A 144179-nucleotide genomic window follows, 5' to 3' on the forward strand; every position below is an offset into this window, starting at 1 on the left:
CTGCAAAGTTTTTCCGAGTACAAGGGAATGGCTGGTCTGGATTTCACAAAGAACACTTGTAATCTGGGTTGAGGGAGTATTTCTACTGACCTCTCTGCAATCTAGAGGCTGTAGCCCACCAGATGTTGCTACCTTTAAGGAAGGGTACAGAGCTAAGTTCTAAGAATGAGCCATTAGTCAAGGGCCACAGAAGGGAAATTTGTTAGGAAATTGCAGGTAGGTTTAATGTCAGACATCCCTCCATTAAATAGCAACATATTCAACTTCATTGGCTGAGAAGGCTGCTCTCCTGTTTCTACTTACCTTGGAGTGATCTTAAGAATTACGACTCTGGGAACTTTGTCATAATCTTGCCTTGGGAAAGTCTGTGTAAGACAAATTTTTTTGAACCCATTGGAAATATTGATGAGCATCTATTCTTACATTGTCTTCAAGGTAGGACTGTCACAGACACAAGAGTCAAATTTTCTGTGATGTTACCATGGAAAACACACACACACACATTGGAGTTCGTATTATTGTTTTTGTAACAGGCGTTAATCATCATGGTATTCATTAATTTAGTCATGATATCTATTATCTGATTCTTATGCACAAGTAGCATTGTTACAAGTCTGTGAGGACCTAGAAATGTGAAAATATTTTAGCCCATTTAAAAAAATATTAACTTTTAAATAAAAACAATAATTTAAAACATTTTAAAATTCACCCATGAAAGATCTTCATCTAAACTTTTAAAATAACAATTGAGGTTCTGGGCTGACGTCATTAAACAATTCAAAATGTTAGATATTGGAGGGGACTTTGGTCATCCAATACAACACTTTCATTTTAAGGCTCACTTAGCTGAGCGGCAGCCAGCAAACAAGTAACAGGATATCCAGTACTGGAACTGAAGCTTGCTTAACTTCATTTAGGCTCATTCGGAGACATAAAAGGCACATATCGCCTTCCGCCTGAAGGTGACAACAAGACCAATGCTGCTGGGTACCTGCGCGAGATATGTCTCATCCCTGGCCTTCAGCACATTTCTAAGTAGGGCAGCAAAGTTGAGCAAAATCCAACACACGGCTTTCTTTCCTGGAACTAGCGGTTTAGTCTTGCTGTCTTCAAGAAGTTTGCAGCGTTTTACGGAAGCCAAAACACACACCCATAGATCTGCAGAAGGTGGCCAGTAGGTAAGTGTTCTTTTAAACAGGAAGGTGCAGAATGACAACAGGAGCACACACAAGATCAGTGATTAACATCATTTTCTACCCACGCCAGGAAAGTCTGTGCTCCAGGTTAGGTCAAGATGCCCCCAGAGAGCAGGAAGCCTCCACGTGCCAGCTTTGAGATCCTACAGTCCACGGCGTTAGAGCAGCCGGAGAGCTGGGTCCCACCTAACTGAGGGGGGCTCTTGGCGCTAGTGGTGTACCCAGTGTGTCCACAGCTCGCCGAGGCGCAGTGGGCAGAGCTGGCCCTCTAGCAGCGCCCGGCTCTGCGCATGCGCCCCGCAGGTGGCCGCGCTAGGATTGTCGCGAGACTACAGGTCCAGCCCGCTTGGTGGCGCCAGGCTCCTCGCCGGCTGTCGCCACCTGCATGCTACGCTTCCGTCCACCCCTCACCGCAGCCTAACTTGTCTGGAATTGGGGTCCTGAAAGCCTTTGCCCCACAGTCCGCCAGTGGAGAGCCCCTCGCCGCCACTTACTGTCCGGGATTCCGTCTCCGTTCCTCTCGGCTCCCGCGACAGGAAAATTTGGTGGAGCGGCGGCTCCTCAGCTGGTCTGAGGCGCGGGGTTCTCAGACCTCCAGGTACCGGCTCCTGAAGCGGCGGCTTCTCTTGGGTCCCTCGTTCCTAGGGTGCCTCCCCAGTGGGCCGTCCTCCCTCACCAGAGGCCACGAAACCGGGCTCCTGCCACTTTTTTGCCTTGCTCGCTCCGTGCGCTCCAAATACTGATGGGGCCAAGGCGAGGACGCAGTCTGTAATCCTGCTAACCGGAGTGGAGGAACGCGGTTCCCAGGCGGAGCCAACCGCCTGGAGCTGCGGAGCTGTGGCCAGTCAGCCTCGCACGGGCCCTCGACAGGAGACGCCGTGGGCGTCTAAGCCTTGGTGCACTGTTGAGGCCACCACAGCCTGAGGAGAGGAGAGGTGGTGTGGTTGGAGACAGACTCTTGAAGCGTGGACAGAGTTAAAGCCCGCTAGGGGAGCTCCTGGAGAATGAGTAGATGGGGCTTCTGAACTCCCGAGTTGCTGCAAACTTAGAGCCTTTGCCTATCTTCCACAGAAGCGATAACTCCTGCAAGAACCACCTCCATCACAACCAGTCCCCATGTTCTTTTCCAGAGCCCAGCCCCGACAGAAACTTCACAGTGTGACTTGTCTCCCTGCTCACGGGTGTGAAGGCCAGGCAAAGAATTTGGAGCCATAGAGTGTCAGGGCTGTGTAGACGAAAGAGTTAAATTCTGCAGGTGGACATTCCTTCCAGGGACTTTACTTGCTAGGCTTTCTTGTGGACTCGGGTTAGACCAAAAAGGCTTTAGGGTTTGTAGGGTGATTTAGATGAGGAGTCCCCACCCCTTCTTCCCTCAAAGAGAAGAATGTTGGTGGACAGTCTCAGATTCCCTGTCTGTGGGAACTCACCGAAGGTGTTAGTGGGAGGGAACTCTGTGGCATCTTCTCAATGCATGGAGCGATTGGTCAGACTGTCCAGCCTGTGAGTGAGCCACTGATAGCTGGTGTGATCAGTCCTAGTGAAAGATCCCAGTGACAGCAACCTCCTGTTGTCCCATTGCTTCACCCCTTCTAGGGAAGAGACCAAATCATAGCCCTGCTCTCTGCTTTTGGAAGGAGAAAATGAATTGCTAGATTCCTGGAAGCTGAAACTTGGGAGAGTGGCATGAGTGGGCTTGGGCTAGAAACAGCAGGCAAGCCAGCGATCTTGAGTCTTTTCAGGGAAGGATTTGTTTTTGAGAAAATTCTGGATCTTTTCAGCCTAAAAGAGCTGTTAAATTTTAAGCTGGTCCTGGAAACTTTAACTTCCTGAAAAAGAAATCATGGGTGCAGTAGCTGAAGACCATTTCAAAGGTGTTTTCAAGGCATTGAGAATCCCAAATAAAGGTATATTTCATGTTGTTTTCAGTTGTCATGTAATTGGCAGAAGCATTCCTAGAGGAGTATCACTTTCAGTTGTGATTTATTGTCAGCTGGCAATGAAATTTGCGAACATTTAAAACATTTTAATGAAAACCTTTAGTGTCCAGGCATAGATTGGATTAATATAAATCAGGATAATAGCAGTTCTTATACCATCAGTTAATTTTGCCTCTTTTTGAACTTCAAGTAAATATGTACTATTTTGGATCTGGCCACTTTAGCTCAACATTAGGTTTGTGAGATTCATATGCATCTGTCCTTTTAGCAAGCAAATATTGCTTGCTAAAGAGTAACAATCCTATGAATATCTTTGTTTTTAACTTCGTGTGGAACAACAAAAATAAAATGTCAAACATTTTATCAGACTCCTACCATGCATCCAGGCTCTGTGCAGGCACCAGGGAGGCTTAGACGACAAAGTTAAGGGAGCTTTTCCCCAAGGGTTATTGGTCTATATGAGTCTTATCGACCCAAGACCATCATGTTGTGACAAATTGTAAAACGTATGTGCAAAAGTGAGCTGACTGAGGGTCACATTCTCCAGGGCATTGTCACAGAGCGGGGTGAGCATTGTCACAGAGGAGGTGAATATCTGCTAGTTACTGAAGGACAAGTAACAGCTCACCAAGTAGAAACTTGAGATGGAAACTTGGAGGTTGTTATAGGAAAATCTGTCTCAGTTTAGCTTTGTCAGACTGACTTGAGATATGGTCTCTGAATCTAGATTCCTTCTCTGACATAGTGAGATGTTTTACATTATCCACACTCACAGGCCTCTAGGTGAGATCTAAGGAATTGATCTCATTCATCCTATGATACACTTCTCTTGCTAAGAGTGTTGTATAAAGATAGCCATCATCATTAACTACAAATGGATTCATCAATAATTATTGAACCCAACCCAAGTGCCAGGAACTACTCTGATGATGGAATCAAGAATAGGCTATGTAGAGACTTCCCTCGTGGTCCAGTGGCTAAGACTCTGCACTCCCAAGGCAGGGGGCCAGGGTTAGATCCCTGGTCAGGGAACTGGATCCCATATGCCACAACTAAGAGTTTGCAAGCTAGAACTAAAAATCCTGCATGCCCCGACTAAGAACCAGTACAGCCAACTACTGCTGCTGCTGCTAAGTCGCTTCAGTTGTGTCCGACTCTGTGCGACCCCATAAACGGCCTCCCACCAGGCTCCCCCGTCCCTGGGATTCTCCAGGCAAGAACACTGGAGTGGGTTGCCATTTCCTTCTCCAATGCATGAAACTGAAAAGTGAAAGTGAAGTCACTCAGTCGTGTCTGACTCTTAGCGACCCCATGGACTGCAGCCTTCCAGGCTCCTCTGTCCATGGGATTTTCCAGGCAAGAGTACTGGAGTGGGGTGCCATTGCCTTCTCCAGTACAGCCAACTAAATATTTTAAAAAGGAAGATGTAGTTCTCCTACCATGGATATGTTTTTGTTATGCTTTTTACAAGATGCCCTGAAAACCTGGTAGTTTGTGTGAGTTGTAGCTGCAGAATTGCGGAAACCACCAAGAAAGGGTGGTGAATACAGAACTTGTCAACTTCAAAAATAAAATAGCCAGTTATTTTACAAGCAAAATAATTTTACTTGGGAATGGCAGAGAATTGCAATTTGGGGTGGCAAATTATGGTGAATCATAGGCAAATTATGGTGAATCATAGGCAAATCTGAATAGACAAAGATATTGATCTTGGAGGGGAAAAAGGTGAGTGGTCCTAAAGAGAGATCTTAGTTCCCTGACAGGAACTGAACTTGGGCACCTGGATGAAAACCAGGAATTCTAGCTACCAGACCACCAGGGGCTAGAGGCTAGAAGCAAAATGGTCCCAGTTCTTTACTCCGTTTGAAAGCAAACATGCTTCAAGGAGGCAAAAACTATAAAAATAGGTACAAAGTTTGTTAGAGACACAGCAGGAAGTATGAGAGAGCACACAGAGAAACAGTTTGAATATTTAAGATCGAAGCAAGGCAAAAGCACACACCCAAACCTGAAGAGAAAGGATATGGGCATTCTTTCTAATGAGGAGGCATGCAATATGTTGGAAACTAGGCAGAAATACACACCCAGGGAGGAGGGTGGGCATTCTGACTGAGGAGTGCAGTAAGGAGGTGATTTATTTTTTATTTTATTTTTTTTCTTTCTGTGGCATATATTTTTATCTTTTTAATTTAAATTTATTTATTTTAATTGGAGGCTAATTACTTTACAATATTGTATTGGTTTTGCCATACATCAACATGAATCCACCACAGGTGTACACGTGTTCCCCATCCTGAACCCCCCTCCCATCTCCCTCCCTGTACCATCCCTTTTAAATCGCATATGTATGACAGTCCTTCCCATTCTTCGTTTTCCTTTGGCCGATTATCTTGTTTCTTTCTTCACACTTGACTAGTCCTAGGACCCTCCTCAAGATGGGTATGCAGCTTTTTGTAAAGATGGCTCCCACCACAGAGACCTGTGAGTGCATGTCCACACTTATTATGGGGTGGTGTCTCCTCCCTTTATGACCTTCAAAGAGCCTTCTTGCACATGTGCAGACAGAGAAGTTTTCCTTGACCTTGAAAGTGAAAATGTTAGGCACAGTTGCATCTGACTCTTTTGTGACCCCATAGGCTGTAGCCTGCTGGGCTTCTCTGGCCATGGAATCCTCCAAGTGAGAATACTAGAGTGGGTAGCCATTCCTTTCTCCAGAGGATCTTCCTGACCCAGGGATCAAATGCAGGTCTCCTGCATTGCAGACAGATTCTTTACTATCTGAGCCACCAGGGAAGTGCATCTTTATCTCTTTACTGCAGCAGAGTTTAGCTTCCATCACTAGCCTTGTCCTTGGAGTGTCAGTTTTGCTCTACTTGACAAACACCAGCTGTCCAGCCCAGGGGCCTACCTATTACCTCAGGATGGTCAGCTCATATTAGGGTTTAGGAGGAATTTGGGAAGGGTTATTTTGGATAAAATTCCCTTAGAGAGAAACAGGCATTTGAAATTGTAGTAGATTCTTAGGGGCTGAAACTGGTGGCTAATACATTGTTGCTGAGGCAGCGAGATGCTTAAAAGCAAGAGATGAAATTCCCAAGTGCAAAATATTCTCCTTTGTATCAGAAGAAAAGTAACATTCTTATCATCATGGATAAGAAGTTGAGCCAGAATTTTACCCAAAGAATTCTATCCAAAACAGATCTCATTAAAATAATTTTTATTGTTCTTCCTGCTGGTTTTGCTGGCAGCCGCAAATGGTGCATGCATGAGAGCTTTCCCTTCAGGGGTTCCTCACTCCATTTTAAATGAAGTTTTCTTTATTATTTTCACATTTTTCTCTTTTGATCAAGATCTTCCCTCCAAAGCATTGCTGATCAAGAATAAGTTTCTCCATATTTAGTGGTTTTGTCCCTCAGTACCAGGAAAGACCTTTTCTGGTTCTCATGTCCCACATCAGAGGGAAAGTGCATAGCAAATAGAAATCATTGAAGTTATATTTACATTTAAGTAAAAAGGAAGGGCATGAGGAAGAACATTTGGGAATTTCTCATTTAAAGTCTATATCCTGTCTAGGTTGTGAGCATTAGAGATCATTTTGAAGCACTGAGCTAGCATCACTGTTTTGGCTATGTCCTTTCTACTAAGATTTGAGAGACAACAGGTACAGAGCTTAATACTAGTTTATGCAAAGCAGAGTTAAAAGTAATATGACAAGTCCAGTTTGTATGATGGTAGAAAGCTAAATAGATAAAAAGACCATGGAGTATCATTTGTTGTAACCAGTGTGCTTGCTCCCTGATCTTCTATTATCAAATTTCTGCCTCTTTGGAGGTATTTCTCTAAGTGCCACTGGTGGTATTTGCTATTACACAAATGCCTCCTTGCTCAGAAAGTAGATAATTAAGGACCATGCTGCTGTTGTTTAAAGCTACTTTAATGAAATGATCATTGTTGGCCTGCTACTGCTTTGGCTGTGAATTGGCTTGCTCTGCTAATGTTAAGCAGAGATTTCTGATCATGTGTTCATTGGCACTTATTCTAGTCCTAAGGAGAAAGGCTCTTTTTACAGAGACAAACTTAGAATCATGTATGCTCCTGGGTAGTACTTGTGTAAGGTGGCCATGGCCATCTCAAGCAGGGGATGGCAAGAGTGAACATCGACATTTTAGGAATCAGTGAACTAAAATGGACTGGAATGAGCAAATTTAATTCAGATGGCCATAATATCTACTACTGTGGGCAAGAATCCCTTAGAAGAAATGGAGTAGCCATCATAGTCAGCAAGAGTCTGAAATGCAGTACTTGAGTGCAATCTCAAAAATGACAGAATGATCTCTTGTTTGTTTCCAAGGCAAACCATTCAATATCACAGCAATCCAAGTCAATGCCCCAACCAGTAATGGTGAAGAAGCTGAAGTTGAACAGTTCCATGAAGATCTATAAGACCTTCTAGAACTAATACCCAAAAAAGATGTCCTTTTCATTATAGGGGACTGGAATGCAAAAGTAGGAAGTCAAGAGATACTTGGAGTAACAAGCAAATTTGGCCCTGGAGTACAGAATGAAGCAGGGCAATAGAGTTCTGCCAAGAGAACACACTGATCGTAGGAAGCACCCTCTTCCAAAAACACAAGAGAATAGTCTACACATGGACATTACCAGATGGTCAATACCGAAATCAGATTGATGATATTCCTTGCAGCCAAAGATGGAGAAGCTCTATACAGTCAGCAAAAACGAGACTGGGAGCTGACTGTGCCTCAGATCATGAATTCCTTATTGCCAAATTCAGACTTAAATTGAAGAAGGTAGGGAAAATCACTAGACTCTTCAGGTATGACCTAAATCAAATCCGTTATGATTATGCAGTGGAAGTAGATTGTATAGATTCTGAGAAATTTATTCACAGAAATAGATTCAAGGGATTAGATCTGATAGAGTGCCTGAAGAACTATAGGTGGAGGTATCTGACATTGTACAGGAGGCAGTGATCCAGACCATCCACAAAGAAAAGAAATGCAAAATGGGAAAACGGTTGTTTGAAGAGGCTTTACAAATACCTGTGAAAAGAAGAGAAGCGGAAGGCAAAGGAGAAAAGAAAAGATATACTTATTTGAATGCAGAGTTCCAAAGAATAGCAAGGGGAGATAAGAAAGCCTTCCTCAGTGATCAGTTCAAAGAAATATAGGAAACAATAGAATGGGAAAGACTAGAGATCTCTTCAAGAAAAGTAGACATATCAAGGGGACATTTCATGCAAAGGTGGGCACAATAAAGGACAGAAATAGTATGGACCTAACAGAAGCAGAAGAAATTAAGAAGAGGTGGCAGGAATACACAGAAGAACTATACAAAAATAGATCTTCATGACCCAGATAACCACAATGGTGTGATCTCTCACCTAGAGCCAGACATCTTGAAATGTGAACTCAATTGGGCCTTATGAAGCATCACTACAAACAAAGCTAATGGAGGTGGTGGAATTCCTGTTGAGTTTTTTCAAATCCTAAAAGATGATGCTGTGAAGTGCTGCACTCAATATGCCAGCAACTTTGGAAAACTCAGCAGTGGCCACAGGACTGGAAAAGTCAGTTTTCATTCCAATCCCAAAGAAAGGCAATGTCAAAGAATGTTGAAACTACTGCACAATTGCACTCATCTCACACACTAGCAAAGTAATGCTCAAAATTCTCCAAGCCAGGCTGCAACAGTATGTGGACTGTGAACTTCCAGATGTTCAAGCTAGATTTAGAAAAAGTCAGAGGAATCAGATATCAAATTGCGAACATCTATTGGATCATTGAAAAAGCAAGTGAGTTCCAGAAAAACATATTTCTGCTCTATTGACTATGCCAAAGCCTTTGACTGTGTGGATCACAGCAAACTGTGGAAAGTTCTTAAAGAGATTGGAATACCAGATCACCTGATCTGCCTCCTGAGAAATCTGTATGCAGGTCAAGGAGCAACAGTTAGAACTGGACATGGAACAACAGACTGGTTCCAAATAGGAAAAGGAGTATGTCAAGGCTGTATATTGTCACCCTGCTTATTTAAGTTATATGCAGAGTACATCATGAGAAACGCTGGGCTAGAGGAAGCACAAGCTGGAATCAAGATTGCTGGGAGAAATATCAGTAACCTCAGATATGCAGATGACACCACCCTTATGGCAGAAAGTGAAGAGGAACTAAAAAGCTTCTTGATGAAAGTGAAAGAAGAGAGTGAAAAAGTTGGCTTAAAGCTCAACATTCAGAAAATGAAGATCATGGCATCCAGTCCCATCACTTCATGGGAAATAGATGGGGAAACAATGAAAACAGTGACAGACTTTATATTTTGGGGCTCCAAAATCACTGCCAATGGTAACTGCAGCCATGAAATTACAATACACTTGGAAGAAAAAGCTCCTTGGAAGAAAAGCTATGACCAACCTAGACAGCATATTAAAAAGCAGAGACATTACTTTGCTGACGAAGGTTCATCTAGTCAAAGCTATGGTTTCTACAGTAGTCATGTATGGATATGTGAGTTGGACTATAAAGAAAGCTGAGCATAGAAGAACTGATGCTTTTGAACTGTGGTGTTGGAGAAGACTCTTGAGAATCCCTTGGACTGCAAGGCGATCAAACCACTATCCTAAAGAAATCAGTCTTGAATATTCATTGGAAGGACTGACACTGAAGCTGAAACTCCAATACTTTGGCCACCTGATGTGAAGTACTGGCTTATTGGAAATAACCCTGATGCTGGGAAAGATTGAAGGCAGGAGGAGAAGGGGAAGACAGAGGATGAGATGGTTGGATCGGATCACTGACTCGACAGACATGAGTTTAAACAATCTCTGAGAGTTGGCGATGGACAGGGAAGCCTGGCTTGCTGCCGTCCATGGGGTCGCAAAGAGTTAGCTATGACTGAGACTGAACTCATTTGATGGTGGCCAAGGAGACATGGACCATAGGAGGTTTCAAATGTCCTACTTTGTATCTGATGTCAGTGGGACATGTGGAATTAGTAATACTTTTGACAAGTGAAAAAAATTGTTACAGGCTGTACTCCACAGTCACCATTGTCAAGAATGGGTCGAAGTTTCTAGTGGCAAGCCCAGCAATTTGGTAAGTTTCCCCTTTTGTAATAGTTGAGAAATGCAGATAAGAATGTTCCTTTCCAGGAAAAAGAAGGAGAGGATAAGGTAAGTAGTAACTGTGGGAAAAAGATATAGAGGCCTGGCCCTCACATCTTGAGAAAGCTGCCTCTTTCATTTGTCTTCTGCTTCAATTCCTGGTGAATTTGATTTGGGAAGTCTCTAGTGCTTATAATGAACTACACAACAGGTGGAACCTTCTTTAATTGTAAGGTGTGCACGTAGGGCTTGAGTCTCTGAAGTTTGGCTGCCATCTGGGTAAAGTAGGTAAATCTGGGTAAATCCTCCTCTGCCATCTGAGGAGGATATGGTATATGTGTGTGTGTGTTAGTCACTCAGTTGTGTCTGACTCCTTGAGAACCCGTGGACTGTAGCCTGCCAAGCTTCTCTGTCCGTGGGATTCTCCAGGCAAGGGTGCTGGAGTGGGTTGCCATTTCCTTTACCATACAACTGCCTCAGTGTGTGTGTGTGTGTGTGTGTGTGTGTGTGTGTGTGTGTACGTTAGTTGCTCAGTCATGTCCGACTCCTTGCAAACCCCTGGACTCTAGCCCATCAGGCTCCTCTGTCCATGGGATTCTCCAGGCAAGGGTAGTGGAGTGGGTTGCCATTTCCCTCCTCAGGACGTGGTATAGTCCCTTCCAAAGAAATTTAAGGGAAGTCTTTGTTCTTATTGATTCCAAATCAAAAGGGTGAGAGAAAATTGGAAACATTTAGTTTGGAGATTTCTAGTCAGATGTTTAAGGAAACTAGAAGAGTTTAGTCCAGCTTATAGGTGTATAACAGAACCTTTAAGACAATTAATAGGATGCTGTGATGTGCTGTGCTTAGTCTCTCAGTCATGTCCAACTCTTTGTGACCCCATGGACTGTAGCCCGCCCAGCTCCTCTGTCCATGGGGATTCTCCAGACAAGAATACTGGAGTGGATTTGCCATGCCCTCCTCCAGGGGATCTTCCCAACTCAAGGATCAAACCAGGTCTCCTGCATTGCAGGCATCTGAGCCACCAGGGAAGCTCAAGAATACTGGAATAGGTAGCCTATCCCTTCTACAGGGGAACTTTCTAACCCAGGAATTGAACTGGGATCTCCTGCATTGCAGGCAAAATATCAGCTGAGCTGATATGAGCTGAACCAGGAAGCCCAATTAATAGGATACAAAGTTGCAACACTAAGTTTTCTCTCCATAATTACTCCCCAGTTTTTTAAAAATCAAAGACAATGGGAGTAAAACTAATTGGTTTGCATTAGAATAGCCTGATTATTTACATAAATGCATTGAGAATAACGACTGACTGTATAAGCTCTTTCAGATTACTTTGCTGGATCTTTATAAGCAAGATTTATTCTTGTTGTTTACTTGCTAAGTTGTGTCTGACTCTTGTGACCCCATGGATTGCAGCACACCAGGCTCCCCTGTCCTTGGGATTTCCAAGGCAAGAATACTCTGGGCTAGGGGTAGGGGGAGGTGGAGGGGGGAAGGGGTTGCCATTTTCTTTTCCAGGGGATTTTCCCTATCCAGGGTTTGAATCCATGTCTCCTGCATTGGCAGATGCATTCTTTACCACTAAACCACCAGAGAAGCCCCTTAGATGCAAGATACTAGGCAGATTTTCCCCAGCACTTCCTTAAAATTTTTTGATCATGTCTGACTCTTTGTATCTCTCTCCAGTGTGACATTCTGGTCAAATTCTTGGTATTGTAACCAATATATCTGATTGTGTTGTATCCTGTTACAAGGAGAACAAACTCATGCAAATAACTATACTACCATGAAAATAAGAATACTCAATGAGAGTTTCCAAATTCTGGAGAGATCAGGGGAAAAAAGTAAATGCTTTGTTTTTGTTTACAAAGGTACATTTTATCAAATTGCTGTGTGTCATAGATAGCCTAAGAGAAAAAGTTTCCTTAAATCTGGAAAACTAAAATGTTAAAAAAAATTCAGCCATGTTTCAGGTTAAAAAGTCACATTAAAATTATTCTCCTCAGTTCATTTAGTCCCATCCAATTAGTTCTTGTTGGTTTTGATCTATTGTTAAAAGTTTTGCAAAACCATCAGTATTTTCATTAGAATTCTGTGAATTCTTATCTAGTTCAGTGGTATGGTCTGAAAAAATTCTCAGAAACCCATTTTCTTTCGTTCTTGTCAGAGTTCTTTCCGTGAATTTCTTTGAAGATGAAGCACATTTGCAGGAACACTTTTGTAATGTTCTAATTTAATTTGAGGGGTGAAACTTAACAGCGTGGATTCCTACTGTTTTAAGGAAAATTCTGGTTTTCCCATTTTTAAATTTAACTTTGTATCATAAGCAAACTATGCAGTGTTACAAATCTCCGGCCTGTTAGAAAAATTAAAGATTTTGAATATATTTGTGCCTATTATTTTTTCCTTGCAGTATTTTTTATGTGAAAATTGCAAGAAATATGCACACTGCATCAAAGACTGTGCATTCTGTATGTCACTGTGTGTTCCTGAAAAGTGGTAACCATTTATACTCTTTCTATTAGTGTGTAAAAGTGCTAATTTGATTACATCTTTATTTACAAGGTTGATATTATCAATGACAAATATTTCTACTCTCTTCCTGGGTGAAAAACAGTACCTTAATGTTTCAATTTTCACTTCTCTGATTACTAGTGAGAATAACATTGTCCCCTTATCTTGTTTACTATTTGAGATTTCCAACTGATTTTTCTGTTCACAAGGCATGTGTGCTAAGTCACTTCAGTCAAATCCAACTCTTTGCACCCCTATAAACTGTAGTCTGCAAGGACCCTCTGTCCATAGGATTCTCCAGGCAAGAATGCTGGAGTGGGTTTACATGCCTTCCTCCAGGGGCTCTTCCCAACCCAAGGGATGGAACCCATGTCTCTTATGTCTCTTGCATTGGCAGGCAGGTTCTTTACCACTAGTGCCACCTAGGAAGTCCATGTTCACACAAAGCAGGAAGGTAAAATAAGCATATATAAAACTGTAATGTTCATCTTAACAGAGTTACAAATCCCAAGCTGCTACACCTATTTGAGCAGAATGGGCAAACTGATGAAGTTGTAATGAGGGGAGGCAAGGGGATTCAAGAGGCTGAGAGGCGATGACGTCTTTCAATTCTAAATTTTTTTTTTTTTAATTCTTGGGAGGAAGAAAATGTGGAAACATCTGTGCCTATAAGTACTGAATTCATAGTGGAAAATCACCAAGGAAAAATTCTTTCATAGGTTCTTCCTCAGTGTTCTCATTTCTTTTCTTATATATTTTCTTTTTCTTATCCTAGGAAACTAATTCTTGGCAACATTTCTCTAAAGGTCACTTTCTAATTACTATCTTTTAATAACTAATAAGTTTTAACCTGACATATTCTTTCCTTCACTTAAAAGGTCCTAAGGTCCAACCTTGTGGTTTCTCCAAGATGACTTCTCGCCAGTGGGTGGCAGCTTGTTGCTTTCAAGAGAAGCAGTGACAGACTTTTGTGTGTGGGGGTGTGTTGGGAGTGCAAGGAGTATGGTGTGTAAGAGATAACTAGAATTTGGGGGCAGATAAAAGGCTGTTGAATCTACTTGATAGTAGAATCAATTTGGACATTTGCTTGAAACTCTTTTAATGATGACCGATTTGTACAAGCACATATTGCATAAGCTTTAGGATTACTCTTGGGAAGTTTTGGGAGGCACCCTTCAGAGAAAAATGTTTGTTTGATATATATTTTTTCTGCTTCCCAACTCTCACAAAGAGATTTGATTTCATCAAAAAATATAGGCACCTGGCCCTCCCTGCTACCTCCCCAGAGAGTTTACCACCCTGAATCAGAGGATAAGAAGTAACAGGGAAAACTTCTCTGGCTACAGATAAGGTTTGCCTTATGCTGATGACCATTTCATCCATGTGCTAAATAGTGGGCTTCGGAGAAAAAAGAGGAGTTTTCCTTAATTCCTAAAGGAGAAGAAATTTTGTTCATTTTATTGGGTGAATCAAGGAAGCAGAAACTCCAGAGCTAAAATGGTGCCTACACTGGTTAGTAAGGTCAACCAGTTTGTCTTTGTACCTCCAAATGACTTTGCTCAAGCCATTCTCCAGGGAAGTAAGGAGCTGGAAAGCATGGAAAGAGCAGTAAATAATGATTAACTCAGTTGGGGTTCTTGATTGCAATCCACCACCGGTTAGCTAAGGGGTTGAATGGACACTTTCATGTCTCTCTCTGGGCACCAGGCTTTCAACTACAGCAAGAGACGACTGTGCTGGACAGTCTTCAGGACCAATTCCTGCTCTAAAATTCTGCGAGGCTTCCATCTATCCTGTCATAAACTTCTTCAAGCAATCCAATCCCATCTTTTAAAATGAATATTTCCTTAAAATGGACTTTGGATACATAATGGGTTGAATGTTTTCTTCACCTTTCCCTCACTTGGAACAGCAGCATATTTCTTACTTCTCTATTGAATATTTTCCACACAGGAAGATCCTCCTGGTGAGAAAGTTAGTGAGGTAGGTATTGTCACCATTTTGTGCGTCCTTTAGTTGGCTGAGAGAGCCCTCTGAATTGCCTGTCAGGTCCATTAGATTGCTAAAGAGCAATTCATTCATTCAGTTATTCATTCAACAAATATTCAGTGAGACTTGCTAAGTTGCAGGTACTCTGCCAGCTGCAGTTGTGCTTCCTAAGGACACTTTTAAGAGTCTGTCATTCTTTTGCCTAAATATGAGTCTGTCTACATGCCTCTCAGAACTTCTCTAGAGACAGGAGTTGCAAGTGAGGATATAGCCAGTTCCTCCATAGAACCTTCCCTATAGACTCCCACCATCATTGTGTGCTTAGTTGCTTAGTTGTGTCTGACTGTTTGTAACCACATGAGCTATAGCCCACCAGGGTTCTCTGTCCATGGAGTTTTCCAGCAATAATACTTGAGTGGGTAGCTATTCTCTTCTTCAGGGGATCTTCCTGACCTAGGGATCGAACCCAAGTCTCCTGCATTGCAGGTGGATTCTTTACTGTCTGAGCCACTAGGGGAGCCCCCACCATCATTAAGCAAGATTTAAATCATAAGGCACCCTTCTCTGAAAGTAAGTGGGGCTGAATCCTGGGCAAAGGTAAACTTTTTTCTAATTTGTACAAAAGCATCTAATGAAGTGTGATGGGTCTACTTCCAGGATCTAAACATCTGAGGCTTTATTCCTTCCCTTCCTCTTCTTAGCTTCTTTTCCATGTTCATCTTTAGACCTCCACTCTCACAAATGAGAGATTTTGTCCCATTATGAAACCTTCCTCTTTCAACACTTTTTCTTGGTAAAAAATGCTCAAAAATGTATTTACATTTCTATGAAGTATTTGGTTCATTCTACTAATAAATCCTGTTTTGACTTGTGGAAGACTTACAGTAAACATAATGACTTTATATAGAAATTAAGGTAGTACTACATCTTTTGAAAGAAACAGACATATATGTAAAAGGAAACAATTGTCTACTGGAAGGGAAGAAGGATTGGGCTTGGAGGAGAGTTTCTCCTGTTATTTTCACATATTAACTTGCAGACAGTTGACTCACAGCGTCCATTGTGGTAGTGCCTCCTCCTTAGAAAGAGGGAAGTTCTGTTCTTTTCTTCCTCCTTTTCCCCCTGGTATTATTGATGTCACAGACAAGGAAAGCAATCTGCATCTTTCTAGGGAGAATGGAAGAGGCCTGTCCATTTGCCTGATATAGTCTTTCTGAACCATGTCTGCACATTAGAATTGCCTGGGTGCTTCACAACAAACTCATATTTGGACTCTACTGCAGAGTAATAAATGATGATTATAATCTCTGCAAGCGGAGATTGGGCATCAATATTTCTTTAAAAGGCTTCTCAGTTGGCTCGGTAGTAAAGAATCCACCACCAATGCAGGAGATGCAGGAGATGTGGGTTTAATGCCCAGGTTGGGAAGATCTCCTGGAGTAGGAAATGGCAACCCACTCCAGTATTCTTGCCTGGAAAATTCTGTGGACAGAGGAGCCTGGTGGGCTATAGTCCATGGGGTTGCAAAGAGTTGGACATGACTAAGCAACTGAGCACACAGACACATTTGTTTAAAGGCTCCCTAGAAGCTGTGAAGATAGGTTAAGAACCAGTGGCCTGTGTTTCCTAAAAGTTTGACAATAGCACAGACTAATCAAGGAGTTTTGATGGACTGCATTGAAATTGTTCACTTTGGTCTTCTGTCATAGAAACATACAACACAATCCATTTGGTAAGGGATGTAAACTAGAAATTTCACTGACAGATACAACACAGAGAGAACATAGATACATATACAACACTGATGGGAGACTCACACATCACAGAGACATACACATACACAGACACATGTGGTCCATGGTTAGAGAATGTGGCTCTTGACACACATATAGGCATATATCCTGGTACAGAGACACAATCCTAGAACTTCATTAAAAAGGACACAGGTGCAGACACATACCCACACACATTCTTAATGTAGATAGAAACATTCACACAAAAATAGGCAGACATATAGTTTCATAGAGACACACCGTTATACACAGAAAGACACACAGACACATGCACACACATGAGTTCACATATTGACTATAGATGTAGCCCAAGATACACAAAGAGACACACAGAGACCTACATTCACAGAGGTATGAAAGGCACATAAAGGCACATTCCAACCCCCTGCAATGAAGAGACACATGCTAAGAAATGCATTCTCAAGCAATGTTAGGGCATTTTATATGTAAGATGCGGAAACAAAGTGCTTTTGTCTAGATCTGTTTCCAAGTGGACTTGAGGCACAAAAGTTGTGTAGCTTCAGAGGAGTGAACATACTAACTTTCAGTGGAAATAGATCCTGCTGAGAAGTCATCCTTCTCAGGAACCTGCAATCTTGGGGCAGGAAGAACAACAACACAACAGCAATGAAATTACCCCTGTTGGATGATGGCAGCTCTGGAGACTATAACAAAAGATCTTGTGATAATAATTCCTTATAGTATGCCAAGTTTCCTCCCACCTTTGAACTCAAATCTATCATCTGTAGAAACTTTACAGGTGTAATGTCATTTGATCTTTTCAAGAACTTAAGTGGGCTAAGTTCTATTTTTTTGCCTTCATTTTGTAGGTAGGAAAACTCAGGCACAGAGAGATTAGTTTAGTAACTTTCCCTGGGTCGCAATCAAATTCATGTCTGACTTGAAGCTGTGCTCCTTACCACTCCTGACACTTCTTCTTAATCCACAGAGAGAAGGTGGCAATGTAACTGTTCTTAACTCTTCAGATGAGAAGATAGCGGGTCAGAGAGGCTAGGCACCTTGTCCCTCTTGTGGGACAAACACTGTTTGGTTTGGTTCCTGATCTGAGCCTGCCTTTACTACAGAGACAGACCCTTGCTTCATTTCTGGGGCTTTTTGTGAACTTGATACATTTTGAGGGTGAGGACCCAGAACTATGAATTAGTAGTGGTGGCCATGTCACAACTTTCAGTTCAGTTCACTCACTCAGTCGTGTCCAACTCTTTGCGACCCCATGAATCGCAGCATGCCAGGCCTCCCTGTCCATCACCAACTCCCGGAGTTCACTCAGACTCACGTCCATCGAGTCAGTGATGCCATCCAGCCATCTCATTCTCTGTCGTCCCCTTCTCCTCCTGCCCACAATCCCTCCCAGCATCAGAGTCTTTTCCAATGAGTCAACTCTTCACATGAGGTGGCCAAAGTACTGGAGTTTCAGCTTTAGCATCATTCCTTCCAAAGAAATCCCAGGGCTGATCTCCTTCAGAATGGACTGGTTGGATCTCCTTGCAGTCCAAGGGACTCTCAAGAGTCTTCTCCAACACCACACTTCAAAAGCATCAATTCTTCAGTGCTCAGCCTTCTTCACAGTCCAACTCTCACATCCATACATGACCACTGGAAAAACCATAGCCTTGACTAGACGGACCTTAGTCAGCAAAGTAATGTCTCTGCTTTTGAATATGCTATCTAGGTTGGTCATAACTTTTCTTCCAAGGAGTAAATGTCTTTTAATTTCATGGCTGCAATCACCATCTGCAGTGATTTTGGAGCCCCCCAAAATAAAGTCTGACACTGTTTCCACTGTTTCCCCATCTATTTCCCATGAAGTGATGGGACCAGATGGCATGAATTTCGTTTTCTGAATGTTGAGCTTTAAGCCAACTTTTTCGCTCTCCTCTTTCACTTTCATCAAGTGGCTTTTTAGTTCCTCTTCACTTTCTGCCATAAGAGTGGTGTCATCTGCATATCTGAGGTTATTGATATTTCTCCCGGCAATCTTGATTCCAGCTTGTGTTTCTTCCAGTCCGGTGTTTCTCATGATGTACTCTGCATATAACTTAAATAAGCAGGGTGACAATATACAGCCTTGACGTACTCCTTTTCCTATTTGGAACCAGTCTGTTGTTCCATGTCCAGTTCTAACTGTTGCTTCCTGACCTGCATATAGTTTCTCAAGAGGCAGATCAGGTGGTCTGGTATTCCCATCTCTTTCAGAATTTTCCACAGTTTATTGTGATCCACCCAGTCAAAGGCTTTGGCATAGTCAATAAAGCAGAAATAGATGTTTTTCTGGAACTCTCTTGCTTTTTCCATGATCCAGCGGATCATGTGACTAAAGTCACAACTTTAGTAAGCATCAGTATTTTATTTTCCTAAAAGACAGAGAGATTGCAAGCCTTTTCTGTTTCTCTCTACAACTCTATTTGCTTCTCTGAGAACTGGGAATCTTTTCTTTGTACTACATAGACCACTGGAACTTAAAAGCTCTGAGTTTGAATTTGTCCTGGCAGAAGCATCCAGAATGTGCCCTGGCATCCAACCCTTGTGGAAGGATGACTGTGACTTTGGGAGGATCTGTTTTCTGTGCACATGTGTCTAACTGGATGGGTATCATCTTGGTCACAGTGTTCCACTGAGGGATCCCTTCTACTCCTCTCCCTAGGATTCCATTGTGGAGAGGACTGTGACTCAGGGTATACAAATGATGTCACATGTCCATCAATAGTCAATCATTGGTTAATTGAACATTTGTCATTTGCTTTCTCTGTGAAAGCTTCTGTTGTAGTTACAAAGTGGGTGTTCCTGTGCTCAAGGGGTTTATGATTTATTTAGAGAGAAAATTAAATTGATCAACTGATTAGCAACAATCAAACCAGAGGTTAGAGATTAGAGGTGGGATGATTGAGTCTGACCAGGGGATAACTCCCCTTATCTCCCTTCCCCAAACACACATATGTAATGCTTAAAAAATATATTTAAACAAGTTGGCAATATTTAAATCTCAGAGTATTTCACATAGAAAATTTTGATTCCTGGGTTTTGTTGAAAAAAGAAAGAAGATCTGGCAACTCTGAACTTTGGTACCAAATTGGAGTCATTGGCTAGAGCTGAGTAGCGGCTGCCCTTGAGACAAGACATGTTCTATTCCATTCCCCACTCTCATGATAGTCTTTTTTATTCTGGCCTTCTTTTATTCATTAAGATGATCTGTCATGTGTATGATCATTTAATCATATTATTTAATCATTTAATCTTTCTAATTCACTGTCATGCATATGGTCAATTGCTATAAAAGTTCAGTCATAAATATCTTAGAAAGCTGAGGAGGGAAAGTCATTAAAGAATGGTGCAGTCAAGAAAGACTTCATGAAGGAAGTGGTAACTAAGCTGGACTATAAGAAAATTAGAACTTGGGATAGAGAACTGGAATGTACTTGTGTGTAGGATACATAAAAAGAGGGACAAAAGGGGAGTACAAAGTTAAATTCTGAATGGATGAAAAGCCTAAATGGGAAAAGCAGCCATTTTGGACATTAGGAAGAAAATAATAAGACAATTTATTTTATCAGAACTGGGAAGAATTTATTTTAGTGACATAAAAAGCCCAAGCCACAAAAGAAAACATTCAGAAATTTGACATCACTAAATTAAAAAAAAGCTTATCTAAAATTGGAAAAAACAAAGTTAAAAAATGAGTTGATGATAGGAAGAATATTTGCAATGCATAAAATAAAAGATAAATATCCAAAATTGGTTAAATAAAAATTCCCACAAATCAACAAGAAAAACAACTCAATGGAGAAATGTAAAAAACATATGAATATCTGATTGACAGAAAGGAAACACAATAGCCAATAAATAATAAAGTAAAGCTATGACAAACCTCGATGGTGTGTTAAAAAGTAGATATATCATTTTGCTGACAACGGTTCGTGTAGTCAAAGCTATGGTTTTTCCAGTAGTCATGTATGGATGTGAGAGTTGGCTCATAAAGAAGGCTGAGTGCCAAAGAATTGATGCTTTCAAGCTGTGGTGGTGAAGACTCTTGAGAGTCCCTTGGACAGCAAGGAGATCAAACTAGTCAATCCTAAAGGAAATCAACCCTGAATATTCATTGGAAGGAATGTATGTATGATGCTGAAGTTGGAGCTCTAATACTTGGGCCAACTGAAGTGAAGAGATGACTCATTTGAAAAGACTCCCATGCTGGTAAGATTGAGGGCAAGAAGAGAAGGGAATGACAGAGGATGAGATGGTTGGATGGCATCAGTGACTCAGTGGACATGAGTCTGAGTAAACTCCAGGAGATAGTGAAGGACAGTTAAGTCTGGAGTGCTGCAGTTCATGGGGTCGCAAAGAATTGGACCTGATTTAGCAACTGAACAGTGATGAAAAGGTGCTCTATCTCAAACATTTTCTGTGGGAAATGAAAATAATAATAATGATATATCATTTCATAAATATCACACTGGTATAACATTTTAAATATGACAGTTCCAACCTATTTGTAAGATGTTTAAAACTGGTACCTTTATGTACTGCTTAGAGGAGATAGCCTTGGTATAAAAACTGAGGAGGATATAGTTTATATTAAGTTGTTAAAATGTATAAAAACAACAGCATGAAGGACTAAGGAAGAAATGGAGGCATATTGTTCCAAAGTTCTTACATTATACATTATTTGAAGATAGACAGTGGTGTTAAAGGTGTATGTTTTAAGCCCAGAGCAATCACTAATGAAACAGAATGTGTGTGCATGCTAAATTGCTTCAGTCATGTCCAGGTCTTTGCAACCCTATGGACTGTAGCCTGTCAGGTTCTTCTATCCATGGGATTTTGGAGGCAAGGATACTGGAATGGGTTGCCATGCCCTCCTTCAGGGAATCTTCCCAATCCAGGGTTCAAACTCAGGTCTCTTATGTCTCCTGTATTGGCAGGCAGGTTCTTTACCACTAGGGCCACTTGGGAAGCCCAACATATACATACTCCTATATATAAAATAGATAACTAACAAGAACCTACTGTATAGCACAGGGAACTCTACTCAATACTCTATAATGGCCTATATGGAAAAAGAATCTAAAAAAAGAATGGGTATATGTTTATATATAATATGTATATATATATATACACACATATATACATATATATATAACTGATTCACTTTGTTGTATTCTTAAAACTAACATAGCATTGTAAATCAACTATACTCCAATAAAAATTTTTTTAAAAAGGAGCCAAAATGGAGCTAGAATGAAATAATATTCGTTTTTTTATTGGGGGAAAATTTCTCCACAATGTTGCACTGGTTTACTCAAAAACGAAAGGGAAAATGGGAAGTATAGAAAATAAAAAGCAAGATGGTAAATTTAAATATAACACTACTGATAACTAAATGACCTAAAAACATAATTAAAATTAAAGATTGTAAAACTGGATTTAAAAAGAAGATCCAGTTATATTGACTTTATAAGAAACACATATTAATAAAAAGACACAGAGAAGTTTAATTGAAAAGGACTAAAATACATTTAAATATATTGAATACAATGAGTAATCTTGAGAGGAAAACTATGACAAACAAACCTAGACAGTGTATTAAAAAGTAGAGATATCACTGTTTAAAAAGGTCCATATAATCAAAGCTATGGTGCCAGGGTCCAGCCCTGGTGGATCCAGGGTAATTTGAAGGGTGGACGGCGTGGGTGAGGAAAAACTTATTTATTTAGAAATATAAGATTAGGAAGAAATAGTGTAGTAGGAAAATTTAGTGGAGAAAACAGCCTGAATAACTTGGTTTAGGTGGAGAACTAATAAAATCTCAGGACAAGAGATTTGCACCATCTACCTTAGGCCACCAGCGTCTGTTTGAATAGCGGAGAGTGCCCTGCCTTGGGCTCCCTCTCTCATGGATCTTAGAAGCCAGGGCAAGTAAGTATACATGGCGAGCCTCCATGCCCCAGATGGGAATTCAGCCAGAAAATAGAGTAAAGAGGAGACACGGGGGACACCAGTCCAGTGACTTGCCCATCCCCTATTGTCCAGAAAGGCCTTTTATACCTTTTTTTGTACATAGACATCAATGGATAATACAAAATTATGCAGTGTCAGCAGCCCTGACTCTTATCGAGACCCGGCTTTCTCTCTGCATACTTAGTTGTATACACAAGTCTTAGGTGATTTACATCATCTTCTGGCCAGAAGGCCAATTAACATTTTACAGCCCTTTTTCTGATAAGAGTTTGTCAACCAGAAGATTTATTTGCCCTAACAGTGTTGTTCTTCCAGTGCCACTCTCAGAAAGCACTAAATAAAGTTACATTCTTACATAGCAAAGACACAACAATTTATAACAAGTAAAAGGAGTACAGTGATTTATAACAAAGAAAAGTAATTAACTGGAAAGTCTAGTGTTGCTAACATCAAAACTACTATATTCCTTTATCTATATCCCAATTACATTGATTAATATCCTTCAGGTGCCTAAAAGATAAGGAATATGGAGGCCTGGCAGCAGTCACTGAGTCAGCAGTGAAAACCCATCACCAATATGATTTTTAGCTCTTTAGAAAAGGCTCTGTATCTTTAAGATGCTTTAAGCTTTGTGCCTCTCGTGGTTGGGGGGCTGTAAGCAATTCACAAGCTGCAAAAAGTCCAGGGGAACCCGTCAGGCAAGTTAGAGAGCCATCAAAGGGGGTTCAGACTGAGACATTCTTTTTATATGCAGGAGACTGTTAACTGGAGCCCTAAGTTAATTCCTATTAGAGGCAGAAGAGTGGAAAGCACAGTATAATAAAATCAGGCCGACTCTGATTTTTGGGGGTAGATGTTCAGGAAAACTCAGGGGGAACCCCTGAAGCCAGATCACGCCTTTGCATTTTGTCGGGCTTCCTTCCTCATGACCTTTGCCATGGGCGGGATTACTCACCCTGGCTCCCGGCACTATGGTTTTTCCATTAGTCATGTACAGTTGTGAGAGCTGAACCATAGAGAAGTCTGAGTGCTGAAAAATTTATGATTTTGAATTGTGCTGCTGGAGAAGACTCTTGAGAGTCCCTTGAACTACAGGGAGATCAAACCAGTCAATCCTAAAGGAAATCAGCCCTGAGTATTCACTGAAGGGCTGATGATAAAGCTGAAGCACCAATATTTTGGCCACCTAATGTGAAGTGCTTACTCATTGGAAAAGACCCTGTTTCTGGGAAAGATTGAGGGTGGGAGGAGAAGAGGGAAGCAGAGGATGAGATGGTTGGACAGCATCACTGACTCAACAGACATGAGTTTGAGCAAACTCCAGGAGATAGTGAAGGACAGGGAAGCCTGGCATACTTTTGTTGATGGGGTCCCAGAGAGTTGGACACGACTTAGTGACTGAACAACAATCATGGGAGAGAGTAGCTGTGCAATATAAAAAAAAAAAATAGTCTTCATAACAAGGAATGTTTCCAGGTGTAAAGGAAAATTTCATAATAGAGGAAAGAGTTAATTTATCAACAAAACACAACAATCCTAAGTGTGTAAGCTCAATAACATAGTTTCACAATGCATAAAGCAAAATTAAGGAGAAATAGATAAAGCTATAATTATGATTGGATATTTCAAAACATTCCTCTAAAATTTGATTTAATAATTGCCACAGAAAAACAGTAATGATGTAGAAGACTTGAATAGTGCCATTATCCAGCTTGAGCTAATTGATGTTTATAGAACACAGCACAGATAAGACCAGAAAACAATCCTATCATATGGGATATTTAAGACAGACCGCATACTGAGTGAGCCACAAACAACTTTCAATAAATTAAGACTGAACTCATACAGAGTATGTTCTGTGACCATAACAGAAGTAAATTAGAAACCAATAACAGGATATCTTGGAAATCCATGAAAATTAGAATGAAGAACATACTTCTAAATAATAGATTCAAGAGGAAATCACGAGAGAAAATGGTTTTAATTAAATGAAAATGAAACAAAACTTCAAAACTGTGGCACGTGAAGCAGTGATTGTGGGGAATGTACACAGATTGAAAATTTACAAGAATTATTAGAGAAATGCAAATCAAAACCACAATGAGGTACCACTTCACACCAGTCAGAATGGCTGCGATCCAAAAATCTGCAAGCAATAAATGCTGGAGAGGGTGTGGAGAAAAGGGAACCCTCCTACACTGTTGGTGGGAATGCAATCTAGTACAGCCACTATGGAGAACAGTGTGGAGATTCCTTAAAAAATTGCAAATGGAACTACCTTATGACCCAGCAATCCCACTGCTGGGCATACACACCGAGGAAACCAGAATTGAAAGAGACACATGTACCCCAATGTTCATCGCAGCACTGTTTATAATAGCCAGGACATGGAAACAACCTAGATGTCCATCAGCAGATGAATGGATAAGAAAGCTGTGGTACATATATGCAATGGAGTATTACTCAGCCATTAAAAAGAATTCATTTGAATCAGTTCTGATGAGATGGATGAAACTGGAGCCAATTATACAGAGTGAAGTAAGCCAGAAAGAAAAACACCAATACAGTATACTAACACATATATATGGAATTTAGGAAGATCGCAATGACGACCCTGTATGCAAGGCAGGAAAAAAGACACAGATGTGTATAACGGACTTTTGGACTCAGAGGGAGAGGGAGAGGGTGGGATGATTTGGGAGAATGGCATTCTAACATGTATACTATCATGTAAGAATTGAATCGCCAGTCTATGTCTGATGCAGGGTGCAGCATGCTTAGGGCTGGTGCATGGGGATGACCCAGAGAGATGTTGTGGGGAGGGAGGTGGGAGGGGGGTTCATGTTTGGGAACGCATGTAAGAATTAAAGATTTTAAAATTTAAAAAATAAAAAACTAAAAAAAAAAAAGGAAAATTTACAAGAATTATATCACAATGTTAATTCAGGCCCAGGGGTTTAGATTACAGGGAAATTATAATGTATGTCTTGCAACTTGCCATTGTTTCCAGTTTTCCACAAAAACCTTCATTATCTTAATATTCAGAGAAAATAATGGTAATAAAAAAACCGACCTTCAAAGATATTTTGTAACTTTCCCAATCTCAAACAGCTGACTAGGCAGTGAATCATTTCAGATTTGATTCCAGCTGTGTCTCAGTCATAAAACTCATGTCTTGAAGAAAAGGGAACCCTTTTACACTGTTAATGGGAATGCAAACTGGTACAGCCATTCTGGAGAACAGTATGGACATTCCTTAAAAAAACTGGGAATAGAACTGCCATATGACCAAGCAATCTCTGCAGGGCATAAACCCCCAGGAGACCAGAACTGAAAGAGACACATGTACCCCAGTGTTCGTTGCAGCACTATTTGCAATAAATATGACATGGAAGCAACCTAGATGTCCATCAGCAGATGAATGGATAAGAAAGTTGTGATACATATACACAATAGAGTATTACTCAGCTATAAAAAGGAATGCTTGTGAATAAGTTCTAATGTTGTAGATGAACCTGGAGCCTCTTATACAGAGTGAAGTAAGTCAGAAAGAGAAAGACAAATACTTTATATTAAAGCATATATGTGGAATTCAGAAAGATGGCACCAACAATCCTGATCCTACATGCAGGGCAGCAAAGGAGATACATATATAAAAAAGAGACTTTTGTTCTCAGTGGGAGGAGGTGAGGGTGGGATGATTCGAGAGAAAACCATTGAAACATGTACATTACCATGTGTAAAATAGATGACCAGTGCAAGTCTGATGCATGAAGTAGGGCACCCAAAGCCAGTGCTCTGGGACTACCCAGAGAGATAGGCTGGGGAGGGATGTGGGAGGGGGGTTCAGGGTTGGGGGGGACACATGTATACCTATGGCTGATTATGTTGATGTATGGCAAAAACAATCACAATACTGTAAAGTAATTATTCTCTAATTTCAATTAATTAATTAATTTTACAAAGAACAGCTCACGTCCTTATCTCTATGTTATGCTGTTTCCCTGTCATAATCTCTGGGTAAATACTTGTCTTAGTCAAGCATGCCCCTAAGTAAACAGTTTTTCTTGTGCTGGATATATTATCTCATATCCATCCCCTTGGGTGTCCCAGGTGGTACTAGTGGTAAAGAACCTGCCTGCCAATGCAGGAGATTTAAGAGACACGAGTTTGATTCCTAGGTCAGGAAGATTCCCCTGGAAGAGGGCACGCCAACCCATTCCAATATTCTTGCCTAGAGAATCCCATGGACAGAGAAGCCTGGTGGGCTACAGTTCATAGGTCCACAAAGAGTAAGACACAATTGAAGCGACTTAGCAAGCACAGTCGCATGTTGATCCACAATGAGCAGAGCAAGTGAAAGGAAACCTAGAGTAAAACTCTTCTATTTTAGCATTAGAATTCATGTTCCACTTCTTTTGGACATTTGTGAACATGAGTACTTCTGGTTTTGTGAGCCTCACCTGATACTTATCAATAAAACCCATTCAAGGTAGCATGCCTGTATCAAAAGAGTTCAGAGTATGGATATATGAACTTAACTGAATCTTTCAGCAGAAATCATGTTGCTGTGATGGCAGAGAATAAGAGGAAAGATCTACCAAGTTTATTTGAGGAGGCCTTTGAAGCTGTCCTGATTCTCCCTCTTCCTATGACCTGGTTATTTAACTATTTATTGGATTCAATAAGTAACTTGGTATCTTTTCCTACTTACCTAAGTAGGTTTTTGTTACTCCAAATCAAAAGAATCCAATATTCCTAATCAAGCTCGCCCAGATGTTAAATAGGTATTGGGGATTTAAATAACGATTGGTTGAATTCCAGAAGGAGCAACTGTTTATATTCATGTTCAACTGCAATAGATGATAACTGCTGTCCAAAAATAAATTGTAATCTGTACACATTTGTCTTGAAGAACAAAATCAACACTCATATAACTTTCTCCTCAATCATATTTGATTTAAATGCTCTCTCTTTCCTAGATTACATTTAGCTTATTTTTAATGAAAAAAAGAAAAAGAAAGAAGCCTCCTGCTTATGTGGGAATGTTTCCTTCTCTCCTTCTGCACTCCACAAATGCACATTTCCAGGTTCAAAAATCTTTCTGAAGTTTTCTTGACAAGAATCCCAGTTTTCAGAAATTTTCTGATAAGATCAAAATACAGGTAACAGGACAAGAAGGAAATGTGCTTGTTCCTCACTTTTCCCTCATAAGGAACTGAGTTGGTTCTCACAGCCAAATAGTTCTGTGGTGTGGTGTTCAGGGATTCTAACAGAGGTGACTGACAACAGTAGGCTTTTTTAAAAAATACATTCCAGAAGCTCATGTATTCTGGAAATTCAAATTGCAGATCCCAGCTGGCCTGCAAACATCTGCTGTTCATTGATAACACGGTCAGGCTCTCATTTCAGCTCTTCACTCTGTTGTGAATTCGTTTGTGTAGCTGCCTTCCTGAAACTGTTTATTCTGAAATGGCATGCTAGAAGCATAGGCCAAATAGAGTAAGTTTGCTGAAAGCTGCAAGTTAATTTGATGGTTTTCCTGCTCTTGAATGAGCTTTCTGATGCCTTCACCTTGTCATAGTCTGAAGCATATCAGTTCATTACATTTGGGGATATACATATTAATGTGTTCAGTAAGTAACTTGGGAAGAAATGTGTTTATCTCATTCCAGCAAAAGATGATGGGCATGCATTTCCTAATCTGAATAATTTACTTAGAGGAGGGTGATTATGATCATACAGCATGGACTGCTGGATTGCATCTATCACAGGTACTTTTGCAGTGTTTCCTGGAGAAGTGATTATTTTTAGGACATCCATACCCTTTGCCTTATTCAATTAGTCACTCTTTGAATTATTGATTTCACAGTTTAATTTGCAGTGATGCCATCAGGGCCAGCTTCATGGGCATGCCACCTGTGCAGTTACTTAGAAGGGCCCATGCTGCTTTAATACCCTGCAATTGCTCTTTTGAAATTCCTAACACACTTTGAAATTATTAATACACTTTGAACTCTGGGTTTTCATTTTGCATTGGGCCTCACAGATATGTATCCAATCCCGAGTGTCATCAAGCTACAGGAACATGAGAGTGGGCTAGTCAGAATCAGGTAATGAGGTGAGCACAGAGCTCGGTTACTGGGTGACCTGAAGCAAGTTTGGCCCTTGGTTTTCACAACAGGGAAGAATAAAATAACTATCCTTACTTACTCCCAAATTCTTTTGATATGTGAAATAATGCTTGTGAAGATACAACGTAAATGTCATGAATAATATGTATGTATTAATATTAGTATTATATATCCATTTGTTGTTGCTGGTTAGTCACTAAGCCATGTCCAACTCTTTTGCGACCCTTTGAACTGGTAGCCCACTAGGCTCATCTGTCCATAGGATTTCTCAGGCAAGAATACTGGAGTGAGTTGCCATTTTCTTCTCCAGGGGATCTTCCAAACCCAGGAATTGAACCCGCATCTGTTGCATTGCAAGTGAGTTCTTTACCACTGAGCCTTCAGGGATGTCTAATACCTTCATTTACTTTTTCTTAGACCTGAAGTCAAGCTATGACTATATTGATTAACATTTAAGTCCCAGATGGCTGGGGAACACCTGTTATAGGGCACATTGTTTCTTCCCAACATAGCTGTCAGAAATTTTCACTCACTAAACTTTTATAATATATATATTCTTTAGACCTTGGGCCATGTAAGGAATTATCATTTCAGTTCAATTATACTCCTTGGCTATACAATACACTGGGTGACATCCTAAAAAGCTAAAAAGCTATTAAATGCCAAATTGCAACTGAGTAAGAATCTGAAGAGGAACTGAGGATCTTGCATTTGTTTGTTTTGCTTGATTTCATTTTAAGTGAAAATAGCTTCAACTTTGGTATCAGACAGACATGGCCTGTCCGTTTTGCTGTGAAAATAAGTGAGAACTTTTGGAATTGTTCTGAGGATGAAAAATCAATTTTGTGAAGTGTCTAGTTTCATAGATCCTATGTGGCAACTATTATTATTTATTTTCATAATTTACTGTGTACTCTTGTTTCATGAATGGTGTGTGTGTGTATGGATCCACAACTAGACTCCAAAGTCTTTGAGGTTGTAAATTATGGTTTACTTTTCTTTTTAATCCTCTATAGCTTCTAGTATAGTGCTGAGCATTTAACAGATAGGTTCATAAAAACTACTCTTTGATTGATTTTTTGACAGAACTAAAATTAAAAATCAACTGCAGCTTTGTCAAATGCATTTATAAACACCAAAATTGCATTCTGGCAGACTAACCACAAATTTCAATAATATCCTAAGAGCATTTGTGTATTTGTGTCTAGGCTACAGAGACATTTTTCAATAATCAGTCTGTGAAGCCCATCAGTTTAGAAATTCCATTTGGAGAACTGATAAATTTGTCCCGAGTCATTCTAGGCTATACTGGACTACAAGAAGAAAGCTGTGCCCAAATTTTGAGGACAGTGTCTGCATGTCATTTCTGAAAGGACTAATGCAGATGCCATGTTTTATAAACTGGAGACACTGAGGTAGTATGGCAGAAAGTATCAGGGGAGTGGTGTCTGAGCACAGAGAATAGGACTGGGACACAGCTTGGGAATTGGAAGTCATTCAACAGTATCAGAATAGCAAAGACTGCCTGCCCTTGGGGAGTGAAGATGTCTAACATCAGCACTGACATCTGATCTTTCTGGAGCTCCTAAAGAAGAATGGTTTGGCCTTAGTTAAGGGTCGCTGGATTTGGGGAGGAGAGTAAGGGGAAAGGATGAAAATACACAAGGCTTTTGTGCTCTAAGCCTGGATTTATCTTAGAAGTAGAGCAGAACTGAACCGCTAGATGGGAGGCTTGTGGCCTCAATAGGCATGCACCGCAGAGATGAAAAGCAAGGGAGGTCAGGCAGAGGGGATGAACTCCTCTCCCCACTGAGCTTACTTCACTCTTGGATGAGCTCCCTTGCTATTATCTCCACTGAGCTGGGAAGCAAGCAGGAGTGAGGGCAGATTGTAGACTCACAGACATGTGTTATGTTGTTTTTTTAAATGGCACAACAGTGTTTGTGCCAGCTAGATCTTAGGGTGGACTCATGATTTCTGTCCCGTAATATCCGTGTGCTGTATACTCTCTTCCCTTTGAGTGTGAGCATGACTTGTGATTTGCTTCTAGACAAAGTAGCAAGGGATTTTGCAAAGGTATTTAAGGATCCAAATCAGTTGATTTTTATTTTAACAGAGTGATTTATTCTGATCTATCGTGAGTGGATCTGGAGTGAAAGCTCTTAAAAGAGAAACTGTGTTCTTCCTGAGGTAAGAGGCTGTCCTCCTGAGTTTGACAAAGTAAGTGATCATGTTGGAGAGGCCCACATGGCTAAGAGGTATGGGCAGCCTTGAAGATCTGAGGCCAGTTTCCAGTCAAGAGATGGCAAAAAGCTAGCTTATAGGGTTGCAAGGAAATAAATCTGAATGAACAGACTTTTCCTCAGTTAATCCTGCACTTGATAATTCAGGCCTTGCTGACATCTCTCCTTAAACCTTATGAGACTCTGAGTAGAGGACCCAAATAAACAATGCTCAGACCCCTGACCACAGACACTTTTTATGACATAATACATGTGTGTTGCTTTAAAATGCTAAATTAGTAGCAGTTTATTATGCAGAGATGGAAAACTAGTGCAGTGCTTTAAACAGCAAGCAACCAGGCAAGAGTTTTTTCAGGTCTTTGTTTTTATTTTATCTTTTTCTAGCTTTACTGGGGTATAAATGACCAAGTAAAATTGTATATATTTAAGGTATATGAAACGACTTAGCAGCAGTAGCAACAGCAAGGTATATGAGGTGATGATTTGATATACATTGTGAAATGATTACCACACTCAAGCTAATAATTGGCTTATCCATCAGCTTTCATAGTTATCTTGTGTGTGTCTGTGTGATTACACTTAATATTCACTCTCATTTCAAGTATACAATACAAGACTACTAACTATAGTTATTGTATGTATATTACATCCCCCAAACCTATTCATCTTAGAACTGGAAGTTACACTTTGGCTGACATCTCTGCATTTTCTTACTCCCTGGAAACCACAGTTCTACTTTCAGTTTTATGAGTTCAACTCTTTTGAATTTCACATATAAATGATATCATATGGTATTTGTCTTTCTCTGTCTGGCTTATTTCACTTGGCACAATGTCCTCCAAGTTCAAACATGTTGTCACAAAGTGACATATGTATCACATTTCCTATATCTATTTATCCATCATTAGCCATTTATATTGTTTATGTGTCTTAGCTCTTGCAAATAATGATGCAATAGACATGAGGGGTACAAATATCTGAGATACCGATTTCATTTTATTTGGCTGTATACCTAAAAGTGGGATTGCTGGATCATATGGTATTTCTATTTTAAATTTTTTGAGGAACCTCCATACTGGTTTCTTAATGGCTGATCAATTTGCATTCCCACCAACAATGTACAAGGATATCCTTGTCTCTTACATCTGCCAATACTTGCTGTCTCTTATCTTTTGGGTAATAGCCATTAAAACAGATGTAAAGTGATATCTCATTGTAGTTTTGATTTTTATCTCCCTGATTAGTGATACTGAGCACCTTTTCATATGCCAATTGACCATTTTTATGTCCTCTTTGAAAAATGTCTATTCAGTTCTTTTGCTCATTTTTAAATTGAGTTTTTTTTTTTTGCTGGAATTATGTGATTTCTTTATGTATTTTGGCTTCTAACTCCTTAGCAAATATAGTTTGCAAAATTTGTCTCCATTCTGTAGATTATCTGTTCATTTTGTTAATTATTTTCTTTGTTGTGCATAAGCTTTTTAGTTTTATGTAGTTCTACTGCACTTGATGAAAGTGAAAGAGGAGAGTGAAAAAGTTGGCTTAAAGCTCAACATTCAGTAAATTAAGATCGTGGCATCCAGTCCCATCACTTCATGGCAAATAGATGGGGAAACAGTGAAAACAGTGAGAGACTTTATTTTTTGGGGCTCCAAAATCACTGCAGATGGTGACTGCAGCCATGAAATTAAAAGGCACTTACTCCTTGGAAAGAAAGTTATGACCAACCTAGACAGAATATTAAAAAGCAGAGACATTACTTTGCCAACAAAGGTCCATCTAGTCAAGGCTATGATTTTTCCAGTGGTCATGTATGGATGTGAGAGTTGGACCATAAAGAAAGCTGAGCACCGAAGAATTGATGCTTTTGAACTGTGGTGTTGGAGAAGACTCTTGAGAGACCCTTGGACTGCAAGGAGATCCAACCAGTCCATCCTAAAGGAGATCAGCCCTGGGTGTTCATTGTAAGGACTGATATTGTAGCTGAAACTCCGATACTTTGGCCACCTGATGTGAAGAGCTGACTTATTTGAAAAGACCATGATGCTGGGAAAGATTGAAGGCAGGAGGAGAAGGGGATGACAGAGGATAAGATGGCTGGATGGCATCACCAACTCAATGGACATGAGTTTGGGTAAACTCCAGGAATTGGTGATGGACAGGGAGGCCTGGCGTGCTGCAGTCCATGGGGGTCACAAAGAGTCAGACATGACTGAGCAACTGAACTGAACAGGGAACTATATTCAGTATCTTATAATAACCTATGATGGCAAACAATCATAAAAAGAATATGCATATAAACATATATGTATGTATAAACCAAATAACTTTGCTGTATACCTGAAGCTAACACAATATTATAAATCAACTATGAATGTGAAAGTGAAAGTGAAGGTCACTCAGTCATGTCTGACTCTTTGCAACCCCATGGACTATACAGTCCTTGGAATTCTCCAGGCCAGAATACTGGAGTGGGTAGCCTTTCCCTTCTCTAGTGTATCTGCCCAATCCAGCGATTGAACTCAGGTCTCCCACATTGCAGGCAGATTCTTTACCAGCTGAGCCACAAGGGAAGCCCAATCAACTATACTTCAGTTAAAAAAAAAAAAAAAAAGAAACACCTATTTACCATTTTCCAAATATATTTTGAATATGTAGTTTTGTTATGATTTTTTATAGAAAAAATTCCCATGAATTTAACATAATTGGCTCATGTTTTTGCAGTTCTTTATCATTCTTGTTCAAATGCATTATAATTATACATTATTATACTATAATAGTTTTTTAACCAACTTTCTTTTATTTTGTCATTAACATCTCTTACAGAGAAACATAATCTATATGAAATAATCTTTAATCATAGTATTCAATTGCATATTTACTTAAAAATAATTTTATTGGTGTAATTTGCTTAAAAAAAGACTAAGTAAAATAAAGAACATATCAGTGGTTTCCTATTGTTTGATGTTATAAAGAGGTTTCTTTTTTCTTTTGAATTATTTTTTCATTATTTACTAGATCAATTGTTAAAAATATGAAATATATTAATTTTTTGTGTTTTAGGTTTTAATACAACCTTAGTGATATGAGCAAATTATTTCCCCAGTTTTACAGCTGAGAAGCAGGCTAAGAAAGTCAAGTGATTTTTCCAGTTTCAAATAGTCAGTAACTGGCAGAACCATTCTTATAAAAGTAACCACTGATTCTTGATTTTTCCTTTTAAATAAGGGGTATCAAAAGCTTTTGCTTGTTCGGCTTTGTTCTTTTGTGGGTTTAAAATTTTCTTTATGATTTCCCCAATTCATAGTTTTTCCATATTTGGTTACAAGATTTTGGAGAAAGGATTTCAAAGAAAGAGAGGAGAATGATAAAATGTAAGGCCCTACTACACATAACCCAGAAACTGTCAGCCCATTCTCCCATATAATTTCAAACAACCTAACGCAAACAGGAATGCTTGGGGCCCTTCAGAAAGAGACTTGGCTACTAAGGGAAAGTCACTGAAGCTTTACAAGCCTTGCGTTCCTAATTTGAAAATACAGGGTAGTAATTTACCCTGCCTCACTACGTTTTCTGAGGAATAAAGTAGAAAATGCTTTGCCATTTTCTTAATAAAAGTTTCTTTTAATAAAAGGTTTCTTAATAAAAGGTGGCCAGTATCACCAATATTTGAGTGCATTTTCTATCTTAAAAACTATTCTAGCACTTGCCTACACTATCTTAATCTTCCTGATATAATTGTGAGACTAATTACTTCCATTCTTATAGATGAGGGAGCTGAAGATTCATAGAGATTGTATTTGTTCAAGGTCACATACTGAGTAAATAACAGAAATTAATTAAATGGTCTGATTCCAAAACCTATTTTGTTTGGTTTATTTATTTTTCCATTATATGTTATACTGAATCTAAAATAAAATAAGTCTGTATTTATAACTCAGATTATACCTACTTTATAAACATAAACTGGTATATTATAGAAATTTGATTATCTAGGAGGAACAAGAATGGGTCAGTTGAATAGATTTAATTAGATTTAATTTAGTCTCCACACACACACACACACACACACACACACACACACACACAAACTCAGGAAGACTAAATTTTCAAACAGTTTATAGAAGAAAAGTTTAATATCACATCTCTTCCAATTTTCCTTTTTTAAAGATGTAACAAAAATACTGATAATTCTTGGATTTTGTTTTTGCCTTGACGTTGACAGTCTAACCCACTTGGGATAGTTTTCCTACTTTTTTGCTACAAGTAGTACTCTTGCCTAGAAAATCCCATGGATGGAGGATCCTGGTAGGCTGCAGTCCATGGGGTCGCTAAGGGTCGCACACGACTGAGCAACTTCACTTTCACTTTTCACTTTCATGTATTGGAGAAGGAAATGGCAACCCACTCCAGTGTTCTTGCCTGGAGAATCCCAGGGACGGGGGAGCCTGGTGGGAGGCCGTCTATGGGGTTGCACAGAGTTGGACACGACTGAAGTGACTTAGCAGCAGCAGCAGTAGCAGGAGTTTCCCTTGACCGGAAAGTCTTAAAACTCCTATGGTAAGTCTTTTTTACTTTCCAAAAAGCCCCACAAACATTTGGCTGATGATAGCCTGCATTTTCCTTCCTATAATATTTGCTGCCTAACTCAATGGGTTTATGAGGACTTCTTGGATAATCTTTCATTGAGTTAGACAAGGCTGTGGTCCATGTGATCAGATTGGCTAGTTGTCTGTGACTGTAGTTTCAGTCTGTCTGCCCTCTGATCCCCTCTCTCAGTGCCTACTGTCTTACTTGGGTTTCTCTTACCTTGGACGTGGGGTCTCTCCTCATGGCTGCTCCAGGAAAGCACAGCTGCTCCTCCTTACCAGCAAAGCACAGCTGATGCTCCTTACCTCTGATGTGGGGTAGCTCCTCTCGGCCACCACCCCTGCCCTCTGGTGCAGGGTAATTCACTCGGCTGTTGCAGCTGCAGCGTTTGTGTGCCATGCGGTCCTATCACTTCATGGCAAATAGATGGGGAAACAGTGGAAACAGTGGCTGATTTTATTTTTCTGGGCTCCAAAATCACTGCAGATGATGACTGCAGCCATGAAATTAAGACTCTTACTCCTTGGAAGGAAAGTTATGACCAACCTAGTAAGTGTTAGTAAGTGAAAGTAAATGTGTTAGTCGCCCAGTTGTGCCTGACTCTTTGCGACCCCATGGACTGCAGCCCACCAGGATCTTCTGTCCATGAATTTCCCAGAAAGAATACTGGAGTGGGTTGCCATTTCCTTCTCCAGAGGATCTTCTAGGCCCAGGGATCGAACCTAGACAGAATATTAAAAAGCAGAGACATTACTTTGCCAACAAAGGTCCGTCTAGTCAAGACTATGGTTTTTCCAGTGGTCATGTATGGATGTGAGAGTTGAACTATAAAGAAAGCTGAGCACAGAAGAATTGATGCTTTTGAATTGTGGTATTGGAGAAGACTCTTGAGAGTCCCTTGGACTGCAAGAAGATCCAACTAGTCCATCCTAAAGGAGATCAGTCCTGGATGTTCATTGGAAGGACTGATGTTGAAGCTGAAACTCCAATACTTTGGCCACCTGATGTGAAGAGCTGACTCATTGGAAAAGACCCTGATGCTGGGGAAGATTGAGGGCAGGAGGAGAAGGGGACAACAGAGGATGAGATTGTTGGATGGCATCAGTGACTCCATGGACATGGGTTTGGGTGAATCTGGGAGTTGGTGATGGACAGGGAGGCCTGGAGTACTGCGGTTCATGAGTTCACAAAGAGTCAGACACAACAGTGCCTGAACTGAACTGACTGGACAGTCTTTTCCAAATTTTTTCACTCTAAATGCTGTGGAGTGCTTCCTTGTTTCCAGCCTGAAGTTACTACTGCTCCTCACTCTTTTCCTGGCTTTTATTCTAGCATTTGCTTCTGTTTACATGATTTCACAGGAATATACTTTGTTTCAGAACTATTGTTTTTCCTACTCCTACTTTTTAAAGATTGGAGATATTGAAATCTTCTCCCGTCTTCTGTGGAGTACATTTGGGTCATAGTAGAAACTTGGGTTTACTCAGGAGAGAAACTAAGGCTTGCTTCTGTGGAATAGTATACTTGCTTACACAATCTGCTCTTTCATTCATGCATAACACTTGTAATTACTCTCCTCAGAGAATTTTGTCATAGGAGGAAAATAATAACAGAAAATGGAAAGAAAGAATGAAAGCTACTTAACAGCTTCCCACCCCCAAACACACTTTTACTTTACAAGGTAGCTTTCTTAGGACTTGTATAAATACGAGGATTTCACGCTAAAACTATACTCATTCCATCAACCTATTCCCATTCTCCCTGCAATTTCCCATCAGAACTTTTTCTGCATGGGCATTTTCTGATCTCTTCTCACCCTTGCCTACAGGTGAGTGTGGAGGAGAATATTTACACTGATAATAAGATGATGACTTTGTGAAGATAATTTGTCATCAAGAACTTCATAACATCTCATCATGACAGTGGAGATTTACTATTGTCTGAGTCTCTGCTGTAGTTTCTGCACATAAAATAAAAATCATTGCTGTTTAGTTGAATAAAATAGTATATATGCAATGATCTTGAAGGTGAACAGCCTTCTGAAAAAAGGGGAAAAAGTCATTTTGAGTTAATTTGGAGTGTTAAGTACATCACTGCTGAATATAGCAAAAGAAAATTATTTTAGTCAAAGGCAGACTTTGAAGACAGCTTGTTTAACAAGGCAGGTCACGAAGTGTACTGCAAGCTCCTGCTAACAAGGTTAGAGTTAATAGATTATTGATCCATTTAATGTTTAGTAGCAAGCTAATTTTTTCATCAGCTATGGCAATTGGGAATTTGTCTGTTTTAGAGGCCAATTCAATAAAAATCTTTCATTTGATATTACTTTCTAATGTCCAGTAGCATATGCCTTTGATGCATTAAACCCTGTTTATTGCTACAGTCACCCTGGGGCATTGATATTCCTGCCATTGTGAGCATTTTCTTTTCTGAGGTTTACTTCGCTTTGTTTCTCAAGAGACGGGTAAACCCTTTCTAGTGTAAAAAGGCTTGGGCTTGCAGGCACTGAGATAAGGGTAGAATCTGATCATATCACCCACTGCTAACACCTGCTCCACTTCACTGAAGTTCCTATAATATGGGACTTTATTCAATATTGCAATGAGGAACTTGAAATAATGTGTTGCTAGTTATCTCCCTGGTGTCCAAGTAGTTCTAATATTTAAATAATAACAAAAGGAAAATTGTGATAGCACTGAGGCCCTGTAGTTCCTGTTTTGAAGAAGAGGCTAAACTTAAGAAAGGACAGACATCAAACTCCAAATTACATGTGAAGTATGTGTGTTTGTGTTTACTTTTCCAGGCTTTAACAAAGAAGGGAAAATCTTTTTTAGTAAATACAATAAAGATATGTAGTCTGCTTCACCTCCTATGGAGATTAAACACATAGGTGAAGTAGCAAAGAGCAGAAGTTGAAAGTCTATATCTTGCAGCCAGGTGGTCTGGGTTCAAACTCCCTTTACCAACAAGTAGCTATGAAACTTTGAAAAAGATACCAAAGATAACTTTGGCTCTCTGCTCTTTTCTGGGAAAAAAAAAAAAAAAGGATATTCACTGAATTTCTAGAGAATTAAATGAGGTAAAGTATGTAAAATGTTTAAAACACTGTCTGGATAAATAGTATTTTGGGAAATGCCTGGCTTTTGTTCTAGGCCTACGTGTTTTCATTATTTCCAGCCTAACATTTACTTAAAAAAATTAATATGCTTTACTTTTAAAGCAGATTTAGTTTCACAGCAAAATTGAATGGAAAGTATAGAGAGTTTCCATATACCCCCGTCCTCACGTAAGCATAACCTACCCCCAAATTGACAGCCAGCACCACAGTGGTGCATCTGTTACAGTCCTTGAACTTAAACATTGATGCATCATTACCACACAGAGACAATGCCTCCTTTTAGTCATTTTACTTTTTCCATGTTCTAAACTTACTATTTCCTTGCCTGAGTTCAGTAAGCATTGGGAAACAGGTGGTTGTTACCCTTAGGATATAGCAGAAAATAATGAAGATGCAGTTACAAATGGAGACTGTCCCTTTAGTTTCTATAATAGGTAGGTGTGCATGTTTTGTATTCATTCAATATTTAGATTTTCATCCACTCAGCTAACATGTAATGGATTCCTTTTGTGTTCTAATACTATTTTATGTTTGGGGATATAATAATGAATGACACAGTCTTTAAATTCAGAGTTTATACTCTAGTTTGAGAGATAGTGACTGATTTGTAACTGTTCAACAAGAGGTTTTGGGGACAAATGATATCACACTAATGTTTAATGTTGAAATCACAATGATTGCCAATACCTATTTCTTGCTAGCTTTCAGTCATTACTCCCTGGTCCTAAAAATCTCTTCAGTTAATTTTAGAAGTCCAAATGGGTATATCACATGTTGTTGTTTTTCAGTCACCAGTTGTGTCCAACTCTTTGTGACCCCATGAACGGCAGCACACCAGCCTTCCCTGTCCTTCACTATCTCCTGGAGTTTGCACAAACTCATGTCCTTTGAATCAATGATGCCATCCAACGTCTCATCCTCTGAAGTCCCCTTCTCCTCCTGCCCTCAATCTTTCTCAGCATCAGGGTCTTTTCCAGAGAGTTGGCTCTTCACATTAGGTGGCCAAAGTGTTGGAACTTCAGATTCAGCATGAGTCCTTCAAAGAATATTCAGGGTTTATGTCCTTTAGAATTAACTAGTTTAATCTCCTTGCTGTCCAAGGGACTCCCCAGCACCACAATTTGAAAGCATCAATTCTACATTGCTTAGCCTTCTTTATGGTCCAACTCTCATATCTGTACATCAGTTCAGTTCAGTTCAGTGGCTCAGTTATGTCCCACTCTTTCTGACTCCATGGACTGCAGCACGCCAGTCCTCCCTGTCCATCGCCAACTCCCAGAGTTTACCCAAACTCATGTCCATCAAGTCAGTGATGCCATCCAACCATCTCATCCTCTGTCGTCCCCTTCTCCTCCTGCCTTCAATCTTTCCCAGCATCAGGGTCTTTCCCAACGAGTCAGCTCTTCGCATCAGGTGGCCAAAGTACTGGGGTTTCAGCTTCAACATCAGTCATACCAATGAACATTCAGGACTGATTTCCTTTAGGATGGACTGGTTGGATCTCCATGCTGTCCAAGGGACTCTCAAGAGTCTTCTCCAACACCACAATTCAAAACCGTCAATTCTTCGGTACTCAGCTTTCTTTATAGACCGACTCTCACATCCACACATGACCACTGGAAAAACCATAGACTTGACTAGATGGACCTTTGTTGGCAAAGTAATGTCTCTGCTTTTTAATATGCTATCTAGGTTGTTCATAACTTTTCTTCCAAGGAGTAAGCGTCTTTTTATTTCAGTCACCATCTGCAGTAATTTTGAAGCCCAGGAAAATAAAGTCTGCCACTGTTTCCACTGTTTCCCCATCTATTTGCCATGAAGTGATGGGATGAGATGCTATGATCTTAGTTTTCTGAATGTTGAGCTTTAAGCCAACTTTTTCACTCTTCTCTTTCACTTTCATCAAGAGGCTCTTTAGTTCTTCTTCACTTTTCTGCCATAAGGGTGGTGTCCTCTGCATATCTGAGGTTATTGATATTTCTCCTGGCAATCTTGATTCCAGCTTGTACTTCCTCCAGCCCAGCGTTTCTCATGATGTACTCTGCATATAAGTTAAACGAGCAAGGTGTCAATATACAGCCTTGACGTACTCCTTTTCCTGTTTGAAACAAGTCTGTCATTCCATGTCCAAATCTAACTGTTACTTCCTGACTTGCATACAGATTTCTCAAGAGGCAGGTCAGGTGGTCTGGTATTCCCATCTCTTTAAGTATTTTCCATAGTTTGTTGTGATCCACACAGTCAAAGGCTTTGGTGTAGTCAATAAAGCAGAAATAGATGTTTTTCTGGAACTCTCTTGCTTTTTCGATAATCCAGTGGATGTTGGCAATCTGATCTCTGGTTCCTCTGCCTTTTCAAACACCAGCTTGAACATCTGAGAGTTCATGGTTCACATATTGCTGAAGCCTGGCTTGGAGAATTTTGAGCATTATTTTGCTAGTGTGTGAGATGAGTGCAATTGTGCAGTAGTTTGAGCATTCTTTGGCATTGCCTTTCTTTGGGATTGGAATGAAAACTGACCTTTTCCAGTCCTGTGGCCACTGCTGAGTTTTCCAAATTTGCTGACATATTGAGTGTAGCACTTTCACAGTATCATCTTTTAAGATTTGGAATAGCTCCACTGGAATTCCATCACCTCCACTAGCTTTGTTTGTAGTGATGCTTCCTAAGGTCCACTTGACTTCACATTCCAGGATGTCTGGCTCTAGGTGAGTGATCACACCGTTGTGATTATCTGTGTCATGAAGATCTTTTTTGTACAGTTCTTCTGTGTATTCTTGCCACCTCTTCTTAATATCTTCCGCTCCTGTTAGGCCCATTCCATTTCTGTCCTTTATTGAGCCCATCTTTGTAGAAATGTTCCCTTGGTATCTCTAATTTTCTTGAAGAGATCTCTAGTCCTTCCCATTCTGTTGTTTTCCTCTATTCCTTTGTACTGATCACTGTGGAAGGGTTTCTTATCTCTCCTTGCTATTTTTTTTGGAACTCTGCATTCAAATGGGTATATCTTACCTTGTCCCCTTTGCTTTTGGCTTCTCTTCTTTTCACAGCTTTTTGTAAGGCCCTCCTCAGGCAGCCGTTTTGCTGTTTTGCATTTCTTTTCCTTGGGGATGATCTTGTTCCCTGTCTCCTATACAATGTCATGAACCTCCGTCCATAGTTCATCAGGCACTCTATCAGATCTAGTCTCTTAAATCTATTTCTCACTTCCACTGTATAATCATTAGAGATTTGATTTATGTCATACCTGAATGGTCTAGTGGTTTTTCCTACTACATGACTACTGGAAAAGTCATAGCTTTGACTATACAGATATTTGTTGGCAAAGTGATGCCTGTGCTCATTAATACGCTGTCTAGGTTTTTCATAGCTTTTCTTCCAAGGAGCAATCTTTTAATTTCATGACCACAGTCACCACCTGCATTGATTTTGGAGCCCAAGAAATTATATGCATCTACATATTTCTGCATTTCTAACTACACACCCACTGAACCAGAGCCCCAATTCAGACAATGCTTTCTTGTTTAATCCAAACAATTTATACTCAGAATGTAGGATACATTGTTTGCGAATAAGGACACTTAGGATGGATGCTGTCTAACTTGTTTACTACAACTATTCTTAGTACTTCTGCCTGTATCTCACTCCTTTCAAATTTGTTTCTGTTTTCCTTAAGTGTCTGATGAAGTGCTGGAGAGGGAAGGGTCTATTTATTTCATACAAAGGGCGGGGGTCACTGGATTTTTGAAAACACAAGAGTGTGAAGTCAGTAGGAGTCCATGGAATCAAGGGAACCCAGTTAATCTTCCCTGGAGGTGGCAGCACCAAGTGTTAAATAACATAAAAATGTCAAGGAAAATGCCTTGACCATACGGGCCCTGATAGAAGACATTGTATGAGACCTTAGTTGTGTTTTTCATAGTGCCATCTGACTTCCATTTTCCCCATGACTTAATTGCCCATGCAGTAGTGGAACAATTAGGATATGATTTATGACACTGAATATTGACTGATTAATTCACATCTGGATGTCACGGCAGAACATGGATTTGTTTCCTGCTCAAGGAGCAGTAGTGTTCTCTATAGATGAGACTCAGTATCTCTGCAGTTCAATATGCCTTCACCTCCAAACCCCCACCACCTTGAAATAGCCCATGGAATTCTCTCTCATGTTCTTCAGGATCCTCTTTATTTTCTCAGGCTCTCTGTGGGATAAAGTTTATTCTACCAAATGTCAGATGAGTTGGGGCTTAAAAAGCACATGATATAACCACAGATCCCACCTTTTTATCACCAAGGTCCTGTGAGCAACTCTCCCTTGCACCTCAGTTCAGTTCAGTTCAGTTTGGTTGTTCAGTCGTGTCCCACTCTGAGACCCCATGAATCGCAGCACGCCAGGCCTCCCTGTCCATCACCAACTCCCGGAGTTCACTCAGATTCTGTCCATCAAGTCAGTGATGCCATCCAGCCATCTCATCCTCTGTCATCCCCTTCTCCTCCTGCCCACAATCCCCCCCAGCATCAGAGTCTTTTCCAATGAGTCAACTTTTTGCATGAGGTGGCCAAAGTACTGGAGTTTCAGCTTTAGCATCATTCCTTCCAAAGAAATCCCAGGGCTGATCTCCTTCAGAATGGACTGGTTGGATCTCCTTGCAGTTCAAGGAACTCTCAAGAGTCTTCTCCAACACCACAGTTCAAAAGCATCAATTTTTCAGCGTTCAGCCTTCTTCACAGTTCAGCTCTCACATCCATACATGACTACTGGAAAAACCATAGCCTTGACTAGACGGACCTTAGTTGGCAAAGTAATGTCTCTGCTTTTGAACATGCTATCTAGGTTGGTCATAACTTTTCTTCCAAGGAGTAAGCGTCTTTTAATTTCATGGCTGCAGTCACTGTCTGCAGTGATTTTGGAGCCCCCCAAAATAAAGTCTGACACTGTTTCCACTCTTTCCCCATCTATTTCCTGTGAAGTGATGGGACCGGATGCCATGATCTTCATTTTCTGAATGTTGGGCTTTAAGCCAACTTTTTCACTCTCCTCTTTCACTTTCATCAAGAGGCTTTTTAGTTCCTCTTCACCTTGTGCCTAGGATGTTGCAAAACATTGTTTTCATTTACATCTTTAATCAAGATGAATGGGCAGGCAGAGTAGTTATTACTGCCATTAGGAAATAGGCTTTCAAGCTGAAAATAAAAAAGGGGGAGTTTTGGAACTGTGCATTTTCCCCATTATCCATTTCAAACTAGTCTGGATAAAGAGCAGACACTGCTGTATGGAACAATTTTGCATTATCGCTAGGGCTGAATCACGTGACCTCTGTGTAATGGATGCTTTTCTCCCTCTGTAGTCACTTCAGAAATCCTATTGTGATGGAAATGACCTGGCCAATTTTGCTTCAATTCCATCCAAACTCCAAAAATCATTTCATAACTGCTTTTAATATAGCTATTTAAAGGCATAACCTCCGGATGAATTTCTCCATCTATTTCCCTTATAGAAATAGCAATTATTAATAAGGAAGAGATAATTACTTCAATATATCTCTTATCATTTCTCATTTTGAAGTTATACCTACTTTGGGTTTTTCAAGCACATTGTGCATGTTTCTATAATTGCAAATACACTTCTGCCTCTTTTCTTCCTGCTAAGAAAAAAATCTTTTGGAAAGACTTATTGATGACTTACAATCAAATGTGCTTAGATAACATTAAACATCTCTAGTAATGTGGAAATTTATTACTTTTCAATGCATATGATGAAAAGGTTCAAAAGCACATGTTTTTTAATGATTTCACCATGAAGAATGAAATTCCACTCTAATGTAATTCTAAAATTTAGTGTTGCTGTACATTGCATAAGAAGGATGGATAGGAGAGCAGTAGTTTAGGAGAGGACCTGGGCTCTGTAAGACACGTGCAATTAGACCATCAGCTTGTATGAAAGCTTTTTTTCTTCTTTTAGAATTTGCAGAGATCAAGATCCTACTTCTCTACTAGAATTAATGTATATTATTTCTGTAAAATAGTGAGTCTTTGAAAATACCACTCTGCAGCTACCTCTACTGAAGTGTCTGTGAAACTCTTGATTTTGGAGAGAGCCTTTTATCTTTGACCATCTGGGTCACCATGCCAAGTTTCAATGGCCTTGTGTGTGTGTATTAGTCATTCAGTCATGTCTGACTCTTTGTGGCCCCATGGACTGTAGCCTGCAAGACTTCTCTGTCCATGGAACTCCCCAGGCAAGAATACTGGAGTGGATTGCCATTCCGTTCTCCAGTGCAATGGCCTTAGAAATATGTTAAGTCAGGTAATGAGGTCTCTGAAGTCCTTGAGGCAATAAATCTGGTTCTGACTCTTTCTCAACTGAGCATGATCTTCCATGTTGGCAGCATACAAACTAGCTCTGGTATCATGTACAGCAGCATGTAGTAGCATGTACAGTATCATGTATAGTCCTCCCTTTTGATGAAGGGTTATTATTTTATTATTTTACAGAGTAATGAGAACAGGGCAAAGTAGCACTGGGTTCCAAATCTCTTTGATGAAAGCAATAGAGGAGTCCAGGGAATATTTGGTAAATCTTCATCATGTTTACTCTTGAAACCATAGTTTGGTTATCTCTACTGCTTTTCTTAGATGGGAGAGTTTTGTTACACTATGGAATATTGCTGCTAATGAACATTTTAGATGAAAAATGCTAAATAAGAAAAGGTCCTACCCTCTATTAAGAAATCCTTTAAAACCCAGGCTCATATTTTGATAATTAAACCTTAGATCAAATCTGCATAATAGTGACAATTTCTTCATTACATTTTCCAATGACTCTATGAATTATCTGTTGATACCCAGGGGTTGGATTATTCTAGTTAATTATTGTGATTTTATGCTAACATAACACCTTCTATTCCAAGGAATTCCTTAAGCATAGTGAAAACTTCATCCCCATCAGTACTTATGAATCTCTTTATTTGTTAAGTGGGAAGGCAGCCTGAGATAAATTACCCTGGATAATTTTAATCAAGAACCTAATTTTAATGATCACCTGCTGCACAAATAAAATAAGAGAAGCAATGACACCATCATTATCAAGGTAAGTCATATGTCTCTCCCAGGGATGTTATTTGTAACAATGTTCATTAAGAGTTTCCGTAAACTCTGAATGGAATAACAGGATGCTAGAGCAAAACTACAAAGATAGCATAAATATGTAACTGCATAATAGAAAGCATCTTATTTTGCATTTGTTGGTAATTGCTTTGAGAGTGTCCTTTAGTTTACTTCTACAAGTCTAGTTCTATAGCCAGGTTGAATATTTCTCTGAAGACTGTGTCCACACTGTCCTAACGATTTGAATTTCTCAGTGAATTACCAGAACCTAATACATGTTCAAAATAAGCTCTTCTCTAAGTAGACATTAAGGGAACAAGCAGATAAAATTAGTTTAGATAAGTAGTAAGAGTCAGAAAGGAATAAAATATGAAGAGATAATGATGACTTAATAGTACATCCTTTCCCAAAAAACTGATTTTGGCTTTCTGTATTAGTGTAGAAGAGGACAGACTAGCATTTCTTTGGACAAAGGAAATAATGGATTTTAAAAAAGTACATTTATGTATTTTTCTCCTTACTAGTTTACCTGGATTTCAGTTGTGCTGAGTTTCATGGCAATGTGATTAAATATAATAAATAGCCTTAAGTGGATAAATTGAGAGCTGTATTTTGGTATCAGATAGGGTCTTTTTCATTGTCTCTATATAATTGTACTACCGTTCTTTCTCTTCTTCCTTTCCCAGCTCCTTCCCTCCCCTTTTTCTCCTCCCTCCCCTTCCTCCCTCTCTTGGTATTTTTTGTATTAGCAGCTTAAAGCCACGTCTTTCCATATGATATGAAATGTGTCTAATAGTGTTAAAATCAAATACTTTATTAGGCCAAGTTCAAGTGATGAATTGAGGATAGTCTTCAAAAGATTTCTTGTTGTTGTTCAGTCACACAGTCATGTCTGACTCTTTGCGACCTCATGGACTGAAGCATGCCAGGCTTCCCTGTTATCTCTCGGAGGTTGTTCAAACTCATGTATGTTGAGTCAGTGATGCCATCCAACCATCTCGTCCTCTGTCATCCCCTTCTCCTCCTTTGTAGCTTACTCATTTGTAATTTTTAAAAATGTTTCATGACACCTGATATTCATAAAGGCAATGCCAAAAAATGTTCAAACTACTGCACAATTGGACTCATCTCACATGATAGCAAAGTAATGCTCAAAACGCTCCAAGCCAGGCTTAAACAGTACATGAACCATGAACTTCCAGATGTTCAAGCTGGTTTTAGAAAAGGCAGAGGAACCAGAGATCAAATTGCCAACATCTGTTGGATTATCAAAAAAAGCAAGCGAGTTCCAGAAAAACATCTACTTCCTTATTGACTATGACAAAGCCTTTGACTGTATGGATCACAGCAAACTGTGGAAAATTCTGAAAGAGATGGGAATACCTGGACAACTTACCTGCCTCCTGAGAAATGTGTATGCAGGTCAAGAAGCAACAGTTAGAACCGGACATGGAACAGACTGGTTCCAAATTGGAAAAGGAGTACATTAAGGCTTTATATTGTCACCCTGCTTATTTAACTGCTATGCAGAGTACATCATGTGAAATGCCAGGCTAGATGAAGCACAAGGTGGAATCAAGATTGCCAGGAGAAATACCAATAACCTCAGATATGCAGATAACACCACCCTTATGGCAGAAAGTGAAGAAGAACTGAAGACCCTCTTGATGAAAGTGAAAGAAGAGAATGAAGAAGCTGGCTTAAAACTCAACATTAGAAAACTAAGATCATGGCATCCAGTCCCATCACTTCTTGGGAAATAGATGGGAAAACAGTGGAAGTAGCAACGGACTTTATTTTCTTGGGCTCCAAATCACTGCAGATGGTGACTGCAGCCATGAAATTAAAAGACGCCTGCTCTTTGGAAGAAAAGCTATGACCAACCTAGTGAAGTGAAGTGAAGTGAAGTCGCTCAGTCGTGTCTGACTCTTTGCGACCCCATGGACTATAGCCTATCAGGCTCCTCCGTCCATGGGATATTCCAGGGAAGAGTACTGGAGTGGGTTGCCATTTCCTTCTCCAGGGCATCTTCCTACCCAGGGATCAAACCCGGGTCTCCCACATTGTGGGCAGACACTTTATCCTCTAAGCCACCAGGGAAGCCTAGACAACCTAGACAGCATATTAAAAAGCAGAGACATTACTTTGTCAACAAATGTTCTACTAGTCAATGCTATGGTTTTTCCAGTAGTCATGTATGGATGTGAGAGTTGGACCATAAAGAAAGCTGAATGCTGAAGAATTGATGTTTTTGAACTGTGGTGTTGGAGAAGACTCTTGAGAGTCCCTTGGACAGCAAGGAGATCCAACCAGTCCATCCTAAAGGAAATAAGTCATGGGTGTTCATTGGAAGGACTGATGTTGAAGCTGAAAATCCAATACTTTGGCTACCTGATGCAAAGAGCTGACTCATTTGAAAAGACCCTGATGCTGGGAAAGATTGAAGGCAGGAGGAGAAGGTGATGACAGAGGAAGAGATGGTTGGATGGCATCACCAACTAAATGGACATGAGTTTGAGAAAGCTCTTGGAGTTGGTGATGGACAGGGAGGCCTGATGTGCTGCAGTTCATGGGACTGCAAAGAGTTGGACATGACTGAGTGACTGAACTGAACTGATATTCAGAAATGCCACTTTGCCTGGACTTCTTGGACCAAGAAGTGCATATGTTTTTTCCAGACTGTAGGGTGAGAGAAAAACAAAACCTAGATTTCCAGATCCTCTAAGAATGGCATTTTCTGTAATTTTTTTGCTAATGTTGGAGCTACATTTCCCTATGATGCAAAAGATTGTTGCACTTGTAGCTCTTTCTAATTGTCTGAATTGACTCAGGCAGACAACTGGTACAGGAAAGCCAGAAATTATGAAATGCATGATTATTTGCTAATAATGTAAGAAAAAACAGTTATAGAGCACTCAGGGTGGATGCAGTCCTGGTAATTGTTGTCACCTTGGCCTGAGGGTTTACTGCTAAGAGACTTGGGAACTCATCACCTGGGTTTCAAATCATGGTATCACCACCATCTACTACAGAGAATGGTGACATAAGATGGTAGGAAAAGTTCTAAAAATTGGGGAGCAGGAGAGAACAACTCATCCATCTCTTTCTGTCACCACCACTGAAGGAGCTCTAAAGATTGTGCTAAATCACCCTGTAACAGAAGAATCTAATTTCTGATGCTATAACTGGTCACAACTGCTATTCCTGAGTCCAGATGTGTGTTTCATTGATCAGGCTATAAATACCTATATGTGCTAAGTAAGTGTTGGGATTGAGAGCTGTGAATGGTTTTGGGATTATAGGTGGAAAATTTGGTTTTGTCATTAAATGTTCTGAAGTCAGGCAAACTTCTGAATCATCTCAGGCACTGAGTAGCAGTGTGACCTGGGGCAAATTATTTAATGTTTCTCTCTCAGTTTCCTTCCTCCATATATAAAAGAGAATAATAATATCTAAGAATGATATAGTAAGTAGTAAATAAGAGATACACTTAAAGCACTTGATAGAGTCTTCAATCTTTGGAATTATTCACATATTATTAATGAATGTGAACTGAACTGAACTGAACTGAAAGCAAAGTTATAGAGTTAAATACATATTGGCTTTTGACCTTAAGGACTTCATTATTTAATGAAAGTGACATGAAGAATGATTTCTATATAACAAGTGCCATGACATAAATGTTTCTGTGTTGTTGTTGTTTATGGAGTGTAACTCCACCAAACTCCTCTGTCTATGGATTTCCCAGGCAAGAATACTGTAGTGGGTTGCCATTTCCCTCTCCAGGGGATCATCCAGACCCAGGGATCGAGCCCTAGTCTCCTTCACTGGCAGGTGGATTCTTTGCCCCTGAGCCACCAGGGAAGCAAATATTTCTATTGTCTGTGGAAACACAGGGAGATATATAACACAGGGAGATATGGCTTCCCTGGTGACTCAGACTGTAAAGCGTCTGCGTGCAATGTTGGAGACCTGGGTTCAATCCCTGAGTTGGGAAGATCCCCTGGAGAAGGAAATGGCAACCCACTCCAGTACTCTTGTCTGGAATATTCCATGGACTGAGGAGCCTGGCAGGCTACAGTCCATGAGGTTGCAAAGAGTTGGACATGACTGAGTGACTTCATTTTTTTTTTTAAATGGTAACAACAGGGAGATATATAAATAACTTTTAATAGCTTAATCAGTAAAGTACAGGGATGTCTGTGCATCTTTGGTTCAGGAGACAGTGAGCTTTGTTTGGATCAAAGTAGATATTATGGGGGATTAGTGAGGTGCAGGTAAGAAATTAGGTTGTCTGGGCCATGGCAAATTTACAGAATACAGGATCAATGAGGTTTCTCTGCTCAATAAGATCCTTCATCCTAGGCAACTCAGTCTTAACAGATTGGTCCCTCCCCTGATGTAGAACTTGCTAGGTCTGCAAAAGCTTATCAGAGTTCAGGGATTCACCTGACATACAAGAACCTTCAGGGTGTTTCTCCTTAGGGAGCACTGACTTTACCAACTGAACATAGTGTTACTGAACTCAGGTTCTGCTGCTTGCCTACATGAAAGCCAAGACTCTAGAGATGAGTGCTGGTAGAAATGAAAAGCTTCCTGCTTTATTCAGGAAGCTGGCAACCTGGGGAGAAGGCAGACTCATGTCCCAGAACCAACTCTGAAGATTCTTCTCAGCCATGAGAGTTTTTAATGGGAAAAAGGGGGAAATAATCTGAGTTAATCATCAAAGCAGGGGATAGGATCTTCAGCCTTTTCTCACTGTGTGCAGACTTATTGACTCCTTGTGATCTTTCTTTAGATGCTATTTCATTCACACATTTGCTTGAGAAATTACTGAAGGGGAAGTAGAGGAAAAGATCTCTTCATCTGTTACTTACTTATTCTTTATTTCTACTTCTTTAATCTAAAAAAAGAATCAACAGGTTAGAGGGGCATTTTGTGATCAAAAGATCTGAAAGATGTGTTTAGGCCAGATTTGAAAGATGTGTTTAGGCCTGAGGTTAGTTAAAATATAGCTTTGCTAATGTGACAAGACAAAAGGGCCCATGCAGAAAGCTGCTTCCTGCAAAGATCTGTTTTCTGCAAAGAGCTGCCTGCAAAGATTGGCTTACAATTCCCCACTGTCAGACATCATTCTATTTCTATGGAATTATGGGCAAAGGTTCAACTTCTGTAACTTCTTGTTGATGTAGAGTGCCATATTCTTAGAGTGGAAGGTGTTGACATGAGTCCATGGCATTTTTTTATTGACAGTTTTAGTTGCCTGCTTCCATATATGGGCAGAGCCAGTTACAATTATTTCGATGCCCACAAAGATAGAGATTATTACATGCGATAGTGTTAATCCCTTTCTCTCGAGACCAGTGCTTGGTTAGCCATAGATTCAGTACTACTTGAAATGGAGCAGCTTATATCATGGCTACTGTCTGGTCATCATGCAGTTAGCTCTTCCCCTCTGGTGACAGTTATACTATCTGTAAAACAATTCAGGAATGTGCTTCAGTCACTGAAAGATTCTGTGATTCTCTTGTCCTAATCATTAACTGCCTGAACCTGCTCTTTTGTGACTCTGGGAAGCCGGAAAGACTTTGGCTTTTCTACAAACAAGAGGCAGGGGCCATGAGGGGCCTCTGTACTTGGAGGGGCTGGTCTGCACGGTTCTGCTCAGTTTTAATAGGATTCTATCTATCATTTCCTCAGTAACTCTGTTCAGTTTAGTTCAGTCACTCAGTCATGTCCAACTCTTTGCGACCCCATGAATTGCAGCACGCCAGGCCTCCCTGTCCATCACCAACTCCCAGAGTTCACTCAGACTCACGTCCATCGAGTCAGTGATGCCATCCAGCCATCTCATCCTCTGTCGTCCCCTTCTCCTCCTGCCCCCAATCCCTCCCAGCATCAGTCTTTTCCAATGAGTCAACTTTTTGCATGAGGTGGCCAAAGTATTGGAGTTTCAGCTTTAGCATCATTCCTTCCAAAGAAATCCCAGGGCTGATCTCCTTCAGAATGGATTGGGTCAGACTAAAAAGCCAAGAGTTAGAGATCTGTTGAATGAGGCCGCCCAGGACTTTGTGTAGGAGACACAAAAATAAGTACAATGTAGCAACTGATTTCAAGGAACTTATAGTTATCCTATCAGATAGGTATTCATTTTCACAGGACACAGAATTTTAGAAGGCAATGAGTGAGGAGAATAAGGATTCTGAATGCTAGTCTTTAGATCATGTTTCAAAGTGGAGCACTTTGTAAACCCATTCAAGATGATGAAGTTTTGTATCCTGGCTCTGCAATTCACCAGCTATGTGATAGTAGACATTTAAACCTCTCTAAACCTTGGTGTTCTCATCTGTAAAGTGAGAAAAATAGTAGTATACACTCCCAGGATTATTGTGAGATGTTGAGATTAAATATGTCAAGTGTTTATCACAGAGTCTGATCTGATGAGTATTTAATAAATGATAGCTTCTTGTTTTTAAGCTTTAATATCTTTATTCTGTAGCCCACATGCTTTGAAGTGCTATCAAGCGCTACACTTTGGTATCCCAGTGGTACACAGGACTAATTAGCTTGTTGGTTTCAGTTCAAAAAATGACTTGCTCTCACAACTTATTAGTATGTTTATTGGATTGTTAAATCAAGAGTGTATTAAAACCAACTGTGATTTTCATAGCTTTGCCAAAGCACTTGGGCTATAGAATAAGGTGTTTAAAGTCAGTAAAAGTTAAAATATTCTTTTCAAAGTTAAAAAAATATTATTAGAGGAAATCAACTGATAATCTATGGTAAATATGACAGGGGATTTTATAAGGATTTTTTCTAAGATTGTGAGGGAAGAGGTTAAACAGCAAACACAAGACACCTCCAAATATTTATGGCATGAAATCTCAGTTCATTTTCAAACTTGTCTGATGATTCCCAATTTTGCATACTAGAGAGTATCCATCTCTGTTGATGATTTTATGGCCAGTTTATTCAGTAACTTTCATTCTTTTCTATGTGGTGTTTTGAAATTAAAACTGATGTCATGAATAAAAGTTAGTTGCTTTTTCGTATATTTTCTTTTAACTTTGTAATTTTTACTGCCTTCTTAAGTAAAACAAACCAATTGTTAAAGACCATGATGACTGAGGACATTAAATTCACTATACTTTATGTTACCATTATCTAGATAGTAAATGCAAACAACATGAGTATAAAATTAATGAAAGAAACTCCAATATCTTTCATGGCTATGTAAGTCTAGAACTTTCGCCTCTCCAAAAGCCAGACTGCTTTTGTTCTTTCTCTCCTTTCACAAAATAAAGTCAAAGTGAAGTTCATTAAAAACCTTTTTTTTTTCTCAACAGAAACTCTGCTACAGTTGTTAAAGTATTAAACACTGAGAGTCCATGGGTATACCAAGCTAATTAGGCTGTCGGTTTTAGTCCAAAAAAATAACTTATTCTTGCAACTTATTAGTAAGTTTATTGGACTGCTAAATTAAGAGTATATTAAAACAAACTATGATTTTCCTCAGTTTTGCTAAAGCACTTGGACTATAGAATAAGGGGCTTAAGGTCATTAAAGGTTAAAAAATTCATAGACATAATGCTTATTAAGCAAAACTAATTTGGTTTAAAAATAGCAAAGTGTTTGCTTCACACTTAGAACTCTTAGCAAATTAACTTTCATTCTGTTTGAAAGAGAGTTCTAGGTTTGAAAGGAAATTCAGGTCTTGAATTTGGGTGAGAAGATGGAAAATGTGAGAAAATAATTTTATGTCTACATGGCATAGAAAGTTTCTTGTATCATAGACCCTGGCCCTTTAAGAATTATCTTCAGCAACATCTGTCATGGGGAAGCTTTTTTATCCCTTGTTTCCTATGAGTTTACAATGACTTATATACTTTCTAAAAGTTATCATCACCAATGAGAAACAAGCATCCCAATCTGAATCACTATTTGTTTTTCAAATGGGAAATATTTTTTTCTGTTGTTGAAGACTCACCGCTCCTCTTACTTATCCAAATTCTATACATCCCTGAAGAACCTGACCAGTTTCCTTGGCATCTGTGTTCTTCATCGACTATGCCAAATCCCGGTCAATTTTCAAAGCAATACTCAACTCAGTGCTTGATCCTGTGCATTTTCATTGTGCTTGCTTATTTTCTCATGAGTGAAAATTTATCCTCCCAAAAGAATTTTAAACTCTTCAAAGGCAGAGGCAGTGATGCCTCCAGATGGCTTGACTAGGTGTCCGTGAAAAAAGTCAGGTATCCTTGGAACTGTTCAAGGAAGTCTTTTTGGGTGCATTATAATACTATGGCTGGATTATTGTTATTATGTAGGCCAAGGGGGCCATGGCCTGACTGGGCTGAACCATTTGACAACTGAATTCAAGGCTTTAACATCATTACTGTCCCATGGTGATTAAATGAGCTAACTAGCCCCAGAATTAAGATAGCACACATAGTTAATTGAATAAAACAACAGCAAGGAAAATACAATGGCAGTTTTCATTTTATAGTTTTGAGTGGGGATGCTGAAGTAGAGAGCCAGGGTTGGCACAAATTTACTTGTGAGTGAAAGCCATAGGGCATGCCCTGTCATGAGTTTATCTGCTTAGGGCCTGAAGCAGGGCCTGAGAGAGAACCCTAAGAGACGAATGGTCTTTTGATGAAGAAATCTTATGTTGTTGGAGGTGAGTGGCAATTCTGTACTTAGGTGGAGTTTATTACTTAGCTTTGTCTCTTGGTCCAGCAATCTCCTGAAGGAGTTATTTATAGTATAGCACATGGGTGGTATAAAACAGAAGTAAACTCTGCAAGGGCTTTGTGCATTGGAACATGCTTTGGGTGTCCCTGTAACAAAGCATGACCCAAGGTGAGACAAGATTCCTTCCCTGTGTCACAGTGATAGCTTACCCCCATATCACTTGTCTCTAGTGCTTCTGCTATAGTGCAAAACAGAAGACTTGGTATTTTCCAGTGGACACTCAGCTAGAAAGAGAAACCTCAGAAGGGCTTAGAGAAAAATGAGGGGCTTCTTCAGTTTTTCTGCTTACAGTTACCCTGTGAAATACATCTGCAACTGCTAACTTAAGCAAGGTCACCCCTTTCATGTTTTTATTGAATCACTCAAGATACCTACAAAAACCTAGTACATTATCATTCACTGTTCTCTCAAATTACCATAAAAACAAAAGACTTAAGTTTTAGGCAAATAAGCAAAGAGTTAGCAAGGGAAATAAAAATCGAATATAGATAATAAATATGTTTTTTTTTTTTTCCTGTTCAATTTCTTCCGCATTTGTTCACTCCAACTTCTTGTCTTTAAAGATGTTTGTGAAATAACAGGCAGTGTTGTTCCTTCTCTCAGGAATATATACTTTACAGTCAAAATGAGGGCTTGAGTTTTCCTGGGACAATCCTCACTTTACTTTGGTGGGATTTAGTTAGCTCTAAGAGAAGTGGGAATCTTAAAATATCATGAAAGCTGGTATGAACCGTGTTGTACAAATATGGTATTCATTGAGTCGGGCTCTTAAGAAGCAAAGTAAGTTGTTCTCTTAGAGGAAGCTGCCTCTGGTGAAAGGCAGAAATTTCTTTTGTTGTAAATAGAATGAAAAGAGAGGCCTATAATGGAAATGTTTGAATGAGAGCTAAACATTGTTTCTGAATAGGGATTTAACCATTATGAGGCTGAAAATTAAAAATGTCAAATGGGAAAAGAATTCAGGAATAAAAATTAAGACCTTGCATGTTAGTTAAAGAGCAAGGAGACTTGTGCTTTCTCAGAGTATAGTGTTTTCTCCTCCTCTTTCAAAAGAAATTCAGACCTGTGACTTGGTGATAATTGGGAGATAATTGTACAATAGGGCTCTTGCTGAATTTAATGATGATGAGGGGAAATCACCCCTAGTGAATAAATGGGTATGTTGGTTGGGCTGAATTTTGAGCAGTGTGAGTTGGTGAGTAGGGTAGAGGGAAGGAGCTCAGGAGGGGGCAGTCACAGAGAAAAAAAAAATTGAGATTCTTTGATCCCTGGGTCAGGAAGATCCCCTGGAGAAGGAAATGGCAATCCACACTAGTATTCTTGCCTGGAGAATCCCACGGACAGAGGAGCCTGGTGGGCTATATCCTATGGGGTTACAAAGAATTGGGCACAACTGAATGACTAACGCAACTATAAGTAGGCCTTCAGTGATTTCTAGTGACCTTCACAGAAGGCTGTCAAAGAAAAACCAGAAAGTGAAAGTGAAAGTGAAAGTCCATGGAATTCTCCAGGTCAGAATACCGGAGTGGGCAGCCTTTCCCTTCTCCAGGGGATCTTCCCAACCCAGGGATCAAACCCATGTCTCCCACATTGCAGGAGGATTCTTTATCAGCCAAGCCACCAGGAAAGCCCAAGATTACTGGAGTGGGTAGCCTATTCCTTCTCCAGCAGATCTTCCCAACACAGGAATCAAACCGGGGTCTCCTGCGTTGCAGGTGGATTTTTACCAACTGAGCTATCAGGGAAGCCAAACCAAACCAAAGCAAACAAAGCAAAAGAAAACCAGAAGTGAATAGTAAAGTGGTAAAAACAGATTTTATTCAGGACATCTGCAACTGGGGAAACGAGACCTCAGTATAGAACCAGCTCACGTCCAAATATAGCATGAACAAGTGGGAATTTATAGCCAAGGAGCAAGGTGAGGGTTAGTGAATGGAAAATTGCTAAAAGGAAATACCAAGGGTAAGGAGAGAATTTTGGCTAAAGGAATCTAGTAGGATTCTTGCTGAAGAGAGACCAGTATGATCAGATATCACCTGGGGGATGTTGGAAGATGATGTACCTAATTAGATATCAAGCATGATCAGACAGAGAGGATTAGGGATTCTTACTAAACTAACTTAGCAAGATTATTGCTAAAACAGAATTTTATGAGTATACAGATGTGTCTGTAAAAGTATGGTCAAGCAAAGAATCTTTGTCGAAGCTTTTTATAAGTGAATACCTCCTTATGGGTGACTGGGCTGGTGAATGGTACTGGCTGTTAACGTCTTCATTGTTGGAATTGAAAGATTGAGTTAAAAGGGAATGAAAAATTTAAGAGTTGGCTTGTCATAGCCAAAATTTGTTGTTGCTGATATCCAGCCAGAAGGAGGACTGAGCGATTTCTTCAATAAATACTCTATAGAGAACTTCTGCTTCTCTCCTTTAAATATACCTCACCAAGAGCTGCCACCTGACAAGTGCCTCTGAAATATTTTCCAGGGATATCTTAAGAACAAGAACAGGGCTGGTTTTGGAGACTGAGAAGTGTGGCCCTGTAGCGGCAGAGGTTGATTGCTCTTTGGAATAAAAATCATGCTTGACAACTGTGCATTCTTCAATGTCTGATTCCAAATTGGTTTGTGAAATCTAGGTACTAGGCATGCCTCATCTGACGCTGTAGATTAAAATTCCTGCAATTCATTTATAAGTGTACTTGACACAGCAAGGTTATTTCTTGAATAACCACAATGCAAGTTGAATCATATTTTTAAAGTTTTCTAATGAGTCTCACTTTTAAAAACATTATGATCATTATATTTGAATAAATCTGAATATTGCTCTGGGTTGTTGTGTTTAGTCACTCAGTCATGTCCGATTCTTTGTGACCTTTGGACTGTGGCCTGCCAGGCTCCTATGTCCATAAGATTTTTCAGACAAGAATACGGAAGTGGGTTGCCATTTCTTCTCCAGGGGATCTTTCTGACCCAGGGATTGAACCCATGTCTTCTGTGCCTCCTGTATTGCAGGTGGATTCTTTACTCACTGAGCCATCGTGGGAAGCTCCTTAGCTTTAGCTAAAGGAAGAAACACAATATCATATGGAACACAATATCATAATATCATATCATAATAAAAATCATATTGTCAATACTAGGAGCTAACATAAATATTTATAAGTGTGCTAAATAATAAAGTCACATGCATTTTCTCATTATCTTATTGGGTGTTCTGGTATGGTACATTTTTGTAGGTACTTCATCAAACAAATGCCACCTTGTAAAGAGGTTTTATTTTCTCACTAAACTGTCCCCTAAATTAGTTGAAAATTGTAGGTCCTAGGATATAAATAGACTCATGATACCTTGTTATGATGCAATAATTTTAATTTTGGTGAGGGTGATGAGTTTGAAGCATGAGAGTGAGTTCAGCCTCTTGCAATATAATTTGGAGGAATGGCTAGGTTAATTGTGTGCGGGTAAATAGACCTAGCATGCTAGCCAGTCTTAAGAGTCAAGACTGTATCAAACTATTCCCATAGGAGACAAAGCTTCTTGGCTCTTTATACAGGGCAATCTGGGACATGAGGACATTCTTTCTGATGTGTTTTGAAGCTGAAAATCTTTACTTGAATTGTTGACCCTCTTTGATCACATGAAGCTGACCAAGCCTCCTTTGATTCCTAGAAGCTTGGAACTCTCTCTTTTGTTTGTCATCCCTCATACTCAGCAGTTTGCCAAAGCAATATCTTTCTTTGAGATCCATTGCATTTCTAAGTACATTTTAGACTAGATCTCCAATTTTTTAAGAAGCTAAGATTTTGTTGTTGCCGTTGCTTTTCTTTTAGAGATCAATGTGAAATTGGGATGCATTGATAACTTAATGGTATCATGTCCGGAAATTCATGAACTTGGAATCTCATTCTATCTAGATGCTTTAAATTTCTCTAAGCAATAATTTATAGTAACTTTTTGTGTGTGTGCTATGGCCTTTCCATCTTTTGTTAGATTCATTGTTAGAAATACTAACAGTTTTTGATGCTGTCATCTTGCTTTTCTACTTTAATTTTCAGTTGTTTATTGCAATGTGATTTCAGAGACAATAGAGTGCTGATAGCTGTTTGAGGCTGAGCCTAGCCATAGGGAAGAGGCCTTGTTAATACCCCAAACATTCACTGGACATCCAAGAAAAAGCCCTAAGAGTAAAGAAATTGATTATGGAATATTAATGTTTTATCTAGCACCTTTCTAAATTCATTTATTTTAGATTTTTTACCTCTAGCATCATGTTCTCTGTGATAAAAACTATGTTACTTCTTTCCTTCTAATTCTTATGCTCATCTTTTTTTTCATCTTGCTTTATTGCAAAGGCTAAAAGTTTCAATAAAATATTGAATGGTAGTGATTATAGTGGATATCTTTGTCTTATTCCAGACATTAGGGGAAAATGATAGCAAGTTTACCTTTAGTATGATGTTAATTATAAGTCTGTTGTAGATACTCTTTATCAGGTTAAATATTCCTACTTTATTCTAGTGTGCTGAAAACTTTTATCATAAATACATGATAATATTTATCAAATTCTCTTTCAACAATAAATATTCTTATTCATCTCTTGTAATATTTCTTACCTTAGAGTCAAGTTTGCTGATATTAATGGAGATGGAATATTTCACGTAGTATTTATATGGTAAAATTTGGAGTATGTCAAGGCTGTATATTGTCACCCTGCTTATTTAACTTCTATGCAGAGTACATCATGAGAAATGCTGGACTGGAAGAAACACAACCTGGAATCAAGATTGCCAGGAAAAATACCAATAACCTCAGATATGCAGATGACACCACCCTTATGGCAGAAAGTGAAGAGGAACTCAAAAGCCTCTTGATGAAAGTGAAAGAGGAGAGTGAAAAAGTTGGCTTAAAGCTCAACATTCAGAAAACGAAGATCATGGCATCTGGTCCCATCACTTCATGGGAAATAGATGGGGAAACAGTGGAAACAGTGTCAGACTTTCTTTTTTTGGGCTCCAAAATCACTGCAGATGGTGATTGCAGCCGTGAAATTAAAAGACGCTTACTCCTTAGAAGGAAAGTTATGACCAACCTAGATAGCATATTCAAAAGCAGAGACATTACTTTGCCAACAAAGGTCCATCTAGTCAAAGCTATGGTTTTTCCAGTGGTCATGTATGGATGTGAGAGTTGGACTGTGAAGAAGGCTGAACGCTGAAAAATTGATGCTTTTGAACTGTGGTGTTGGAGAAGACTCTTGAGAGTTCCTTGGACTGCAAGGAGATCCAACCAGTCCATTCTGAAGGAGATCAGCCCTGGGATTTCTTTGGAAGGAATGATGCTAAAGCTGAAACTCCAGTACTTTGGCCACCTCATGCAAAGAGTTGACTCATTGGAAAAGACTCTGATGCTGGGGGGGATTGTGGGCAGGAGGAGAAGGGGACGACAGAGGATGAGATGGTTGGATGGTATCACTGACTCGATGGACGCGATTCTGAGTGAACTCCGGGAGTTGGTGATAGACAGGGAGGCCTGTCGTGCTGCGATTCATGGGGTCACAAAGAGTCAGACACAACTGAGCGACTGAACTGAACTGATCCTATCATATTTCTTTCAACCTGTCTGTCTTTATATTAAAGTATATTTCTTATAAGTAATAGAGTTGGATCTGATTAATACTAGCCTGACAATCTCTGTCTTTAAATTTGACTGTTTCATTTATACTTAAAATATATTTGGAGTTAATTGTACCATCTTGCTATTAGTTTTTTGTTTGTCTCATCGATTATTTGATCTTTCTTTTCTAACTTCTTTTATGTTGATCATTATTTTAGTAATCCACTTTATCTCTTTTATAACTTTCCCTAATTTATTTAATAATATTATTTTATTGGTTACTCGAAGCAAAAAAGAAATACATTTAAATTTTTACTATGTAACTTTAAATAATACTGTTGAGTACTTAGTCTCTATGGTACCTAGATATTAATTTCTATATATTATTCCTTGTTAAGATAAATTATGTCTCTTTGGAATGGCTTATTACAGGTTTGAGGCAGGGAGTAGAAAACAAGCCTGGAACATTTAGTTGACACAGAAAAAAAGGAGGTACTCAAAAACTTTATGGGGGTGGAAATTCATATCAGTGTATTAAGAATTGGTTGGATCCTCAACAAAATGCTAGGAAACCAATGCCAACAGCACATTAAAAGGATCATACACAATCACCAAACTTACTCCAGAGATGCAAGAATTTTTCAGTATCCATAAATCAATCAATATGATATACCCCATTAGCAAATTGAAAAATAAAACCATATAATCAGCAGATGTAGAAAAAGCTTTTGATAAAATTCAACATCCATTTATGATAAAAACTCTTCAGAGTGTGGGTGTAGAGGGAACATACTTCAACATAATAAAGGCCATATATGACAAACCCATAGCTAACATCACGAGTGTTAGCTGAAAACTAACAGTGTAAAACTGAAAGCAATTCCTCAAAGATCAAGGGCAAGACAAGGATGCCCACCCTTTCCACTGCTATTCAATATAGTTTTGGAAGTCCTAGCCATGATAGTTAGAGAAGAAAAAGAAATAAAAGCAATCCAAATTGGAAAAGAAGTGAAACTGTCACTGTTTGCAGATGACATGGTGCTATACATTGAAAATCCTAAATATGCTACCAGAAAACAACTAGAACTCAACCAACAAATTTGGTAAAGTTGGTGGATATAAAATTAATATACAGAAATATGTTGTATCTCTATACACTAATAATGAAATGTCAGAAAGAGAAATTAAGGAAACAATCCAACTCCAATGTTCATAGCAGCACTATTTACCATGGTGAAGACACAGAAGCAACCTAAATGTCCATTGACAGAGGATTGGATAAAGAAAATGTGGTATATGAACACAATAAAATATTAGTCATAAAAAATGAAATAATGCCATTTTCAGCAATATGGATGAATCTAGAGAGTGCTATACTTAGTGAAGCAAGTCTGACAAAGACAAATATATGATATCACTTACATATGGAATCTAAAAAAGTGATACAAATGAACTTACCTATAAAATAAGAAATAGACTCACAGACATAGAAAACAAATGTAGTTACTGAAGAGGGTAGCAGAGAATGGATGGCAGGGGGAGATAAATTAGGAATTTGGGATTAACCTACACACACTACCAAGAGAAAAGTGAAGCTGCTCAGTCGTTTACAACTCTGCGATCCCATTGACTGTAGCCTACCAGGCTCTTCTGTGCACGCATTTTCCAGGCTAGAATACTGGAGTGGGTTGCCATTTCCTTTTCCAGGGAATCTTCCTGACCTGGGGATTGAACCCAGGTCTCCTGCACTGCAGGCAGATGCTTTACCCTCTGAGCCGCCAGGGAAGCCCCAAGCACTTCTGTATATGAAGATAAACAAGGACCTACTGTATATCATGGGGTACTATATTCAATATCTGATAATAACAATAATGGAAAGGAATCTGAAAAAGACTCTTAAGATTAAGTATATATATTTAATTTTTTTGTGAACATGAGCAGTTTCAGTACTATCTTATCATCTGTAGCACTAATCAGGGCATACAATTCTGCATATCTACCTTCCAGGTCTCATATATATGTATACATATATTATTTAGGGCACCATAAGAGTCTCCATTCCATAAAATTTAAATCATAAAGAAAATGTGGCTGCAGGCAATTGGAAAAACTGGAGGAATGACAGGAGCTGTTCTTTAAGATTATGCCCAATTGTGAAAGCAGAAATTTTCTAAGAAATGTGAAATTTCAAAATGAGAGGAACAATATGCTTTTAAAGATCTCACTAATATCATTGCAAAATACTTAGTATATGTTTTCTTTGTGGCTTCAGAATAGGAAAATTTCTTGCTCTATTTACTAAGAGAGAGGAAAAAAAGAGATTTTCTAAAATGAATATTGGCCCTCATATGGGATTAATGGATTTCCCAGGTGGTGATAGTGGTAAAGAATCCAACTGCCCATGTAGGAGATGCAAGAGATGTGAATTCAATCCCTGGGTTGGGAAGATCCCTTGGAGTAGGAAATGGCAACCCACTCCAGTACTCCTGACTGGAAAATTCCATGGGCAAAGGAGCCTAGCAGGCTACAGTCCATGGGGTTGCAAAGAGCTGGATATGACTTAGCCACTGAGCACACTGCACTGAATCGAATAGTGCTAACTCCCAGTCCTGAAAGGTGGTGTGAGGGAGAAAAAAAATTTTGATGGAATATGTGGCTACTGAACTACAAAATATTCAGTGATTCTATGTTAGCAAGAGAACAAACTCTTTTTAAAAAAAAATTTATTTTATTATTATTATTTTTTTTACTTTACAATATTCTATTGGTTTTGCCATACAGAACAAACTCTTGTTTTTAGAATGGTTATTCTTGCAGCCACTGATAGACTGTGGACATATGTTATACCAAATAATCCAGGAATTTGGCAGCATTATATAATAATTTATTTATGAAAAGATCACTGAAGTCGTGGAACGTGTAATGCAACCTATTGGTTTTTCCTGTGTTGGTCCTCTTGGGGAATGATTCTGTAGTAAGTACATGACTCAAACCAGTAAAATTAGGATTAAGCCTGAGATTTGTGCTTAAAAGAAAACGAACCAGGAAAATAGTGTTTTCAGCAATCAGAATAGACTGGACTCTGCTATAGAAACAAATACTCCCTGACAGCTTAATTTCTTGCTCATATCAAGTCTAATTCAGGTTGCTATATTGTAGATCTTCTGTATGAAACATGGGGCCTCTAACAAGATGCAAGCCTTTTTGTATTTTATGAAATACCCTTCAAACAAGATGATTTATTGAACCGTTTTGCAGGATTTTGTCAGTTATCAACACCCCTGACAGCTGCAGCATCTTTTTTGATAAGTCCAGTCTGTTCTCTATTTATTGCAGCAAACTCTCAGTCCTGATATTCTCATGCAAATTAGTTTGTCATATCAGCTAGATTTCATATTAGTTGAAAATAGAGTCCTGGATCCCCCTGGTCATAAGTACAATTTAGAGGACATAATAGTTTTTCAAACATGGTTTCTCGGTTTTTTGATTCATCAGTTCTCAGAGGTATCTGACATTGCAGCTCTTTCCATTTTATGTACTCAGACATTTTACACAAAAGGAAAAAAACCTCCTGAATTATATCTATAACTGTTTTTATTCTTTTCATCTTTGTTATTTACTAGTAAAGGAGCAAGGGACTGAAATATTATGCTTCAAGTCATGGACCTTCTGAGACTCCACAATCAATCTCTCCCTATAGGTGTCTTCAGAGTTGAACATTCATAATTGAAGGATGCTTCTCATCTTGCTTGTTTGCATTACCACTTGTAACACAAGTTGTGTTGAACTTTTATACATTTCCACTCACTGATTTGACACTATTGAAGGTTGAGTGCTACTGTGCCCAACTGAGTAACTAAGAATGGTTTATTGTTCTGGTTCCAGCTCTTGTTCTAACATCATCACCTAAGATCTGAGGCTTTGGGGAGAAAGCAAACTGTACCTAGGACCTAGTCTGCTAATTGAGAAGCATCAGTAAGCAAATAAATAAAAATAAGCTGTCCTGTAAAAAAAATAAAAACAATTGTGGGCCTACATAGCATGCCAGGATCCTAGAACCATCTTTCAGCAATGAATTTCTAATCTATGTTAGATTTCCTTCTCCAATGCATGAAAGTGAAAAGTGAAAGTAAAGTCGCTCAGTTGTGCCCGACTCTTAGCGACCCCATGGACTGCAGCCTACCAGGCTCCTCCATCCATGGGATTTTCCAGGCAAGAGTACTGGAGTGTGTTGCCATTGCCTTCTCAGATTGAGAAGCATCAGTAAGCAAATAAATAAAAATGAACTGTCATGTAAAAAAATAAAAACAATTGTGGGCCTACATAGCATGCCTCCTAGAACCATCTTTCAGCAATGAATTTCTAATCTATGTTAAATTTTGCATTTAAGAAAATGAAAATGGAGACCCATGTATCAATATAAAAAAGAGAAGAATTGACTCAAAATAATTTTCACTGTTTAACTGGAAGTGTGCGCTCAGATTCTGTATTTCATTGGTATTTATTTCATCTTCAAGGAATCTTATCATTAGACATCTCGATATCAAAAAAATAAAGTCAAAAGCCAGTATTTCTCCTGCTGAATCATATAGGTAGCTCTTTGGAGGCCTTTGTATTACATTCTGGGCAAAGAAAAACCTGGTTCTGAGAAGCTGTTATGTGAGGCTGAGGTCTCTTTTGCTTGGTACAAATGATGCCACAAAAGCACAATCAAGAAATTGGTCAAATGGAGCAGCCTTGCCTTTCCAAAGAGAACTATATGAAGAGCAGCCTAAGAGATGAGGCTAATGAGAAGAATACCTCTTTAAAAAGTCAAGATTTCTTGGTGAGTGAAAACTTGGTGAGTCTGCTGAAAAGCTTGTGAGTAACAATTCTTAAATTCACCCTCAGTTCAGTTCAGTTCAGTGGCTCAGTTGTATCCGACTCTTTGCGACCCCATGAACCACAGCACGCCAGGCCTCCCCATCCATCACCAACTCCCAGAGTCCACACAAATCCATGCCTATCGAGTCAATGATGCCATCCAACCATCTCATCCTCTGTCATTCCCTTCTCCTCCTGCCCTCAGTCTTTCCCAGCATCAGGGTCTTTTCAAATGAGTCAGTCTTTCTCACCATCAGCTGGCCAAAGTATTGCAGTTTCAGCTTCAACATCAGTCCTTCCAATGAACACCCAGGACTGATCTCCTTTAGGACGGACTGGTTGGATCTCCTTGCAGTCCAAGGGACTCTCAAGAGTTTTCTCCAACACCAGAGTTCAAATGCATCAATTCTTCGGTGCTCAGCTTTCTTTATAGTTCAACTCTCACGTCCATACATGACCACTGGAAAAACCATAGCCTTGACTAGATGGACCTTTGTTGGCAAAGTAATGTCTCTGCTTTTTTAATATGCTGTCTAGGTTGGTCATAATTTTCCTTCCAAGGAGTAAGCATCTTTTAATTTCATGGCTCCAATCACCATCTGCAGTGATTTTGGAGCCCCCCAAAATAAAGTCAGCTGCTGTTTCCACTGTTTCCCCATCTATCTGCCATGAAGCGATGGGACCGGATGCCATGATCTTCGTTTTCTGAATGTTGAGCTTTAAGCCAACTTTTTCACTCTTCTCTTTCACTTTCATCAAGAGGCTTTTTAGTTCTTCTTCACTTTCTGCCATAAGGGTGGTGTCATCTGCATATCTGAGGCTATTGATATTTCTCCCAGCAATCTGGATTCCAGCTTGTCTTCTTCCAGCCCAGCGTTTCTCATGATGTACTCTGCATAGAAGTTAAATAAGCAGGGTGACAATATACAGCCTTGACATACTCCTTTTCCTATTTGGAACCAGTCTGTTGTTCATGTCCAGTTCTAACTGTTGCTTCCTGACCTGCATATAGGTTTCTCAAGAGGCAGATCAGGTGGTCTGGTATTCCCATCTCTCCCAGAATTTTCCACAGTTTATTGTGATCCACACAGTCAAAGGCTTTGGCATAGTCAATAAAGCAGAAATAGATGTTTTTCTGGAACTCTCTTGCTTTTTCCATGATCCAGTGGGTGTTGGCAATTTGATCTCTGGTTCCTCTGCCTTTTCTAAAACCAGCTTGAACATCAGGGAGTTCCCAGTTCATGTATTACTGAAGCCTGGCTTGGAGAATTTTAAGCATTACTTCATTAGCGTGTGAGATGAGTGCAATTGTGTGGTAATTTGAGCATTTTTTGGCATTGCCTTTCTTTAGGATTGGAATGAAAACTGACCTTTTCCAGACCTGTGGCCACTGCTGAGTTTTCCATATTGGCTGACACATTTAGTGCAGCACTTTCACAGCGTTATCTTTCAGGATTTGAAATAGCTCAACTGGAATTCCATCACCTCCACTAGCTTTGTTCGTAGTGATGCTTCCTAAGGCCCACTTGACTTCACATTCCAGGATGTCTGGCTCTAGGTGAGTGATCTCACCATTGTGATTATCTGGGTCATGAAGTTATTTTTTGTACACTAGATATTATCTTTTTATCCCACCCGGATAAAAATGAGTTTATGCAACTAAGATGTGGAATCACATCCTAAAGTTCTCAGGACTTCCTAAGTCCTTTGTCCCTTGCCTCAGCCCAGCAGTCTGGTTCTGCTTTCCTTCACTAAGGACATTTTGTGGCAACACTTGCTGCCAGGAGTCCTTGTCAGCAATGCTAAAGGCCTTTAGATCAAGAGAAAGGGCACATTATAATAATCACAATAACAGTGGATCAATGTTAAGAAAATTGTGTATATTCAGAAAGGAGGAAACCTGTAGTTGCCTGAAGAATTCAGGAAGCTTTTACCTTGTAAATAGATCTTAAAGAATGACTGGGAATTTACTGAGAAAGAGGTATGAAATTTTAGGCAGAGGCAATAACATCTCTATGGATGTCCAATGAACTTTCATTGGTTAAGAACTTGGAGTATATTTGGGAACAGGTTATGGTGTCTGGTATGCTGCTGCTGCTGCTAAGTTGCTTTAGTCGTGTCCGACTCTGTGCAACCCCATAGACAGCAGCCCACCAGGCTCCCCCGTCCCTGGGATTCTCCAGGCAAGAACACTGAAGTGGGTTGCCATTTCCTTCTCCAATGCATGAAAGTGAACAGTGAAAGTGAAGTCACTCAGTCATGTCCAACTCTTAGTGACCCCATGGACTGCAGTCTACCAGGCTCCTCCGCCCATTGGATTTTCCAGGCAAGAGTACTGGAGTGGGTTGCCATTGCCTTCTCCAATGGTGTCTGGTATAGTTTGTTATAATTTGGCTATCTTAAGAAGGCATCATAAGAGGAAGAATTCTGCAGAAGGTTGTGATCAAGAAGTGAACTCTCAAACTGGAGTTCAATTTCCTGGTACAGAGATCTCATTGTTGGCTATCCAGATATGTTCTTCATCACATTTATTCAATTTCCTATCTGATTTGCTCTCTCAGTTTAGAGTTTTATTTGTTTCCCCTTCCTTCCCAGGTTTAATTTTGGTATTTATTTCCTGTTTTGGCTTTAGTCTCTCTTTCTGGAGCAAAAGTTTCTCAGGTGTACGACAACTACCTAGGGCCTGAATCTAGTACCCACTGTGCCAATATGGCATTCCTAAGGAAAGATCAATAAGAGTCAATTTAAAATATGGTCAGTAAAGCTGAGAAGGTATGTATGTGTGATTTGGGAAAGCTTTGGGGTAAAGAGTACGTTAGTTTTTTTTTTTTGCAAAGTTTAAAATATTTATTTGTTTTTATGTTTTGAAATTGTATTCTTTAGAGAACCACAGAATTTAGAGGTATATCTGAGCTCACTATCTGGGAAATGGGGAGGTTGAGTGAATGCAGTTTTATTGCTCTCTTTTCTATTGCCTTCTCCTTTCTCTTTTTCTACATTTAGTTTTATGTCCTGAGATTTACATAATAGTTCGGCTTTAAACACTGAAGGTCTATACATTTGCTTTGAAAAAAATTAAAAGATCCCTGCTGCCAGAAAGTGATAAAATTATAACCTTTGGCTAAAGATATGAACCGTAAGTATTTCTGAGGGAAATTAATGATTTAATTTGGGTTTTAGAAGGTAACACTGGTGACAGGATGAAGGATACCCTGGGAGATTAAAGAAGGAACTAGGGCATGAGGGGAGTTGTTGAAAGAGTCTGGCCAGGGAGGATACAGACATGAACTAAGGCTTTGGAAGTTAGAATGGAGAGTAATATGAGTCAAGAGGCAGTTGAGAGGTAGTACAGATATGATTTTATAACAAATTGACTAGATTTAGAGCCACCAATGGAAGGCTGTCATTTTTAGTTTTGGCTGTTATAACTGGAAGGTCCAATGGGTATATTTGTCTTCAGGCACAGGCTATGTTAGATGATTACTTTAGGTTCTTATCTTTCTTCATCTCTTGAATTTTCATCTTTATAAGCCAGTTTCCTTCTTGAGAACCTTCCTATTATGCAGTGACGTGATGCCTAGAATATATAGACTTAGAAGTTTATTATTTCAGTGGAACAGTACAGCTATTTGCCACCCCGAATCCATGTCAGTCCAACTAAGGGACTCTTATGGACCCTTCTTGGGTCATGTACACACCAGGACCAATTACCGAATCAGAAAGGTTTATCTTTCTAGTTACCTCTGGATGCTTTTAAAGGGTGTTTAATTTTTTACACTGCTAGTGAGACACTGGTGGGATGTGATGGCTCTATTTTATACACTCCACTTTCCCTCATTTTCACATAGTCCTTGTAAAGCTAGAGAATGATGTAAATAAGTGCCAATGGAGAGCTCTTGAATTTAGGGAGGACTGAATGCTTCTGTTTCAGAGGAAAACTAGAATCTATTCTCTTTTGGGCATTTCCATGTACTGGTTTCCCTGATAACTCAGTTAGTAAAGAATCCACCTCCGATGCAGGAGACCCTGGTCCGATTTCTGGGTTGGGAAGATCCCTTGGAGAAAGGATAGGGTACCCAGTACTGAAGTAGTCTTCCCTTGTGGCTCAGCTGGTAAAGAATCTCCCTGTAGTCTATGGGGTCCAAATAGTTGAACATGACTGAGCCGCTTTCATTTTCACTTTCATATGAGAGCTGAAGTGATGACCAGAACCTTTGTTGTCGGGCTGTGAAGGAGGGGAGGGACAGGATGGAACCACATAGAAGGGTTGGCCTCATGGTTGCCTTCTTATCTCTTGCTGCCCTCAATCTCACCAAAACAGTCTCTTCTCTGACAGATAGGAGACATGGAGTTTATGGGAAAGTCTCTCTGTCATGTCTGACTCTTTGTGACCCCATGGACTATAGCCTGCCAGGCTCCTCTGTCCATGGAGTTCTCCAGGCAAGAATACTGGAGGGAGTTGCCATTCCCTTCTCCAGGAGATCTTCCTGACCCAGGGATTGAACCTGGGTCTCTTGCATCACAGGCAGATTCTTTACCATCTGAGCTACCAGGGAAGCCTATGGAATTTATACTAGTGGTTAAATCCTGGGCAGCCACAGACTAATGAGAAAGGAGAGAAGAAAGGAAAGAAATCACAATAGGTAGGAGAGAAGGAAAGTACAGAGGTTTTCTGTACTTTAGGATATGGGCTTTCAAGCTCCTTTAAGGGACTTTCCAAAAATGAATATGAGGTTGAAAGATGAAAGTGAGCAGGGTGGGCCCTGAATATGGATAGTAGATCACAGAAAATGATTCAACTTAGACAAAAAATGCAAGCAACAATTAAAAATAAAGAAATGATGTTGTAGAATATTTTTAAAAATTCTTCAATCTATATCAGGTTTATTCTTTTGAGACCATCTTCTAGTTCAGTGAATTCAACTCCTAAGAATCTTTTAGAACGATTTATGGAACTTGATAAAAATACAGACGCCTGGATCCTTTCTGGACCCATTGAATCATAAGCTTTGGAGTTGGGTTTTTTTTTTTTTACAAACATTGCTCAAGACATTCTTTATCTCAGACAGAATCTACAGGGCAGCCCAGGCTCCCCAGTCTACAGGTTGAGTTTGGTTGCAATCACACATATCACAATCTCTCACCCCTACTTCTCTCATAATTATTAAAATTTCTGAAAGTTCCCTAATGTATTTTTGGTGTCCCTAAGAGAGTCTCGTGTGCTCAAGAACAGGTCTGGGCAGATACTGTGTAATGTTCACTGAGCCCCAATTCTCCAGAAATCACTACTGTAACTTCCTTGGAAGGATTCAGTCTTATCCCAGTGTTAAAATCATCCCTTGGCATCTTCCCTGGTATCTTGGATCCTCAGAGCTTGGATAGCCTGCACTGTGCCATTTGTGAGTCCTCTCTCTAACCCTCCTTTCATAAGACATAAAAATATCTGTGCTTCCCATTAGAAGACCAAGGCACTTGTAAAAGAAGAAACCAAGTGCCAGAGATCTTGTGGTGCTAGGTGCTCATGAGCCAGGGCGTGAGGAACAGAGGGGAATCAGCACCAAGGGCTTGGACCCAGCACTGCCCTGTGCACAGCATGGCTGCTCAGGTCCGAAACCAGCTTGCTTTGCTTCCTTGTCATGTGTCCCTCTGGTCCAAGCTGGTTAAAAATTTGGATACTTGGATAAAAGTTGCAAAATATCAAATGCTAAGATTATCAGAGTGAAACTATGCATCTTCTGGAGAAAGGAATTATGCTCCATTCAGGTGTGAACTAAATTTTATTTCAGTCCCAGAGATATTGCTCATTTTCCAGATGTCATTGCCAGTTTAAGTTAGGAAAAATAAAGAATTAGGTTTATTCTAGATGTGAATAAGTAGTACAAATGGGCAGCAAGAGAGGAGAGGTTAATGGAGAGTTTAATGCTTGAAGGCTTACTGAACACTTTCCAGGAGAAACCTGTCAGACCAGGGCCACATAGGCAGATAACAAATTCACTTACCTTTGTTCTGAGAGCTAGCAGACAGATCATGAGGTATGTACAGGGCACAGCATGAAATTTTGTCTTCATCCCAAGTCAGGGAAGCTGAGACTACATTACCTGTGGTTTAAAGTTTACTGTGGATGTTATATGGCAGGGTGGGGGACCAGAGTACTCATTGCTGTGAGAGTTTCCTGCCACCATGGACCTTTGGAACCCAGATGTATGAATGTGTATATCTAGGTGTTTGGGATAGAGTCTATTTAATGAAAGTGATATTGGAGACCTCATCCTAGCTCCTGGAGAGAAGTGGACTCTAACAGAGTTGTAAAATTAAAGAATCAGCAATTGGTCGATGTCGCTGTTTTAATTTGATTTAATACCTCATATAACAAGGCAACACCATGCCAAAGGCACTGAGGTGCTACTGTCCCATCAGGCAGATTTGTGAGGGACTTGAAAAATCCCTAGGATAGAGGAGCCTGGTGGGCTACAGTCCAAAGCATCACAAAGAGTTGGACATGACTAAGCACAGGACATACAATTGAGGTGACCACCATCAGTAGTAACCTCCTGAAGTGACTAGAAAGAGGATGCAGGACTGTGACATGATCACTCTACTCAGCAATCACATGCCCTCCTCCTTTCCTCCACCAGGTTCTGACTTATAAATCCATACTCTTTACCCATGAGGGCTGCTGGCCCCACTGATGATGCTGCCTTTGGTGCTTTGGCTTCTGAAGATCAGCACAGACACTCATATACATTTCTTTTTATTTACTGTGAACAAATAGCATACCCAGAGGAAATGGGACATGCAGTAACAGAGCCTTTAGAGTGACAAATAGAATTTGGGCTACCTTTAGACTAATGTAGCTGAAGCTCTGGACCTTTTTTCCTTTCAGTGACAGAGGGAGCCACATTTGAATTTTTGCTGTGTTATCTCCTAGCTCATGATCTGAGAGATAGCAAGATGTAAAATAGAAGTGAATGGCTACATTTTTTGGAATAAAGAAACCCTAGACAGAAAACAAGTGATTTAAAAGAGAAGCAACATTGAAAAAAATCACAAAATCACAACTAGGCTAGAGATTTATGGCTTTAGAAAAAAAGAGCAGTGAATATATCAGTGATTTTATTTTATTTTTTTAAAGCTGCAAACCAATTTTAATCAGAGAAACACAAAACAAAAACATAATGGTATGAATTTTACAACCAAATTTGTAATAAATTAAAAGTCTGTTAATAAATGTTGGTGAAGATGAGGAGTAACAAAACTTTTACACTCTGCTGATGCATTTATATGAACTCTTTGGAAAAGCTGAATATGCTTATTCTCTATCATCAAGTAACTTCCTCTGCTATACACATACCCTAGAAAAATTCTTGAACATGTACAAGAAACATCTACAAGAATGTTTCAGGGAGGGAAACTCAAGAGGAAGGAGACATAGGTATACCCATGGCTGTCTCATGTTGATCTATGTCAGAAACCAAGAACAATATTGCAAAGCAATTATCCTCCAATTAAAAATAAATGTAAATAAAGAAGGAAAATGTTTCACAGCAGCATTTATAATGCCAAAACCTAAGAACAAACCACTTATTCATCAATGGGAAAAATTTAAATTATAAAATATGCATACAATGGGATATAATACTGAAAATGAATAAAATACATGCAATGACATAAAAGTATCTCAGAAATATGCTGTTAATGCAATAAAGAAAGTCAGTATTGTTTCATCCCTATGAAGTGAAAAACATGCAAATATAAACAATATTTTTTATAAATATATATATATATACACACATACATATGTATGTGATTTTTAAAACTGGAAAGAGCAAGAGGACGGTGAACACAAAAGTCAGTACAGTTCCTTCCTATTATGAGGGTGCAGCAGTTTTCACGTGCGCTGATAATGCTCTATTTTTTAAGCTAGTTGGTAGATATATGGTGCCCATTTATTATTTTTTTGATATATGATATGGTTATAAACATTTTATACATCAGTTGAGAAAATATGTATTTGAGAAGTGGTAGTCAAACTGTGCTTCATTGAACTGCCTAAAAGAAGACTATGCTGCTGCTGCTGCTAAGTTGCTTCAGTCGTGTCCGACTCTGTGCGACCCCATAGATGGCAGCCCACTAGGCTCCTCTGTCTCTGGGTTTCTCCAGGCAAGGATACTGGAATGGGTTGCCATTTCCTGCTCCAATGCATGAAAGTGAAAAGCTAAAGTGAAGTCACTCAGTCGTGCCTGACTTAGCGACCCCATGGGCTGCAGCCTACCAGGCTCCTCCATCTATGGGATTTTCCAGGCAAGAGTACTGGAGTGGGGTGCCATTGCCTTCTCAGAAAGATGACTATAGGAGGGGGAAAAGGATGCCAAAGGTGTGGGAGTGTTCAGGAGGAAAGACTTGGGACCCCCAACTCCAACTTCACTCAGAGCAGCTGCTGCCTTCTGAATATAGAAAAAGGTCTGAAAACCACTTCAAGCAAATTTGCAAAAAGAAGGGTGTGCACTGAGTCACAAGGTTCCCTTGTACACATATATTTGCTTGTATGGCATTAGCTATTTGACAGAGGGCCAAAGAAATCAAAAGCCTAAGTAGCAATTTGGCATATTTGGTCATGGTAGTTCATCACTCCCTTTGCAAAGTTGTTTTGTATATAAGAATGAGAACACTTATTCTGTACAGTATGAAATGAAGCTCTCACAGGAAGGGTGAGCGTCATTTTACAGCAGACTTGATTCCCAAAATGTAGGTACCAGTGACATTTCTGTATAACCAGCTGTATCTTTCCACAAACAAATATGACCATTTCTAACATGTTTCATATCCATCTTTGAGTAGTCATCACTACTGATTATTTACTTCTTAAATTTTTATTTTACTAAGGTCTCTCCCCCAAGCTGTTAGTACTCTGCTGCTAAGTCACTTCAGTCGTGTCCGACTCTGTGCCACCCCATAGACGGCAGCCCACCAGGCTCCCCTGTCCCTGGGATTCTCCAGGCAAGAACACTGGAGTGGGTTGCCATTTCCTTCTCCAATGCATGAAAGTGAAAATGAAAGTGAAGTCGCTCAGTCGTGTGCAACTCTTCACGACCATATGGACTGCAGCCTACCAGGCTCCACCGTCCATGGGATTTTCCAGGCAAGAGTACTGGAGTGGGGTGCCATTGCCTTCTCTAGTTAGTACTCTATAAACATACAAAATACCAAAAGAATATAATATTTAAAGAAACAAATTAGAAATGGAGGGATATGGGAAGGCATTTTATAATGTTACTAATCATGTCCCTAATTCATTGGGGCTTTTAAATTTGAACTTTCATGTATGAATAAATGCTCTTATATACAAATACCATTATAAAGGATTCTGTATAAAAAGGATTTCCAAGTCCTACTGGATGCCCTTGTATTCAGCAAAGGAGCCACTCTATATTGTGCATCATAAACTAGTGTACCAATAGTGTGGGGTGATTCAGCAGTGTGTGACAAGATTTGGTGCATATCCTGGAACAAATTCCTGGGACTTCATTATTACTCAGAGACAGTAAGGGCAGGGAAAGATTCAAGTGACTTAATTAACTAATCAAAAGCAGTATTTTTATTAAACATTCTTAAAAAGAAATCTATATTCATATAATATTCTTATAATTTTAAAGTTCAGTTCAGACGCTCAGTTGTGTCCGACTCTTTGTGATCCCATGAATTGCAGCACGCCAGGCCTCCCTGTCCATCACCAACTCCTGGAGTTCACTCAGAATCGCGTCCATCGAGTCTGTGATGCCATCCAACCATCTCATCCTCTGTCGTCCCCTTCTCCTCCTGCCCTCAATCCCTCCCAGCATCAGAGTCTTTTCCAATGAGTCAACTCTTCGTATGAGGCGGCCAAAGTATTGGAGTTTCCGGTTTAGCATCATTCCTTCCAAAGAAATCTCAGGGTTGATCTCCTTCAGAATGGACTGGTTGGATCTCCTTGCAGTCCAAGAGACTCTCAAGAGTCTTCTCCAACACCACAGTTCAAAACCATCAATTCTTCAGTGCTCAGCTTTCTTCACAGTCCAACTCTCACATCCATACATGACCACTGGAAAAACCATAGCCTTGACTAGACAGACATTTATTGGCAAAGTAATGTCTCTGCTTTTCAATATTCTATCTAAGTTGGTGATAACTTTCCTTCCCAAGGAGTAAGCATCTTTTAATTTCATGGCTGCAGTCACCATCTGCAGTGATTTTGGAGCCCCCCAAAATAAAGTCTGACACTGTTTCCACTGTTTCCCCATCTATTTCCCATGAAGTGATGGGACCAGATGCCATGATCCTAGTTTTCTGAATGTTGAGCTTTAAGCCAACTTTTTCGCTCTCCTCTTTCACTTTCATCAAGAGGCTTTTGAGTTCCTCTTCACTTTCTGCCATAAGGGTGGTGTCATCTGCATATCTGAGGTTATTGACATTTCTCCCAGCAATCTTGATTCCAGCTTGTGCTTCTTCCAGCCCAGCGTTTCTCATGATGTACTCTGCATATAAGTTAACTAAGCAGGGTGACAATATACAGCCTTGACGTACTCCTTTTCCTATTTGGAACCAGCCTGTTGTTCCATGTCCAGTTCTAACTGTTGCTTCCTGGCCTGCATACAGATTTGTCAAGAGGCCGGTCAGGTGATCTGGTATTCCCATCTCTTTCGGAATATTCCACAGTTTATTGTGATCCACACAGTCAAAAGCTTTGGCATAGTCAATAAAGCAGAGATAGATGTTTTTCTGGAACTCTCTTGCTTTTTCCATGATCCAGTGGATGTTGGCAATTTGGTCTCTGGTTCCTCTGCCTTTTCTAAAACCAGCTTGAACATCAGGAAGTTCACGGTTCATGTATTACTGTAGCCTGGCTTGGAGAATTTTGAGCATTACTTTACTAGCATGTGAGATGAGTGCAGTTGTGCAGTTATTTGAGCATTCTTTGGCATTGCCTTTCTTTGGGATTGGAATGAAAACTGACCTTTTCCAGTCCTGCGGCCACTGCTGAGTTTTCCAAATTTGCTGGCATATTGAGTGCAGCACTTTCACAGCATCATCTTTCAGGATTTGAAACAGCTCAACTGGAATTCTATCACCTCCACTAGCTTTGTTCGTAGTGATGCTTTCTAAGGCCCACTTGACTTTACATTTCAGGATGTCTGGCTCTAGGTGCCTGATCATAGCATCGTGATTATCTTGGTCATGAAGATCTTTCTTGTACAGTTCTTCTGTGTATTCTTGCCACCTCTTCTTAGTATCTTCTGCTTCTGTTAGGTCCATACCATTTCTGTCCTTTATTGAGCCCATCTTTGCATGAAATATTCCCTTGGTATCTCTAAGTTTCTTGAAGAGATCTCTAGTCTTTCCCATTCTGTTGTTTTCCTCTATTTATTTGCATTGATTGCTGTGGAAAGCTTTCTTATCTCTCCTTTCTATTCTTTGGAACTCTGCATTCAGATGCTTATATCTTTCCTTTTCTCCTTTGCTTTTCACTTCTCTTCTTTTCACAGCTATTTGTAAGGCCTCCCCAGACAGCATTTTGCCTTTTTGCATTTCTTTTCCATGGGGATGGTCTTGATTCCTTTCTCCTGTACAATGTCATGAACTTCCGTCCATAGTTCATCAGGCACTCTATCTATCAGATCTAGGCCCTTAAATCTATTTCTCACTTCCACTGTATAATCATAAGGGATTTGATTTAGGTCATACCTGAATGGTCTAGTAGTTTTCCCTACTTTCTTCAATTTAAGTCTGAATTTGGCAATAAGGAGTTCATGATCTGAGCCCTCAGCTCCCGGTCTTGTTTTTGTTGATTGTGTAGAGTTTCTCCATCTTTGGCTGCAAAGAATGTAATCAGTCTGATTTCGGTATTGACCATCTGGTGATATCCATGTGTAGAGTCTTCTCTTGTGTTGTTGGAAGAGGCTGTTTGGTATCACCAGTGCGTTTTCTTGGCAAAACTCTGCTAGTCTTTGCCCTGCTTCATTCCATATTCCAAGGCCAAATTTCCTGTTATTCCAGGTGTTTCTTGACGTTCTACTTTTGCATTCCAGTCCCCTATAATGAAAAGGACATCTTTTTTGGGTGTTAGTTCTAAAAGGTCTTGTAGGTCTTCATAGAAGCATTTAACTTCAGCTTCTTCAGTGTTACTGGTTGGGGCATAGACTTGGATTACCGTGATATTGAATGGTTTGCCTTGGAAATGAACAGAGATCATTCTGTCGTTTTTGAGATTGCATCCAAGTACTGCATTTCGGACTCTTTTGTTGATTATGATGGCTACTCCATTTCTTCTGAGGGATTCCTGCCCGCAGTAGTAGATATAATGGTCATCTGAATTAAATTCACCCATTTCAGTCCATTTTAGTTCGCTGATTCCTAGAATGTTGATGTTCACTCTTTGCCATCTCCTGTTTGACCACTTCCAATTTGCCTTGATTCATGGACCTAACGTTCCAGGTTCCTATGCAATATTGCTCTTTACAGCATTGGACCTTGCTTCTATCGCCAATCACATCCACAATTGGGTATTGTTTTTGCTGTGGCTCCATCCCTTCATTCTTTCTGGAGTTATTTCTCCACTGCTCTCCAATAGCGTTGGGCACCTATTGACTTGGGGAATTCCTCTTTCAGTGTCCTATCATTTTGCCTTTTCATACTGTTCATGGGTTTCTCAAGGCAAGAATACTGAAGTGGTTTGCCATTCCCTTCTCCAGTGGACCACATTCTGTCAGTATTAAAGTACAACTATTCAAAGAAATATCTTACTTTCAAAAGTACTTAGAACTCTGCCCCTCTTACCCTCACAGTTAAAAGTTTGTTCTTCTCTCCTATTATAGGTTCACAATCAGAAAAGTTTGAGAAGCTAAATCTACAGCATCTAGGTTTCTGCCTTCAGGTACTATTGCGCTTGCATATGCTGATTTTATGTTTCGAACTCTCCAAGATGCATGTATATTAAATTTCCACTCTCTTCTTAGTGTCATGCAAATCCAAGACCTTCTTGTCAGAGTGGACAAAAAAGTGATAGGGAAGAAATAGAAGAAAAGAGAATAAGTGATGTGGGACACATTTTTCTGTACAAGTAGATGACTTTTTCTGGGTAATGTTGATTAGTAGATAGAGAAGACTTGATGTCATAATCAAGTCCCAGAAGCTCAGAAACTAACCATGGAACATCCTGAAGCTGGTGATTGAAGTCTGTTAGTTGTGTTTCACATTGACTTTTGGACACCACTTGTTCTAGGCCACTTGGACATATTTATGTTCATAAGGGGTGTGATTGATGGAACAGTTCATGTACTATTATGTGTGTACAGAGTGGGCTGTCTTAACTCATATATAAAAGCCCTTTCCAATGATTTTTCAATTAGGTATTATTATGACAATGTATTTTAAAAAATTTAATATTTATTAAATATTATAATTAATATATAATCCCTCTCTAGATAAAATCAGAGAAGCTTTATATAGAGACATTTTATAGATCCTGTATAAGGCACACCATCATATAGGTAGTAAATGTCTATATTTTTATGGAAATATTGATCTACATGCTGTAGTCAGTTTTATATTCATAGTTCCTTTTCTTTCCTCAGCTCCAAAACAAATTTCTTACACCTTTCCTTCAGTGGTATGATTTTTGCTCCTTTGGCCATTTGAAAAGACTGTTTAATTTTTTTAATTTAAATTTATTTATTTTAATTGGAGGCTAATTACTTTACAATATTGTATTGGTTTTGCCATACATCAACATGAATCCGCTATGAGTGTACACATGTTCCCCATCCTGAACCCCCCTCCCACTTCCCTCCCCATACCATCCCGCTGGGTCATCCCAGTGCACCAGCCCCAAGCATCCTGTATCCTGCATCGAACCTGGTTATTGGTTTCATATATGATATTATACATGTTTCAATGCCATTCTCCCAAGTCATCCCATCCTCTCCCTCTCCCACAGAGTCCAAAAGACTGTTCTATACATCTGTGTCTCTTTTGCTGTCTCGTATACAGGGTTATCATTACCATCTTTCTAAATTCCATATATATGCGTTAGTATACTGTATTGGTGTTTTTCTTTCTGGCTTACTTCACTCTTTATAATCGGCTCCAGTTTCACCCAACTCATTAGAACTGATTCAAATGTATTCTTTTTAATGGCTGAGTAATGCTCCATTGCGTATATGTACAACAGCTTTCTTATTCATTCATCTGCTGATGGACATCTAGGTTGCTTCCGTATCCTGGCTATTATAAACAGTGCTGCGATGAACATTGGGGTACACGTGTCTCTTTCAATTCTGGTTTCTGTGGTGTGTATGCCCAGCAGTGGGATTGCTGGGTCATAGGGCAGTTCTATTTCCAGTTTTTTAAGGAATCTCCACACTGTTCTCCATAGTGGCTGTGCTAGTTTGCATTCCCACTAACAGTGTAAGAGCATTCCCTTTTCTCTACAAGCATTTATTGTTTGTAGACATTTGGATCGCAGGCATTCTGACTGGCGTGAAATGGTACCTCACTGTGGTTTTGATGTGCATTTCTCTGATAATGAGTGATGTTGAGCATCTTTTCATGTGTTTGTTAGCTATCTGTATGTCTTCTTTGGAGAAATGTCTATTGAGTTCTTTGGCCCATTTTTTGATTGGGTCGTTTATTTTTCTGGAATTGAGCTGCATAAGTTGCTTGTATATTTTTGAGATTAGTTGTTTGTCAGTTGCTTCATTTGCTATTATTTTCTCCCATTCTGAAGGTGGTCTTTTCACCTTGCTTATAGTTTCCTTTGTTGTGCAGAAGCTTTTAATTTTAATTAGTTTGCATTTGTTTATTTTTGCTTTTATTTCCAGTATTCTGGGAGGTGGGTCTAGAGGATCCTGCTGTGATTTATGTCGGAGAGTGTTTTGCCTATGTTCTCCTCTAGGAGTTGTATAGCTTCTGGTCTTACATTTAGATCTTTAATCCATTTTGAGTTTATTTTTCTGTATGGTGTTAGAAAGTGTTCTAGTTTCATTCTTTTACAAGTGGTTGACCAGTTTTCCTAGCACGACTTGTTAAAGAGATTGTCTTGAAAAGACTGTTTAATTTTTCTTCATTTCATCAAATAGACCAGTTCTCCTAGGCTGGTCATTTTGAAGTTTCTTTGTGTTGTGTATTCTTACACTTTTTGTGTGCTAAGGAAATTTTAAACACTATTATTTTCTGAATGGGCTCTTATCATAGGGATCACAGAGTAATAGTAATAAAGATGAGTCAGAAAGCAAATGCATCTGTCTGTTGGATGGAGGGGTAAGATGAAGAGGCTTCAGGAAAATTAGGAAGTTGGTTATGAGCCAGAGGGAGAGTTTCAGGAGGAGGCCACGTTAGTCAAATAGCAGGAGACCCTTGCTTCCATTGGGTTTATATGTAGAGCAAAAGGCATTTCTTTGCTTACACAGTGATAAGAGGCAGGGATGGGAGAAGAAGAGCATGGACATCCACACATCTATAACTACTGTTTACAAAGCACATGGTATGTCCCAGGCCCCTTGTTCAAGCCTAGTGTTTTTTAATATTCCCACCACCCTAGGAGGTGGTATTGTGGTCACTTATGCTCTGTAGATGAAGAAACTGAAGCTTAGAGAAATTGTCAGTGCATCAATTTCACATCTCCACAACAGCAGCGGTGAGGTTTGGTTTTATGTGATTAGAAATACCTTAATTCTTATGACATATATCTAAGAGATTATTATTATTGAGCTAAATTCTTGGAGTTGGAACTCCTGTATGCCTTTTTATCTTTATAGGGCAAAGGCTTTCTGCAAAAAGCCATGTTTTAGTCTTTGAGAGTCTTTGCTTGCCGTCAGCTGAGAGTACCCGCACAATAAACTGAGCATCCTTCGGGTGAACCTTGGCTTTAAAATTTAGAGATGTGTGCAATAGTGAGAAAGCCATGGATTTTTAAAAATCAGCAGTTTTGAAAGGGAGAAGAAAGTTTATAAAGATAACTCTATTAAAGACATCAAAATGTCTCTTGCTTATGGTTAAAGAACTTATAGTATGCCAGAGCACTATAATATTACAAATGACTCTCAGTAGTCATCCACTTTCTTTTTTTATATTATGCCTGGGGATTTAATATTTGATCATTTTCCTTTTAATGGCCTTAAATAAATGTTAGGATTGAGAGCCACAATACCTGAAGATGTAAAATTTAAAAAGAGAGAGAGGTAAGTTTAGGGTCTAGAGATTTTTTCTTTGTTTCCCATGCATACTACATCATCTAAGTCAATCTGGCAGAAAAGGAATTTATAGTTGAGAATGAGAAATACTGTCAAGAAAGTAAATGTGCCCGTGAATCCAATTTGAAAGATGAAAAGTACAGAAGAGGAGAGGTTTCCAAAGGGAATCCCCTCTCCAGAGTGCGTATTTGTAAGTCAGGAGAGTTTTGGGTTCAGGTTTATCCAGCACACACTTAATTGAGCTGACAGAGATATCTTCTTCAAAGATAATCATGTGTAAATATTTGGGTGCTGGAAGAAGGATTATGGGTCATATTTTCTATTCCCCTTCCCTTTCTTGAAATTCTTATCATCAGTCACCTCCAATAACTAGATCATTGAGTCTCAAAATCCTCCAGGTGATTCTGATGGATGGTCTTTGAACCATATTTTGAAGACGCTGAAATCAAATCACATCATTTTGATTCCCCAAGTTCCTCCTTTGTCTCAGAGCAGCAGTTATAATTTTATTTGCTCATCTAAGAAAAGTCTGTGCTCAGCAGAGTGACTTCTGCTAGGTGGCTTGGAGAGGTGTCACTTTCCTTCACATGGAGACTCATGAAGAGTGATTTGGGACTGTCACTAAGACTATTATTAGAGGTTGGAAGCTGTCAGAATATTTTAAAAAGTCTCTGCAACCCCAAGAATATGGGGATAGGTCCTTTCTTACTGGTCTGAGAACTCAATAAAACCAAGGTAGAGACAAGATCCTGTGTCCCTGTTGGGAGCACAGTAGAGAGGAATTGAGCGAGCAGATGGCAGCGGGCCTAAAACCAGAATTGGGAAAAACCAGTTGCAACACAGTATAAATTATTATTGGGCTCTCATTATAACTGCACAGCTTTGAGTAGGCCTGATAGCTGTTTGAAAAGGACAGCTCCTTCATGTATTTCTAAGCCTGCTCCAAATTTAAATGAATGTTCCCTATATAAATTGTAGGTATTTCTTCAATAAATTATAGTTACTCACTTGACACATTCTGCATATATGAGCAAATGCATGACTAAAGTTGCATTTTTCTTACATTAAACATATATTAATCAAGACTTTACTCTGTGCCAGGTACTACATTAGGCAAGTTTGTATGCATCATTTCACTTATTATTGATAGAAATGCTAGGAGGTGTGTGCTCTTTTTATCACTGTTTTACAGATGAGGGAGAATGAGAATCAGAGAAGTTATCTATGTGTTCACATTCATACAGCTGCTAATTGAGGGAGCTGAGGGCTGGCATTCAGGTCTTTATATTTGCCTCCATTATAGATCTGAGAGACTGGGGACTCTTAGACCATAGATTCTGTACCAGGTGGTCAGCTCTCAGTTCCAGGACCCAGCCTGCTTCTCTACACATTCAGTAACCAGAGGCTTTGACCAGGCTGAGTGTTGGGCTGTCTGATTAATTTATTAAGCTTGATTCCTCCCATCTGAATATGTGGAAGGCTCACATAAGGACTAAGCTCTGGATTATTGTCCTATCCTCCAACCCTCTCCCCACATCTTCATAAATTGGGTGTACTACTCTCATATCCCACTATAAGCATCAGCATCCTCCACTTTGGTATGGTGAGCTTTCCTGGGGGGCCTTAGTTTATCAGAAAACACCAGCATGGCCTATTTAACATCATTCAAATACATTAAAGCATAACCCCTTACCCATCATTCATTCATTGTGGTGGCCATGCTTCTCCTATGGGAATCATGTAACTAGGCGATGCTGCTACAGGGCTTCCTCAGAGTGGAGTCTGTCAACCACCTGTGTAAATCCCATTAGGGCACTTTATCAAAGTGCAAGTTCCTGGGCCTCACCCACAGAGATTTTGATTCAACAGGTCAGGGGTGAGATGCAGCAATAATTTTAAAATAAGTGCCCCAGGGACTTCTTATTCAGACATTTTGATACTGCATCTTGAGAAACACAGGTACTTACAGATACATTCACCATAAACATGGCCTCTGACCTTTTCATAAATGTTCACATTAAAAAAATATATACAGAGAGGATGTTATCATGGTATATAAATTATTAAACTGGACTTATAACCATTCTATTCTTTTTATCCTTTTTAAAAGTCTCATTTTACCTTCTAGTTTCTGTCTTATGCCTTGAACATTTTATCCTCCTGCAGTTGCATATACCTTGCATGGCCTCTGATTATTATTGGATCCTCACAAGATCCTATCTAGGAGAGCTCATTTTCAGCTGAGGCTGCAGAAACACAGAGACATTGGGTAACTTTTCTAAGTGACTTATGGTCAGAGGTATGGACCTCAGTTCTGCTTCCAGATATACTTTGTGTATCTGCTTTGATACACTGTCTGCCTTAAAGCTTGGTCATATTTGTCCATGGTGGACAGAGACCTTCAGAAGCCACCTGAACTTTGTCCTGCTCCCAGGGCATCTAAAACAATTCAGCTAAAGTAGGATGTAACTTTTAGGCTCCTTGAGACAGGGCCTTACATTCAGGTGGTCTCCAGAGATATGCCTCTGCAGGTGACCAGCCTGTTCTCTGACATCTCCAGCCAAACCCAAGGCAGCTCAGGTTTAGGTGTCTCTGAGGTCCTTCTAGAGTAACTAGATTTCTTCCCATGTGGGTGATAAAATTGCTCCTTTCCCCTGTGAAGGTTGGCCTTGATTTTCACCCCGCTGCTGGGTACAAGCCATAGTTGTGGCCAGTTGTTGATAGAGCTGGATCTAGGATGTACATCTTTTGAGGTACCTTGTGAGTAGGAAAAAAAAAAAAAAGACCCTATCAAGAATCAGAAGACCTGGCTTTGCGTTCTGCATCTGCTCTTGTGACCTTAGACTTAACCTCTGTGAGCTTTGGTTTCTTCATCTATGAAATGAGGATTATTATAAATAATTTACAGGGCAGTTGTTCGTATTAAAGGTATATGTTATGAAGCAGCAGTGTGCCTTGTTGATCAGAGTGAATGTTTGGGGAATGCTGGTTCCCTCACTCTATCTCCTTTGGGGCATGGCTTTTCCCTTCTCAGGTCTTGTCTGGGAGCAAAGATCCTTTCTGTACAACCACTGTTATATAATGTCTCCTTAGAGATGGTAACAGCTGTAAAGTGGCATCTTTAGTCTTTGACATTAGCAGGTAATTCTATTTTAATTTTAAGGACATCTGTGGAGTCAATCGGAGAAGGCAATGGCACCCTACTCCAGTACTCTTGCCTGGAAAATTCCATGGATGGAGGAGCCTGGTAGGCTGCGGTCCATGGGGTCGCTAAAAGTCGGACACGACTGAGTAACTTCACTTTCTCTTTTCACTTTCATGCATTGGAGAAGGAAATGGCAAACCACTGCAATATTCTTGCCTGGAGAATCCCAGGAACAGGGGAGCCTGGGAGGCTGCCGTCTATGGGGTCGCGTAGAGTTGGACACGACTGAAGCGACTTAGCAGCAGCAGCAGCAGCATGGAGTCAATAAGAATTCTTCTGAAATACCTTTCTGAACACTCAAAGAAATAGTAGATATCATGTCCAGACACCACTTTTTGTCCTGACCATCTCTCTCACTGTCCCTAATGGTCTAAGCCTCACCTCTCAGAAACCCAGGCCTAGAAACCTTCTGAACTGTTTCTAGGGCCAAGTCCAGCCTGGGCCTCAAAGACTGGCTTCTTCCTTCAAGAAGAAAGTCCCTTTACCCAAGAAGATGCCCCTGATATGGGAAGAGGCTTAGGAGTCCTACTAACAAAATCCAAGAGGATGTTGATGTTGCACCAAAGAGAATTTCTCAGTTGGTGAGGGAGATGGTGGTGGTGCCAAGTCTGCAAGGCTGGCTTGGGATGCTGAGTCTTTTCATGGCCAAAATCAAAGAAGAAGGGCAAGTCTTCTAATTGTATTTCAGAAACCCTCTTATGGAACAAATGTCCTTACAATGAAAGTAGAACTGTCTGCTAATATCTAAGATTAAACTCCATCTCTCTTGAATCTGTGATATAAAAGCTATTTGGCTCTGCTTTTAAGATCAGCATAGATTACAGTATTTCTGTGGGTGTTTGCTTTCTTGGGGCTTTTTGAGTCTAAGAAGGTTATTAGTAGAAGCACTTTACAGTTAAATCATTTACTTCCCATCACTCAAAAATAGGGCTGGAGGAAATAAAAACATTCTATCATTTGTTCTGTTTCAAAACTGAACTGACAGAACTTCTGTTTTGGAACAAAAGTTCCAAGACAAGAAACGCTACTGTGGGATTCAGTTGCAGGAAAACGGCAGGGCCTGAAGATTAGAGGTGGCTCCTCCCACCCTGTAGCTCTGAGGCTGGCATTTCCTGACTGCTGTCTGCTCAGGAAGGGACAATATACAGCTATGAATACCCACACCACTCATCGAAGGGCAGAAATCCCAAGCAAGAGGCTTGTGCTACTGTATATTCATAGATGCAAATCAGGCCTCAGGATTATAGCTCTTGACTCTGATACTCTGAACTTCTTCCAAGTTTCTGCAGGCTATATCAGCTAAGAAGGAGACTGCAAAGAGATGGTGAACAACTTTGCATTCTGCATCTGGTTTTGTGACCTTTCTTCCTGCTTATTTGAGAGATGGATATTTCTGAGCCTTTTGGGTCTGGGTTTCAGCAATGGAGGGAAGCTGCATAGTATGGACTCTCAGTGAATCAGTAGTACCCTTGGATAGTAAGAGCTAGAGTATCTCATCTTATTCATTAATAGATCTCTAGCTACTAAAACAGTGTCTGGCACATACTACATGCTCAGTAAATACATATTGACTGAATATTTCACTGGTTATAGTGCTTAATGGTTTTCTGTCATTTACCGTGGGCTCCTCTATTACTGTACTAGCTTTGTCCCTACAGCTATACTATAAACTTGTCAAGTGAAAGTGAAGTGTCTCAGTTGTGTCCGACTCTTTGCAACTCCATGGACTATAGCCCACCAGGCTCCTCTGTCCATGGAATTTTCCAGGCAAGAGTACTGGAGTGGGTTGCCATTTCCTTCTCCAGGGAATCCTCCCTACACAGGACTCAAACCTGGGTCTCCCGCATTGCAGGCAGATGCTTTACTGTCTGAGCCACCAGGGAATATCTCAAACTTCTCAAAGACAGGGACAAATAGAAATATTAATAACAGGAATTGCCATTATTGAATACATACCCCTGGTAACAGGCCCTATGAGAGACACAGCATATATCTAATTTCATTTACTCCTCTCCACAACTCCATGAAACTGATCCTTATCACCATTTGGTGGATGAATATTCAGGCTCAGAGAGGTTAAATAACTTGTCCATGTTTATACAGCTCCTCCAAGGCAGAACTTGGATTCATATCTGTGGATGATTGAGTTTGAAGTGCAGGTTCATAACTTCCAAGTCACACTGATGAATCTTCTCTAGCACATGTAAGGTTTACAGAGTTCAGTTCAGTTCAGTCGCTCAGTCGTGTCCGACTCTTTGCAACCCCATGAATCGCAGCACTCCAGGCCTCCCGGTCCATCACCAACTCCCGGAGTTCACCCAGACCCACATCCATCGAGTCAGGATGCCATCCAGCTATCTCATTCTCTGTCGTCCCCTTCTCCTCCTGCCCCCAATCCCTCCCAGCATCAGAGTCTTTTCCAATGAGTCACCTCTTCACATGAGGTGACCAAAGTACTGGAGTTTCAGCTTCAGCATCATTCCCTCCAAAGAAATCCCAGGGCTGACTTCCTTCAGAATGGACTGGTTGGATCTCCTTGCAGTCCAAGAGACTCTCAAGAGTCTTCTCCAACACCACAGTTCAAAACCATCAATTCTTCAGCATTCAGCTTTCTTCACAGTCCAACTCTCACACCCATACCTGACCACTGGAAAAACCATAGCCTTGACTAGACGGGCCTTTGTTGGCAAAGTAATGCCTCTGCTTTTCAATATTCTATCTAAGTTGGTGATAACTTTCCTTCGAGGAGTAAGCGTCTTTTAATTTCACGGCTGCAGTCACCATCTGCAGTGCTTTTGGAGCCCCCAAAAATAAAGTCTGACACTGTTTCCACAGTTTCCCCATCTATTTCCCAGGAAGTGATGGGACCAGATACCATGATCTTCGTTTTCTGAATGTTGAGCTTTAAGCCAACTTTTTCACTCTCCTCTTTCACTTTCATCAAGAGGCTTTTGAGTTCCTCTTCACTTTCTGCCATAACGGTGGTGTCATCTGCATATCTGAGGTTATTGATATTTCTCCTGGCAATCTTGATTCCAGCTTGTGCTTCTTCCAGCCCAGTGTTTCTCATGATGTACTCTGCATAAAATTTGAATAAGCAGGGTGACAATATACAGCCTTGACGTACTCCTTTTCCTATTTGGAACCAGCCTGTTGTTCCATGTCCAGTTCTAACTGTTGCTTCCTGACCAGCATACAGATTTCTTAAGAGGCAGGCCAGGTGGTCTGGTATTCCCATCTCTTTCAGAATTTTCCACAGTTTATTGTGATCCACACGGTCAAAGGCTTTGGCATAGTCAATAAAGCAGAAGTAAATGTTTTTCTGGAACTCTCTTGCTTTTTCAATGATCCAGCGGATGTTGGCAATTTGATCTCTGGTTCCTCTGCCTTTTCTAAAACCAGCTTGAACATCAGGAAGTTCATGGTTCACGTACTGCTGAAGCCTGACTTGGAGAATTTTGAGCATTACTTTACTAGCGTGTGAGATGAGTGCAATTGTGTGGTAGTTTAAGCATTCTTTGGCACTGCCTTTCATTGGGATTGGAATGAAGACTGTCCTTTTCCAGTCCTGTGGCCACTGCTGAGTTTTCCAAATTTGCTGGCATATTGAGTGCAGCACTTTCACAGCATCATCTTTCAGGATTTAAAACAGCTCAACTGGAATTCCATCACCTCCACTAGCTTTGTTCGTAGTGATGCTTTCTAAGGTCCACTTGATTTCACATTCCAGGATGTCTGGCTCTAGATGAGTGATCACACCATCGTGATTATCTTGGTTGTGAAGATCTTTCTTGTATAGTTCTTCTGTGTATTCTTGCCACCTCTTCTTAATATCTTCTGCTTCTGTTAGGCACATTGTAAATTTAAGACATGAGCCAAACTTGGCACAGCTGACTTAGTCAAAGACTTGACTTGGAGGAATTTGCTTCCCTCTTCCCCTAGTTTCCATTTCAAGTATCTGTAGTGGTATTCTAGGGCAGTCCTGTCTCTCTACTGCCAAACCCCATTCAAGTCTGTCCATCCCAGTAAATATCCCATCCTTGGACTTCCCCAGACCTCATCATGAAAATCTGCTTGTTTTAGTTTATTTTTTTAGCTGGTATTTTTGAATCTTTTGATGAGCAGATGACATGTTGAGCTCTTTTTTTTTTTTTTAGTTTTTTATTTTTTAAATTTTATTTTATTTTATTTTTTTTATTTTTTTTAATTTTTTTTAATTTATTTTTTTTTATTTTTTTAAATTAATTTATTTTTTTTTTAAATTTTAAAATCTTTAATTCTTACATGCGTTCCCAAACATGAACCCCCCTCCCACCTCCCTCCCCACAACATCTCTCTGGGTCATCCCCATGCACCAGCCCCAAGCATGCTGCACCCTGCGTCAGACATAGACTGGCGATTCAATTCTTACATGATAGTATACATGTTAGAATGCCATTCTCCCAAATCATCCCACCCTCTCCCTCTCCCTCTGAGTCCAAAAGTCCATTATACACATCTGTGTCTTTTTTCCTGTCTTGCATACAGGGTCGTCATTGCCATCTTCCTAAATTCCATATATATGTGTTAGTATACTGTATTGGTGTTTTTCTTTCTGGCTTACTTCACTCTGTATGATTGGCTCCAGTTTCATCCATCTCATCAGAACTGATTCAAATGAATTCTTTTTAATGGCTGAGTAATACTCCATTGTGTATATGTACCACAGCTTTCTTACCCATTCATCTGCTGATGGACATCTAGGTCGTTTCCATGTCCTGGCTATTATAAACAGTGCTGCAATGAACATTGGGGTACATGTGTCTCTTTCAATTCTGGTTTCCTTGGTGTGTATGCCCAGCAGTGGGATTGCTGGGTCATAAGGTAGTTCCATTTGCAATTTTTTAAGGAATCTCCACACTGTTCTCCATAGTGGCTGTACTAGTTTGCATTCCCACCAACAGTGTAGGAGGGTTCCCTTTTCTCCACACCCTCTCCAGCATTTATTGCTTGCAGATTTTTGGATCGCAGCCATTGTGACTGGTGTGAAGTGGTACCTCATTGTAGTTTTGATTTGCATTTCTCTAATAATGAGTGATGTTGAGCATCTTTTCATGTGTCTGTTAGCCATCCGTATGTCTTCTTTGGAGAAATGTCTATTGAGTTCTTTGGCCCATTTTTTGATTGGGTCATTTATTTTTCTGGAATTGAGCTGCATAAGTTGCTTGTATATTTTTGAGATTAGTTGTTTGTCAGTTGCTTCATTTGCTATTATTTTCTCCCATTCAGAAGGCTGTCTTTTCACCTTGCTTATATTTTCCTTTGTTGTGCAGAAGCTTTTAATTTTAATTAGATCCCATTTGTCTATTTTTGCTTTTATTTCCAGTATTCTGGGAGGTGGGTCATAGAGGATCCTGCTGTGATTTATGTCTGAGAGTGTTTTGCCTATGTTCTCCTCTAGGAGTTTTATAGTTTCTGGTCTTACATTTAGATCTTTAATCCATTTTGAGTTTATTTTTGTGTACGGTGTTAGAAAGTGATCCAGTTTCATTGTTTTACAAGTGGTTGACCAGTTTTCCCGCACCACTTGTTAAAGAGATTGTCTTTAATCCATTGTATATTCTTGCCTCCTTTGTCAAAGATAAGGTGTCCATATGTGTGTGGATTTATCTCTGGGCTTTCTGTTTTGTTCCATTGATCTATATGTCTGTCTTTGTGCCAGTACCATACTGTCTTGATGACTGTGGCTTTGTAGTAGAGCCTGAAGTCAGGCAAGTTGATTCCTCCAGTTCCATTCTTCTTTCTCAAGATTGCTTTGGCTATTCGAGGTTTTTTGTAATTCCATACAAATCTTGAAATTATTTGTTCTAGTTCTGTGAAAAATATGGCTGGTAGCTTGATAGGGATTGCATTGAATTTGTAAATTGCTTTGGGTAGTATACTCATTTTCACTGTATTGATTCTTCTGATCCATGAACATGGTATATTTCTCCATCTATTAGTGTCCTCTTTGATTTCTTTCACCAGTGTTTTATAGTTTTCTATATATAGGTCTTTAGTTTCTTTAGGTAGATATATTCCTAAGTATTTTATTCTTTTCGTTGCAATGGTGAATGGAATTGTTTCCTTAATTTCTTTTTCTACTTTCCCATTATTCGTGCATAGGAATGCAAGGGATTTCTGTGTGTTGATTTTATATCCTGCAACTTTACTATATTCATTGATTAGCTCTAGTAATTTTCTGGTGGAGTCTTTAGGGTTTTCCATGTAGAGGATCATGTCATCTGCAAACAGTGAGAGTTTTACTTCTTCTTTTCCAATTTGGATTCCTTTTATTTCTTTTTCTGCTCTGATTGCTGTGGCCAAAACTTCCAAAACTGAACCAGGAAGAAATAGAAAATCTTAACAGACCCATCACAAGCACGGAAATTGAAACTGTAATCATAAATCTTCCAGCAAACAAAAGCCCAGGTCCAGACGGCTTCACAGCTGAATTCTACCAAAAATTTCGAGAAGAGCTAACACCTATCCTCCTCAAACTCTTCCAGAAAATTGCAGAGGAAGGGAAACTTCCAAACTCATTCTATGAAGCCACCATCACCCTAATACCAAAACCTGACAAAGATGTCACAAAAAAAGAAAACTACAGGCCAATATCACTGATGAACATAGATGCAAAAATCCTCAACAAAATTCTAGCAATCAGAATCCAACAACACATTAAAAAGATCATACACCATGACCAAGTGGGCTTTATCCCAGGGATGCAAGGATTCTTCAATATCCGCAAATCAATCAATGTAATTCACCACATTAACAAATTGAAAAATAAAAACCATATGATTATCTCAATAGATGCAGAGAAGGCCTTTGACAAAATTCAACATCCATTTATGATAAAAACTCTCCAGAAAGCAGGCATAGAAGGAACATACCTCAACATAATAAAAGCTATATATGACAAACCCTTAGCAAACTTTATCCTCAATGGTGAAAAATTGAAAGCATTTCCCCTAAAGTCAGAAACAAGACAAGGGTGTCCACTTTCACCGCTACTATTCAACACAGTTCTGGAAGTTTTGCTGAGCTCTTTTTAATAGGCTGTCTCGTAATCCTGACAATGACCCTATGAGTTAGGTCCTGTTAATATCCTAATTTTAACCAGGTGTAAACTGAGTCTCAGAAAGTCAAGTAACAGGCAGCATGGCCAAAGTCATGGAAAATGACCTATCCCACTGTGTTCATTCACTTGCTTTGTGCTCTTCAGGCAGTGACTAAATGGGTTACTCTCCCACCCAGATCTCCCTGTCATGATTTTCAAAGCCATACTTTCCCCCTCACCACCATTGTCTCTCTTACTGTTCCTCATGTCAACTGTTTGCAGAAAGCAGAACCCTAAGACTCAAAGAGCTCCAGTGACAACTTTCTGATGCTAGCCTTGATGAAGGGACTTTACCCCTGAGTCCTTAGGGCGTGCTCTCTTTTTACTACAACTGACATATCTCTCCAGGCAACATATTTACTCTGAACTAGAGCCTTTTGCTAACTATGTGAGTAAAGGTGGAAGCGGAAGACCCCAATGTAGGTCTGTAAGGGGCATCTGTAAGGCTCACAGACTATCTTTGTGTTCCCCAGGTTTGCTGCCAAGGTTGCCTTCTTTCTTTAGCTGGAAACTAACTTCTCTTTCATCCACATTGTTTTGATAGGGGATTGGATCTTCCCAGAAGCCGGTTAAATGTGCAGTGTTGTGGAGACCTAGGGAGTTTGGATATAGCAACTCCTCATTCTTGTAATGAAGTATTTGTGTAAGGTTTAAGATTTTCCTTAGTTTCATTTCACTGTCTTTGTGTGTGTGTGTGTGTGTGTGTGTGTGTGCTGTGTAAAATTAAACTCCTTTTATTAAAAGTATCTAGTGTAGTATGATTCTTCATAAAATTATTTTGTCTTTCTACCCAACTTTTATTTATTTATTCTTCAACTATGAAAGTGTGGGAAAAATGATTGCCACCAAATGATACACTCTCTCTTTCCCCCCTACTACACATGCAGTATTTTCAGTAATCTTTTTGCTCTTTTCCTGTACTTTTCTGTTTTGCTTACTTTTCTATTAATAGTTTTAATATATTTTATTTTAAAGTGTTATAATTCTTTTTATTTATTTATTGAAAGGGGAAAAAAGATTTTTTCAGAGGGAGAAGGCTAACTAGCAGAGAGGCTTCTTGCTTCTTTAGAGGGTTCCCAAGATGTGAAACCTAACCTGAATCACTCTCTGACTCAGCAGTCCGTCTCACACTTAGAATGATCCTGTATCCTTGTTTGCTTAGGACAGTTCCAGTTTATGCCTCTTGTCTCTCTGGTAATTAGTACGAGTGTTTTCTTTCATTCTCAACAATGTATTGTCTTGAATAATAAATCACATGGTCATTCATTTTAGACCAAAGCATGTGTCTCCAAAGCAGGGGCTCAGGCCTCCTATCTTATGTTTAAGTAGCCTGAGATCTGAGAATCTCTCTGGGCATAAGGTGTGGCCCTTGCAATCAAATCTTGGGCACAAAATAGGAGAGAAGCTGCCTGTAAATGCAGTTGCCTATTGATGCTGAGAAGGTATTCTGCAGTGCTTCCCCCGGAGATTACTTGTGGGCAGAATGGTGAATGATTGTCACTCAACTGTGTTAGCTCTTTGTTGTAACCTCCCCCTGTAAGGACTGTAACTGCAGTGTAAGAATGCAGTGGTTCTGCAGAGATGTTCTCTCAGGAGCATGACAATAAGATAGACTAATATCTCCCTCTCTTTCTTGTGAGAGTTGGACTATAAAGAAAGCTGAGCACCAAAGAATTGATGCTTTTGAACTGTGGTGTTGGAGAACTCTTGAGAGTCCCTTGGACTGCAAAGAGATCCAACCAGTACATCCTAAAGGAAATCAGTCCTGAATATTCATTGGAAGGACTGATGCTGAAGCTGAAACTCCAATCCTTTGGCCACCTGATGTGAAGAACTGACTCACTGGAAAAGACCTTGATGCTGGGAAAGACTGAAGGTGGGAGGAGAAGGGGATGAAAGAGGATGAGATGGTTGGATGGCGTCACTGACTCAATGGACATGAGTCTGAATAAACTTTGGGAGTTGGTGATGGACAGGGAGGCCTGGTGTGTGGCAGTCCATGCGGTTGCAAAGAGTTGGACATGACTGAGTGACTGAACTGACTGACTGATATCTCCCTCTGTTTGTTTAAACATGCTCACAGCACATACCCCACCTCCTGGAAAGCAAGAGCTGTCACTGCTCCTTTAAGGGACCTCAGCTCTGGCTCCTAGAAGGAGCTTTCCTGTTCTTGAAACCTTCAGTGACAGAGAACAAAGACAGATTCTGGGAAGAGCTAACCTGGGCTCTGGGGAGGGGCCCTCTAACCTTTTCTTTTATAGGTCTCTTGAGTAAAACAGTGGCTCTTCACAAAGTCCTCTCTTTTTGCCTTCCTTCTTCCCTTCCTTCCTTCCTTCATCCCCCCTTTTTCCTTTCCTTCTTTATAGTCATTCACTACTAATATTAATAAACAATTGTCCAAATAATCTTGAGTACTTCTTCCTTTCCCATTTACTAAATTTACTTTATTATAATTATTTTTTAGTGTTTTTATGAGATTTCTTATTTATTTTATTATTATTATTATTTTTACTTTATTTTACTTTACAATACTGTGTTGGTTTTGCCATACATCAACATGTATCTGCCATGGGTGTACACATGTTCCCAATCGTGAACCCCCGTCCCACCTCCCTCCCTATACCATCTCTCTGGGTCTTCCCACTGCACCAACCCAAGCATCCTGTATCCTGCATCGAACCTAGATTGGAGATTCGTTTCTTACATGATATTATACATGTTTCAATGCCATTCTCCAAAGTCATCCCACCCTCTCCCTCTCCCACAGAGTCCAAAAGACTGTTCTATACATCTGTGTCTCTTTTGCTGTCTCGCATACAGGGTTATCGTTACCATCTTTCTAAATTCCATATATATGCATTATTACACTGTATTGGTGTTTTTCTTTCTGGCTTATTTCACTCTGTATAATCAACTCCAGTCTCATCCACCTCATTAGAACTGATTCAAATGTATTCTTTTTAATGGCTTAGTAATACTCCATTGTGTATATGTACCACAGCTTTCTTATTCATTCATCTGCTGATGGACATCTAGGTTGCTTCCATATCCTGGCTATTATAAACAGTGCTGCGATGAACATTGAGGTACACGTGTCTCTTTCAATTCTGGTTTCTGTGGTGTGTATGCCCAGCAGTGGGATTGCTGGGTCATAAGGCAGTACTATTTCCAGTTTTTAAAGGAATCTCCACACTGTTCTCCATAGTGGCTGTACTAGTTTGCATTCCCACTAACAGTGTAGGAGGGTTCCCTTTTCTCCACACTCTCTCCATCATTTATTGCTTGTAGACTTTTGGATCGCAGCCATTCTGACTGGTGTGAAATGGTACCTCACTGTGGTTTTGATTTGCATTTCTCTGATAATGAGTGATGTTGAGCATCTTTTCATGTGTTTGTTAGCTATCTGTTGTCTTCTTTTGGGGAAATGTCTATTTAGTTCTTTGGCCCATTTTTTGATTGGGTCATTTATTTTTCTGGAATTGAGCTGCATAAGTTGCTTGTATATTTTTGAGATTAATTGTTTGTCAGTTGCTTCATTTGCTATTATTTTCTCCCATTAAGAAGGCTGTCTTTTCACCTTGCTTTTAGTTTCCTTTGTTGTGCAGAAGCTTTTAATTTTAATTAGTTTGCATTTGTTTATTTTTGCTTTTATTTCCAGTATTCTGGGAGGTGGGTCTAGAGGATCCTGCTGTGATTTATGTTGGAGAGTGTTTTGCCTATTTTCTCCTCGAGGAGTTGTACAGTTTCTGGTCTTACGTTTAGATCTTTAATCCATTTTGAGTTTATTTTTCTGTATGGTGTTAGAAAGTGTTCTAGTTTCATTCTTTTACAAGTGGTTGACCAGTTTTCCCAGCACCACTTGTTAAAGAGATTGTCTTTAATCCATTGTATATTCTTGCCTCCTTTGTCAAAGATAAGGTGTCCATAGGTGTGTGGATTTCTCTCTGGGCTTTCTATTTTGTTCCATTGATCTATATTTCTGTCTTTGTGCCAGTACCATACTGTCTTGATGACTGTGGCTTTGTAGTAGAGCCTGAAGTCAGGCAGGTTGATTCTTCCAGTTCCATTCTTCTTTCTCAAGATTGCTTTGGCTATTCGAGGTTTTTTGTATTTCCATACAAATTGTGAAATTATTTGTTCTAGTTCTGTGAAAAATACCATTGGTAGCTTGATAGGGATTGCATTGAATCTGTAGATTGCTTTGGGTAGTATACTCATTTTCACTATATTGATTCTTCCGATCCATGTACATGGTATATTTCTCCATCTATTAGTGTCCTCTTTGATTTCTTTCACCAGTGTTTTATAGTTTTTGATATATAGGTCTTTAGTTTTTTTAGGTAGATATATTCCTAAGTATTTTATTCTTTTCATTGCAACGGTGAATGGAATTGTTTCCTTAATTTCTTTTCCTACTTCCTCATTATTAGTATATAGGAATGCAAGGGATTTCTGTGTGTTGATTTTATATCCTGCAACTTTACTATATTCATTGATTAGCTCTAGTAATTTTCTGGTGGAGTCTTTAGGGTTTTCCATGTAGAGGATCATGTCATCTGCAAACAGTGAGAGTTTTACTTCTTTTCCAATTTGGATTCCTTTTATTTCTTTTTCTGCTCTGATTGCTGTGGCCAAAACTTCCAAAACTATGTTAAATAGTAGTGGTGAAAGTAGGCACCCTTGTCTTGTTCCTGACTTTAGGGGAAATGCTTTCAATTTTTCATCATTGAGGATAATGTTTGCTGTGGGTTTGTCATATATAGCTTTTATTATGTTGAGGTATGTTCCTTCTATTCTTGCTTTCTGGAGAGTTTTTTTTTTAATCATGAATGGATGTTGAATTTTTTCAAAGGCTTTCTCTGCATCTACTGAGATAATCATCTGGCTTTTATTTTTCAATTTGTTAATGTGGTGAATTACATTGATTGATTTGCGGATATTGAAGAATCCTTGCATCCCTGGGATAAAGCCCACTTGGTCATGGTGTATGATCTTTTTAATGTGTTGTTGATTGCTAGAATTTTGTTGAGGATTTCTGCATCTATGTTCATCATTGATATTGACCTGTAATTTTCTTTTTTTTTTTTGTGGCATCTTTGTCAGGTTTTGGTATTAGGGTGATGATGGCCTTATAGAATGAGTTTGGAAGTTTCCCTTCCTCTGCAATTTTCTGGAAGAGTTTGAGTAGGATAGGTGTTAGCTCTTCTTGAAATTTTTGGTAGAATTCAGCTGTGAAGCCGTCTGGACCTGGGCTTTTGTTTGCTAGAAGATTTCTGATTACAGTTTCAATTTCTGTGCTTGTGATGGGGGGTCTGTTAAGATTTTCTATTTCTTCCTGGTTCAGTTTCAGAAAGTTGTACTTTTCTAAGAATTTGTCTATTTCTTCCACGTTGTCCATTTTATTGGCATATAATTGCTGATAGTAGTCTCTTATGATCCTCTGTATTTCTGTGTTGTCTGTTTTGATCTCTCCTTTTTCATTTCTAATTTTATTGATTTGATTTTTCTCCCTTTGTTTCTTGATGAGTCTGGCTAATGGTTTGTTAACTCTATTTATCCTTTCAAAGAATCAGCTTTTGGCTTTGTTGATTTTTTCTATGGTCTCTTTTGTTTCTTTTGCATTTATTTCTGCCCTAATTTTTAAGATTTCTTTCCTTCTACTAACCCTGGGGTTCTCCATTTCTTCCTTTTCTAGTTGCTTTAGGTGTAGAGTTAGGTTATTTATTTGACTTTTTTCCTGTTTGTTGAGGTATGCCTGTATTGCTATGTACTTTCCCCTTAGCACTGCTTTTATAGTGTCCCACAGGTTTTGGGTTGTGTTTTCATTTTCATTCGTTTCTATGCATATTTTGATTTATTTTTTGATTTCTTCTGTGATTTGTTGGTTATTCAGCAGCGTGTTGTTCAGCCTCCATACACTGGAAATTTTAATTGTTTTTCTCTTGTAATTGAGATCTAATCTTACTGCATTATGGTCAGAAAAGATGCTTGGAATGATTTCAATTTTTTTTTGAATTAACATGACTAGATTTATGGCCCAGGATGTGATATATCCTTGAGAAGGTTCTGTGAGCACTTGAGAAAAATATGAAATTCATTTTTTTAAGTGAAATGTCCTATAGATATCAATTAGGTCTAACTGGTCTATTGTATCATTTAAAGTTTGTGTTTTTTTGTTACTTTTCTGTTTAATTGATCTATCCATAGGTGTGAGTGGGGTATTAAAGTCTCCCACTATTATTGTGTTATTGTTAATTTCCCTTTTCATACTTGTTAGCATTTGTCTTTCATATTGTGGTGCTCCTATGTTGGGTGCATATATATTTATAATTGTTATATCTTCTTGGATTGATCCTTTGATCTTTATGTAGTGTCCTTCTTTGTCTCTTTTCACAGCCTTTGTTTTAAAGTCTATTTTATCTTATATGAGTATTGCTACTCCTGCTTTCTTTTGGTCTCTATTTGCGTGGAATATCTTCTTCAGCCCTTCACTTTCAGTCCATATGTGTCCCTTGTTTTGAGGTGGGTCTCTTGTAAACAACATATATAGGGGTCTTGTTTTTGTATCCATTCAGCCCATCTTTGTCTTTTGGTTGGGCATTCAACCCATTTACGTTTAAGGTAATTATTGATAAGTATGATCCCATTGCCATTTACTTTATTATTTTGGGTTCTGGTTTATATAGCCTTTTTGTGTTTCCTGTCTAGAGAATATCCTTTAGCATTTGTTGGAGAGCTGGTTTGGTGGTGCTGAATTCTCTCAGCTTTTGTTTGTCTGTAAAGCTTTTGATTTCTCCTTCGTGTTTGAATGAGATCCTTGCTGGGTACAGTAATCTGGGCTGTAGGTTATTTTCTTTCATCACTTCAAGTATATCTTGCCATTCCCTCCTGGCCTGAAGAGTTTCTATTGAAAGATCAGCTGTTATCCTTACGGGAATCCCCTTGTGTGTTATTTGTTGTTTTTCCCTTGCTGCTTTTAACATTTGTTCTTTGTGTTTGATCTTTGTTAATTTGATTAATATGTGTCTTGGGGTGTTTCACCTTGGGTTTATCCTGTTTGGGACTCTCTGGGTTTCTCAGACTTGGGTGATTATTTCCTTCCCCATTTTAGGGAAGTTTCAACTATTATCTCCTCAAGTATTTTCTCATGGTCTTTCTTCTTGCCTTCTTCTGGGACTCCTATAATTCGAATGTTGGAGCCTTTCATATTGTCCTGGAGGTCTCTGAGATTGTCCTCATTTCTTTTAATTCATTTTTCTTTTTTCCTCTCTGCTTCATTTATTTCTACCATTCTATCTTCTACTTCACTAATCCTATCTTCTGCCTTCTGTTATTCTACTATTTGCTGCCTCCAGGATGCTTTTGATCTCATTTATTGCATTATTCATTATATATTGACTCCTTTTTATTTCTTCTAGGTCCTTGTTAAATTTTTCTTGCGTCTTCTCAATCTTGTCTCCAGGCTATTTATCTGTGATTACATTTTGATTTCAAGATTTTGGATCATTTTCACTATCATTATTTGGAATTCTTTATCAGGTAGATTCCCTATCTCTTCTTCTTTTGTTTGGTTTGGTGGGCATTTATCCTGTTCCACCTGTTGGGTATTCCTCTGTCTCTTCATCTTGTTTATATTGCTGCGTTTGGGGTGGCCTTTCTGTATTCTGGGAATTTGTGGAATTCTCTTTATTGTGGAGTTTCCTCGCTGTGGGTGGGGTTGTATCAGTGGCTTGTCAAGGTTTCTTGGTTAGGGAAGCTTGTGTCGGTGTTCTGGTAGGTGGAGCTGGATTTCTTCTCTCTGGAGTGCAATGAAGTGTCCAGTAATGAGTTATGAGATGTCAGTGGGTTTGGAGTAACTTTGGGCAGCCTATATATTGAAGCTCAGGGCTGTGTTCATGTGTTGCCAGAGAATTTGCACGGTATGTCTTGCTCTGGAACTTGTTGGCCCTTGGGTGACGCTTGGTTTCAGTGTAGGTATGGAGGTGTTTGATGAGCTCTTGTTGATTAATGTTCCCTGGAGTCAGGAGTTCTCTGGTGTCCTCAGGATTTGGACTTAAGCCTCCTGCTTCTGATTTTCAGTCTTATTTTTACAGTAGTCTCAGGACTTTTCCTTCTATACAGTACCATTGATAAAACATCTAGGTTAAAGATGAAAAGTTTCTCCACAGTGAGGGACACCCAGAGAGGTTCACAGAGTTACATGGAGAAGAGAAGAGGGAGGTGGGAGTTAGAGGTGACCCAAATGAGATGAGGTGGAATCAAAAGAGGAGAGAGCAAGATAGCCAGTAATCACTTCCTTATGTGCACTCCACAGTCTGGACTGCTCAGAGATGTTCATGGAGTTATACAGAGAAGAGAAGAGGGAGAAAGGAGACAGAAGTGGCCAGGAGGATAAAAGGGGGAATCAAAAGGAGAGAGACAGATCCAGCCAGTAATGAGTTTCCTAAGTGTTCTGCACCATCTGGAACACACAGAGATTCACAGAGTTGGGTAGAGAAGAGAAGGGGGAGGGAGGAGACAGAGGCGATCTGGTGGAGAAAAAGGAGAGTCGAAAGGAGGAGAGAGCATTCAAGCCAGTAATCTCTCTCCTAAGTAAAAATGGATACTGAAGATTGGGTTCTTAAAGGTACAAAATTGATAACAAATACCAAGAAGTAAAGATTAAAAATCTAGAGAAGAGGTTGGATTTTCAAAAATACAATCTTAAAGAAAAGAAGAAAAGAAAAAAAGAAAAAAAAAACCTAAGTCACAAAAATTATAAATATATATATATATGAAGTTTGCTTTAAAAAAATAGGATCTTTTTTTTTGGCAAAGTAACAGTAGGTTATAAAAATGAAAATTAAAGGCGTAATAGAGGACTTAAAAATTAAAAAACATTAAAACCAAAATGATCATTAAAATAATAAAAATATATCTAGGATTTTCTCTGGTGGTGTTGTGGGCAGTGTGATGTCAGGTCATTTTCGGATAGTTCCTTGGTCCGGCTCAAGATCTAGGCCCCTTCCTATGTAGTCAATACTAACGACAGGGTTTTAATCTATTGCACCTGTCACTTCCAAGGCGGTTCCCTCTGTTTTAGCTTCTTCTGTCTGCTGGTCTTTCCAGTGTCTGATTTCTGCCCTGACACAAGGGGGGCGGTGGTGGTCACTTTTTTAAGGTTCACTTGTTTAGTCGCATGGTGGGGAGGGAGGGACGCTGCAAACAAATAACAGTGGCATGTGCTCGCAGTGTCTCAGCCACACTGGGCCTGCCCCCGCTCATGGCGCACACAGCTCAGGCTCTAGGTTGCTCCGCCGGAAACCATCTGAGGCTGGCCCTGGGCTGCATGCACCTCCCAGGTCTAAGCCACTCAGGCTCAGGCACTCAGGTAGTCCTCAGAGGCGCAGACTCGGTGGGGCCTGCGTTTTGTGCCTTTCCCAGGTCTGAGTAGCTCAGGTGTTTGGCGAGCGCGGTCGCTGAGACTTATCGCCTCTCCCGTCCCTGCTGCTCAGTTTTCTGGGTGTACAGCTGGCGCCCCTTCTCAGACGGATGATGACTGTCCAGAACCCCAACAAGTCTTAGTTAGCAAAGAATCCTGTTTGCAGTTTGGTAGTTAATGTCTCTCTGGGGCTGCTATTTCCCCCTTCCAGCCCTTCCAGCTCCGGCTGCCTGTCACCGGAGGGGGATGGTCTGCAACCGGTTAATTCTGTTCCATCCTTTGTTCTGTGCGGTCCTGGTGGTGTCTTATGTTAGAGCTTTTCACGTGGTAGCTATCCCACAGTCTGGTTTGCTAGTCCAAGGTAGTTCGCTCTGGTTACCCTCGGGGCATTCGGCCTGATCCTTAAAAAGCAATGCAGCCTGTGCCTCCCTGCCCAGCCCCCACTTGCTAGTGGCAGATTCAGGCATCTGTGCTGCTTCTCTGCTGGAGGAGTTACCGTAACCTGTGGGTTTTAATTATTTATTTATTTTCTTCCCTGTTATGTTGCCCTCTATGCTTCCAAGGCTTGCCACAGACTCGGCAGTGAGAGTGTTTCCTGGTGTTTGGAAACCTCTCTTTTTAAGACTCCCTTCCTGGGATGGAGCTCCCTCCCTACCTCTTTTGTCTCTTTTTTTGTCTTTTATATTTTTTCCTACCTCTTTTGGAAGACAATGAGCTGCTTTTCTGGGTGCTTGATGTCCTCTGCTGACATTCAGAAGTTGTTTTGTGGAATTTACTCAGCGTTTAAATGTTCTTTTGATGAATTTGTTGGGGAGAAAGTGGTCTCCCCGTCCTATTCCTCCGCCATCTTCTTCATTTACTTTAGAGACAGGGAAAACTAGCCTAAGTGATGTTAACTGACCTGGGCACTTCAGATGCTCATAGAGGTGGGATATAAACCAGTCTGTCTGACCCTGCAATGCACTAAAACATTTGACTGTTACGTACTACTATTTCTCATGTGGAGACAGTCACAGACTAAAACTGCATCACCTTGCAGAATTTAGGACAAGCACACATGGTGTGGGGGTCTCTGTCCTAATTCACTGGCACTCTATAAAAGCTGACTCGGTTTTTGCCAGCTGATGGCAATAAGTATACTCTAGGAGAGAGATGCAGTAAAGGACCAGGGTTGCTGTGTGGTCCTAGCAATGTTGGGTTGACCATTTGCAAAACTATTGATGTCAGTGTATTAACTATTTCTGGGTAGATTATTCAGTATTCAAAGTAAAGTTCAGGAGCAAAAAAGTGCTCTTTGGCAAAGCAACCTTATAGCTGTAGAGAAAAATGACTTCCCTTTGTCATTAATTCCAGTACGTTTCTTCAGGACCTTAATTTGGACTCAGGGCTTCCCCATTAGCTTATAAATGGGATTAATGACTTGGTTCCAGCAGAGAACATAAGGTACTTAAGGAACTGTTTCGGCCAGATGATGCATTATTATTGCTAGAAAAAGGTGGGAATATTAGCAGTTATATGGCCCTTTATTTGCAGAAATTATTCCAATGGCTTATTCACACATATTATAATCCTAAGGGTCATTTGGTTCTCCCTCATTTGTCATGCTTGTATGTATTTGAACACTGAAATTTTGTGATACTAAGGACATGTCCGTGGAAGCCTGCGACTGCCTGTTCTTTATGGTGCATTGACCCCTTGCCTTCCCTGCTGGGAATTCTCATCAAGTCTCCTTTACCTCCAAAGGTCTCTTAAGGGATATGAGGGTTCAGGGACCCTAGAATCAGTTGTTTTCTGTTGGTGGAGAATTTAGTATGCATTTTCTGGCTAACTAAGGGGCCTTATATGTGGACAGCTTCCCCTCCACACAGCAGGAAATGAGAGCTCAGCAGGAGGTGACCTTTATTTCTAGTTACAAAATTTTAAACACTATTTTTGCTCTATTTCTATAGATTTTTAATGCATCAAAATAGGTTTAGGCTCTCTTTTGAGTATTTGATTTTTTCAAATTCATTTTATTTAAATATAGTTGACTTACAATTTGTTAATTTCTACTGTACAAAGTGATTCTGTTATATATATAATTATTTTTCATATTCTTTTCCATTATGATTTGTCATAGTATGTTGAATATAGTTCCCTGTGCTATACAATGGGACCTTGTTTACCCATTCTATATATAATAGTTTGCATCTACTAATTACAAAGTCCCAATCCATCCCTCCCTTAATCCCCTTTCCCTTGGCAACCACAAGTCTGTTCTCTATGTCTATGAATTATTTCTGTTTCATAGAAAAATTCATTTGTCATATTTAATATTTTAGATTCCGCATATAAGTGATATCATATGATAGTTGTTTTTTTCTTTCTGACTTACTTCACTTAGTTTGATAACCTCTAGGTCCATCCAAGTTACTGCAAATGGCATTATTTCACTCTTCTTCATGGATGAATAGTGTTCCATTATATCTATGTACCACATAATCTTTATCTGTTCATCTGTTGATGGACATTTAAGTTATTTCCATGTCTTGACAACTGAGAATGGTGCTATGAATATAGGGGTGCACATTTCCTTTTGAATTATAGTTTTGTCCAGATATATGCCCAGGAGTAGGATTGCTGGATCATGTGAGTATTTGATTTTTAACTGACCACAGTCATGGAGTTCAGCTACGGCAACTTGGAGTAGATTCTGGTTTGCTGTTGATGATGTTTCCCACTCCTTTTCATTGTAAGGTCATAACAAGTTGGAGGACAACAACAATAACAACAACAACAAGATATTTATGGAGTACTAAAATGTCAAAAACTTAGCTAAATATCATAAATGCATTATCACATTTACCTCTCATGGCAACACTATGCAATACATCCTATTTTATTGCCATGTTATACAGGATAGAGTTGACAGAGTGTTAATTGGCTTATTCAGCCAGCAATCAACCCAGCATTCAAAACTAGCTAATTCCACTTGTTGCCACGTGCGTGCATATACATGTGTGCTCAGTCATGTTCAACTCTTTGCGACCCCATGCACTGTAGCCTGCCAGGCTCCTCTGTCCATGGGATTTCCTGGGAAAGAATATTTGAGGGGGTTGCCATCTCCTTCTCCAGGGTATCTTTCCGACCCAGGGATTGAACCCACATCTCCTGCATTGCAGGCAGATTCTACTTATTGGCACACTGCACCTTAAATCTACTGAATGTCACAGTCTAAGAGTAGTTCTGTGCTAGATTTTAAAACAGTTGTCTGTAGGTTAGTTCGACATATAGATTCTTTAGGGACCTTCTGTGCACTCATTGCCTATGTAAACAGAGCTAAAATCCAGAGAATGTCCTCAAGACCAGCAGGTACGTCTGGCCTAGATGCCTATCAAATTCTTGATTTTGTCCTGAGTCCTGGTATGTGTGAGATTTTGTGTGTACTATTTAAGAGTGAAATCTGTTTCTCCTAGACCCATAGGGTTTCTGAAATTAGACCCTGCTGGCCTTCAAAGCCAAATGTCTAGGGACTTGTCTTCCTGGTGCAGGACCCCTGGACTCGGGAACCTGATGTGGGACTCAGAACTCTTACTCCTGTGGGAAAACCTCTGCAATATAATTATTCTCCAGTTTGTGAATTACCCACTAGGGGGTATGGGACTTCATTATATCACAAGTCTGATCCTCCTACCCATCTCATTGTGGTTCCTTATGTCTTTAGTTGTATATATTTTCTGGTAGGTTCTGGTCTTTTTCATCAATGGTTCTGAAAACAGACATGAGTGTGCTTATGATAGGAGGTGAGTTGCTTTCTACTCTTCCATCTTAGCCAATCTCTAGCTCTGAATCTTACAATTACATGCAGCTGCATGTAATTGGCTGAATCAATAGATCTGCCTTGCTATATACTTGTCAGCTGCAAAGATCACACTTTCTGTGCCTGATATTCCAGTTGTGATGTTTGTCTAAGGTTGGTGTTCCCACATTGGCTACCTAATGGTATCCATCTCGAGTCTTCAGACTCAAATCTAGTTGAGAGCAAAAAGGCAGCTCTTGAGTATTATTCTCTACCTGGACCTTCATTGTACTCCAGTTCTTAGCCACATCAAAGATAAGCTGAAATTTCACCCCTCCCCCCCATCTCAGCTCCAGTTTGGTTTTCAAGAAAAAAGAATGTTTGGTGTCTTTCTTCTCTACTTGGATCTCTAAATTTCTATTGGAAATGATGGGCAACATGATATGCCTAACATAAATTCTGAAAAATTGACCCCTTTATAAGGGTAAAATATAACTATATGACCCATGTAAATCAACTATAATCCACTAAAATTTAATTAAAAAGATAACTATATGGTTCACTGGTCTTTTCTGGCAATCAGTTTGCTTGAGGATATTTGATAAGAGTTAAAAATATAATTGACTTGGCTGACATCTTTGCATCTCTGTATTCATAGTTCCTACTCTCCTGGCCAAAACAGTACTCTGTAGTGAGAAGAAAAAAATGGTATCTTCTATTTGCCAAAGTACAAAGTCTGTTTTATTAAAGTTTTTCAATGGAAAAAAACCCTCAAGAACAGATTTTCACAATTTTGGCTGAGTGAATTATATGAGGCCCCTTTATTTCTGACTACTTCCTCCCCTTCCTCCCTTCTCAAGTCAGGTCACTCTGTTCCAGTGCTGCCAAAATAGATGACATGAAAAGGGAGATGGCTGATCCCCATTTTGAATATATGAAGCTTCTCTGTCTCTACACCCATGTGTCATGACTTGGGTCTGGGCAGGAGCATGAGGCTCATCTACATCTCCCACTTATCACATTCACACAGCTGTGTGCATGCATGCACAAATGTTCAAGCTCTTGAAAGGTCCAAACATTTTCTTATCGACATTTGAGTTAGAAAAAGAAATGACTCAGAGAAAGAGGTCAGTATTTTCTGCTTTCTCCAACATACTGTCTTTAATGTGTCTCTTTTCTATTTTCCTATTTTTCTAATGTATGGTGGAAAAGTATTTAGAGCAAAAGGTATAAGTGTCAGATCTGGCTCTGCTAATTACCAGCTAAGCTAAGACCTAAATTATTTTCCTTCTTAATCTCAGTTTCTTTGTAAAATGGAATGGTCATCATAATGCCAACCTGACACTTTGATGTTAACTCAAAAGAATCTTAGGTTCATGTAAAATATGCAGAAATGTTTTTGGACCAGTGAAATCTTGGTGCTCCTGTGCATGTAATGGGATGGTCATTCAACAAAGAACCCAGGTTTTCTGACATAAGTTTCCTGGACCCTATTAATCTTGCACTGGTGGATTGATGTAAGGATACATTAACACACACCAGGGTGGGTTTTAGATTCAGACAATCTTGGTTCTTAGCACCATTGCCATATGGCCTCAAATAATTTTATCACTGTGTGCCTCAGTTTTCTTCATCTGTAAGAGGGTAATGTAGAGTAATTTTAATATCACTCCACAAAGTTATTAATAGATTTTAAATAGGATATAACATGCTACCATGCTTGACACATAGTGCACACCCCAAACTGTAGTTATCAGAGTACTAATACTGCTATCATTATAACAATTTTTGAATTAAAATTGTTGCAAAAAAGTTTTTCACAGGACATTCAGGTGATGCCCATCTTTCAGGCAGCTTCTCATGATCCTTCTCTGCTTTAGTTTCTCCCTGGGCTCTGGGATTAAATATAGTCATCAAAGTCAAAATGAGATTTCCTCAGGGTGCACTTTCTCTGCAGTGAGTCAGGCTGAGCACAGGCAATTGTGATGGTGTTGGATGGAAACATGGATGAATAAGGGTGAATCTGATCACAGAAAAACTCAGAAAGACTGACCAACAGAGCCATAGCCTGGTTGAGCTCTGCCAGAGCATGGCCCATATCTTTTTCTTCAAATAATAGCTTATCATAAATGATAAATTTAAAGAACACCTCCAAAATCTGCCACTTTAATAAAATGACCTGTGGTATCTGAACTGGCTAGTGGTGTCAAGGCCTTTCACTTGGGGTGAGCTAATTTCTTCTGAGCATGACAGGCCACTCTTAAAATGAGATAAACTTTCCCTACTTGGTTTATGGAGAAAATGATACCACAATTAATCAAAGCAGTCAAATCATGGTATTTTAAATGCTAACCTGTCCAGAAAAGATTCTCAGGGAAGCCTCTGCAAAAAGAAATACAGGTGGCTATCAAAGCTTGTGGTCCTTGTTGGAAACCACATCTTCTGAACCTCTTCAGACTGAATGTCTGGCTAAGCATGGATAGGGAAGGGTGAAGTTGTTTACCTACAGCTGACAGACTGGGGAGAGGCAAAATATTATTTATTTAAGAAACCTGGGACAAGAGCTGGTATTGTAAGGCCTTATAGTCATCTCTGATGGGATGGATACTTCTTTTTGGCCAGTCCTCCTGACAAATACAATTTTGGGAATCAGCTAAGGAAATGGATTTTAGATCACTGAGAAATCATTAGAAATTATTAAGTACCTGGTATATTCACTATCTCCCTTATATTTTTCTTTGCATCAAATCAAAAGAAGAAAATTTCTTCTATATATATTATTATTCTTGAAACCAGTATGCAGCTAGAATCTTAATTTAGAGATTGATAGTACCAGGAACAATAAATAATTAATATGATTTTATGTATCAGTGTTCATTATTTTGTTAGCTTCCTACACAGAAACCTCTAAGATGCAGTTGTGTTTTAATAGTGTGGTCTACAGACCAACTGCAAAGATTCTGCAGACTGGGGATGGAGGGGGACTGCATGCCTATTTTAAATGAGTCTCTCTCAGAATCCAAAGTGTTTGGATTGGGAATCCACATTTTTAGCAGTGTAACACATGATTTTATGCACCACTTGTGTTGAGAAAGTATTGCTGATGATTCTGCTGCTGGAAAGATCTCATTTGGTATAGGTGCTAACTTTCCCCATCATTTTACTGACTGCAGTCCAAGAGAGGTGGAATAATAAGTATGATTGGTAAATGTGTAAAGAATAATCTGGGCATGACCAGCTTCCATTCTCTTATCTCTGGAGAGGTAACTGCTTTAAAAAAGGAGGCTCTTTACTCTTTCCTGCAAGGTGGGGAGATCACTGCCCCACCTCATTCACTCTAGTTAGAGAAACAGCTATTTTTTGAAACAAATCTTGTTTTTATTTTTCTTTTTCAATGATAAAGTGCAAGCTGCTGTAATTTTTGCTTTCCCATAGGATAGTAAGCTTTCTTTCTTCTGTCCATTCTTTCTCTTTGTGCCTACTTGCTTTCAAATCGTTGTCTCCTCAAAGTTAATTTTATTTCCTAGCAGATATAAATATGTGTTGGAGAAGACTTGAGAGTCCCTTGGACTGCAAGGAGATCCAACCAGTCCCTAAAGTCCTGGGTGTTCATTGGAAGGACTGATGTTGAAGCTGAAACTCCAAAACTTTGGCCACCTGATGCAAAGAGCTGACTCATTTGAAAAAACCCTGATGCTGGGAAAGATTGAAGGCAGGAGGAGAAGGGGACAATAGAGGATGAGATGGTTGGATGACATTACCGACTCAATGGGCATGAGTTAGGGTAGACTCCAGGACTTGGTGATGGACAGGGAGGCCTGGCATGCTATAGTCCATGGGGTCGCAAACAGTCGGACATGACTAAGTGACTGAACTGAATTGATAAATCTGTGTAGTAAGCATGGAGAATGCTTACTTTTGCTACTAACCTTACTTTCCAATGAATATTCGTTTGTTTATTCCAATTAAGGATGTGGCCATGTGCATCAACCTGCAGGTGACTCATTAAAACTCTCTTGCCAACCACTCACTCTTCCTTTGCCCCGTCTCTTTGGCCAGTCATTAATTATTTGCTTCAGCGACCAACACCTGTTATTTGCAACTTGATTGAAAGGTAATTTCATTCTGCCATAGACAAGCAGTTTTTGCATTGTTTCCTACTCTCACTCCATTGTAAGCTTCTTAAGAAAAAGACAACATGCTATATTTTGTACAGCTCTAGATTCTATCATGATGCTAAGCACGGAATGTGTGGTAGATAAATGTGTATGTTAAACTAAACTGTCTTGAAATTATTTTTCAGTTATGTAGGTAATATGTGCTATTGTAAAAACAGGAAAAAATTTGAAGTATGAGAAGTAAATGAAAAGAATTTGTAATATATTCATCAAAACCCAGCAATTTCAATCTTAAAAAAAAAAAAGCTTTACTAAGCTAACATACAGTAGAAAGAATATGTAATAACTTGCTCAGATGCTCAGTCGTGTCCAACTCTTTGTGACCCCATGGCCAGTCCCTGTCAGGTTCCTCTGTCAGTGGAATTTCCCAGGAAAAAATACTGGAGGGAGTTGCCTTTTTCTCCTCCAGGGGATCTTCCCGACCCAGGGATCAAACCTGCGTCTCTTATATCTTCTGTGTTGGCAGGTAGATTCTTTACCACTTGTGCCCCCTGGGAAGCCCTTACACAGTAAAAAGAGTATATGCAGAGTTCAATGAATTTTATTAAATGTATACAGCTTTGCAACTATCACCTCAATTCAGTTTTAGGACACATCCCTCATCCCCATAAGTTCTCTTGTGCTTATTTGAATCATATTGCCATAAATGTGTATATGCTTAGTGGCTTAGCCATGTTTGACTCTTTGCGACCTCATGGACTGTAGCCCACCAAGGCTCCTCTGTCCATGTGGACTCTCCAGGCAAGAATACTGGAGTGGGTTGCCATGCCATCCTCCGGGGGATCTTTCCAACCTAGGGATTGAACCCAGGTCTCCCACATTGTGGACAGATTCTTTACTGTCTGAGCCACCAGGGAAGCCTTATTGCAACAAATACACTTGACTAATCAAATTCTATGTAGAATTTCATACTTAAAAAATAAAAAGAACCAGTTTCAGTAAGATAATGACTATATTTTAGCTGGTAAAAAGTTATAGTATAAACTATTTCTTCCATGGAATTAGGAACATTAGATGTAAGCATTTGAATCTCTGTTTTATAATTTATTAATGATGTGCCCCAATTACCATATGGATTCTAATTTTATATCAGTGTAAACTAAAAACATAGTTGTGTATTTTTCTGAAATAAACCCAACCTTTAATACTGATTACCCTATGAAGAATAACTGAATTTTGACATATTATGTATCATGTGGTTATTTTACATTTACCAACTTTCCCCTGAAACAGCATAAGAGAATGATTATTGTCACCTTTAAGTAATTACTTATAGTAATTAAGTAATGATCTTTGTGCTTGTATAAACTGTAAATCTGAGGGGTAATTCCAGCAAATGTGGCTGTGTCTTGGGAATGGGGCTAGTAGGTACATTTTTAAGTAGTTTATGTGCTTCTGCTTTTAGAGGTGGTCGGAACTGGGATCAACCTGTGTTGATTAGCCAAGCCCCACACTTGGAGCTGTATCTACCCATCCTCTAAATTACAGAAAGGTTTGCTCCGCTCAAGACTTCCCAGGTGGCACCAGTGGTAAAGAACCTGCCTGCCAATGCAGGAGACATAAGAGATGCAGGTTCGATCCCTGGGTTGGGAAGATACCCTGGAGGGAGGGCATGGCAGCTCACTCCAGTATTCTTTCCTGGAGAACCCCATGGACAGAGAACCTGGTGCGCTATAGTTCATAGGGTTGCAAAGAGTAAGACCAAGCTGAAATGATTTAGCATGCATGCACATGGTCTGCTCACCAAGCCACAGGCTCTTCTGTTGAAGGTAGTTTTGCCTAATTAGTGCAAGGGCTCCATGTAGGCCAGCTGGGGCTATGATTGGGCTCTTAGAACAATTGGAATTTTTTCTTGCTCTTCAAATGCTGCTTTCTGCAAGCAGCAAAGCTCAGCTACAGAGATTAGCCTATAGAGGGTCAGGCAAAGAGCTGTCAGTTTGGTGAAGTTGGAAGGATTTAAACTCTGTAGTCAAAATTCTCTACCATTGACCTCCCCATCCTTACCTTTTACTGCTGTTCATCTGGGTTCTTCCCCACTGTCATCCCACACCTGCTGCCATCTTCGTGCTGAGTTTTCTCACTTTTCTTCCATCATTTTCTCTTCCGTCCATCCAAATGCTCCTAATATTTTAAGGTTTGGCTCATCATATTCTTATAATTGGAACTGTCTCTCATCACTCCAATTAACTATTGTTTGTATATTATCTTCCTGATTAATTATCTATCTTTCTCATCTATGAACACATAGGATTCTTTGTTATTATATGATATAGTAGCTAAGTGTACATGCTCTGAGGTTGACTGGGTTTGAAATCTTGCTGTTAACTTAAGCACAGAGAGGTCTTCTAATATTTCTGAATCACTCTATGCCTCAGTTTTCTTGTGTGTAAAATAGAAACAATAATAATGCCTACCTCTTTAGATTGTTATAAAGTTCAACCATATTATACAGCTTTTGGAACAATTCCTGCTGTTGCTATTGCTAAGTCACTTCAGTATTGTCCGACTCTGTGCGACCCCATAGACGGCAGCCCACCAGGCTCCCCCGTCCCTGGGGTTCTCGAGGCAAGAACACTGGAGTGGGTTGCCATTTCCTTCTCCAATGCATGAAAATGAAAGTGAAGTCACTCAGTCATATCTGACTCTTAGCAACCCCATGGACTACAGCCTACAAGTCTCTTCCATCCATGGGATTTTCCAGGCAAGAGTACTGGAGTGGGGTGCCATTGCCTTCTCCAGGAACAGTTCCTAGCAAGTGGTTATTTTAATCTTTGACATGAATTACTTTGTATTGCCAAATGTATTACAAACTCTTTGAGAACAGCAATTTTGTCTTATATTTTGTTGTATTCTCAGAGGCAGAAACAAAATGAATATTGTTTCTCTTTTCAGACAGGGAAAAGTAGTTTCAGAAAGATAGTGACTCACTAGGGTTGGAGCTGACATTAAGATGCAGATCTGCTGGTTCTCCACCTCTGTACTCCTTCAACTTTTACTATTTTGTCTGACATTGATAATACTGTTTTCATAATACAAGAGTAACAATACTGATGGTCATATTAAAGATGTCTTCAAAGTGTGTTAAACACAATATTAAAAAAAATTTGTGCAAATAAGACTTCTCACATAAATGAGAGGTCATACATTTAATATCATAACTTAGGTAATTTTCTCCACTTCCACCCTCACCCCACCCTGGGTATCCTCTCCCATCGCATGAAATACATTTCAGTGCCATGTTTTCTTTCTTTAAATAAGATCCCAGAGGGAATATTTAATTAAAACAATTCTAATTGGCTGCAAACATAACCATAACCTCATTTTACCCATGTAGTTAGAAGAGTTAATTGGGCCTGCAAAGCCAGCAGCTAAATACATTGGTTTATGCAGACAGTGAATCTAATTGCCTCCAAAATCATCCTTCTGCAGGAGCAGTTGAAGGAGAGAAGATTCCGGGTGCAACTTCAAAAGACCAATTTGGTGTCAATTATCTGCTCTTGCTAGATAAACTTGAAAAAAAAGTCATTGGTCTACTTAAGTGAAAAAATATAATAAATATGCACACATACATAACTCTTTTCAAATTAGAAGAACAAAAATGACAAAAGAAGTAATAAATTTTCCATTGCATTTGAGTTTAGCAAAATTAACAGGGCTGGACTCCACACCCTTCCCCAGCCCCACTGCCTTTCCCCACTATTCCTTCATAAGCTGGTCTTTAAGAGTTTAGAGAATTAATCCAGAAGTGAAAATATTTTTTTCTTTTCTTTTTCTCCTTTGTAATTTTTGCCTTAAGGGAATACATATCTCTCAGGAACAAAACAAAAACAAAGAAAAACCATACCTATTTAGACTTCACTGATTTAGAATTTGTGCAGTTCAGATTAGTTACTTGATTAGATTAGTTACTGTTGGCAAGTCAGCAAGTCTTTTTAAAGCCTCATTTTTTAAAACCCATGAAAGAGGTGAAAAGTCATGTAAAGTTTGCTTGAGAATGTGCTGCTGAACTGTTACATATCGGATAAATGTGAGAAAAGAATGTAGGAAATTAAATTTCAGAAACAATAATTTAGACAAGTATGAAAGGGGAAATTTGCCTTACTCTTTAATAAAAGGCTGTTTTCAGCCAGTCTGGGAGCATTGTTTACAACCTAACAATAAATATGCTAATATAGAATTTTCATAATGAATTCACTAAATAAGGTGCTCTCTGTGGAGTATTTTCCTTTAACATTTAGTTAATCAGATTCCAGTTATTGTGCCTTTCAAATATGCCTCGTAATTTTTACTTTTCACAAAGTTTAAATGATTGCATTTAGTTATGTAAATTCGTGAGCCCAGCTTATATCACTTTCTTCACCTTAGTCAACAAGTTTCAGATTTTCGAATAGGAAGAATTATAAACTTCCATTGCCTTATAGACAGAATGTTCCTTTCTGTATATCTTCAAAACTTCCTTTTTATTTGGACTGTCTTTAAGCAGAGAAAAACAAAGGTGGGGTAATTGTGTCCTCACTCCTGGCTTATTGTTGGTATAGTGTTTATAGGGTTGCTGAGTGGGCTTCCCTGGTAGCTCAGCTGGTAAAGAATACTATCATGTATTTTACAAATACTTGAGATCTCTTCTTCGTATATCATTTGGTGGCTAGAAATTTTTTGTTGATATATTATCTAGTATATGTATCAGGAAAGAAACTCACCCTGCCCCTCATATGATCTGCTTGCTGTGGCGCTATTGGTGTGCTTTGTGTAAGTAACGCTAAATCTCATCTTCCCAAGGTCTGTACCCAATACTGAGTGCACAAATGAAATTGTTAATTTTTTTTTGCCTAAATCCTTGTAGGATGACACTTTGTTTGACTATGCACATTCAGGAAGCACATTCAATTTAATATAAACGATGTAGAGCCTTCCCTTTTTATGCAGTTTTAGTAGGCTTACTGTTGTATTCGACTATCATTTTGCCTTTCTTTGGGCAAAGTCATTTCATTCCTTCTAAAAGGCGTTTCAGAATGTAAAGACCACTTCATAAATATGTCTTCTAAATAGTCATCATGAACCTGCCCTCTGACCATACCTGATTGGTCCAGGGATAGATACCATGGCTTTCTGACCAAAGCTGGACCAATAAATCTCCTGCTCAGGAATCTGGACACAGAAACAGAAAGAATATCAGACTTTGTAATTATCCAAGATCTCTTGGGTTGCTCACCAGGATAATTTATCTTTAAATCAAGCTTTCTGATTCTCAGGAAATGGTTTTTGATCACTTCTGTTCATAATAGCTTCTGTAATAACTCAGAGATGTGCAAAATTTGTGAGGCATGGGGATAAATGGGAAGGGGTAAAAATTATTTGTAAGGATGAAATAATACTGAGTAAGAAGGGAAAGTGGCTGGTTTACATTTTGCCTTGTGATTTGAACAAGAATTTATCTAAAAGACAATTTAATAAGTAGAGTAAATAAAACCCTGTAAACTAATGTTATTTATGAATATTGATACAAAAGTACTAAATAGAATATTAGCAACAGGATCTTTGAGCTTCCTCAATGGCTCAGCAGGTAAAGAATCTGCCTGCAATGCAGGAGACACAGGAAATGCAGGTTCAGTTCCTGGGTCAGGAAGATCCTCTGGATGAGGAAATGGCAACCCATTCCAGTTTTCTTGCCTGAAAAATCCTATGGACAGAGGAGCCTGGAAGTCTATAGTCCAAAGGGTCATGAAGAGTCAGACATGATTGAACACATACACACAGCACAAACAGAGTCGTACAGCACGTAAGAGAATAGCAAACCATGATCAGTAGAGATTTATTCAATGAGTGCATGGTTTGCTCAGTATCAAAGTACAAATAGTATTAATAAAATACCCCTTATAAGTAGAGCTGCTGCTGCTGCTGCTAAGTCACTTCAGTCGTGTCCAACTCTGCGACCCCATAGACGGCAGCCGACCAGGCTCTGCCGTCCCTGGGATTCTCCAGGCAAGAACACTGGAGTGGGTTGCCATTTCCTTCTCCAATGCATGAAAGTGAAAAGTGAAAGTGAAGTCACTGAGTCATGTCCAACTCTCAGCGACCCCATGGACTGCAGCCTACCAGGCTCCTCCGTCCATGGGATTTCCCAGGCAAGAGTACTGGAGTGGGGTGCCATTGCCTTCTCCATAAGTAGAGCTAAGGAAAAAAAAAATCATGTGGTTATCTTCTTGAAGAAAGCATTCAATAGTACATACTACTGGGAAAGTAAGCTCTTCAGTTGGTGCGTGCGTGAAGGTTAAAACTGCTTTTGGATTATTTTCCATTAAAGGATATTGAATACTGTTGCTTGTGTCATACAGTGCATCTTTGTTTCTTATCTGTTTTATGTAAAGTAGTATATATCTATTGATCCCATACTCCTAATTTAGCCCTCTCACCCTTCTCCCTTTTCCCTCTGATAACCATTAAAGGCTGACTATAAATAGCTATACTTCAGTTTTAAAAATAAAGCAAACTGCTTTTGGAAACACCTTAGGAAGACACTCTTGTGGAGACCAACATGCCTTATTTAATTACTTCAATGTGGGCCAATTTTCTTCTTGGGTTGGGATTGATGGCTTTATTTATTTAGTTGTTTTAGAATCCACTGAAATGGCTTAATTTTAGGGACTGTTTTTTAAGAAAATTTAAACCTTTGAACACTGATCTAGAGTTGCATCTTTAGTACTCCTACTGTGAGGAAGGGAACAGCACTGCCAGGTCCCTTCTCCTGTACTCTCCTGACACATGGCCACTCAGCAGGATGGCAGGGAGCAGTCCGTTCACTGAACAGTTACCTGGTTTCTTCTCTTTCTCTCTCTCCCCTTCTCGACATCTCTGCCCCTTTCTCACCATACCCAAATTCCTTAAATGAGTATGGTTTGGAAATGAGGATCAGACTGACTCATACTCTACATATCATGGTTAACAGTCATAATGATTGCACTTGTGTTTAGACACGTGAGACTTACTTGCCACCTAATCAAGCTCGTTAAATTCTCTAAGCTTCAGTTTACTCATGTGTCAAAAGGGAATCATGTTACTGAACATCTTTGTTTATTACAAGAATTAAGTATGAATGTAAACTAATTACCAAGTGCCTTGCATTTATTTAACACCTGATGAAGGCTAACCTTTATCAGGTTAACCTGTGGAAAATTCTGAACGAGATGGGAATACCAGACCACCTGACCCGCCTCTTGAGAAACCTATATGCAGGTTAGGAAGCAACAGTTAGAACTGGACATGGAACAACAGACTGGTTCCAAATAGGAAAAAGAGTACGTCAAGGCTGTATATTGTCACTCTGCTTAGTTAACTTATATGCAGCGTACATCATGAGAAACGCTGGGCTGGAAGAAGCACAGGCTGGAATCAAGCAGAAATATCAATAACCTCACATATGCAGATGACACCACCCTTATGGCAGAAAGTGAAAAGGAACTAAAAAACCTCTTGATGAAAGTGAAAGAGGAGAGTGAAAAAGTTGGCTTAAAGCTCAACATTCAGAAAATGAAGATCATGGTATCTGGTCCCATCACTTCATGGGAAATAGATGGAGAAACAGTGGAAACAGCGTCAGACTTTATTTTTTGGGGCTCCAAAATCACTGCAGATGTTGACTGCAGCCATGAAATTAAAAGACGCTTACTCCTTGGAAGAAAAGTTATGACCAACCTATGACCAATATGACCAGATAGCATGTTCAAAAGCAGAGACATTACTTTGCCAACAAAGGTCTATCTAGTCAAGGCTATGGTTTTTCCAGTGGTCATGTATGGATGTTAGAGTTGGACTGTGAAGGAGGCTGAGCACCGAAGAATTGATCCTTTTGAACTGTGGTGTTGGAGAAGACTCTTGAGAGTCCCTTGGACTGCAAGGAGATCCAACCAGTCCATTCTAAAGGAGATCAGTCCTGGGTGTTCATTGGAAGGACTGATGCTAAAGCTGAAACTCCAGTACTTTGGCCACCTCATGTGAAGAGTTGACTCATTGGAAAAGACTCTGATGCTGGGAGGGATTAGGGGCAGGAGGAAAAGGGGACAACAGAAGAAGAGATGGCTGGATGGCATCACCGACTCAATGGATGTGAGTTTGAATGAACTCCGGGAGATGGTGATGGACAGGGAGGCCTGGTGTGCTGCGATTCATGGGATCGCAAAGAGTCGAACACGACTGAGCAAATGAACTGAACTGAACTGAAAGGCTATCTACTAATATTTTCTCATAATTGGTGTGGTGGCACCCTTGCCCTGAACTTTTCTCCAGGATTTTCTCTCCTTTGTTACATCACTGTAGATATTTGTTTCAATTATTCACTTTGGCTACCAATGCCTGAGAGTTGGCAGGCTGAGTAATAAATAATTTTCTTTCATTTAGCTTGGATTAGTGGGGTCAAGAGGAGAAGGGGATGACAGAGGATAAGACGGTTGGATGATATCATTGACTAAATGGTTATGAGTTTGAGCAAACTCTAGGAGACAGTGAAGGACAGGGAAGCCTGGTGTGCTGCAGTTCCTGGGGTCCCAAAGAGTTGGACAAAGTTATTGACTGAACAACAACAACAGAATATTTCATTAACTTTTGCTCCAGTGTCTACAGGCTGGGATTTCAGGTAAATTGTATGTTTCTGTGCTAGGATTTATTTTTAGGTGGACATATTTCTTCCTAAACTGGAAACTTAGGGTAAAAATAAAGTGGGTGCTAGGAGAAATGAAAATTGGCCTGGTGGACTTTATCATGCTGAGAGCCTCCCTCTCTCAATGCATTTTGACTCAGTTAAGGAGATTTACTTTTTTCTTATCCCTAAAAAAATACATCCCCAGAAAAAGTGAAGCTGACATAACTATACAGTAGATGGTAAATGTACTATGCTTCAAAGGTGTTCCAGTCACCAATGTGACAGGAAACTTTGCCTTTGGAGATAAGGAGAAGCCCCTGCTGTGTTTGGTGTTTAGATTTTCTGATTTAAATGCTACTTGACAAAGATACGAAATAGTCAAGCTTTTTCTCCAGATTTACTTTTAAAACCATATTCTAGTTGCTGGACAATTTGAGTTACTTTCAGCAAATTTTGATTCAACAGAAAAATTTGATAATTCAGCAAATTATCCATTTCAGTGTTAGTCTGCTGCTTGCAAAATGTTGTAGCTAAAGTTGAAATTATATCTGTAGGAAGGAATGGTATTCAGTAAATTGAGTTGAGGAAGATAAAAATGTATTAATGAATTACATTCTGCTTTGACTTCTGTTGTGAAAGGTAATTAATTCATCTCTGTTTTGGATTAATTATAGAAACATGACCTAAGTGGACTCCTATTGTGAAATGATAAAGTATATGGAGTTAAAGGATAAATGGGAAAATCAACATTTTTAATTTAATATTCTACACTTAAGATTTAATTAATGCAGTCTATGCACTGGTGTGAATGGCTGACTTTGGCCAATTGTGTTGTGACTAATGCATTTGCTCCTAGTTCTCTCTGCTCTAGGCTTAAGGGATTATTGCTGTGACACATATTTATGATGCATTTGTCACCATTCCTTGGGTTTGAGGATTCAGCTGTTGAGGATGTGTGTAGGTGTGTGAGTATGCTGCTGAATGTCAGACATTTTTTTCCATATTATTGTCATGTGACTATCCTCTTCTGTGGTCAAAGATGCTATTTTAGGGTCTGTGATTATAGTTGACATTGATGCTTAGATTCTTGATTGGTATATGATTGTTTAGACTCAATAGCTTCAAACATCTTGACCAGCTTATTGATTAGCTTGTTGCTGTGTACTCCCACACCCACCTGTTTTCCCTCATGCTTCTGTGTTGGCATGCTGCATCAAGGTATTTTTAAGGTATTTATTCTTATTTGGCTGTCATCCACAACCCAACTGTTTCCATTTCAGTAAAATGAGAGAAGAAAGCAAGGCTCATACCATGCTGACAGGTCACCCAGTAAGTGTTTTCCCTTCACTACTTAGGAGAAGACTAAAATCAAACTGCAGCCTACCTATCTAGACTATGTGTTATAAAGATGACAGTTTTGTATGGAATGAAGCTGCATATTAAGAATAAATAAATGGATAAGTTCCATGGTCCCATGAATTATATCATCATGCCCTTTATGCCTTTTTGTTATTGCATAGCGCATTGGCAACACAGCATTTCCCACATCACCCCTGACACATTACAAGTCAACAAGACACATGTGGATCTGGCAGATGAGGCTTGTTTGCTTTGGTTGAAATTTTAATCACATACCATTTGGTGGTGACATACCTACCAAAGTGCTGTGGATGCCTAGTAGGTCTTATGGGAATGCCATAGGTGGTTAACTGCACACAGATATGGCCAACAACTGGGGAATCTGATTCCCATTTTCTCTTCTTTCCCAACTTATATTATGGTCCTTATTCTTTCATTCTCTTTAGCTTTATGAGAAGCTGGTCTCTCATGAGGATGTGCTTGTTTCCTAACAAAATCTTTCTGTTCTGGCATGTCTTTTGGCCTCCCTCCTAAAACCTTGGCCCAGGAAGGTTTATTGGAGACTCAGGACCAGGATAGGACATTTGATAAAGGCAATTAAATGTTCCTATTGCATGTGATGCTGATCATGGACATGTATCAGATTGGGACAGATTCTCTGTGAGGCAGACTTTGCATCTGTGATACCCACGTATCATCATAGCAAAATATCATAGGCAAAGTGGCTTAAACAACAAAAATTTACTTCTGGAGGCTGGGAAGTCCAAGATAAAGGTGACAGCAAGGTAAATTTCATCCCAGGGTCTGTTCTCTTGGCTTCTCCTGTTCTCTCTAGGTGGTCACCATCTCACTGTGTGCTCACCTGACTTATTGTGCACATGTGAGAAGAGTGAACCAGATTTTGAATCTCTTCTCATTAGGCTACCAATCCCATCCTGAGTGCCCTACTTTTAAGACTTCATCTAAAGCTAATTACCTCCCAAAGGCTCCAAGCATGATCACATTTTTGGTTCAAGGCTGCAACACAAAAATTTTGGAGGGATATTAACATTCAGTTTGTAGTACCATTATTTGCTTAGGAAGACTTTATGGACAAGTTCAGGGGCCTACAAGCTAGACTCTGCTCTGGGACTATGTAGTTTAGATAGAGTAGAAATGGAGGAGGGGTTTGAGTGGGACCTGGGTTATTATTCATGTAGCATTAAAACAGTCATCCCAAACTTATTGCACTCTTCTGTGAAACTCTGTTAGGCTAAATACAGAATTCTAGAGAAAATCAGATTTCAATTAGAGAAGGTTAATAACTCATTCTGCCTCCACAGTACACAATTCTTACAAATAACACTTTGAAAACTTCACAACCTGATAGTCTGGAGAGAGGCTAGTGAAAAGTTTAATTGCTTCATTTGTCACTCATGCCTCCCCTCACTCCCCTCCACCTTGTCCCCATCCATCTCTTCCTCCTAATTTTTCTTTCAGTGATCCTTCCCAATCTCACTTTACCTGGAAGTCCTCTTATATTCCTCATTCTTGATTTGTATTACATGCTTTTGCTTCCCAGGAAGCAATGGCTGGTTTGTGATCTAAAAGGAAACTTTGCTTGACATTTCTAATTGCTGCTGCAACTTCAAAGAAAATTTTGGCAGACTGAACATGTCCTACTAAACTTCTCTCTCAAAATTGCTTCTTCTTCCATATTTGTCATTTCAGAGAATGACAACACTTTCTCCTAGATCATTTATGCCAGAGATTTTCTTTTCAATCTCACTCTCTTTTTCAGCTCCCACATCTTATTGATCATGAAATCACATCAATTTTAGACTCTAATTACACTCTCCTCCTTTTGCAGAGTCCCCTCCTCCATTCACTGCTTAAGTCCCCCTCCCTCTTTTTTTTTGTCAGAAATATAATGGTTTGCTAGCTGGCCTCTCTGCTCCAGGTTTGCCAATTTCTAATTCATCTTCCATAATGTTAGTGATTTTCCTAAAATGCACATGTAATTGTGCCTCTCCTTAAAAAAAAAAAAAAGCTCCTTTAGTAGTTCTTTGACTTTCACAGGCTAAAACTCAAACTCCCTAAATTGGCATCCAGTGATCTATAAATGATCCATTGAGATCAATACTTTCCAAGCAGAAAGTCTGCTTTCTGTCTTCATATTATATCCCATTACTTGTATAATTTTCTTTCAAAAGCACTTATTACTTTATTTTCAGTAATCAAATATAAAAACATTCTATGCAAACTCTAGGTGTTCTTGCATCTGGTATACCATTTTTGTTTTGCTTTACAATGTTGTATTGGTTTCTGCCATATAACAACATGAATCAGCTGTTAGGTATATGTATTTCCCCTCTCTCTTGAGGCTCCCTCCCACCTGCTCCCATCCCATACCTCTAGGTTATCACAGAGCACTGGGCTGGGCTCCCTTTGTATACAGCATCTTCCCATGAGCTATCAATTTTACACATGGAGGTGTATATTTGTCAATGCTACTCTCTCAATTCATCTCACCCTCTTCTTCCCCCACGGTGTCCACAGGACTGTCCTCCATGTCTGCATCTCTATTTCTGCCCTGCAAATAGGTTCATCAGTAACATTTTTCTAGATTCCATACATGTGCATTAACATACGGCATTTGTTTTGTTTTTTTCTTTCTGACTTCAACCTTTACAACAGGTTCTAGATTTATCTACCTCATTTCAACTAACTTAAATTTGTCCCTTTTTTATGACTGAATAGTGTTCCCTTGTATATATGTACCACAACTTCATCTATTCATCTGTCAATGGATCTACTTTATAATCTTTGTTTTCACCTTCTTGAGTCACTTATATTTTCCCAGAGTAGTATGTTTCACCAAGCTCTATACCTTTGCGTGTACTGTTCCTTTGGCCTGGAATGCTTCTTTCTCATTTCTTTATCCAGCAAACCCATATTCAGGCTTAAATATTTATGTCAAGCATCACCTCCTTTTCTTCCTCCTGTTTCCACGCAAGCTGAATTAACTACACCTCCTCGATGTTTTAGTTTTTTTGCTTTTATAATCTGGAATTTTTAACAGCATTTAAATTTAATTTTTAATAGAAGTATAATTGATTTATAATATTATATTAGTTTAAGATGTACAGCATAGTGATTCAGTGTTTTATAGATTATACTACATTAAAAGTTGCTATAAGATAATTGGAATTTCTTCATATTTGCATAGGACTCTGAGATCATCCTTTTTTGCCCTATTTTTCCTTGGGGACTAGCTTAGTGTCTGGTACATAGTTGGTATAAAATATGTTTGAGTGGATGAATAAATAAATTAATGAAGAAACATAAAAATATCTTTTAATAAACTGTTACTGAATTGTCAAATATTTCTTGTTTTCATTTCTTTTATTTTCATATTTACTCAGCAACTGATTTTTCCATGAACTTTATTACTCAAAAATTTAGAAGAGTCTAGAATTATTACTTAAAAGTTTAGAAGAGTCTAGAATTCCTCTGAGGCACAAAAGACATTAAAAACTAAGTACTTTCTTAAAGATAAAACAGAATAGAATCAGAGGGTCTCACGCTGGTTTTAGTAATTTCCCTTGGAAATCATAGTCTCACATACCAGTGTTCAATCAGAAAAATGTGTCCTATTTCTGGACTTAAGAGGATGGAAGGATGACTGTGTAGATAAGAATCATCCACCTCTGAAATTCACTCTCCTCCGTTGGGACTCTTTTTTTCCTCTAACTGTGAAAGCAACATAATTTTTTTCTATTTATATAATTAGCACATGCTGTTTAGAATAATTTGAATAATGCACAAACATGTAAGATCCTAAAAACTTGCTTAAAATCTTTCCATCCAGAGATGATCCTAATAGTCACTTGTTGACATTTTTACAACCATTTTAGGTACACATTCATACACATATATTTTTTTGACATATATGAGATTATTTCAGGCACATTATATTTCTTTGGGGATATTTTAAAATGCATTCTATTGTTATCTTATTTCCCTGTTTCAGTTGATTTGTATCAACTATTCTTTCCAGTCCAAATAACCCTTGTTAACCACCTGTGGTATAGGTCCTGTTGCAGTACAGGTGGGCAGGAATGAATGAATAAAGTGGTATTGTTTCAAAAAATAGTCTAGGAATTTCTCCTAGTTTCCTGAAAGTGGAAGCATTAGTTGCTCAGTTATGTCTGACTTTGTGACCCTATGGACTGCAGCCCTCTGTCTATGGGATTTCCCAAGCAAGAATACTGGAATGGGTAGCCCTTTCCTTCTCCAGGTGATCTTCCCAACCCAGGGTTTGAACCTGAATCTCCTGCATTACAGGCAGACTCTTTACTATCTGAGCCACCAGGGAAGCCTAATTCCTTCTTTGTTAGTCTATTCTTTAGTAATTTGTTGTGTTTTTGTTTGTTTAGATTTTGGTGGTGATTTTGGTTGACCTCTTGGACCACCCCTGCCATGATTATGGCTGAAGATATGACCATTACATTCCTACAACCTATTGCTTCAGTTTTCGTCAGACGGATTTCAAGCACAGGTACTGTTGGGTAAAACAGTACATGGGCTTTTAATTTTAAAAGACAGGGTAAAGTTGCTTTGTTTTTACTTTTAACATTTCTACTTACAATGAAAAAGAAAACTTGAGGAGTGCTTTACATCGATATTCTCACACTTAGTAGCTGTTTCCATTCTGTTTAAGATTTTGCCAGTTTGACAGATCTAAAATAGTACCTCATAAATTTAAGAACTTGCATTTTTCTGATTATTAGTTGTACTGGGCATATCTTCACACATAGTTGGCAAACTTGTTCTTTTATAAATTGCCTGTTCATAGCTTTTGCCCTTTCCACCTTTCTCATTTCAAAAACTTGCTAATTTGAAATAATTTTAGACTACCTAAGATATTTTCATGATCTCACTGATAATGTTAACCTTTGGAAAGTGAAAAAGTGAAAGTGTTAGTCTGAATCTTTGACCCTATGGACTGTCGGCCACCAGGCTCCTCTGCCCATGGAATTCTCCAGCCAAGAATATTGGAGTGAGTAGCCATTCCTTTCTGCAGGAGATCTTCCCAATTCAGGGATCCAATTCATGTCTCCTGCATGGCAGGTGGTTTCTTTACTGTCTGAGCTAACAGGGAAGCCCAATATTTATCACTTGGTTAAGACAGTGTCTTCAGATTTACTTACTGCAAAGGTACTGTTTTTCCCCTTGAAATTAATAAATATTTTGGAAAGAAATACTTTGACATTTCCCAAATATCCTATTTCTTCTTAAACATTTACTCACTAATTTTAGTAATAATTGGTAGATATTGCCTATAGTAATTATTACTGTGGTGTTCTAGCAGTGAGTTTCTGTTTCCCTCAATCCTTCTACATTTACTTATTAGGCTTCTGTGAGGAGTCATCCCTTATTTATTTATTCCACAATTTATTTATATCAGTATATACTCATATAGTAGTATATCATTGTGGTTTGAATTTTCATTTCCCTAATGGCGCATGATGTTAAACATTTTTCCATGTACTTATTTTCCACTTGTATAGCTTCTCAGTAAAATGTGTCTTCATGTTTGTTTTCTAATTGGATTTTTGGTTTTATTATTGTTGAATTTTGAGAGATTTCAACATAAGCTACATACTTGTTGAGCATGTGATTCAAAATATTTTCCAATTTGTCGTTTATCTTTCACCCTCTTAACAGTATCTTTTACCTTGTAAAAATGTTTAATTATGATGAACTCCAATTTTTCAATTTTTGACTTTATGGATTGTGCTTTTGGTGTCAAGTCTGTAATTTTTGTTTTCTTTAAAATCCCCTATTCCTTTTGACTTCTTTTGGATTATTTGGAAATTTTTAAGAATTCCGTCCTCATAAGCTATTGTTTTTTTAACTGTTATTACAAAAAAAATGCTTTTTGTATTTGGACGGAGGAGCCTGGTAGGTTGCAGTTCAAGAGTCGGACTCGACTGAGCGACTTCACTTTCACTTTTCACTTTCGTGCATTGGAGAAGGAAATGGCAACCCACTCCAGTGTTCTTGCCTGGAGAATCTCAGGGACGGGGCAGCCTGGTGGGCTGCCGTCTCTGGGGTAGCACAGAGTTGGACACGACTGAAACCACTTAGCAGCAGCAACAGCAGTGGTTTTCTTGGGATAATACTGCTGCCATGTCCTTTATTTTAGCAGTATGTTTAGAATTAACATTTTAATGTTCCCTGTAAAATATAAAAATCTTGTCTTTTCCACTTAACAAACTCCTTGTTGAATATGTGATTCAAAAATATTTCCCCCAGAAACCCATATGAGAATATTATAATTTTGTTTTAAACAGTCATATGCATTTTAAAGAAATTAAAGAAAATAATCTAATAGTTATAAAGATATTTATCATCTTAAACATTCCTCATTCCTTCCTGAAGATCTGAGTGTCACTCTACTGTCATTTTTCTTCTGCTTGAAGAGATTTCTTTAGCATTTCTTGTAGAATGGATCCACTGGTGACATATTTTCTTGGTTTTATTTATCCAAAACAATCTTCATTTTGCCTTCATTCTTTGAAGACACATATAATTTTAAGTTGACTTTTTATTTTTTCATTATTCAGTACATTAAATATGCACTTCCAGTGTGTTCTGGTTGCCATGATTACTGATTTGTTCTTCTCCTTATATCATGGTTTTTTTTTTCACTGTCTTTAAGAATTTTTCAATATTTTTGATTATCAAAAGTTTGAATATAGTTTTCCTAGGTGTCACTGTTTCCATTGTTTCCCCATCTATTTGCCATGAAGTGATGGGACCGGATGACATGATCTTAGTTTTCTGAATGTTGAGTTTTAAGCCAACTTTTTCACTCTCCTCTTTCACTTTCATCAAGAGGCTCTTTAGTTCTTTACTTTCTGCCATAAGGGTGGTGTCATCTGCATATCTGAGGTTATTGATATTTCTCTCAGCAAACTTGATTTCAGTTGTGCGTAATCCAGCCTGGCATCAGGTACTCTGCATAGAAGTTAAATGAGCAGGGTGACAATATATAGCCTTGACTACTCCTTTACCAATTTAGTACCAGTCTGTTGTTCCATGTCTGCTTCTAACTGTTGCTTCTTGATCTGCATACACATTTCTCAGGAGGCAGGTCAGGTAGTCTGGTATTCCTATCTCTTTAAGATTGTTGTGATCCACAGAGTCAAAGGCTTTGGCATAGTCAGTAAAGGAGAAACAGATCTTTTCCTAGAATTTTCTTGCTTCTTCTATGATCTGATGGATGTTGGCAACTTGATCTCTGGTTCCTCAGTCTTTTATAAATCCAACTTGAACATCTGGAAGTTTACGGTTAATGTACTATTGAAGCCTGGCTTGGAGAATTTTGAGCATTACTTTGCTAGTGTGTGAGATGAGTACAATTGTGTGGTAGTTTGAACATTCTTTGGCATTGCCTTTCTATGGGATTGGAATGAAAACTGACCTTTTCCAGTCCTGTTGCCAATGCTGAGTTTCCCAAATTTGCTGGCATATTGAGTGCAGCACTTTCACAGCATCATCTTTTAGGATTTGAAATAGCTCAACTGGAATTCCATCACCTCCACTAGCTTTGTCCATAGTGATGCTTCCTAAGGCCCACTTGACTTTGCACTCTAGGATGTCTGGCTCTAGGTAAGTGATCACATCATTTTGGTTATCTGGGTTATAAAGATCTGATTTGTATAGTTCTTCTGTGTATTCTTGCTAACTCTTCTTAATATCTTCTGCTTCTGTTAGGTCCATGCCATTTCTGTCCTTTATTGTGCCCATTTTTGTATAAAATGTTCCTTGGTGTCTCTAATTTTCTTGAAGAGATCTCTAGTCTTTCCCATTCTATTGTTTTCCTCTATTTCTTTGGATTGATCACCAAGGAATGCTTTCTTATCTCTCCTTGCTATTCTTTGGAACTCTGCATTCAGATGGGTATATCTTTCCTTTTCTCCTTTGCCTTTTGCTTCTCTTCTTTTCCCAATTATTTGTAAGGCCTCATCAGACAACCATTTTGCCTTTTTGAATTTCTTCTTCTTTGGGGTGGTTTTGATCTCAGCCTCTTTTACAATGCTATGAACCTCTGTCCATATTTCTTCAGGCACTCTATCCATCAGATTTAATCCCTTGAATGTTTTTGTCACTTCTACTTATAATAGTAAGTGATTTGATTTGGGTCATACTCGAATGGCCTAGTGATTTTCCCTATTTTCTTTAGTTTAAGTTTGAATTTGGCAATAAGGAGTTCATGGTCTGAAGCACAGTCAGCTCCTGCTCTTATTTTTGCTGACTATAGAGCTTCTCCATCTTTGGTTGCAGGGAATATAATCAATCTGATTTTGGTATTAACCATCTGATGATGTCCATGTGTAGAGCTGTCTCTTGTGTTCTTGGAAGTGAGTATTTGCTATGATCAGTACATTCTCTTGTGTTAGCCATTGCCCAGTTTCATTTTGTACTTCAAGGCTAAACTTGCCTATGACTCCAGGTATCTATTGACTTTTCATACTGTTCATGGGGTTCTCAATGCAAGAATACTGAAGTGGTTTTCCATTCCCTTTTCCAGTAGACCATGGTTTGTCAGAACTCTCCACCATAACCCATGAAGAGCTATGGATGTAGGTTCATAAAATTGTACAGGAGGCAGTGATCAAAACCATTCCCAAGAAAAAGAAATGCAAAAAGGCAAAATGTTTGTCTGAGGAGACCTTACAAATAGCTGAGAAAAGAAGAGAAGCAAAAGGCAAAAGAGAAAAGGAAAGATATACCTATTTGAATGCAGATTTCCAAAGAATAGCACAGAGAGATAAGAAAGACTTCCTAAGTGATCAATGCAAAGAAATAGAGGAAAACAATAGAATGGGAAAAACTAGAGAGCTCTTTAAGAAAAGTAGAGATACCAAGGGAATATTTCAATCAAAGATGGGCGCAGTAAAGGACAGAAATGGCATTGACCTAACAGAAGCAGAGGATATTAAGAAGAGGTGGCAACAATACACAGAAGAACTATATAAAAAAGATCTTCATGACCCAGATAAACATGATTGTGTGATCACTCACCTAGACATCCTGGAGTGTGAGTCAAGTGGGCCTTAGGAAGCATCACTATGAACAAAGCTAGTGAAGGTGATAAAATTCCAGTTGAGCTATTTCAAATCTTAAAAGATGATGCTGTGAAAGTGCTGCACACAACATTCCAGCAAATTTGGAAAACTCAGCATTGCCAACAGGACTAGAAAAAGTAAGTTTTCATTCCAATCCCAAAGATGGGCAATGCCAAAGAATGTTCAAACTACCACACAATTGTACTCATCTCCCACACTAGTAAAGTAATGCTCAAAGTTCTCTAAGCCAGGGTTCAATAGTACATGAACTGTGAACTTGCAGATGTACAATTTGAATTTAGAAAAGGCAGAGGAAGTAGAGATCCAATTACCAACATCCATTGGATCATAGAAAAAGCAAGAGAGTTCCAGAAATATATCTACTTATGCTTTATTGACTACACCAACTCCTTTAAATGTGTAGATCACAACAAACTGTGGAAAATTGTTCAAAAGATGGGAATACGAGACTATCTGACCTGCCTCCTGAGAAATCTGTGTACAGGTCAAGAACAACAGTTAGAACTGGACATGGAACAACAGACTGGTTCCAAATTGGGAATGGAATATGTCAAGGCTGTATATTGTCACTCTCTTATTTAACTTATATGTGGAGTACATCATTTGAAATGCTTGGCTGGGTGTAGCACAAGCTGGAATCAAGATTGCTGAGAGAAATATCAATAACCTCAGTTATGCAGATGATACCACCCTTTCGGTAGAAAGCAAATAACTAAAGGGCCTCTTGAAAATGAAAGAGGAGAGTGAAAAAGTTGGCTTAAAACTCAATATTCAAAAAAGAATCATGGTATCCAGTCCCATCACTTCATGGCAAATAGATGGGGAAACAATGGAAACAGTGACAGACTTTATTTTCTGGGGCTCCAAAATCACTGCAGATGGTGAATGTCGCGATGCAATTAAAAGATGCTTGCTCCTTGGAAGAAAAGCTATGACCAACCTAGACAGCATATTAAAAAGCAGATACATTACTTTGCCAACAAAGTTCTGTCTAGTCAAAGCTATGGTTTTTCCAGTAGTCATGTATGGATGTGAGACTTGGACCATATAGAAAGCTGAACATCAAAGAATTGGTGCTTTTGAACTGTGGTGTTGGAGAAGGCTCTTGAGAGTCCCTTTGACTTGCAAGGAGATTCAACCAGTTCATCCTAATGGAACTCAGTCCTGAATATTCATTGGAAAGACTAATGCTGAAGCTGAAACTCTAATACTTTGGCCACCTGATGCTAAGAACTGACTCTTTAGTAAAGACCCTGATGCTGGGAAAGATTGAAGGCATGAGGAAAAGGGGTTGATCTAGGATAAGATGATTGGATGGCATCACTGACTCAATAGACATGAGTTTGAGCAAGCTCTGGGAGTTGGCGATGCACAGGGAAGCCTGGCATGCTGCAATCAATGGGGTTGCAAAGAGTTGGACAGGACTTAGTGAGTGAACTGATCTCTTGACTTCCTACTTTTTCATTTCAGTCCCCTATGATGAAAAGGACTTTTTTTTTTAATGGTAGTTCTAGAAGGTCTTAGAAGTCTTCAAAGAACCATTCAACTTCAGCTTCTTTGGCATTAGTGGTTGGGGCATAGTGTTGGATTACTGTGATGTTGAATGGTTTGCCTTGAAAGTGAACGGAGATCATTTTGTTTGTTTTTGAGATTGGGCCGAAGTACTGCATTTCAGACTCTTTTCTTGATGCGGGCTACTATATTTCTTCTAAGGAATTCTTGCACGCAGTAGTAGATATAATGGTCATCTGAATTAAATTCACCCATTTGGGTCCATTTTCATTCACTGATTCCTAAAATGTCCATGTTCACGCTTGCCATCTCCTGTTTGACCACTTCCAATTTTCCTTGATTCATGGACCTAACATTCCAGGTTCCTATGCAATATTGTTCTTTGTAGCATTGGTCTTTACTTCCATCACCAGTCACATCCACAACTGGGCATTGTTTTTGCTTTGGCTCAGCCTCTTTGTTCTTCCTGGAGATGTTTCTCCATTCTTCTCCAGTAGCATATGTTCTTTTCATACTGTTCATAGGGCTCTCCAGGCAAGAAGAGTGAAATGGTTTGCCTTTCTCTTCTGTAAGGAGTTATTCCCTCATGTTTACGTCTTTGAAAATTCCCAAGTGATTCACAGGTTACCGAAAATGAAGATATGGCTAATAGCTCAGACTTTGGATTCAAGCACACTGGACTTAAATTCCTAGTCTACTAATTTTTAAAAATATTGGTCTGGGGAAGTTGTTTAATTCCTGACAGCCTCAGATTTTATCACCTATGAAATGTGAATAAACTCAGTATCCCACAGAGCTGTTGAGTGAATTATAAAGCATAAAAATTGTGTATGTCACTTGTATATTAATACTTAGAGAACACTTGCTTTAACTTTTCTTATTATATTCTGTACCATCCCAAATCACCTCTTATTAATATTTCAGAATTTGGTACAAAGCAATTCTGTTGCATATCCAAAGGAATAAAATACATGGTAACTGGTAGTGAGTGGAGGATAATGGTACAGCTTGCTGTTGCAGGGATGTAATGGGAAGAGACCAAAGTGGTACCTCCAGCAGTGGGTTCTAGGCAACATGAAGATATTGGATTCAGGAATCCCAGGGGGAACAAAGATGGTGATGGAAGGAATGAGGATTGACAGTGAATAGAAAACGTACTCCAGTTTTGCTGAGGTCTGAAACTCGAAAGAAGGTGGCTGATGTGATTGCCTAAATGCAACAGTGTTTTCAAGTGAGACAGTGGACTTTTTTTTTTTTTTAATGTCAGGTAGCTGGGATGTGGCTCTAAGGGAAGAGGGAAAGAGAAGATACAGAAACTTGAGTTGTGGCTCTCAGTGTTCATCACCTTGAAAATTCACAAGCCTGACCACGTATAGAGATGCTGCCATTTCCTTAAGGTGATCTGTTCAGGAAATTCCAAAGCCAACTTTGTCTTGGAAAGGCCAGGAGGATTATTTGCCTCATCTATGACAAAGTACTGTTTCAAGCAGTGCTGTCTAGAGATATACCAGATAGGAAGGAAGGAAAGCCTCATCAAATTCACATTCCTTTTTTACTATACACTCTCATCTGGGTCACCATTTTTGATTCTTTAGCATTGCTGCTGATCCCGTGAGATTGTACAAGATGTTCTTTGTAAATCTGCTGTTGAAGTTAAGATCTCTCCTAAAGAGTTTGTGTCCCTTCTCTCTCCCCTTGCAGAATTTACAGAACTTCATATACAAGAGGGATGGACTTGCCCTTAATAATATCTAGAATTTATAAAGCATTTTATGGCTACCATGTTTATAGTGTGTAGTATTTCACATGTCTTATCACATTTAAGTCTCATAATCCTCCTCTCAAATCAGTCTGAGAATGTATTATACAAAACCCTGCTTTGATAAATAATTTCCAAAATCCAAGGTCCTCAAATTCAGCTATTCTCTGCAACTGTTTTGTTCAGTTTTCCCAAGACAGCCTCTTAGTTCTCCCCAAATTCAAAAAGAAAGTTTAGCACATGAATGATAGAGTGAAAATTGATTATGACCCAAAATCCCCAGTAAGGAAAAGGAGTAAGCAAGAAGTTTCAAGATACTCACCCCAACTTCCATCTCATAATTTTTCTCTGTATTACATTTATTAATATGCTTCTCAAAACTGAGAGTTATGTGGGAGAGAAGAAAAGAAGACAGAATAATAAGCCAGCTTGTCAACTATGCCATTCAATGTGAAAGAGCATGAAGCTAATAGGAGCAGGAACTTGGATGGCTCCCTTCATAAAGCCTTGTTAGTTCTACTTCTGAGCATTACTTACAAGAGGAGAATCATGCCAGGAATGTTTTCTCCTCAATGTGCACATGTGTATGTGTGTGCATATGTTTCTGTGTTAAATGCTTAACAACTCTACATGTACAAAATCCATTTAGCAAAATGCTACCTTGGGTTTCCATATTTGTAACAATGAAAATCAGCAATTAGGCCTCCTGTGACTCATAATATAAGCGGTAAGGGATTTTGAGTAAGATGGAAAAATAAGAGGAAACATTTTTGCTTTTTGGAGGGAATATATTGCTGACATATTTAATAATAATGAGGTATAATTCCTATTTGGGGCAAAACTAAAGTCCATTGTGCAGTGAAAGAATAGATTTGTTTAATTTGTCTAGGTTTCTTTGTCTGTATTGTGTTTCTTATTAAATCAGCTCAAGGTTATGACCAGTGTTACTAGAATCTAAATGGTTAAAGGGAGGCAGGGTACAGAGAACTGACTTTCTCAACCAGATTTTGGAAGATTTATGTGTTAATATAAAAAATGATTTTTCCCCTTTGCTGTAAGAATTTAGTTTAATATTCACAAGCTGTGTGTGTGTGTGCTCAGTTGTGTCCAACTCTTTGTGATCCCATGGACTATAGCCCACCAAGCTCCTCTGTCCATGGAATTTTCCAGGCAAGGATACTGGAGAGGATTGCTGACCCAGGCATTGAATCTGCATCTCTTGCTCCTCCTGCATTGGCAGGCAGATTCTTTACCACTGTGTCACTTCATTCAATAGCAAAACAACTTCCTCTTATATCATCTCTATTCTGGGAGGTATGCATGAATGTAAAGGGATATTTGTTTCTGGCCTTAACGTTCTACAGTTTATGTAATGTTCACATTTCTGGCCTTTTCTCAGGATATATGTCAGGACATGGGTCCCCTAATGTTGAGTACTTTATGGTGTACTCACACATTATTGGTAGGGTTGCTGGTAAAATACAGTATCCAAGTTAAAATTTGAATTTCAGATTAGCTACGTATACTTTTTCAGTGTAACTATGTCTCTTGCAATAGTTATCATGCTGTGCTGTGCTTAGTTGTTCAGTTGTGTCCGACTCTTTGCAACCCCATGGACTATCCCCGCCAGGATCCTCTGTCCATGTAGTTCTCCAGGCAAGAATACTGGAGTGGGTTGCCATGCCCTCCTCCAGGGGATCTTCCCCATCCAGGGATCTAATCTGGTCTCTTACATCTCCTGCATTGGCAGGCAGATTCTTTACCAACTGAGACACTGTGGAAGCCCAAGAACACTGGAGTGAGTAGCCTATCCCTTCTCCAGGGGATCCTCCCAATCCAGGAGTTGAACTGGGGTCTCCTACATTGCCGGCGGATTCTTTATCAGCTGAGTTACCAGGAAAGCCCCGTTGGGTAATACTTATACCAAGAAATTATTTGCTGCATACTTGAAATTAAAATTTAACTGGGCATCCTGTCTTCTCATTAGCGAAATCTGGTTATCCTAATTGTTGATTATCCTTATTCAGAGAGAGATGGTGAGGCAGGGCTAGGGTTTCTAGTGAATCACCCTCTACAGGGCAAGCTTTACACTTGAAGAGACACACCATTGTTTGAACTTAAATTGACCTCAAGATGATGCAGTTTTAATAGTGTTTTTAAAAGCCTTTAAAGTAAAATTTTAAAATAATCCTATGTGTATGAACACATAGGCTGGAAGTGAATGATGATGATACAGTGTACTTAGTGCCTGCTGGAGTCTTAAAGAATTTCTCTTGATTATTATTACTTATGTTAGTCAGAGAGGGAGGAAAATAAAAGCACATTATTTTAAATTTCATTTCTTGGATTAAAAAAAAATAGTATTAGAAGATATTTCCCAGAAGCCACCAAGCATTGGTTGTTTCCATAGGAGAGCTACGTTGGTTTAAGGTAACACTTATAGGCATATTTTAATCTGGTTGAAAGTTACTGTTTGTCATTTGTCCTTAGAGAATTTGCCTTTTCACTCTAAATCCCATCCAAAAGTTGATGGGCTAAAGTGCAGTACTTGTTGTTTACACTTATTCTCAACTTAAAATTTTATTGGCTTTTGGAAACAGATACAACAATGTTCAGAAAATCTTAAGTGCAAAATACTAAAATGTCTACAGAGATGGGTGTATGGAATATATTAAAATAGGACTTTTAAAAGACAGGAAAAACAGAACTTGTGCCCTGAAGCACCCTCACTGAACTCTCAGAAGCTTCACAGAGGAAAGTTGGGATCAGTAATAAGTGTTGTGATTATACATCTTTATTTGATTTTCATTCTTTTGAAAGAACCTATATGCAGGTTAGGAAGAAACAGTTAGAACTGGACATGGAACAACAGACTGGTTCCAAATAGGAAAAGGAGTACGTCAAGGCTGTGTTTTGTCACCCTGCTTGTTTAACTTATATGCAGAGTACATCATGAGAAACGCTGGGCTGGAAGAAGCACAAGCTGGAATCAAGATTGCCGGGAGAAATATCAATAACCTCAGATATGCAGATGACATCACCCTTATGGCAGAAAATGAAGAGGAACTCAAAAGCCTCTTGATGAAAGTGAAAGAGGAGAGTGAAAAAGTTGGCTTAAAGTTCAACATTCAGAAAATGAAGATCATGGCATCTGGGCCCATCACTTCATGGGAAATAGATGGGGAAACAGTGGAAACTATGTCAGACTTTATTTTTTTGGGCTCCAAAATCACTGCAGATGGTGACTGCAGCCATGAAATTAAAAGACGCTTACTCCTTGGAAAGAAAGTTATGACCAACCTAGACAGCGTATTCAAAAGCTGAGACATTACTTTGCCAACAAGGGTCTCTCTAGTCAAGGCTATGGTTTTTCCAGTAGTCATGTATGGATGTGAGAGTTGGACTGTGAAGAAAGCTGAGCACCAAAGAATTGATGCTTTTGAACTGTGGTGTTGGAGAAGACTCTTGAGAGTCCCTTGGACTGCAAGGAGATTCAATCAGTTCATTCTAAAGGAGATCAGTCCTGGGATTTCTTTGGAAGGACTGTTGTTACAACTGAAACTCCAATACTTTGGCCACCTGATGCTAAGAACTGACTCATTTGAAAAGACCATGATGCTGGGAAAGATTGAAGGCAGGAGGAGAAGGGGACAATAGAGGATGAGATGACTGGATGACATCACTGACTCAATGGACATAAGTTTGAGTAAACTCCAGAAGTTGGTAGTGGACAGGAAGGCCTGGCATGCTGCAGGCCATGGGGTCACAGAGTCGGACACAACTGAGCAACTGAACTGAACTGAGCTGAAGATCAGGTGAATTCTTCATAAAAATAACTGTACTCAGATGTTATATTCTTATGCAAGTTTTCTTTTCAGTAATAAACATATATATCCTTAAAAAATATCATGGTCATGTTGCATAGCAAGGCAGTGTCAGAAATGCAAACTCTGATGCTAGATTCATGGACTGGTTCTATCACTTATTAACTGAATACACTGGATATTACCTCTTTTAAATTGAGGTTCCTTATCTTTCAAATGGAAATAATAATGGGACCCAGATTAAGGCTATAGTGCTTATAAAATAAGATATTTAAGACACTCAAAAATTTCTAAATATATTAAGTACCCAGGAAAAGCTAGCTAATAATTACAGTGCTTGACTATATATGCATGATATGTAAATATTATTTAATGGCAAAATGGCTTGAAAATCCTGTCTAGATCCCCCAAATTCTCTTAAGTCTAAGTATTATTGTTGTACTCTGCAAAAAAAAAAAAAAAAAAAAAAAAATAGTGGGAGGCGGGGAAAAAGAAAGAGAAGGAGAGAAAAAAGCAAAATGAGAATAAAAAGAAGTAACCTGGTCTTCCCCTAAAATAGCTTCTTTTCTTTTATGAGGGGTGAAAGAACAGGAACAGGTAATTTTAGTTGCACTGGACTTCATATTTGATTTCTTTGATGTTAATTTTCTGTCTCCCTAACTGGGATACCAGCTTTACAAAACCTATAGACTAGAATTGGTTTTGCTTGCTGCTTCATCTTCAACATTTGGAACAGCGCATGGGACAGAGTAGATATCCAAATTTGATGAATGAATCAAAGTTAATGAATCATATTAAATGAAAAACACTCTCAGATTTGTGTTAAGCATGCAGGCTCTCTGTCCTCCCTTGGCACCAAATGTCCCCAAAGGATCCACAAGATTAGCACAGTCTCTGCCCAAGCCAGTCCAAAGCCATCACTGTTTGGGAACAGTTAGAACCCTGCCCTTAACCTGGCTGTAACAGCACAAAGGAAAGTTCCAGTCACCTCTCCCTTCTGGTCCTCTCTCAGTAGAAATTCAGCTTCCAGGATGACCTAATCCAATAATTCACCAGCTACAGGTAACTAGCTATGATTGTTTTTTTAATGTCAGATAGCTGCCAACTAAATATGAAAAGATATTTGTCTTTATTCAAGTGGAGAGAAAAGCTTTACTTTGGATGAATATATAATAGTAAGATGAGGGACACAGCTATTGGCCATGGCTTAAAATAGATGTGTTTATGAAAAAGAATAATATCATGCTCACTTCAAGGACAAACTGCTTTTTAATGAGAAGTATGCTGGGTATGTGGAGATTATATTTCTTTTATCACCATGAAGGAAAATACATCTATGTCTTAAGATATTCTCTAGGGTAATGGCAGTATCCAAACACTATAAACTGAACAAATGTGATGAGTAACAAATATAATGAGTGTCATCAGAGTTGAAGAGTATAGCATGTCAGCTGAGTGCATCCCACAGGACCTGAATCTAGGAGTTTTTCACACTGATGGAGTTTATGCCCATTGCTGATTCTTACCTGAAGCAAGCTGATTTTAAAGAGCCAAAGCCAAGGTTCACACAAACAGCTACCTAAAAGAATATGAAGAAAAGATATTACCTAGATTTTACCCCTAAACCAATAAGATGCTGAACTTCTTAACCACAAGAGCTATTAATCAGAGCCCATAGCTAATTAGCTTGAATCTCTACTGCTTGTACATGCAGGAATAGGAGGGTAGAATATAGATACAGAAGACAAAATAGAAAATACCTATTTTATCTATTGAGTGTGCTAACAAAGGGCACTCCCCCCAGAACAATGTACTTGGTAAACACTACTATTTTTCCTAGAATAATGACACATTTTGAAATATTGAAATCTGTAAAAACCATTGTTAGCCCTCCCTGCTGGCTTTCAGAATAAGATCTTTTGTCAGTAGGCTAGAGAATAAGAACTTGAAAATCAAAATTCATTTAATTATTACAATAAAATCATATATGAAAATGTAGAGATTTTAACTCACTTTCAAGCTTCCATTCAACACCCACTTTATATGTGACAGAGGTTGTTCACAACTGGGAGGGAAAAGGGCAAGTTTATATGCTCAGGGAAGGAGATAGAAAAACCAATCAGCTTTCTTCTTTCCTTCAGCATGTGGTTTTCCCCTTTAAATAGAGTCACTTACCAAGTGCAGAGGTATTTCATTCAATCTGAAGCTCTTATGTATTATTAATACAGATTGAAATGTATATCTTCTAATATATAAAATTTATTTACATATTAATGAATGTTACTCAAATATAATTTCAGCTTTCAATAAGTTTGTTGAGCTTATATATTTTCTTATGTTAAGTAAATGTGGTTCATAGCAGGAGTTTTTGGAATCTTTATTAGCTAAAGCGCGTTGTGACTTTCTAAACTGTGAAGGATTGGCATATTGATTTATATTTTGGTATTTGTGAGGCAAGAAGTTTTCAGGTTTTTAGCTCAAAGTGGGAAGCCTTGGCCTTTGGCAAGACCAGATGCCAGACCATTAGCAACAGCTCAACAGTTTTTAGAAATAAAATAACATGGTAAAGATGATGTTTATTGTTGGCCAGGTGTGTACAGTGCTGAATGGCTGGACTAGTGAAACTAGTAAATTTTGACTAGTGGTGCTAACCCTTGGGTGCCATCATTTATCAGGGATGTCATGCTTAGGGGATGAAGATCAGCAACATTTTACTGGGTTCCATCATGTTGGTGGTGATGATATTGTCCACAAAGTGAGTGATCTTCAATTGCTTTTCACCCAATATATTGCAGGGGGCTTCCCAGGTGTCAAGGGGTCTGAGAGAGGGGAGCAATCTCATCAAGTACCAAACCATCTGGCAAGGGACCTAAGACAGAGGAGGTCACAGGTGGAACAGAGGGTTCAGATTTGGCTCCATCTTGTAGCAAAGAAGCCTCAGTAGGTGTACTAGATTTTTAGGATGCTGTGTCCGTGATCCAAGACATAATAGGTAGTTGGGTAAGGAGGATTGCAAGTTTAGGGCCTCCCTTCTCTAGATAGCTCTGGCATAATAGAGTTCAACCCTTGAAGACCCTGTTTTAATTTAGATTGGGCCATACTAATTATTTTAACAGGAGAGATGGCCCATAGGATCTCATTTTGTCAAACCAATTTATAGGTGCCTAAGACTTAATTTAATTTTGATTTATTACTCATTGAGTCAGAGTGTCCATGCTTACTATGGAATATAATAGGGTAAGGAGTGATATGTCCATGGGAAATTTAGGCCAGGCAATAGTTCTAATGGTTAGGATAAGGTATATCACTTTATCTATTTTACGTTTAGGAAGTCCTGTAATATTGTAGGAAGCACCTTGATTAAATTTAATGGAATGTCAAAGTATAATTTGAGCCCCCATATTGATTAAGGCTGCAAATGTTTGCCAATTACTACATTTCATCAGATGTAAAAGATAGTTCAGAACCTGTATTGTAGAGACACAAAGCCAGTGGTAACTTTTTGTCTTGTGTGGTATTAATTCTTTTAGGAAATTTTGTATTTTAAATTGGGTCATATTGTGGACCTTTCCTTCAGTTTTTTGTTGTTATTATTTCCTCAGATTTTTTTTTTCTTTTTTCCCTTTTTTTGGTCAATGGGTATACTTTTGTAGGGGTGGGCTACCCAACTCATATTCATAAATTTCTTATTCCAAAGAACCTCAAATCATTATCCTCCAGCTAGAGACCTCCCTCATGAAATGGTTGATTCATAGGATTTAAGGACCTTTAGGTTATACTGTGTGTGAACTAACCCCTTTGTTGTGCCTCAGGAGTATGTTAGGTAATTTTTTTCCTATAACTTTGAGAATCAGAATCTTTGTTGCAACAAAGACGTAGGCAGCAATTGTAGCAGAGATATTTAGAGATGCAGATGTGGAGAAGAGACATGTGGACACAGAGGGGAAGGAGAGGGGGACACGTTAGAAGAGTAGCACTGACATATATACACGACCGTGCGGGAAATAGATAGCTAGTGGGAAGCTGCCATACAATAGCATGGGTTGCTCAGCCTGGTTCTCTGAGCAGAGAGATGTGAGAGGGCGGGATGAGAGGGAGGTTCAAGAGGGAGGGGATATATGTATACACACAGTTGACTCACTTTGTTGTCCAGCATTGTAAAGAAATTATGCTCCAATAATATAATTTTTAAAAAAATGACAAATAAACTGTTGGTATAGTTAAGAAAAAACACACAAAGAGTTCTGGTGAGCAACCTGTTCTTAAGAGTTTGGACCTCAATGTACTACTGAATCTCTCCACACTGCCCCCTTAGTGCTTGCTTCTCCGCGGTGACCACTTTATAGGCCCATGTTTCTCACAGGATGTGTAGTCTTTCCCCTGTTGAGAATCTGCTCCATTCTGAGATGCACAGATAAGGGTCACATTAAGGAAGGTCTTGATTTCATCCTCTAGTCCTTAAAAGGCACATATTGGAATGTAGGAGGGTACAAAATTTCATCTATAAGATGAATAATTTCTGGGAAGTTAATGTATGGCATACTGACTACAGATAATAATGCTGAATTGTATAGTTGAAAATTCCTAGAGGAGAAAAAATATTAAGTGTTTGCAATACACACACACATAATGGTGACTAAGTTGAGAGATGTGTTAATTTAGCTTGTTAATCATTTTGCAATATATATGTGTATAAAATATCATGTTATATGTCTTAAATATATGCAATTTTATTTGTCAATTATATCAATATGCTGGGAAAAATAAAATGGTTATATGATACCTTTCAAAACAAAATGAACAAAAGTCATAATGTTTTGAAAAGAAATCTGAAATTATACAGTATAAAATATTAGCAGCAATTACTTCTGGATGATAGGAATCCTAAAAGATGATGTTCTGAAACTATTGCACTCAATATGCCAGCAAATTTGGAAAACTCAGCAGTGGCCACAGGACTGGAAAAGATCAGTTTTTATGCCAATCCCAAAGAAAGGCAATGCCAAAGAATGCTCAAACTACCGCACAATTGCACTCATCTCACACGCTAGTAAAGTAATACTCAAAATTCTCCAAGCCAGGCTTTAACAATATGTGAACCGTGAACTTCCAAATGTTCAAGCTGGTTTTAGAAAAGGCAGAGGAATCAGAGATCAAATTGCCAACATCCGCTGGATCATGGAAAAAGCAAGAGAGTTCCAGAAAAATATCTATTTCTGCTTTATTGACTATGCCAAAGCCTTTGACTGTGTGGATCACAATAAACTGTGGAAAATTCTGAAAGAGATAAAAATACCAGACCACCTGACCTGCCTCTTGAGAAACCTATATGCAGGTCAGGAAGCAACAGTTAGAACTGGACATGGAACAACAGTCTGGTTCCAAATAGGGAAAGGAGTACGTCAAGGCTGTATATTGTCATCCAGCTTATTTAACTTATATGCAGAGTGCATCATGAGAAACACTGGGCTGGAGGAAGCACAAGCTGGAATCAAGATTGCTGGGAAAAATATCAATAACCTCAGATATGCAGATGACACCACCCTTATGGCAGAAAGTGAAGAGGAACTAAAAAGCCTCTTGATGAAAGTGAAAGAGGAGAGCGAAAAAGTTGGCTTAAAGCTCAACATTCAGAAAACAAAGATCATGGCATCCAGTCCCATTACTTTATGGGAAATAGATGGGGAAACATTGGAAAAAGTGACAAACTAATTTTTTGGGCTCCAAAATCACTGCAGATGTTGACTGCAGCCGTGAAATTAAAAGACGTTTGCTCCTTGGAAGAAAAGCTATGACCAACCTAGACAGCATATTAAAAAGCATAGACATTACTTTGTCAACAAAGGTCTGTCTAGTCAAGGCTATGGTTTTTCCAGTAGTCATGTATGGATGTGAGGGTTAGACTGTAAAGAAAGCTGAGCCCCAAGGAATTGATGCTTTTGAGCTGCGGTGTGGGAGAAGACTTTTGTGAGTCCGTTGGACTGCAAGGAGATCCAACCAGTCCATCCTAAAGGAGATCAGTCCTTTGTGTTCATTGGAAGGAATGATGCTGAGGCTGTAACTTCAATACTTTGGCCACCTGATGCAAAGAGTTGACTCACTGGAAAAGACCCTGATGATGGGAGGGATTGGGGGCAGGAGGAGAAGGGGACAACAGAGGATGAGATGGTTGGATGGTATCACCAACTCAATGGACATGAATTTGGGTAAACTCTGGGAGTTGGTGATGAACAGGGAGGCCTGGTGTGCTGCGGTTCCTGGGTCGCAGAGAGTTGGACATGACTGAGCGACTGAACTGACTGGAATGTAAATGTTTTCTTTTTTGATTATTTAATATTTGATTTTCTTTTTCAATGACTGATAATTAATTATGTAAATCTAAATAACTAAATCTTACTAATAATAATGTCTAAATGAAGAATGATATTCCCTATCTCTCCCCAAATGTTTTTTTAACACTTTTTTGACCTGATTCATGAATGGGCCACAATATTTAAAAAAAAAAAAACCTGAAAGTTTCAGAGTAGGGAAGGAGTAAAACTAAAATATTTGCAAGCATAAATGAAATTACTGTGACTTCTCTGTAGTGACATATGCTATATCATTTTAGGATTATTAAAACACGTGTTGGGGAAAAACAAATTGGAACAATTATGTTTAAATGTTTCCAGCATCTGTTGGTTACTTCAGCCCTCACCCCTGAATACTATTAGCAGGAAAAATTAGTCTCATGATATAATTTACATGAAATAGTTTCTTCCCCCCCCACTCACACACATCTGGGAATCACCATTTAGAACACAGATTAGATTATTCCCTTTATTATATGATGCATCACTTTCATCATTGCCTGTAAGACTCTAATAGTGAGAAATATAAATAGTATCAATATGGTAAAGCAAAAACTGTTAATATGTAGATATAATTCTATTTAGTCATTAGATTTGAGTTCATTGGAAGAGCCACAATATGTTGTGTTGTCAAAATTGTATTACAAGACTGATCAATTTCCGTGTGGAGTTTTGTGATTCTGTTATATAATTAGTGTAAGTAATATTGACTGCTCTTGAATACCATAAGTACACAAGAAGATCAAGGGATAGATGACAGGAGAAGATGGATTGTTTAATTTACTTCCTAATTAAAGCTGACACTTTGGTTAGAGAAATCTGCAGCTCATTAGTTTTTTTTAATGGTTCATTTTGCAGCTGCATTTATTGTTTTAATAAGTAAATATATTATCTCATTAGGGCAGCAGTTTCATAGCTATAACAACACAAGTTGTTCATATCCATTCACAACATGCATTCCCCAAATGGAACCCCGAGAACAAGATTTATTAAATCCAATGAAACTGAAGGAGAGCCCTTGTGGGGTGGAGACTGTGGGCATTATGAGGTCATAGCAAAAAGCAAAGTGTTTTTTACTCAGGGGCTAAAAATGATTGCAAAGATTTTTTTGTTTTGTTTTGTTTTCCTGAGTCCTAATAATAAAGCTACTTAGAAATGCGTGGTGGTTTCCCAGCAACAAATGTACTGACAAACTACCTTTCAGATTGTGGATGAGTAATATGTTTATTGCATCCCTTTTACACACTTGCCTCAATTCACAGATGCCAAGGAGGAGAGATCTGAGCCAACCTCTGGTGCTATTATTAAGGTCTTAAAAGCTCTAGCCTCTGGGTTAGAGAAAAGTAACCCTGATTCTCAAGCAAATACCTGCCTTGGTTAAGTTCTAATAACTCTGTTAGTATGCATGCTGGTGAACCTAGATTAGGGCAGTCAATCAATTAGCATGTATTAATTTAATATGTACTATTTTCCATGGGATCCCCTGGTGGTTCAGTGGTAAAGAATCTGCTTTCAATGCAATGGACACAGGTTCAATCCCTGGGTCAGAAAGATCCCCTGGAGTAGGAAGTGGCAACATACTCCAGGATACTTTCCTGGGAAATTCCATGGACAGAGGAATTTGGCGGGGCTATAGTCCATGGGGTCGCAAAAGAGTTGGACAAGACTTAGCGGCTAAACAGCAACAACAATTTTCCCTAGCTTGTTACCTGTATGACATTGGCAAAGAGTCCGAAAAAAAAAAAAGATGTTGATTCTAAGCAAAATAGGAAGGAAACAAGTGTCATTGACAACATATAACAGGCTGCTGATAGAAAATTTGAATCTGTTCTATTCTGTTTAAAAGAATTTCAAAGAAAGCAAGAAAGATTTAGTTTAGTTAAATAATAGGCTTTTGGGTACTAAAATTTTAAATTACTTTGCTTGCAAATGAATAACTGTGTGTAAGGGAAGGATGCACAGAAGATTCAGTATATGTACTGACTCATTCCCCATGTGACTTCTTTGTGACAACTGTCATTTATTGAGCATTTACTAAATTATTATCTCATTTTGAACCTGTGGGATGAGATACATTAGCTTCATTGTATAAAGTAGGAAGAATCAAACCATTTACTTGTGCATCCTTAGTAAGCAAATCAATACTTTGAGGTTGAACCCAGATCTGTCTGACTCTAAAACGTATGTCAGATTTAGATATTTGAATAACCCAATTGCTGGATTTCAGTGGCTTGAACATGGTTTTCCACTCATTTGTATCTGTTCCAGGAATGTTTGCACTACTTCATCAATGCATGACCTGTGTTCACACATCCCTAGTCTCTCAGAGTTTGAAGAAAAGCAACCAGTTACCTCACTGTGTCACCGTTTATCACTATAACACTGGTGACTCTTTGGAAGGTAGGCATTGCTGTCAAAATATGAGACTCTGAAGTTGCAATTCATCCTGGGCTAAGATCAGATCCCTGCTTGCATGTGATGAGGCACACACAAGGATGACTCAGGGCTGGCTGTGCCTCTACTGTTGCAAATCCATGCTTTGGTCAGGGGTGAAGGTGGCAAATTCAGTTTGGAATGATCACAAAGGCTGTCGAGTGGTTCCTAAGCCCCTCTCTGAAGCTGTGTTGGTGTTTGGGGAACATGCTTTATTCTAAAAACAGGGACTGGGATTCCATTTAGGGAGGGAAATACATGTATAAAAA

The sequence above is a fragment of the Capra hircus genome, chromosome 26, assembly GCF_001704415.2.
Source record: "Capra hircus breed San Clemente chromosome 26, ASM170441v1, whole genome shotgun sequence".
In the NCBI taxonomy this organism is placed as follows: domain Eukaryota; kingdom Metazoa; phylum Chordata; class Mammalia; order Artiodactyla; family Bovidae; genus Capra; species Capra hircus.